Here is a 144,179-nt window from a genome sequence, read left to right as displayed (position 1 = left end):
TACGTCAGTGAAGGCAAATTATCGTGACTGACTATACTAAGATGCAACCAAAGGGCATCTGTAAAAGGCTTCGTCAATAATTATTTAATGATCTTATATTTTAAACTACTTTGCGACTTTTTAAAGCCGTCTTCTATAAAGGAATAATTTGAAGGTGATGTTACCTAAATTATCAGTGTCATTTGTCATGTTGCCAATGAAATTCTGCTGGTGTTGTGGGCGTATGCCGAAGATCATATATCAAAAAGATGACCTTTAGGATAATTTTGTCTCATGGTGAAGAAATTAAATATGCAACAAAAAAAAAAAACAATTACAAGAAGAGCTGCAATAGATCCAATCAAACAATATTGTAAAAGCCATTCCAGACTTAAATCCAGCACTTATTAGCTAAGCTCCTGTTCTCTTTTTAGAAGTGTCTGCGTTTACAGTATATCACCACACCTACCTAGGAATGTTTAGCAAGGCCATGTGCACACTAATACGTCTTCGTTTGAAAACCCATTTTTTTCTTTTTGGCCTTCCGTCCACAATGAGACGGCGTTTTTGGTCAAGGAAAATGGAGCTTTTTGAAAACGCTCTCCAAAGCAGATACATTTGAAAAAGCTGTTTTCGCGGTGCAGTGTAGACTGCGTAAATGGAGACTTTTTAAAACGATGACAGGCATTATACAGCAGTTGTTTTGTTTGCTCTCAGTTATGACAGCCCTGTTAAAGATTAATATCAGTTTGTACATGCTCCAGATAGATTTCCTTCAAATTCTTTAATTCTCACTCGCTTTTGCAACTTTGTACTTTTGTGTTACTTGCAGCAACAACTCCACCATTTAAAAAACCCGGTGCTTTTCCTCTACATTTTGCCGTGACGTTTCAAAGAGCTGGGAAATAAATAAGCGGCAGACAGAAATAATGCAGGTCGAATCGTCTTATGTTTCATCCATGCGCAATACAGGAACATATTGTTTTCGATCGTTTCAGTGTGGATGAACAACTGTTTGGAAACACTTAAAAACAATAGTGTGGACGCGGCGCCATAAATCGCTGTTTTCATATTTATCCGGATTTGTGTAGAAGTAGCCCAAGTCTGATCTTCTTCTTAATTCTGTACTAGCTCATAGTTAACTACTTGTTGCATGTCATCCTTACGCTTTGTCTCCACAATGTCCTGTTTCTATCAGATAAAATAATAATAATCTTTCGGCCACAGGGGAGGCTTTAGCTCAGAAGGTCGAGTAGGTCATCTACTAATCACAAGGTTGGTAGTTTGATCCCTCTCTGCAGCCAAGAGTATCCTGGGCAAGATAATGAACCCCAAGTTGCTCTTCATTGTGTTCAATGGATTATGAAATTGTGGGATAAAAAGCACTTAGGTGTACAAGAAGTGCTTGTATGAATGGTTGAATGGGAATCTGAGTGCTCACGTAGAGTAGAAAAGCACTATATAAGGATCAGTCAGTTTACTTAATAAAAACATGAATGTTAAAATAAAGTGCATCATGGACATTCCTCACCAATGTCAGATCCCTCAAAAACAAAATGAAGGAGCTACATTCTACCATCCACAATTCTGAGATGCCACACTGGAGTTACCAGGCTAGACTCTACACCACCAGGACAGGGACCAGCAGGACAAAGCCTCGCCTCTGTCAGTGCCCCAGGGCGGCTGTGGCTTCAATGTAGCTGCCATCACCAGTGTGTGAATGTGTGTGTGAATGGGTGGATGACTGAATGTGTAAAGCGCTTTGGGGTCCTTAGGGACCAAGTAGAGCGTTATACAAATACAGGCCATTTACAAAGACTCTGGTAGGGGAAGAGGCGAGGGGCTATGTGCCTATGTTCTTCAGAACTGGTGCCATAACCACAGAATTATAGACAGTAGAAGCCATGTCCATTGACTGAAGGTCCTTTTATCTACCTGGCGAGCTAATGGTAGTCGTAGTTATTGTTGTTTACATCCCCATTGATGCTAATGTTAGCTCAGCCCTCAACCACCTCCAACTTGTCATCAGCAAACAGCAGCAAGAACACCCAAAGGGCATCCATGTTGTTGCTGAGGACTTCAATAAGGCACGTTTGACATCTGTACTCCCCAAATTCCACCAACATGTTAGGTTTCCTACAAGTAGGGACAGGACACCGGATCATGTGTACAGTGTACAAGGAGGCCTACAGGAGGAAGATAGAGAGCTTATACACACACAACAACCCCCACCAGGTGTGGAGAGGCATCCAAGCCCTCTCCAGCTTCAAAGGTCAGCCTGACACTAGCAGAGGAGCTGAATACCTTCTTTGCTCGGTTTGAGACCACCCTGCCCCTGACATCCCATTGCACCCCACTTACTACCTGTTCAGTACTTGTTTGCTTGTTGTAAGCAGAGATGGGCAGTAACGCGTTACTTCCCCATCGTGCGTGGGAAGAAAACTTCTTTTTACAGCGAACAAAACCCCTAAACAAGCACCGAGTAGCTACGACGTAATGGGAAACTCACAGAGAAACTCGCGGATTCTTCCACTGACCGCTGCGGCACACCTGCACCAGGGTAAAGCTCCGCCTACCCCACTCCTGCTTTACAGGTGAAAATAGAGCAACAGGACCGCTGAGTCTTTGACTTTATTTATTTTCTGCTGTGTTTTACTTGCATCTATTTGAAAGACTGAGTGTAAACACAAAAACTATTTTATTTTATGTGCTGGAATGTGCAGAAAATAGGTTTAAATGTTAAACTAATTTCTTCCAGTCAGAGAACGTTGCAAATAATTAAATGTTTGCGTGATGCATAAAGTTAAAAGATTAAAACTAATAAAACGTTTTTCAAGTAACTTGACCAACACTGGTTGTAAGTCATAAATTAACTGACTCAATTGCAACTGAGCATGTGTCTTACTAGAAGAATACCCAACAGAGAGCAGAAAAATCAACAACCGAGCTTCAACAAGGCAGCAGTACTTAAGCCATGAAGGACCTTCATGAAAGAATCTCTGCTCTGGTGAAGTCCATGGCATGCAGACTTGAGGAAGTTCATATATCAACAATGGCTGTAATTTGTTTTAAAAAAAGTGATATCATATTTTTTGTACTATTATTTCAAATATTTATTTGGGGATGTACAGAGACAAAAGTATTGTCACTGTCCAAATGTTGATTAACTTAATTTAATCTAGCTTAACTGTCATTGGCACTGCTTTCTGTTGTGGATTTTTGGATGACATGTATACCTATATAACTACATGCATTATATACACTAACTATATAGACTATAATCTATAGATTTGCACTAAACATATATACTGTAACTTTCATGTAGCACAAGACATTTTGCCTTCACCATGCTTTATTAAGATGGTACAGTAACAGGGCAGTTAATGCTGGGGTGAGTTCTCCTGAATAATTCACTTCGCTCCAGGGACTAACACAATGCAACGTTTGCCCGTGTCATTACATATTGTGATAAGCCAACGCAAGGGTTTAATCAAAGGGTGCCCCTCTACGCATGGCCATTAGCCAGAGTCCTGACCGGCCCCGGGCCAGGACCTTTTGCTGGTACCTGACCCTGCACCTCCTTTTTTTGGCTGGAGGACAAGTGTAAAGTTACCCAGCAGCAGGGGGCAGGGTTATTGGTCCCTATATTAAGGGACCAGAGGACACCCCAGGGCTTTTCTCTTTCCATCTCTCTCTGTAGGCCTCTGCTGTCTGTGCTTAAGGCCCTACAACCTGGGGTTTACTTTGCTTGCTTTGCTAAGTGTTGTCTTGCTATTCTTTGTATGTACTTTCTTGCTGTCCATACGATTCAGTGTATTAAACTCTATTCCAAGAATTCTACTCTTTTCCAGAGTTTCTTTTTGAGTGAAGGATTTCAGTTGGATCTAAAAAAGCTGGATCTCCACATCGTTGGTGGGATGAGGTTGTCATGTTGGCTTTAAAATTTGCAACAAAAATTGGCGACCACGAAGAGACAAGGAATTAAGGTGATTGCTGGGAGCTTTTTGGAACGTCAAAAGCTTTTGCGCATCAAAGGACACCACGTGGCCGTTACGTAACGTAAGCAAAGTTTTTTTCTGCAGAATGTTGGTGTTGTCTGAGTGCAGAAGGGGGATTCCCACCTAGGCACCAAGTAGATTACACCTACCCTTGAAAAGGACTTTAATCAAAGGGTCACTGTTATTTTAAAAAAAAGTGTTACACTGTAATAAATAATGTTAGTTGCAGAAACTGAATGAGCAAAGTTTAATGCTGCTTCATATGTGTGTGTGTGTGTTTCCTGTAACTAGCTCTTGTGTGAACCGCTGAGGAGTGCGGGTGAGCGCTGTGTGTGTGAATGTGGGTATCTGTGTAAAGGTTGCTCTGCCCTGTGCTTGAGTTGGACTCCAGGGCTGTGTTGGGGGAGTTTGTTTTTTATTTTCCCGCTATTCTAAAGTGTCAAGGCTGAAGAATAGGCATTGTGAAGTAGAGGAAGTTGAAGTGATGAAGTGACAAAAAGTAAGGTATACGTAGGCCCCTTTAGGTGGATATGGCTGGAGACCTAGTCATTCATTCAGGTTGATAAATTGACAAAGGATAACTAGGTTAACCAAATGAATTACAAGGTAGATGGGCTGTTTAGGCCTTTGGGATATATGGTGATAAATTCCTAGCAAGTAACGCGGGGACTTGGGATTCCCAGTGGGAATCTGAGGGTCCACCGGCAAAGACAGTGTAGATGAATGAAAGCCGACATTTTTTTGCCAATCATGAAGAAAACAAGACAGTCGATCGATCGATTATTTGCACAAGGGAGGCCTCGTCTGTGTCCACCACGAAAGTGACCCCAGATCTGACCACCTCCTGCTACCTTTTATTGGGAGACAGTTCACACAAAACACGTCAGAACAAAGCCACGCCCCCTTGGTTCTAAGACAAAGCATTTTATGTATATGTGTGGACTTGTGTAAGAGTGTGTGTGTGTGTGTGTGTGCGTGAGACCTCCTGCTGACCAAAGGGTCGTAAACCCAGGAAGTTTACATCAAAAGAAACAGATCTTTCAGATAGGATGTATCTACAATAAAACCTCCCCCAGCACAGAGTGGTTGGAGAGGTGGTCAGGATCAAAGCTTTGATCCTACTGCTTGAACTAAGACTGTACAAATTTAAGAAACACAATGGCAACATTCAACAATTAGACTTAACAGTGGCTGTAGCTCAGGTGGTAGAGCAGGTCACCTACCAACCAGGGTTGGTGGTTTGAGCCCGGTTGGCTCCAATCTACATGCCAAGTATCCTTGGGCAAGATACTAACCCCATGTTGCTAGCTGATCTATTTGAGTGCGAATGAAGGAGGAAGTGTTTAATTTTTGAGTCCAGCAATATCAGAGTGACTTTTAATGGCCAAGAAAGTAAAAGAATAAAAAAATAGCACTTTATATGTTTAAGGACTAATTTGCGAAATGCTGTCTTTAGCAAATCCAATGCAATTAAAACTCACATATGCAAAATTACTATTGAATGATTATTTCTTTTAATTTGTCAAGTTCAATACGTATTATGGCAATTCTTCTGCAATTATTTCAGGAATCAGGGTTTTGAATGGTTACAGGGTCAGCTGCATCTTGTCACTTTACGAGAAAGTTCAGCAGAAAAGCAGAACATTATTTATAATAATAAAGCCCCTACCATCTTGTTTGATCCTAAACGAAAAATTAAATTCAGCAGATATGGTATAAATCATGCTGCCAGTAAAAAACACACAAAGTTCCCTGAATAAGCAGTGTGCATCGTGCAGTTGGTGGAGGTACACAAGAACAGCGTTTGGAGGGGATGACATAGCCTTTTTTCCACTAAAAGCTGGTAATTAAAAATAAAACACATGGATCAAAAATGCAAAAATCTAAAGTTCAGCCTTTGGAAGTAAAATGATATCAGAAAAGTGATTATGGCTTAGACAAGAAGAAAGTAAAACATGAGAAAGTCAGAGATGTAGGAAGTCAGTTTAAGGAGCTGTTAAGTGTGTGGGACAAAGAAAGCTGTGGGTGAAAGAGGGAAAACTGTAAGTGAGAGCTAGCTATATAGTAAGCTATATAGGCGAATTCAAAGAAGAGGATAAGATTAAAGACAGTAACATGAGGTCAAGCTCAGAAAAGAAAAACTGGAACAAATGAAACAGTTACTTACGAACTGATGTATGCACACACTCAAAACAATGACTCTCCTGTTATGAAGAAAAAGAAATAACTCCTCACAGATGAAGGAGCTCACCAACTGAGGGGGAGAAACACAGATCACCAGTGAAAGACAGCAGGCCAAAAGCCTGTGGAAAGGAGCAACACTGGCACTCTGAAGGCCTATGCCACCAATAAGGCCTGTGGAAAGGTGGAGTGGAGGAGTTAGCCAGAGAGTTCCTGGGCTTTCATGCAGTAAGGGGACGTCCAAGGGAAGATCCACATAAAGCTGAGATAGAGGCTGCTCCATCTCCTTGAGGCTAATGAAAGACTGTAACGGCCGAGGGCTGGAAAAGTGTATGAAAATACACTTTTAGTTAGCTGACGTATTCATTAACCAGCTGCGGAGCAACGTTTTGTGTCCTCTAAGAGCCAGCACAGTCTACCTCTGAATGTGGGCAGCACGATAACAACTGTCAAGAGAAATCTTCAGTACATGGACTTCGGTAGAGGTGGGAATCACCATACATCCCACGATACGATATTATCACAATACTTAACACACAATACGATATTATTGCAATTTTTAAAAAATATATTGCGACATTCAGATTCTGTACATAAAGGTAAACTTTATCAATATTCATTTTATCTAATATCAAAGTCTCACACTCAGTCTTTCTCTCATTTCAGTTTTATTGTTGACAAACTGAACGGTTTGTATTACAGTCTAGTCCAACTTAACTGAATGCAACCATCTGGTACAATTACAGCTATTCTGAACTATGCAATATGAAAACTATGCAGCCCCTTCAGCAACTGAAGAATTTGAAAGTAAATTAAAACAAAATATAATTTTGCATTAAATAAAAAAGTTTTACACTTAATTAAAATAAAACATGTCTTAAATTAAAAGAAGTAAACTGTCATGTTTATTGCTGCCAAAAAACAAGTTAAACACATTTGGACAGTGAAGGAATGTCAGGATTCTTGCTCAGAAAAAGGATCAACATGCTCTGAAGTCAGCATGGACAAATAAGTTGCAGACTAAAGGGGGAAGAACTTTCACCTAACTATGTGTGATATCTGCAGTTGACCAAATGAAACAACTACATCAGTAATGCTCCCAACAAACGAATGCGTTTAAATCCCTGGGCTCCACCCCTTGTGTTACTCTCCCAATAGGAAAAGAACACAAATAATAGGAATTAGGCCAGATGTAAACATTAGACAGGAGATCATTAAAGACATATTCATTACTAACACTCTTACATTAAAATATTATTGAAGGTTTAGGAACAGTTCAATAGGTAAAAGGCACAGACATGCCTCTTATTGACACTAGAACAAATACACAGACAGGATTAAACCCCAGTTAGACACGGGGCAGGTAAATTAGTATAGTTGTATAAACTAAACTTAAAGAAAGTATTAATCCAGAAATGACACCTAATGAACATCGCATTATTGAAGGGATGAGACGTACACATGGGGATTTACTAAAAGCTGGGGTACTGATGAAACTCAGGACCCCCAGTAGCACCATACTTTCTAAAGAAATGGGAAATTTAGACATCTGCTCTTTCTGACCCAGGTATGTCTCTCTTGGGGGTGGGTGTAAATGTGTGCAAAGGTATGAATCTGTATACAGATATGTCAAATAATCTATCTTTTATCTTTTTCAGTGCTGCTACATTTAGAGTAGTGGCAGCTACCTCTGCTCATGTATTGATGCTAATAGAAAGCATTAGTTAATAGGATGCTACTTGCAGCACTAAACCATCCACAGTGCTGTAATTCAGTGTGTGAGCAATTTGTAGTTCCTTTCAAAAGGAAGAAAAAAGATCAATGAATGCAGTGTGGAGATGAAAGAAACTGAGAAGCATATTGTCATTATCTTAACTGTATTAGCAAATGGGGGATACATCAAGCTTACCAGAGCTAAACTGATAACTCTGCCAACAAATAAACCAACAAAACAATTTAGGATAAAATCTAAATTCAGACAATTTGGAGGGAAAGAGGCCAAAAGCTCCTCCCATATAAAAACTGTGAGCAATCCCCAAATTAGAAAAACAGGGCCTAAATTTTCTTTCCCGTATGTTGCAGGGTCCAGTTGTCTGTGGACTGATTTGATTTGATATACCTTTATTAGTCCCACAAGCGGAAATTTCATAAATTGCCCAAATGCATATTGTATCAAAATCTGCTTGATTAAATAACTCTATTCTAGTTACAGTGTGCAGAGGTAGAGTTTGAACCACTGAGGGACATGAAGTCTGACCGGGCACTCGGCAATCAAGACGAAAGGGAGAACATTTCATTGGTATGGGGCAAACTGAGAAGATTAAGGTAAGGCAGGGTTAATGTAGCATGATTAAACCTCTATAAGTGAGCGGCTATTGACCTATTACAATACAAAAACTGTTGAAGTAGACTTTTTACCCTGCTATTTGTACTATTTGTTTGTCAGGAGGTCTCAGTGTTTATCATGGCCATCCAGGTGTATTATAAACATAAAAGCAATTACATGTATTATTTCAAGTTGAGGAAAATGGGGTGTGAAGTAATTTGTCTGCCTTGGAGTCCACCGCCCAAATATGTAACAAGGTCCATGATTATTTTCTATAAACTGAAATGACTGAGAACATTTGTATGATTAGTGCAACACAGCTATTTTAGCTTTTCTATGGCTACTTTACTTTAAAAACAAAGGGTGTCATGTTGTATTGTATTCAACTCAAGGTTAAACAGCACAAAGTCACAACACCTGTCATCTCTAGGCGCTTTATAATGCAAGAATTAACTACAATAATAAAACATTAAAAAACCACAATCAATTTTCTGACCCCCTATTAGCATTAACTTTGGAGAACGGGGGAAGAAGGAACTCCATTTTAACAGGAAGAAACATCCAGCAGAACTAGGCACAGGGGGGAGTGGCCATCTGCTGCAAACGAAGAGAATGAGAAGGAGATGCTGTGGAAGAGAACCAGAGATTGATAATAACTAATAATAACCCCAAAGAGATACCTAAAAACTAGAGGCCCATCTTCCCATTCTACTTTTAAATATTCTAGTAAGCCTGAAGTTTGAGGGTGAAGTGTTATAATGGAGAGATATAGTACTATAGGAGCAGGATGTTGAAATTAAATTACAGATTTAACCTTCCTGCCTTCTTGGGACCTTTTTGTGCCACTGCTATGTGTTAAATGGCTGCCATTTCCACTGTGTTCAGTGGAATATAACCAAACTTGCCACAGGATAGTTTTTACCTGTCAATGTTAATATTCCAGTGTGAATTCCTTAAATCAGCCTAAAATGGCTGAGCAGCAGAAATCCCCACACCCATCACCCTGGGGACCATTTTCTGCCCATTGACTTCCATTATAAACGCTATTTTTCAACCCCAAATTATCATCATATGATTTTATTTTTTCTTCTTTTCTTGGATGTCAATGAAGACTCAGGGCCTTGAAGTTTTAATTTTTAAATTGCAAAAAAAATGCAAAAAAAATAATGGCAGGTCAAAATGTATGTTGGTGCCAATCTTTGGTCCATCTAAAGGCCTACTTATAATGACAATCACATATTACTTCAACTGGTTTTTTGTGGAAATATTTAGTTTCGTTTTTTGGTTTTTGGGGCTTATAACACAGGGCGCTCATGTAATAACACTGGGATTTGAAGGGTTAAAACAACGAAAATATAATTAAAACTTTACATGAATATTTCAGGGAGAAGTAGTTTTACAAGGTTGGCTAATTTAAAGTGGAATAAAATATGGATATATGGTCTTTTTATGGCGTGGCTGAGAATGGTCCCTAGGGTGATGGGTGTGAGTTTTTTAAAGGATGGCAGGAGGGTTAACAAGGAGTCAGTGAATAGAAGCCAATAGCAGAAATATACTCTATTGTTCTAGTTCCTATCAATGTTTATGCTATAACAAATGAAATCAATTAAATGCTTTTCAAGGAGTTTGTATGACATCCAGATAATAACAAAGGACAGTTGGTCAGCCTAGAAGTAATAAATGCATGAACTCATGTTTCAACGCCACTCTGGGACAGGATGTTTCTAAGTGTAGTGATAGTGCAGAGGAACCCACCCGAGGGATTAATAAAGTTCTATCTTATCTTATCTTATCTTATCTTATCTTATCTTATCTTATCTTATCTTGTGCAGAATTGGAAGAAGGCAATCATCAATATGTGCATTGGAGTCCATACTGTGGTTTAAATGACTCCAAGAAACCTCACAGTGTTACTGGAGGCCAATGTAATGCCATCCAGAGTATCTGGTTAGTTACCATATATGTCTAAGATTTTTTAGGACAGCGTACAATAAACTCAGTGTTATCTACGTTTAGGAGCAAAAGGTGGTCATCCATATCTTTGTTTTCTGGAGGCATTCCTGCAGGTTGACTGACTGGTGTGTGTTGTCAGTGAACCTCTCATGCATAGATGAGATGGAGGGTGTCATCAGTATTGCAGAGGTATGTTGTGCCTTATGTGGTGTTACCTAAAGGAGGCATGTGTAATGTAAACAGAACTGGTCCTGGAGTAGGACCTTGTGAAGCTCAATGGCTAGTCATGTGTGTGTGAGGGGATTCTGTGTTTGCATTAACAAACTGGAGTCTGATTTGAACCACTGCAGGGCAGTATCTGTAATGCCTGCAGGATGCTCTGATCACTCTAATAACATATTATGGTCAACAGTATCGAACATAGGGATGAATCCATGGTCAGAAGCCTTAAGAAGATAATTTTTAACTTTCACCAAAGCTGTTTCTGTGCTGTGATGAGCTCTGAAACCTGACTGAATATCTTTAAATTAACCATTTCCTTTGCAGATGTTTACGTTTTTTTTATACAACTGCTCCAGTTGAGATTTTTGAGATAAAAAGAATGTTGGAGATTGGCCTATAGTTGGCTAGGACCACTGGTCAGGAGATGGTTTTTGAGTGATGGTTTAACTACTGCCAACTTGAAGAACTGTGAGGTCTATGTGGCATTGTCTAACTTAGCTTTGAAAAGTCAGATTCTGCTGTTATAGAGGAGTGGGAGTTTGATCAGCCATTCAGTCAGCAACACAACATCTAGAGCTAAAAGTACTAATGATGAATTATGAATTAGCAGCATGTAACAGATTTAATGTTTATCCAGATTCAGCATATACAGTGGGGCAAAAAAGTATTTAGTCAGCCACCGATTGTGCAAGTTCCCCCACTTAAAATGATGACAGAGGTCAGTAATTTGCACCAGAGGTACACTTCAACTGTGAGAGACAGAATGTGAAAAATAAATCCATGAATCCACATGGTAGGATTTGTAAAGAATTTATTGGTAAATCAGGGTGGAAAATAAGTATTTGGTCAATAACAAAAATACAACTCAATACTTTGTAACATAACCTTTGTTGGCAATAACAGAGGTCAAACGTTTACTATAGGTCTTTACCAGGTTTGCACACACAGTAGCTGGTATTTTGGCCCATTCCTCCATGCAGATCTTCTCGAGAGCAGTGATGTTTTGGGGCTGTCGCCGAGCAACACGGACTTTCAACTCCCGCCACAGATTTTCTATGGGGTTGAGGTCTGGAGACTGGCTAGGCCACTCCAGGACTTTCAAATGCTTCTTACGGAGCCACTCCTTTGTTGCCCGGGCGGTGTGTTTTGGATCATTGTCATGTTGGAAGACCCAGCCTCGTTTCATCTTCAAAGTTCTCACTGATGGAAGGAGGTTTTGGCTCAAAATCTCACGATACATGGCCCCATTCATTCTGTCCTTAACACGGATCAGTCGTCCTGTCCCCTTGGCAGAAAAACAGCCCCATAGCATGATGTTTCCACCCCCATGCTTCACAGTAGGTATGGTGTTCTTGGGATGCAACTCAGTATTCTTCTTCCTCCAAACACGACGAGTTGAGTTTATACCAAAAAGTTCTACTTTGGTTTCATCTGACCACATGACATTCTCCCAATCCTCTGCTGTATCATCCATGTGCTCTCTGGCAAACTTCAGACGGGCCTGGACATGCACTGGCTTCAGCAGCGGAACACGTCTGGCACTGCGGGATTTGATTCCCTGCCGTTGTAGTGTGTTACTGATGGTGACCTTTGTTACTTTGGTCCCAGCTCTCTGCAGGTCATTCACCAGGTCCCCCCGTGTGGTTCTGGGATCTTTGCTCACCGTTCTCATGATCATTTTGACCCCACGGGATGAGATCTTGCGTGGAGCCCCAGATGGAGGGAGATTATCAGTGGTCTTGTATGTCTTCCATTTTCTGATGATTGCTCCCACAGTTGATTTTTTCACACCAAGCTGCTTGCCTATTGTAGATTCACTCTTCCCAGTCTGGTGCAGGTCTACAATACTTTTCCTGGTGTCCTTCGAAAGCTCTTTGGTCTTGGCCATGGCGGAGTTTGGAGTCTGACTGTTTGAGGCTGTGGACAGGTGTCTTTTATACAGATGATGAGTTCAAACAGGTGCCATTCATACAGGTAACGAGTGGGGGACAGAAAAGCTTCTTACAGAAGACGTTACAGGTCTGTGAGAGCCAGAGATTTTCCTTGTTTGAGGTGACCAAATACTTATTTTCCACCCTGATTTACCAATAAATTCTTTACAAATCCTACCATGTGGATTCATGGATTTTTTTTTTCACATTCTGTCTCTCACAGTTGAAGTGTACCTCTGGTGCAAATTACTGACCTCTGTCATCATTTTAAGTGGGGGAACTTGCACAATCGGTGGCTGACTAAATACTTTTTTGCCCCACTGTATATGTGACATGTGCCTTAATAGTATTTAGGAACAAAGAGACAAGTACTCAGCAAGTAGTTGCCCTAAAGCTCCCTAGTGCTGTGACTGTGATTAAATGTCCAGGTCACCGGGAAACTGACAGCTTAACAGCTAAATAAAGACAAGCTAGCTAAGTGAGCTACTCCAGGTACTCTTGTGGCAGCTTTACTTTTCTTTACGTAGCTATCAGTTTAGGAGGTATCTAGTAAAGTTTTCTATCTATAACAGCTTTTGGGACAAACATTTCAAAGGCCTTCACCAAATAAAGCAGTTGGTGACGTTGCTAAGGAGAGTGATGAGTAGGTCGATTGGGTACAAATACTAACTTTGGTACTAAGGTGCATGCAGTCACGAACTAACAGGACTAAAGCAACACTGCATGGGATACTCACAGAGGTCCATAGATAAGCCCTCATAAAGTGCCTGTAAAGGTACAGTGGGAACTGTGAACACAACTAATGCAGTCTGCAAGGGTATTTTTCTACAGGTAGAAACAGCATCTGAATAACAGGCGGAGATGCAGAGGTCCTGGAGCAGCTGCCGGCAATCTGATCACTGGTGTGAGGGGACAACGAAGTGAAACAGACTGTTCCAGACAGCCAAACAACGACACATCCAACAGCCCTTGAATCTAGTGCAGATCCTACAGCCCATGTGGAGCGATCCAGTGCCAAAACCTGCTCCTAAATGATGGAATGTGCAAGATCAACTGCTATCCATCGCAGACACTGAGCTAAATCAAGAGCAGGACCAAGTTGTCGCTAGTATTCTTCGGAGCTATGCAAGATCCAGCAGTCAAGAAGCACCAAGAGAAACTTTTCTCTGGCTCATAAAGTGTTTGAAATATGAGACTGAAAGGGGGAAACAAGCTGAGTAAAGCTTGAAGCTGTCTGCAGAAACTGTCAACATTGAAGTGACATTTCATAGCCCACACTAAGAAATGTGTTTAGAAAAAGAAGCTGCACCTGACCAAGACGGACACTGATTTTAATTGGACAGTCATATTAGGGCTACTGTCAAGTCCAGTTTTTAGGCCGCATTTTGAAATAGTAATCCATGCTTTTATTTCATCTCGTTTGGATTACTGTAACACACTATATGTTGGAGTCCAAAGTGCTGCTGCACGACTTTTAACCAGAACCCGTAAAAGAGAACACATAACTCCCATCCTTGCTTCAATCCATCGGTTGCCTGTATATTCTAGAGTTCAGTTTTAAAATTCTAAAACACGACTTAAAACCCATTTTTACTCCTTGACATATGACACAGTATGACCCTGATTTTATTGTTTTATATGTAATTCTAATTATCATTTTATACTATTTTATGTTTTTGCTATTTGTGCTAATTTTATTATTTTAAATGTCATTTTAATTATGATCTTTTTTCATCTTTATTTTCTTAAACTTATTCAATTTATCATTTCTGGCATGTCAAGTGTACAGAACTGTTCTGGAAGTGCTATATAAATAAATTGCTTGCTTACTGACCAAGTTGAAGTCCAACACGGGGAATTAATTGTTTAATTGTATTATTTTCATTTTCACATATGGTGCCATATAATCCATCTTTGTATTATGTGTGTGTTGTGTGGATTAGTGTTCATGGGGGTTTTGATGTGGTACCTCTAGGTATCTGTTACATCCCCCAGGAGGATGTCTCTTCTCCCTATTAACCCTTTGTTTTGTCCAGGCTCCACCTCCTCTGTCCTGATTGGATGCTGTGCAGAGTCCGGCTGATTGGTAATCAGCAGAGCACTATTTAAGGCCTGTGGAGCTGTGCTTCTGGGCCCCTCCGGCCATTTTGGTTGCCATACTGGTGCAGGCTTGCATGCCTTTGTATTTTGTGTGAGCATTATTGTTTCATGTTCAGACTGCTTGTAGGGGAGAGCTGCCTTTTGTTTTGACACCCTGTTTTCTCCTGTTTATGTGTTGTTAGGTAGGTTATGGTTATAGGTTGTATATTTTGTTTCTTTGGAGTTAGGTAAGTTTCTTTTATTTCTACGTCAGGGATGTTTTGTTTGTTATGTTGGCCTTGGCTCTCCCTGACGTTACACCTCGGTCTGAACCCATGTCCCATCACCAGTATTAAATAAACCTTTTAAATTTACCATCTTGGCTCCTCCTTCTCTATCCACATTTATGTTCGTCCCTTCAACCCCCTAGACTAGCCAGGGGACGTAACATAAATTGGCGGCTCGTCCCGGATAAAGGTCCTGGTTAATCCATTTGTGGATGGTGAAGGTTTGGAGTTGTTTGTTTCTGCTGGTGTATTTGGCAGAGGTAGTTAGTATGGCAACTGGTGTTTTTGCTTTGAGTGCATTTTTGAGTAATCCTTCTTGGGAGGAGCTAAATGCGTGTAGAAAACGTGATTTGTTTGCTATAGCAGCACACTTTGAGTTAAATGTATCAAGGCAAATGGTGAAAGAGGACTTGAAAACTGCTGTTTCAAACAAACTTGTGGAAGAAGGCCTGCTTCCTGTTTCTAAATCACCTCGTTTGCCAGTTCCTCTTGACAGGACCCCTAATGAAGGACTGAAGCCTGCTGTGTTAAAGGACCAAGGGCAAAACCCTGCTGCTGTGGAGCAACAAATGGTGGAAAATTTAAGCACTAATGGCTCACCTTCTTTTGCTACTCCATCTTCTCCTCGTTCAAGACAAGAAGTATTACTCAAGGTACGTTTGGCTAAATTACAATTTGAGGCTCAGGATAAAGCCCAAGCTCGTCAGGCAGAGTTGGAACTTCGCAGGTTGGAAGCAGAGACAGAAAAGGTGTTAAAGCTGAAAAAGTTGGAGCTGGAGTTGCAGATTGAAAGGGAGGTCAGACTGCGTCAGTTGGAGTTACAGGCACAGACTTCAAGAAGTACTACTACTCAACCTAGTTCTGCAAATTCATCTGTTGGTGAAACAACCTCCTCCCCTGTAAACCCAGGTGGTTTCAATGTGAGTAAAAACATTGTGTTGGTACCTCCATTTCGTGAATCAGAAGTTGATACATATTTCAATGTGTTTGAACGTGTGGCTGCCTCATTGCACTGGCCGAGAGAAGTTTGGCCATTGCTTCTTCAGTGCAAATTGGTAGGCAAAGCACAAGAAGTCTGTTCTGCTTTGTCTTTGGAAGAAAGTTTGAAATATGATGTAGTGAAGTCTGCTATCCTTGCTGCTTATGAACTTGTTCCCGAAGCGTATAGGCAACGCTTTCGCAATCACAAAAGAACAGCAAATCAGACTTTTGTAGAGTTTGCTCGTGAAAAAGCTACTCTTTTTGATAGATGGATAACAGCAAGTAAAGTTCCTGACTACAACTCCTTACGTGAACTGATACTGCTGGAAGAGTTCAAAAATGGCCTGCCAGAACGCATTGTTGTACACCTTAATGAACAGAAGGTTTCCACTTTGAAAGAAGCAGCTGTGATAGCTGATGAATTTGTGCTGACTCATAAAACTGTTTTTGTGCAGAAACGTGAAGTTACCACCAGAGAACCTCCCCCACGAAAGGATCCTTCAAGCCCACGACAGACTTTTGCTCCAAGGACTGAAAGGGAATGTTTCTATTGTCATAAACTTGGTCATGTTGTTGTTGAATGTCCCGCTTTGAAGCGCAAGAACCAGTCACCAAAAGGAGTAGGCTTAATTAAAACCATCCGTGCTGAGAGAAGGGACCAAAGTGAAGGAGTTGATCCCTGCTTCAAACCCTTCCTCTTAGATGGCACTGTGTCATTGACTGGGAAGCCTGAGGATGAAAAACCCATTCGAATACTCAGAGATACGGGAGGGTCAAGATCTGTGATTTTATCTGATGTATTACCCCTGAGTGACCATTCCTCTTGTCATGGTAGTATTCTGATTCAAGGAGTTGAAATGGGCTATGTCGAAGCTCCTTTGCATTATGTACACATCAAGTCAAAGTTGGTTAATGGCATCTTCTCTGTGGCAGTACGCCCCTCACTTCCCATAAAAGGGGTGCAGTTCATTTTGGGAAATGATATTGCTGGTGGAAAAGTGCAACCTGTTCCCGAAGTAATAAATGATCCAGAATCAAACTTGAAGAGCAACGACCTAGCAACATGTTTCCCATCTGTTTTTCCTGCTTGTGTTCTCACCAGGGCTCAAGCAAGACGTAAAGCTGCAGAAATTGATTTGTCAGACTCTTCGTTGGCTCAGGCTCTGGCTACAGATGATTTGCAAACCCTGATTGATCTTAAAAGTGGTTCAAAGGATACTACTGAGAAGTGGAAGGATCTCCATCTCCCACAGTTAGACTTGCCAGTCACACGTGAAAGCCTTGTTGCTGCTCAGAAGTCTGATCCCTCATTGACTAAATGCTTTACTTCTCTTTCTGAAACAGGAAATAAAAAGGCTTCTTATTTCTTGGAAGATGGGGTCTTGATGCGCAAGTGGACTGCCCACCCAAGTCTAACAGCAGACGTAGAGGAAAGCTGTTCTGATGACTGTGACTGGAGCACTACTTATCAGATTGTTGTGCCTCTTGAGTATCGTCACTACGTAGTCTCCCTTGCACATGAGCACCCTCTGTCTGGTCATTTGGGAGTTACAAAAACGTACAACAAGATACTCAACCATTTCTTTTGGCCAGGATTGAAGGCTGATATAGTTGAGTTTTGCCGCACTTGTAAAACATGTCAGATTGCAGGAAAGCCAAACCAGACAGTTCCTATAGCTCCTCTTCATCCTATACCAGTACTTGGTGAACCTTTTGAACGTGTCATTGTGGACTGTGTTGGTCCATTGCCCAAGACAAAGAATGGTAATCAGTTTTTACTGACTGCAATGTGTACTTCGACTCGTTTTCCAGAAGCTGTCCCACTCAGAAGAATAACTGCACCTTTGGTGATTAAAGTTTTGACAAAGTTCTTCACTACTTTTGGTTTACCAAAAGTAGTCCAGACAGACCAAGGAACTAACTTTCTGTCTAAACTTTTCAAGCAGGTCATGCAGACTCTGGGGATTAAGCATGTTGTGTCAAGTGCATACCATCCTGAGTCTCAAGGAGCATTGGAGCGCTGGCATCAGACACTCAAGGCAACATTGCAGAAATACTGCTTGGATACTGCAAAAGAGTGGGATGAGGGAGTACCCCTGATGGTGTTTGCCATGCGCGAAGCTAAGCAAGAGTCCCTTGGGTTTAGCCCAAATGAACTAGTGTTTGGTCATTCTGTCCGGGGACCTTTGAAGTTGTTGAAAGAACAGTTCTTGTCAACAGACCATGTTGTGAAAACTAATGTTCTGGATTATGTTTCACAGTTCAGAGAGCGCCTCCATAAGGCCAGGTTGGCAGCTGCAGAAGCCCTCTCCTCTGCTCAGGGGAAGATGAAGAGTTGGTATGATAAGAAAGCCGTTCCTCGATCTTTCAATCCAGGTGACAAGGTTTTGGTTCTTCTACCAACTGCTAGCTCTGCATTGTCTGCCCGCTTCTGTGGACCATACCAGGTGGATAAGAAAGTAAATGACACTGACTATGTGATTAAAACCCCAGACAGGAAGCGTAAAACACGCTTGTGCCATCTCAATATGCTCAAATCTTTTCATTCTAGAGCTGACTCTCTCTGTGGTCCTGCAGATAAGTCTGTGGCATCTCCGTCCGAGCCAATCTCATCTCCAGAACCTCTCTTGTTGAACTCTTCCTCAGGATTGAGGTCAAGTTTAGATGAAGACGGGCTCAAACTTTGTGATGCCAGCTACCAGAATGCCAGAATGCTTAATTCTGAGGTACTGTCCCAGTTGTCTATATATCTGTCTCACTTGACCCGTGAGCAACAGTTGGACATTGAAAGGCTCGTCACCATTCATTTAACACTCTTTGGGGACATGCCTTCCCGTACTACTGTAATAGAGCACGACATTGATGTTGGGAATGCCGTGCCTATTAAGCAGCATGCTTACCGTGTGAATATGGCAAAAAGGGAAATGATGAACACAGAAGTAGACTACCTTCTGAAGCATGGATTGGCTATCCCAAGCTATAGTCCATGGAGTTCTCCGTGCCTGGTTACGCCAAAATCAGATGGAACACCTCGCTTTTGCACAGATTTCCGCAAGGTAAATGCAGTAACAGTGCCTGATTCCTTCCCACTGCCCCGGGTTGAGGACTGTATTGACAGCGTCGGATCTGCTGCTTATGTGAGTAAGCTTGACCTTCTTAAAGGTTATTGGCAAGTACCTCTGACAGAAAGAGCATCAGAAATCTCAGCTTTTGTAACACCTGATCACTTTTTACAATATACAGTCATGGCGTTTGGAATGAGAAATGCTCCTGCTACCTTTCAGAGGTTAATGTCAACTGTATTATCTGGTGTGGCAAACTGTAATGTTTATCTTGATGATGTGGTCATCTATTCTTCCAGCTGGTCAGAGCATGTTGACACCTTAACCACTGTGTTCAAGCGTTTAGCTGATGCTTCCTTGACCCTCAACTTGGCTAAATGCGAGTTTGGTAAGGCTACAGTGACCTACCTTGGAAAGGAAGTTGGGCAGGGCAAGGTTCGCCCAATCAGTGCAAAGGTTAATGCCATTCTTAACTTTCCTGTGCCAACAACACGCCGTGAGCTGCGCAGATTTCTGGGGATGGTTGGTTACTACAGGTGTTTCTGTAGGAATTTTTCTGAAGTCGTAACACCACTGACAAACCTGTGCAGCCCGAAGGTACCATTCATTTGGAGTCCTGAGTGTCAACATGCTTTTGAATGTGCAAAAGGTCTTCTGTCGAGTTCACCTGTTCTTGTCGCTCCAGACTTTTCTAAACCTTTCAAGCTTGAAGTGGATGCCAGTGAGGTGGGGGCTGGAGCTGTTCTTCTTCAGGATGATGGACAAGGAGTGAGTCATCCTGTCTGCTTCTTTGGCAAGAAGTTCGATACTCATCAAAGGCGGTACTCGACAATTGAAAAGGAGACTCTGGCCATGCTTCTGGCTCTTCAGCATTTTGACGTGTATGTGGGATCTACTTCCCAACCTGTGGAGGTCTTCACTGATCACAATCCTCTCGTGTTCCTCTCTCGTATGTATAACAACAATCAACGATTGATGAGGTGGGCTTTAATTTCACAAAACTACAACATTGAAATAAAGCATAAAAGAGGATGTGAAAATATTGTGGCCGATGCCCTCTCAAGAATGTGATGGTGTAAGGTTAACAAACTTATACGTTTGTTTTTCTGGGTGGGGGTGTTACATCCCCCAGGAGGATGTCTCTTCTCCCTATTAACCCTTTGTTTTGTCCAGGCTCCACCTCCTCTGTCCTGATTGGATGCTGTGCAGAGTCCGGCTGATTGGTAATCAGCAGAGCACTATTTAAGGCCTGTGGAGCTGTGCTTCTGGGCCCCTCCGGCCATTTTGGTTGCCATACTGGTGCAGGCTTGCATGCCTTTGTATTTTGTGTGAGCATTATTGTTTCATGTTCAGACTGCTTGTAGGGGAGAGCTGCCTTTTGTTTTGACACCCTGTTTTCTCCTGTTCATGTGTTGTTAGGTAGGTTATGGTTATAGGTTGTATATTTTGTTTCTTTGGAGTTAGGTAAGTTTCTTTTATTTCTACGTCAGGGATGTTTTGTTTGTTATGTTGGCCTTGGCTCTCCCTGACGTTACACCTCGGTCTGAACCCATGTCCCATCACCAGTATTAAATAAACCTTTTAAATTTACCATCTTGGCTCCTCCTTCTCTATCCACATTTATGTTCGTCCCTTCAACCCCCTAGACTAGCCAGGGGACGTAACAGTATCACAGGAGGGAATGTTGTGGATTTTTGGATGACATGTATACCTATATAACTACACACACTATATATCTACCTGCACTGAACATATATTCTGTAACTTACACGTAGACTCTTAAGCACAAGACGATTTGCCTTAACCATAGTTTATTAAGGTGGTACAGTCACAGGGCAGTTAATGCTGTGGAGAGTTCTCCTGAATAACTCACTCTCCAGCTCTGGTGACTAACCCCCTCAAGACACACTCAACGTCTTTCATGCAACACAATGAAAACATGTCTCTTAAAAAACAGTAACACTATAACAGAGATCACAATAAAAGAAACCTCGAGCAGAACCAGGCCCATCTGCTGCTACCAGTTGGGATGAGGGTAGGAAGACAGAACATAAGACATACTGTGGAAGAGAGACAAATATTAACAAGTAATGATTAAATGCAGAGAGGTCTATTAGCATATAGTGAGTCCCGGGCAGCCTACGTCTATTGCAGCATAACCAACGGAGGATTCAGGGTCACCTGGTCCAGCCCTAACTATATGCTTTAGCAAAAAGGAAAGTTTGAAGCCTAATCTTGAAAGTAGAGATAGTGTCTGTCTCCTGAATCCAAACTGGAAGCTGGTTCCACAGAAGAGGGGCCTGAAAACTGAAGGCTCTCCCTCCCATTCTGCTTTTAAATACTCTAGGAACAACAAGTAGGCCTGCAGTGTGAGAGCGAAGTGCTCTAATAGGGTGATATGGTACTACAAGGTCATTAAGATAAGATGGGGCCTGATTATTTAAGACCTTGTATGTGAGGAGCAGGATTTTGAATTCTGGATTTAACAGGAAGCCAAAACAGGAGAAATCTGCTCTCTCTTTCTAGTCCCTGTCAGGACTCTTGCTGCAGCATTTTGGATCAGCTGAAGGCTTTTCAGGGAGTTTTTAGTAGTCCGAACAGTAATTCAATTGTCAACACAGATAAACAACACGAAAACACCAATGTGTGTTGTAACAGGAACAGGAAGCAATACTCTACAACAGAGGGAGCCAACACAAAATGACTTTATTCACTTAATCTAGATTAACAAAAATAAATAAACAATGACAGAAACAATTAAAAGAAGAGCTTCAGTATAAGAGCTTCAGTATAAGAGCTTCAGTATAAGAGCTTCAGTATACTCATCTCTGGCTGACCTTATATGAAGAAGAAGTAAAAGGATCTTAAAGATGATCACACTGACTGTCAAATTTATCAAGAAAAAGTCTAAATAAACGGCTGAAATTACAATAAAAAAGGATAGATGCTCAGGAATTCTCTGAATGCAACAACATGTTTTTTTCTGTGAGTTAATTAATGGCATGTGAACTTTTAATAATACCATCTCTAGTGACACAACCTACACACTCTAGTTAGAAAAGAAAGTGAGTTTATTAAAAATAGACCACAGGATGCATATCCTGGACGGGGTTAGCTGAGTCACTGTCACTTATTTACACAGGGTTCCCACATTAAGTCCAAAATCCTTCTCCTCCTTAAAGCAACACTCGTCATGTTTGCACCTGAACAATGTGCCATATTGTTTTACCTTTTTTCTAAGGGAGGGGTGCGGACCGCTAGATATTGCAGTATCTTGCAAACTGAAAAACCCACTGATAAAAAATCACTGAAAGTGCAACATAGTTAGGTTTGCTATTATTTACTACCATAAAAAGTTGTTATTCAGAAACATGTGGGTGATAAAGTTTATTTAAAATTCCCTGGTAAATTCAGCAGGCTTAATAGGCTATTAAAACTTCCAATGTCATTAAAACATTATTTAATGAGGTTGACAGCAAAAATATAAAATTAATAAATTTTGGCTTATTTCAAAGGGACCTATGCTGCAGCTCTACACCAGATATTCCTCCACCTGAGATTCCCACCCTTCTTACAATGCATTACTACTACTGCTGCAGATTTTCTTTCAGCATGTGATCAGGTGACTGATGCTACTGCTGTTATGAGGTTCACTGCTATCTGTGGATTTAACCAATTGACATGAACATCATCTAAGCAGATGTTACATCAGAACAGCCTTCCAAGCCCTAGCCAGTAAAAAGTGAACAGCATCACTGATCTAAATTCAAATTGGCAACTGCTGCCCTCAACACTGTAAACATCTGAAAAATAACATTTTGACTATAAAAACAGCAACCATTACATTTGACTGTTAAGTGTTTTCTTGAAAGAAAACTCTATTTTTGATCTGTGTACTGTTGTTTTATAACCTGTTTGAGACAGATGGACCTCTATATAGGATGATTCCATGAATCAGACGTATGTGGACAACCAGCTGTCCAGGGGTCAGTTGACATGTTGTATATCCATGACAAAACTGTGTGCCGATTTATCATAAAGCAAAATGTGGTGCAGTCTTCTAGCTTTCATTACTAGCGAAGGACTTACCTTTATCTTCCACTGTTAGCTGAGCTAAATGTTTACTTGCACACACTAGTGCAGAAAGTACCATAAAGAACTCATCTCTGCATTTTCTGTTGAAGCATATCCTATTTATTTGCTTTAAGAACTTTTGGGTTACTTTTGGAATATATGTTGGGAACATGTTTTGCACTATGAAGCACTGCCCAATCGGTCTTGGAGCATTTGGCTGAATCTGAGCGGAGATTTCACCCTCCTACTTCTAACAGCACTCAAATCATCAATAGAGACCAATGATGCAGTTCCACATGTCTGTGCCTTAATTTTACCTTCACTATGTTTTGAAAACTGATGTGGTAGATTTAAGATTATAAGCTGTGCTTTTTCTTTTCCATAGTTTTCTCTTCCTACCCTTGATTTTATCTGTCCAAATAATTCTCGAACAACCTTCACTTGATTTAAGGTCTGTACTTTAGTCGTAGCTTTATTGTCTGATTCAAATTCTCGGTGGTGTCCAGAGACAAAAATGACTAAAATGAGTCATTTTCGAAAGATATGGACCGAGCTGTATATGATGCCAAAATGTGTGGCACCAGTAATTAAATTTTTATCTACAGACGTTCCAAAAACAGTTGTATTAGCGAGAATGCTACTACTTCTAAAAAAGGTGCATCTGCATTATGCAGTTTACAATGTATATTCTGTGTTAGATGTTTGGGTGATTGGGTTAATGTCAGGAGCAAAGCGTAGATCAGTATTGTATTCCAGGTGTTGTTAAGCTTAGTTTAACTTGTTTCATGTCAGGACTGACTTTTTCAATACCAGATAATTATTTTAGTTGTTAACCAAATAGCACAGATAAACTATTTAAACCGTTAGACCAATTCGGTTTCCCCTCTGTTTTCTGGCTTGTTCATGTCTTAGTGCACTGAGAGTCAAGCAATGCCAGGACTGTAACCATCAGAACCTCCTGTTTTTATATAGTTAGTTGGAAGTATATAGAGTGAAGAAGCTGCTCGGTATGGTGGTGGGGATGATGTTTGCTGAGTAAACATACTTGATGATTTGCTTCAATATGAAATATGATGCAATGTAGCTCCACCTTCAGAGGCGCATTATAAAGGAGCTTGTTCCCCAGGTGAATCCTATCGTCTGTAGTGTTAGTCCTCCTGACCAACATGGGGGCCAAAGGGCTTGAATTGATATCATGGCTCATCTATCTGACGCTGATAGTCGACTCACTTACTCAGAATGGTAAATGATGTGCTGGAAATATTAGAATTTCACACTCAATGGATGTGCTATAAGATATTGGGAAGAGGACAGAGAGTCATATTTACTTTGATCATTGATGTGAATCCCAACTGATGATGTAAATTTAGATACATTATATCATGCTTGGGTTGGTTTATATAGAATTTATTTCATAGCTTCAACACATTAATTAGAAACTGTAATGCAGTTTGCTGCAGACAATCTTGGTTAAATCTACTGAAGCCATTTCTGGTGTTAAAGAGTACATACGGTTCTGGGATATCTGCAACAGTTAACTGTCTTGGCAATCTTCAGTTTGAGTATTTGAGTTTCATATCAGTGAATTGTCAGTTGATAATTTCTAATTTCCTACATCTAAATTAATAAATACCTTTTTTTGTCTTTACTACAGTGACCACTGCTCCTTCTACAAACACACTGACCATGACTTCAGGTAAGTTTGCAAATGTCCAATATGGTTATTTTTTCTTCAGGTCTTCATGTAAATTTAAAACGATTTCTCAAAAAGAATTTGTAATTTATTAATTTATTAATTTTATAGCTAATGCATCCCACATTGGCCGAGTGTGCACAACTTGGGGATACTATCACTTCAAAACCTTTGATGGCGATTTCTTCCAGCTGAATTCGAGTTGTAACCATGTCCTTGCAATACAATGCAAGGACAGCTATGAAAACTTTAATATCCAGATGCGGCGGCGCTTAGTCAACAACATCCCCACAATCAGCAAAATCATCATGATGCTGGAAGGATCTGAGGTGGAGCTCTCTAACAACTCAGTGCTTGTCAATGGCAAGATGTAAGTTCGGGAAAGACCTATCAACTGTACTGACATTTTTCCAAGAATATTTCAGTAACTTTAACTACTATATATTCAGGGGGGTGCAGGAGTCAGAATCCAATATCAAACGTAGGTCCAATTGTATCTGTTTACATTTTCAGCATTGTACCATCTTAATATGAGATTTATTCTGCTTTAATGACAGCAGCACTCAACCTAAATGTAAGCATCCGCTGCAACCTGCAAATCTACAATATCCCTCCATAGGACACTATCTTGTCCTTTCAAATGCTCAAACAAAGCCCTAGCAATATTCTGTGGCAGTGGGGTTAGGGGTCTGTCTGGTCTGTTAATGACTGATTTGTATAACTAAAGAGCAGCAGTACAAGGGTAATGTGAATTTGTTTTAATTTTTACACTCATTTTTAAAATATCACTCTTTGTTTGCACCAGGGAATCTCTTCCATTCAGTAAATCAGGAGTGACTGTCAAGGGGACCGCATCTAGTATCTCTGTTGAAGCTAATCTGGGAATAAAGGCAATCTGGAACCTGGACGACTCCCTTGATGTATGAAGCCTTCTCTCACATACAAAAATAAATTATCTGACTGGCTGTTTATTGGAGATAAATTATCAGGATGTGAGGAGAGGGACGTCGCCTCCAAATATGCTCCTTCCGATTCTTATCTATATATGACCCCTTAGTTCTACAAGCTGTTTGTTCTGGTTTTCATCCTGCTATTCAGATGAGCTCAGAATGCAGACAAATTGTCATGTGAATGTCCTACTTTAACCTTTTAATGGATTACAAGGAAAGAATGCCATATATTGGAGTTCAATTAATATTGTCCTGTCTTGTGATTTTGCCAGTTACCTATTGTGTAATTGATTATCTTCACAGATTGAAATAGATGAGAAATATCGGACTCAGACATGTGGACTGTGTGGAAACTTTGATGGCATATCCAATGAATTCCTGAATGATGGTAAGATAATTGTAATATTTCAGGAGGTAGTCTAATGTAGTCTGTAGTTATTATAACACAAACTGCAAATAACGTGCATGTACCCTGTAATTACGTGCAGTTTGCAGGCAACAAGTCAGGGTTTTGCAGATTTTTTTTTTTTTTACAATTACACCGTACCCTGTACTTTCTGGGGAGCGGGGTGTATTGTGGAGTCGCTTAATCTCGTCTAACTTCTAGGTATTTTACAGGGAAAGAGGTGTAAATTGTACTGTAAGTAATTTTAAGAATCCTGCTAAGTAAATACTGAGTAAGTATTACTTACTCAGTAAGTACTGATTACATAACTAATTTTGTGCCTAATGGATGTTTCAGTATTCAACTCTTTATATATTACATATAAAATGATACATAGATAAACACTTTTCTTCATTTCTTATTTGAAATCATACATTGATATTTACAGTCATAGCATAGGCTCATCTGTGCCTATAATGATGGAAACAATGTGAGTTGTTTTCATTAAACTTTAATTAAAAACAAGGACATGAAACTATTCCTTAACCCTTAAAATATTAGCTTTAGAAATACATTAGCAGACAAAACAATACTTACACCCTGAAACACATGATATTTGCAAGTTTTTTTTCTTTGTGAACAAATGTCCAAAATGACCTCAGACTGTTAAAAATTAAAAGTGTGGACATGGCTTTTGTGTATAATATTTTACAAGACAGCAAGACAGATAGTGCAATAACTTCCTAAATATATATATTTTTAATGCATTGCACACACTGTACCTCAACAGTGATATGTGACAGGGTTGTCCTGTTCACACTGTCATACTTAAGTGTCTCTTGAACAGTTTCACAGCTTCTGGTGTCTTTTCATAATACATTTGTACCTGTGCATTAAGTGATCAAGGGCAGTCTCTAAAAGAAGAAAGACAAAATAAACACATTCAGTCTGTTTAAAGCTGCGTTGAAATGTCTGAGTATAGTTAAGGTCCAATTATTATCATTTTTTAAACAAAGCAAAGACATGTACATAAAGTTTTAGCATTTTACAAACAGGGGAAAAACATTGCAGACCATTAGCTAGGAAAACCACACCTACTGATAACGCCGCTGTTCTGCTTCACGGTTCTTTCCAGATCCTACAATGAAATAATCAGGAGGAAAACATTTTGAGAGAAAACCAAACAAGAAAATAAAATAAAACAAGAAAATCTTTTTTTTGGAAAGAGTGATTAGGGTGACATATAGGATAAGATAAGATAAACCTTTATTAGTCCCACACTTTTTGTTTGGTCATGGCAGAAAGGGGACAGTACAAAGTTACAGCAAAAAATAAGAAAAACAATAGCATGGAATAAGATAAAATAAAATAAAACAACATACTATATGAAATAAAATAAAATACTGTGTTGCATTGGGAAATTACACTAGTATTACATAAAAATATATATAAATGACATGGTTGTCATTTCTAAACACCTAAAAATGAACACATAACCTTTTTGAAATAAAGTAAATAAACTAGGTGGAACATTTATTTTTATGCTTTTTATGCATTTATTTTAAGGTGTTGTTTGAATAAACTGTTCTTATAAATACAAAAACTGTAAATACACGTGAATGCCAATTTTTGTATATTTTTTATTGTATTTAGGTGACTAAAGAAAGACTAATAAAATAAGTATTAAGTATTGATTAACACATTTCCTACAGGTTACCCGCACTTTAGTCGCAGGTCTTACAGTCTATAATTGTGTCATTGTTTCCTGCAGAAAGAATGACTTGTTGCCTGCAAATTGCACGTAATTACAGGGTACTTAAGCCTTATTCGCAGACCGTGTTCTAAAATGTTCTAAAATGTTCTAAAATGTTCTAAAATGTTCTAAAATGTTACTGTCTATCCACAATGTGGATGTGAGAAAACACAAGGGGGGAAAACGTTGCCCCACTCTCAAGTTGTGGAGATCAAGTATCCTTAAGCAAGATGGACATGCTCATAAGGCAGAGACGTTACACTTTGTGAGCATGGAATAAGCTGAGAGAGAGGAGAGAAATAGCCTTTTTTTGTCCCTTTTAATGATCTCTAGATTTGACAAGTCAGTCACTGTTCACCTTGCTTGTCCTGAGAGAACACCACTGGTTTCTTTTAATGTTAGCAGCAACTTTTCAAAAAAGTTCACAGTCATTCAGAAGTAAAGACAGGGAGGAGCTCCACTCTATGAAAGACTACAAAGGCAAATAGTTCAACAATTCTCTGTGCACAAATCACAGTCAACAATATTGAATAGTTGCGATCTTCAGCCCCTTTTCAAAAGCGTGCACACTGAAAATAGGCATAATTGTGTAGCAGAAATGATTGCATAGGTTTTCAAAACCATTTGTCATTGACCACCATTAGTTGCTGCATCCATAAATGCAATTTTAAAGGATCCTGAAATGCTTCGGTTTGATGAAAAAAAAAGTGAATTTCTTTTTGAAAAAATCTACATGGGGGTTAGTGCACATTGGAAACGTCTTAGCTTACACATCTACGAGGGCCCCTATAATACTGACTTATATTTATTAGATTTGGAGCAACATATACTGTCATTCAATTAGCATAATTTTCCCCATTTTTAAATAGCATAGTTCTGTACTGAAAGTCTAGATGCAGACCTGTGACCTCTTTGGTTCATTATGAAATAGAATACGTAATGAAGAAGCCCCCCAATAAGCTTCATGATCATTTTATTGTGACTGTGCTGTACTACAGGAACCCCAGTGTCTGTGGTGGACTATGCTGAGACCTGGAAGATAAATGGCCCCACAGAGTACTGTGAGGAGACTGACATCAACCCAGTCCCGAGCTGTGGTGATAAGGTGAGTCTTCACTATTTCTCATTTTCAACACTGTTAAATTAAATTCAGTTTTAATTATACAAAATCAATAGGTGCTTTATATTGTAAGTTTAAGAGCCTTCAGTAATATGGAGAAACTCCAATAATCAGATGACTGCCTGAGAGCAAGTACTTGGTGACAGTGAGAAGAAAAAGCTCCCTTTTTAACAGGAAGAAACCATTAGCAGGGTCAGTCATCCGGCCTCACCTCAGGGGTGAGGGGCAGAAGACGACATAAAGACACACTGTGTAAGAGGGCTCAGGGGGTTGGGTAGCGCATCTGTAACCGGAAGGTCGCCGGCTCAATCCCCATGCTCTCTGTCCTGGTCGTTGTGTCCTTGGGCAACACACTTTACCCTACCGCCTACTGGTGATGACCAGAGGGGTCGATGGCGCGATACGGCAGCTTCGCTTCTGTCAGTCTGCCCCAGGGCAGCTGTGGCTACAACTGTAGCTGCCTCCACCAGTGTGTGAATGTGAGAGTGAATGAATAGTGGTATTGTAAAGCGCTTTGAGGGCCCCGAAAAGCGCTATATAAATCCAATCCATTATTATTATAAAAACATAATGGGTAAAAGAGGTGAATGCGGAAACAGTGTATCATGGAAAGCCACCAGCAGCCTAGGCCCAAAGCAGGATAGCAAAGGGAAGATTCAATTTTAACTTTGACTCTGGATTTAACAGGGAGCCAATGAAGATAAGCTGGTATTGGAGAAATATGTTATCTGATTCTTTAGAATCAGAATCAGAATCAGAAAGGGTTTTATTGCCAAATGTTGAGCGGGTTTACAACATTAGGAAATTGCTGCGGTGCTTCAGTGCAAACATACTGTTATAAATACTGTTATAAATTAAGCTTAAATGGACATGAAAATAAAAATGAGAATAAGAATTAAAAGTGCTAAGTAGATAGATAGATATATACATGATATATACATGAGTGCAGGTGGTGATCAGTGCCAAACATGGAATGATGCAGTGAACACAGCGTAGGGTCATGTGTTAGTGATGGGAACAGTCATACGGTTATTGTTCATGAGTCCGACAGCAGAGGGGAAGAAACTGTTCTTATGGCGAGAGGTTCTGGTGCGAATGGACCGGAGCCTTTACCCTGTCAGAACTCTTACTGCACTGTGCGTGAACTAGTTTCTATCTGAATTGAGAAGCAGGAAATTAGAGGTCATTAAGTTCTTTATATCTTAAAGACATTCTTGTAGTTTAACTAATGCTATCTTCACTAAAACTGTTACTGTGATGACAAGTAGTTATACTATTTATACAGTCTACAGAAAACAACAAATAAACAACAAGGTTAAAGTGCCACTGTGAAACATTGCAACATGTTATATATACACCTGTGATTAAAAATACAAAGAAAAGTAAAAATGTAAAAGCAAAACAGTAGCAGTAATACAGAGACTATTTAATATTGCACTGCAGCTGCCTCAGACGTGCGGAGTATAGTAGTAAGAGTGTGTTTATTTAACCCTAACCCAGCAGACCTTCTCCCACAGACTAATTCAACCCACGAAATAATTTTTACAATCCTTCATAAACCTGTATAATAACTCTTCATTCTGTGCCAGGTGACAACATCTGTCAGGCATATGATAACACACAAATGTCTTTAATGCAGCTATTGTTCTTAGATTTATACTGTGTTATAATGCATTTATATTATTGATTTGCACTGATTTGCACTGCTCTCTTAATAGTATTATAGTATATAGTATATATATATATAGTATTATAGTACTCATACCCCTTAAACTCTTGGAAATGTTGTCACCTTACAACCACAAACCAAAATGTTTTCATTAAGATTTTCTGTGATAGACCAATACAGAGAATCTCATAATTGTGCAGTGGTATGGAAATGATGCACGGTTTTCAAAATTTTAAGCAAATTAAAATCTGAAAACTGTGACATGTTTGTGGTTGTAACAAAAATGTGAAAAAGTTCAAGGGGTATGAACACTTTTTCAACGCACTGTTATTGTAAACTCAAACAGATGTTACCTTGCTACCTTGAGGGTTCAAACTGTAGGCTTCTAAAAATGATTGGCAGTATGTATTTTTTTAACTGACTGACTTCTTTTTCAGCAATTCTGTGACCAGACTTTCTCCAGTGATCCCTTTGTTGATTGCCAAAACATTCTTGACGTGGAATCCTTTAGTAAAGCCTGTATGGTGGACACGTGCAACTCTACAGACAACACTACTTTTGTCCTCTGCAAAACACTTTCAGAGTTCTCCAGACAGTGCATCCATGCAGGTGGCAAACCCCAAGAATGGAGGAACGATACATTTTGCTGTAAGGGTGCAACATTTACAGTTCTGGGTCTCCATCATAGGCAGTGTTTTTTCCTTATACTTTGCAAAATTCTTTAATTGACATTGAAAAACTTTTGTCCACAGACAAGAAATGTCCATACAACATGGTGTTCTTGGAATGTAGCAGTTCATGTCCTGACAGCTGTTCCACCCCTCAGGCCAGCCAGACATGTGACAGCCATTGTCATGATGGCTGCAGCTGCCCTGCTGGTATGTCCACACTCCTTTTGCACTCCATCTCTTGCTTTCTGTCTCTCAGAGAGAAAACAATTGCAAAGTATTCTGGGCAGTCGCAGCCAGGTTGTTCACACAAAACTAAAACTGCATAATTCGGATCTCAGATGTCGGAACTCGGGAGCCACGTCGCTCCTGAGTCAGCACATCCCTTTAATGAAGTCAGAAGATAAAAAAAAGCAGGGTTTGTTTTGCTTCTTGGATTGAGCCATTCATGCATCACTAGCAATATAGCATAATACCTCTTTTGTGCTTAAAAACACCATGGTATCACATTTATGATAGAACCTGATAAGCACTCTGTGTATGGATTATTTAGCAAGTCACAATTAGATACCAGTGGCAGTACAGATTAAAAGTTTCACCACTGTTTATGTTCACTGCCACCATCTTTGATTTTTAACTTAGGGTTGGTAGGGTTGCTCCAATTTTTTTATTTTTTTATTTCTTTGTTTTGAGTTTTTGGATTTTCTGAGTTGAGGTGGCATTCCAGATAAATATTCTGACTGGGAACTTGAAACACAATGTACCACACATATCCAACAGATAAAGATTGTTTTATGGTCCCACAATTGTGTCCATCGGCAGACACGATTTCAGTAGGACAGAGAGGGGAGAGAGTTTCGACCACACACTACTTTGCATTCTGCCAAATGTTGATTGGTTGACAAGTGGACCAGAAGAGAGAAAGGGATGACAACAGTAGAAAAAAAACCAACACCCCCCCCCCCCCCCCTACATGTAGTGATATTTGAGACCTTTCCCAAATAGCAAAATTGGTATGGTCCCGATCTGGCCCACACAATTTGCTTACACTTGACCTACATACCACACAGAATGACGGCCCTTTGGGGGCCCAGATCTGGCCTACACATGGGCCAGCACAAGGCCAGTTGCAGACACACTGGTGGCCCTTTGCTGGCCCATGTGTGGATGAGTAAACCCTCACTAGGTTTTGGATAAAGTGTAAACTCACAAATCTGTCAAACCTGCATTTGAAACGTCGGCTACCATAGTAGTATAGTATTGCAACATGGCATTTGGGTCTTCTAACTAAAATAGGAAAACAGAAACATAAGTAGTGCATCATTGCCAGACCTGGCCCACATCTGGTTGACATACTCCCTGCCATAACAACCATCGGTCAGAAGTGCCAGCTTGATGCCGGATCCCGGCCAGAGCTGTTTTCTATGGGCCTGGGCCACATAAACCAAACCATAATCGGGCCAGATATGGCATGCCATCACATAAAGAGTGACATCGTTGCCAGACCTGGCGCACATCTGGTTGACATACACCCTGCCATGACACCACTCAGTCAGAAGTGCCAGCTTGATGCCGGATCCGGGCCAGGCCTGTTTTAAATAGATAAATATGAAGGCATGCTGGCTCGGACGTCGCCCGGATCAACAAGGTCCGCGTCAGGTGTTGAGGAACCAGGGCACCCTGACGAGAAGTGGGCTACTGGAACAAGAAGGCATCGGTGGGCAAGAGACGAAAACAGGGCGTTGTTGGAATGCTACTACGCAAGTAACCCTGGTGGAAGGGGTTACGTGAATAGGATGAGGGACCTATGGATATATATATATATAAATATATATTTTTTGCGTCTCTTTCTCAGGGATGGTCTTTGATGATATTGGTAACAGCGGATGTATCGCAGTCTCTCAGTGTCCATGTCTGCACAACAACGAAATCTACAAGCCAGGAGAGTCCTACTCGCACCACTGTGGATCCTGGTAAAATGAATTTGTGCCACTTTGTTGCAGAGTTAAAAAAATGAAAATAAAACATTTTTATTGTGTATGTGATACTAGAAATGGTAAAGACATGAATCTAAGAGTACCTTTGATAGGATGATTAAGTGTTAAAGCCATTTCTAAGTTACACAATTACAATCTCCCACAAAATTATTGTGTACGTCGGAGGTACTGCAAGTAAGAATGTTTTAGCAGTCTCCTCACATTTACAGTTTGTACATTTATGTGACAATTTTACCTTTTTAAAGTTTTACAAACGTTAGTGAGTTTATTTTAAGACATAGTAGAAAATGTAATGCAGTGTGTTACTAAAGCAGTTATATGAATATTTGACCATATTAATAATTTTTAATACATAAATGAAATGTGTGTGTGTCTTGACAGTGTATGTGAAAGCGGTCAGTGGAGTTGTACAGAGACAAACTGTCCAGGAATCTGTTCTGTCAAAGGAGGAGCTCATGTTAACACCTTTGATGGAAAAGTCTACACATTTCATGGCGATTGCTCCTATGTTCTAGCTAAGGTGATACTCACTGCTAGTCCTTCTCCACATACACATAACAGCAGCATCTTAAACCGGATGCACCATCAGAAAATAATATGCTAATATAATAATATGATTTGAGTACATACATGTGTAGTGTAATGGTTTTTTTTTTGGTGACTGATTACATGTTTTGTTTTGATGTGCTCTGCAGGACAGTAATGGTTTGTCCTACACTGTGCTGGTGGATCTGGTCAAGTGCGGGCTAAGTGACACAAAGACTTGCCTCAGAACTGTAACTTTGGCCTTAGGCAGCAATTCTGTGGTAAGCTGCAGGCATAAAAACATCATCATTACTCCTTGTGTCTGAAAAAAATCCAGATCTCACAAAATCTTGTGCTTTTTCTCACCAATAAGAATTTGCAAATCCTGGTGTGTCTAAAATGTGTCTTTCTGCAAAATGACAGGTTGTTAAAGTTCAGGCATCTGGGCAGGTCTATGTGAACCAGATTCATTCTCAGCTTCCACTGTTTACAGGTAAGTTATCTCACATTTCACTGTCCACATATAGTAAACACATCTTCTTAATATAATGATCATAGTCTATGTATGCACATTTTCCTCAGTAATAAATGTTTTTAAAAAAACACCCATTCATCCATCCGTTTTCTTCTGCCTCCTGCCTTCTTCTGACCCCGGGTTGAGGGTTTTCCAGCCTAAGCAGAGAAACCTAGGCCTCCTTCTCCCTATCCCCCTTCTCCAACCTATCTAAAGGAACGCCAAGGTGTTCCTGGGCCAGCAGACAAATGTAATCTCTCCAGTGTGCCTACCCCATCAGCCTCCTGCCAGTAGGGAGCCCAGCCACTCTTTGGAGAAAGCAAATTCTATCTGCAGTCACATTCTTTTGTTCACTACCCAAAGCTGGTGACTACGGGTGAGGGTAGGGACATAGATCAACCAGTAAATCGGCAGCTTTGCTTTCACACTAAGCTCTCTCTTCACCACGAAAGACCGGCGTACTGCAGCGGCAGCCCGCTTCGCTCTGCTTCCTCCAAAGTCCCCACAGGCTAACCTGTGGACACCTTCAGCTTGAAAGCTCCCTTTGCTCAGGTGTCTACAGTCTGGCTAAAGGATTACCACCATGACAGGCACCACCTCGCAGCTGCAACTTTTTGCAGCAGCCTCAACAATGGAGATGCTGAACATTGTTGATTCAGACTCAATGTTCTCAGCCTACCTTGGAAAGCTGCCACCTCACAGACAGAGCCTTCTGTCAGGCAGTCCCAACGCACCCTCACTATAGGTTTATTAGAAATCCAAGTACTTATATAATCATTTAATGCATTCTTTGTTTGCTTTTGTTTTATGTGACATTCAATTTGTCTTACTTGACAATTTATCACAGGTAAATTGAACGTGCTTGAACGTGACTTTCAATTTACATAAGCTAAGGGCCAGCAAAATTAGTATTTGCAAAAGAATTTTGTTCAACTCACTACAAAATATGTAATAAAGAATTGGAACAAAAGCACCACACTCATTAGTTGTATTTATTTATCTGCGTCATTGACGTTTGTATGTTTGTGTTTGAATTAATTGCTACATTTTTCATGTCTTCTGACCTCTACAGCTGATCTGAGAGTCTTTAAGCCATCTTCCTTCTACATCCTTGTAAGCACCACAGTGGGCATACAACTGATGATTCAGCTGTCTCCCATAATGCAGCTGTTCATTTCAGCTGACAGGTCCCTCACAGGAACCACCTCTGGTATGTCTCCACATTATTGTTAGTGTCTGGAACGTCTGGAATCTGTGTAACTGTGGAACTTCTTATTTGAAAGGTTTATGTGGAAACTTCAACGACATCATGAGTGACGACTTTAGAGTGACAAGTGGGCTGGTGGAAGGCACTGCTGCTGCATTTGCAAATGCATGGAAAACCAGAGCCAGCTGCCCAGACATTATATCACATTTTGGAGACCCTTGTAACAACAACATCCTCACAGGTACAGATAAAACTCCTGTATTATTATGTTTTATCTTATAAAAGTTATTATGTTATATGAAAAATACCATACTTCCTTGCTGTTTTTCAAGATTTTATTGAACAACAGATGATATATAACAAGTTTAATTCTGAATGTTTCTGTGTTTTAGAGAAATATGCTGATTTCTGGTGCTCCAAATTAACTGATCCCGAGGGAGTATTTGCTCCCTGCCACGCTGTTGTTAGCCCCAGCACATATAAAGATGTAGGTCTGTACATGCAAAGTTTTAATGAGAACTTTGCAGCTGAACTCTTGTTAATCGTTTCATGAATACTCTTTTGACAGAACTGTATGTATGACACCTGTAACTGTGAAAAAAGTGAGGACTGCATGTGTGCTGCAGTTTCCTCATATGTCTATGCCTGCTCAGCAGCAGGAGTCCACATCAGTGGCTGGAGGAAAACCATCTGTGGTAAGTAAAACACTAAGCATCCTTGAAAAGAGAAACACGGGTTCAAACAACAAATTTATCTGAACATGTTCTCTTTCAACTGCTGCTGTGTCCACAGGCATGATTTTACATTCAAAACATAGGACCATTTGTCTTCTTCTTCTTGACATGATGTGCCAATGCTCGCTGAAGCACATTGTGTTTTTAGTGAGGGGGTTTTCTCGACAACAGGACTGAACCCTTTTGTTTTTAGATTGGCCCCACAACCCAATTTTTAATTCAATTTAATTCAATTCAGTTTTATATTGTAAGTGCCAAATCACAACAAGAGTCACCTCAAGTGCTTTTTATTGTAAGGTAGACCGGATTGGAAATGAAAATCCTACAATAATACAACAGAGGACAAAATAACAATCACACGACCCCCTATGGGCAAATGCTTTGGCGACAGTGGGAGGGAAAAACTCCCTTTTAATAGGAAGAAACCTCCAACAGAACCAGGGTCAGGGAGGGGCGGGGCCATCCGCCGTGACTGGCTGAGGTGAGGGGAGGAAGACCGGACAAAAGACATGCTGTGGTAGAGCAGCAGAGATTGATGATTACTAATGATTAAATGCGGCGAGACCCACTGTCATGTCGAAGAAGTCTTTGGTCCTTATTTTTAAAAAAGTATTATGATATGAGTTCTGGTTTTGTATTTGGAAGCAGTTTATCGACAGGTTCAAAAAGGGAAATTTAACAGCAATTTCCCACAGACTGATTCTATACCAGCAATCAATGTATGAGAATAATAGGTCATTCTGATTTGTTGATTACACTTTAGGTCTATTTTTCATTTGTGGATTCGAATTTCATGAAATTTGAATGAGCTCTTCATTGACTGGATCATTAGAAATTTTTTAAAACTTACTTTAATCAGTCCTTGTCTTTAAATTTTTGTTTAAATATCATTTCAAGCACATCAAATAAAGAGCTTTTTAAAAAATAAAAACTCTCAAACATGTGAAAATATGCTGGCTTTTCATTTAAGATCCTTGAGTCTAATCATTGTCATCTACAGTTTTTTTAGATTCACTTCTTAAATGTAATAATGCAATGTATCAGTTTTCGCATCAATTTCAGATAAACATTCATTATTTGTCAGCTTATTTGGATATATTCTTCAGCTTTCAGCTCATCTAAAAACGGTCAACCTGCCAGCTTCAACGATTTCAGCAAAGATTGAGCAGTTACAACAATTCAACTCAAACAATTCAGTTTTCAGCATTCATACTGCAATTGGAGTACACTTGTATGTAAAATAATCGAATAATCTGTGCTAAATCAACAACGTTAGTGCTAAACTCACAGGAATATTGTACCTCGATGACCATGACAATTAAATGTGTCAGAGCCCCTGTAAATTAAAGTCAGCAGCAGCAGTCACAATTTGAGGAAACTCTAAATTATTTGGGTTAATATAAATGTTATTATTACCATCACATTGTCAGCATGGGTCAGCTGCTGACACCATGTCTGTGTTATGGTGTTAACCCACCAGACATCTTTCCATGCCATTCGTACTACATGAACAGTTCTTGTCTCCAGTACCACAGCTATGGCACATATTTTGGTATCTATTTTAAATAATGGCAGAAGTAGCAGGTCATTTGAATACAACAAATCTTACTAAATCATCTGTGTTTGATTCATTTTTGCAACATTTGAATTGAATTAAATTGAACTGAACTGTTGGCTCATTGTATAAACATCTCATATCTCTCATAACAGAGACATTCAGCACATCATGTGCAGCAGAAACTGTGTATAACTACAACATGACCAGCTGTGGGCGTACCTGCCGTTCCCTCGGCCAGACTGACTACTCTTGTCAGGTCAACTTCACCACAGTGGATGGCTGTGGCTGTTCTGAAGGAACTTACATGAATGAGGAAGGCCAGTGTGTAGCCCGTGAAAGCTGTCCCTGCTATGCTGAAGGCATTATTGTTCCTCCTGGACAGACTATCAGTAAAGATGGCAGCACATGGTAAATAACGCCAACTAATTTTTCTTAATTCATGCTGAATCATTCAGGTAAGGAAATTTTCAAAGGTTGATTCTGTTCTTCTGGACATGTTTTCAGTGGAAGAACTATTTTGTCACTCATCCGAGTAACTTCTTCAGTCTCAGCTGACTGCAGGTTTAGCAATGTTTGCTACTTTTAGTCATAATGCAAATGTGCTATTTATGTTTTTTCCAGTCCCCAACTCTCTATGGATAGTACTCATGGCCATGGTCATGAGATTTTGCATCATAATGACCATGAAATTGACCAACTGACCATTCTTAATCAGCGGTGCTAGAACAGAATCAACTTTCTTGGATTTTTATGTTTACCATCACCAACCTAAAATGTTCATTTGCTAAAGTTAATTTGCTGTAAAAACAAAGTGAAGCTCAGCTAATAGATTTGTATTCACTCAATATGACACGTGTTAATGGCAGGGACGTGTTTGCTCCGAACAAAACAGGAGGATTAAACGAATATTGAACTGGGGAACACAGGATGCTGGAAGCCGTATTCTGTATATATACCAACTACAAAGCATTGACTTGCAAGTTAGAGGAAAAATGTTGTTCCATTCTATAAATTCATGTTGTGAATGCACCAGTACAACTAGGATGTTTTTTGCCCATGAACATTTTAAATAACAAAAAGAATAATAAGAAACTACACGGTTAAAGAATGACTGAGGATATTATGTCATATAAAAGTATTTCTCATGTTCCCTCATAATTGTTCTCACAGTGTCTGCAGACAAGGCATTCTCAGCTGCTCTGGAGGAACACAGCTACTAAGTAGGCACCGTAATTAACATTATGCACACAGATTAAATGCTATTGTCGTTAATTTGTTTGATAAAATTAGTAGCCAAACATCTTCAGTTCTCTTTCATATTATGAAGTTTTCACTCAGTGAACTGTAAATAAATTCACAATGACAATAAAACTATGAATGTGAAGCTGTTATATTTTGTTCCCAGGTTTACCATTAGGTTCACCACAATGCGAATATCCCATGGTGTACTTTGACTGCTCCACTGCTCAACCTGGGGCTACTGGCACTGAATGTCAAAAGAGCTGCAGCACCGCTGACATGGCTTGTGTAAGTACAGCACAGTTGTGCCAGTTTGGCTGTGTGCTTAAATGTGCAGTACACGCACAGGTCTTGCTTGACTTACTCTCTCCTTTCATTTTTCACTCTGGTTGGATACAGATCCACACAGGCTGTACATCAGGCTGCATATGCCCAGATGGGCTGTTGTCAGATGGAGCAGGAGGCTGCGTCAATGAGACCAGCTGTCCATGTGTGCACAATGGACAAGTCTACCAGCCTGGAGAGACACTGACAGTGGATTGCAATACCTGGTTTGTACATTTCTTTACAAGCATACAAAGATGTATATTTAAATATTCAACAGCAGTATATAGGTTATAAGAAGAATTTATACATATTTCCACTACAATAAAGAACGTCAGTTAAATAGGTGACTTGTTTCTCATAGTACTTGTTTGAGACACAGCCGCCACTGCTGGCAAGGCTCACGTGTCAGAGCAGGTTTTCTACCAATCAAAATATCTGGAGATCAATCCAATCAAAGAATCTTTGGGAAAAAACCCAAAGTTGCCCCCAGTGCATTCAGCTGAGGGTGTGTTAAATGAGTTTGGATATAAATAAAAAGCACTGCATGAATGTTTGTGTGATAAGGCAATGCAAGACTGAAAAAGTAAGTTGTACTAAAATAACAGCTGGAGAAACATTTTGCAATTAGGTAGTTTAATTGGCAACATGTCACTAACATGCTTAAAATGAATAATAAGAAACTACAAAAGTGGAAAACTGTTCTGTTGTCTGATAAATCAAAACTTCCAATTCTTTTGTTTTCCACAAAATAAAATGGCTACTGTCTTCTTCACACTAGAGGCAACTAAGTTATCAGGACTCAGTCCAAATGCCTTCATCTCTTAAAAAACAAAAAAACAAAAAGATGTCTTTTTCAGCAAGAGCTTGCATATTTCAGCAAAACAATGCTAAACCTTATACTGCATCTGGAACAACAGTATAGCTCTGTAGTAGGAGGCTCTGGCTACGGGTCTAGCCTGCGTGCATTCCAGAAATTACACTTGAAAACATGAATGAAAAATATGACAAAGAAAATCCAAGATTGTTGAACTGCTAGAATTCAATATCAGACATTCGTCCTCCAAAAGTCCAAGGGATGGTCTTGGTTCCCAGACATTTGCAAATTGCTTTTAAAAGAAGAGGGGATGGATGATACACAGTAGTAAACAACACTCTGTCCAAGCTTTTGTGCAACGTGTTGCTGCCATCAAATTTAAAATGACCTTTTCATTTATTCAAACATTTCATGTTTTCTATGGTCTACTGTGAAAAAGGTATGACTTTCTGAGATTTGCAAATCATTTTTATTTACATTTTATTTACGTTTGCAAGGTGTCCCAACTTTTTGGGAGTTGGGTTTCTATTATAAAACTTGTTTACTAAATAAAAACGTCACTATATTTTCACTATTCAGCTATATTTGCTGTTATGTCTCTACTAATTTTGTCATTGCACTTATACTTGTTTGGCCAATACAAGTGAGAAGTTTCCCCCCATCTTGTAAAATAACACTAATTCAGGAATAATCAGGGTTTAAATGATACAATTTGGCAGTGTTTTCACCAAATACACTGTACTTTTCAAATGTTTGAATAGAAAAAGTTGTTTTAATTATATTTGTAAAAACATAAAGGTAGGTAGTTAATTAATCACCAGCGGGTTTTTTTGTGGGTTTCTTTTTTTTTTTTTGTATTTTGTATTCTTGATTACACAGATATTACAAATATTTTGAAATTAATTTAATAGTTTTTGTCGGCTGTATGTGTTTCTCCCCAGTTCCTGCAGTGGAAGGAAGTTCACATGTACCAACGAGACGTGTGATGCTGTTTGTGGAATCTATGGAGATGGTCACTACGTCACCTTTGACGATAAGAGGTTCGACTTCAGTGGACAGTGCGAATACACACTTCTACAAGTAAGGTTGCTAAAAGTTAAAAATGAAAACTTTGTAGCCTTGGTAGATTTGGCAACACACTGTTGTACCATCTTTCTTCTGCAGCTCTTCATTGTAAAGCTCACTCTGGCTACTGTTTCTTGTATATTACTTTACCAGAACAGAAAGAGGCACATCAACATTTTTATCAGTAAATCGATTTTATGCAACTCTTAAGGATTCTAACTTTAACACTGGTATCCAGTAATTGCATGCACTGTGCTTTGCTCAGGACTTCTGTGGCACCTATAATGGCAATGGAAGCTTCAGAATTATTACTGAAAATGTTCCATGTGGAACAACAGGAACCACCTGTTCTAAGACCATCAAGATCTTCTTGGGGGTAAACACAAAATCCTTCAGTTGTGCTCATTTTCAAAAATAATGACTGCAAAATGTAGAGTGAATGTAGAGTAAAATGTTTTAAGAACTCTTCACCAACAATATTAAAATTGCACAATTAATACTAGAAAAAGAAACTACAGAATCAATTAAAGGTTGTATCATTTAACTGTTTTTAGATTCAATTTTTTGAAATCTTTTGAAAAAACAAAAGAGCTTTCAGCTTTTCAGGTTTGTTGCACATATATGGTTTCCAGGTAGCTTAAATTCTACAAAAATAAAATTCCTGTTTTATTCATTGCTGCTGTAACCCACAGGATAATGAATTCCAGCTTAAAGATGACAATTTACAAGTGGTAAAGGGCACTATCCAGGCGCTTCAGGTACAAAAAATGGGCATTTACATAGTGGTGACAATCAAGCCTGGACTTGTTCTCATGTGGGACCAGAAGACCAGTCTTTTCATTACAATCAGTCCACAGTTCCAGGTAAAAGAAATAACTTCTGCACATCTGGATTGACAGTTACTTCTTTTTACTGTTGAAGTATAATTGCTTAAGAAAGTTAATATTAAGAATTTCACAATAACAGAAATTTAGTAGTCAGTACAAATAGAAATACAATTACACAATTATTGATACTCATACGTATTAATAATTGTGATATCACTGTAATTAAAAAAAAGCATTAAAACGAGGGCTTTAATTTGTACCACTGCTTCCTTTCCTCTTAGGGTCAGGTCTGTGGTCTGTGTGGAAACTATGATGGTAACAGTAAGAATGACTTCACCACACGCTCCCAGGAAATAGTAGCAGATGTTCTACAATTTGGTAACAGCTGGAAAGTTTCATCTAGTTGCCCCAGTGCAGAGCTAATCAGTGATCCCTGTGCCTCAAATCGCTACCGGGCAGCCTGGTCTCAAAAACAGTGCAGTATCATCACAAGTGTCACCTTCCAGAGCTGTCATTCAAAGGTCAGTATGTTTGGTGGTAGCAAATATACAGAAATGGATACACACACACAAAAATGCACAAAAGAATATGCACTTTAATTTCCCTTATGAGCTCTTTGTTCTTTTATCTTAATGTCTGGTATTTAGGAATGTTTACCTAATAGACACGATATGTGATATCCATCCGCCCATGCATTCTCTTCCACTTATCTATTCAAGGTCGTGGGGGGCCTGGAACCTACCCCACCTATCACCAGTTAACCTAATCCCACTAATTACATGTCTTTAGACTGTGGGAATAATCCAGAGTAGTGGGCGATAACTTAAACCTGCGTATGTCTACATAAAGGTAGTGTTGGAGCACATTGTGGTACCACACCCTCAGGATTTGGGCAGAAAGTTGTGTGTTGCTATAAAAATGGTGAGAAAAGGTGTAAATCTTTCCTACAAAGAAATTAAGATGCCAAGTGTCCTTCATCTTCAAAAGGCAATCAGAAACAGGGGAAAAGTCTACTAGAACCAAAACTTCAACAGAGTCAGAAGACAAGTTTCTGAGCTAGAAGCAGAGCTTAATTGTGGTCATAGTAAGCAAGCCTCAACTTCAACTGACAGGTCAAGTTCAGAGATGGGCAGTAACGCGTTACTGTAATCTGATTACTTTTTTCAAGTAACGAGTAAAGTAAGGGATTACTATTGCAAAAACGGTAATTAGATTACCGTTACTTTCCCGTAGGAACGCTGCGTTACTGCGTTACTAAAACCGTGATTTTTTTGCGAGAATGTCTCACGACAGTGACGTAAGCGAGTGCGACGTTGGTGACAACAGCTGTGTGCAGATCAACAGTGGATCACATATCGAGTGCAGAGAGAGTATGAGCGTGCAGCGTTTAAAGCGTGGAAGTACTGACCTTACTTTGAGTTTGATTCCATAAAAAGTGACAAAAACATTAGTGTCCGCTGTGCGTGGGAAGAAAACTTCTTTTTACAGCGAAAAAACCCCTAAACTTCCAACAAGCACCGAGTAGCTACGACGTAATGGGAAACTCACAGAGAAACTCACGGATTCTTCCACTGACCGCGGCACACCTGCACCAGGGTAAACCTCCGCCTGCCCCACTCCTGCTTTACAGGTGAAAATAGAGCAACAGGACCGCTGAGTCTTTGACTTTATTTATTTTCTGCTGTGTTTTACTTGCATCTATTTGAAAGAGTGAGTGTAAACACAAAAAATATTTTATTTTATGTGCTGGAATGTGCAGAAAATAGGTTTAAATGTTAAACTAATTTCTTCCAGTCAGAGAATGTTGCATATAATTAAATTTTTTTCTTGATGCATAAAGTTAAAAGATTAAAACAAGTTTTAAAAAGAGACTTTTTCATTTGATTACATTTTGTATGATGATTATGTAGAAAAAGTAGAATTGGGCTGAAAGATCTATCACTTTATCACCTACTCAGGTTGTAAATCGTGTTTTTAAAAAGTAACTAAGTAACTAAGTAATTAATTACTTTTGAAAATAAGTAATCAGTAAAGTAACAGAATTACTTTTTTTGGGAAGTAATCAGTAATTAGTTACTGATTACTTTTTTCAAGTAATTGACCAACACTGGTCAAGTTGCAGCAACAGAACCAATGCTAAGATTTCAGAATAAGAAAAAGAGGTTTAAAGAGGTTTACCTGAGCTGTGAAACATTGCCAATGGACTAATGAAAACTGGAAGAAGGTGTTATGGAGTAATGAATCAAAATCCGAAGTCTATGATCTTTGTACAGTATTGAGGAGGCAAAAGGACAGTTCCTCAATCTGTACCCCTGAATACATTGTGGTTAAAAATGGATTGCATGATTCTTTTTTTAACTTGAATTGTTTATTTGTTCTATGCTTACAGAGTAAAAGGAATAATTGAACTGTCTGAATTTCAATAAAAAAACTGGAAGAATTGGGGTTCTGTGAAACTGACTGGTAGTGTATTACTGTATGCGTTCTAGGTTGACCCTGGTCCATATTTTGATTCCTGTGTGAGAGACTCCTGTGCTTGTGACACTGGTGGGGACTGCGAATGTCTCTGTACTGCGGTGGCTGCATATGCTAAAGCCTGTAATGAAGCTGGGACCTGCATTGCATGGAGGACTCCAAAGTTTTGTCGTAAGTCTGATTAATGTAATTCAATTCAATTCAATTCAACTTTATTTATATAGCGCCAAATCACAACAACAGTCGCCTCAAGGCGCTTTATATTGTACAGTAGATCGTACAATAATAGATACAGAGAAAAACCCAACAATCTTATGACCCCCTATGAGCAAGCACTTTGGTGACAGTGGGAAGGAAAAACATCATCAATGCTCTACAAGTCTAATAAGCAATGGTTTTGTTTCTTGCAGCTATTTTCTGTGACTACTATAATTCACCTGGTGAATGTGAGTGGCACTATAAGCCTTGTGGAGCTAATTGCATGAAAACATGTAGGAATCCATCTGGAAACTGCTCGTCACTCATCACCAACCTGGAAGGTACATTAGGCACAGTATTGATATGCCACTTTGTGGACTCTTTATTTTTGTTTTAAATGTGGAGCTTAAGTCAACAGAACAACAGACCGTATCCCTGCCTATGACACAGTGGTTCACAAGCTTTTTACATCATTCCCCACATGGCAGGAAGGAATATTTTCACATCCCATCTAAACAAAACAATGACAGAAAAGCCTACCTGCAACTGTATTTAGATAATGAACTCATTCACAATGAATCCTTCAGTAATTTTTGTTTTAAACAAGCAACTTTAATTTCAAACAACTATTTGTAACTTTTGTCACGAGACAGCTTCCTTAGTCTACACCACTTCTTCAAAAAAGCAACAAGTTAAACAGAATGTGAACATTGCCAAACATGGAAAAATACAGTCCAGTCTTAGTCTTATAAAAAAGAAATCCAGAGACTTGTGAACAGAGATGAAAAATATATAATTTAGTGAGGGTTCAATACTATTCACTCTTAGTGGCTGTAGTAAGCCTGTTTTTGACTGCAGAGCTGTGGCAGGGCGTGGTCTGCGGCATGGCTGCGGGGGAGGCGGATGTATATGAGCAGCAATCACACCTTGCTGGTGTTCCGGCTTAAAACAGAATGAACTAAGTCCTTTTGTGGTTGTGGTTGTTGTTGTTGTTGTTGTTGTTGTTGTGTGTAGGCTGTAGCTGAAAAGCTGCAGCCACATGCGTAAGTCAACAGCTGCAATAAAGAAGTGTACTGAAAAGTGTGAACATGTCTGTCCCGCATCGTTTACCCAGGATTGGAGCATGATAGGTGAAGGAGAGGCAAATTGTGAAATGTTTACAAAAAAGCTTTGCATGTATTGTACTTGTAAATTTACTCAAGTTAACCACTATTTTAAAACATCGTAGGCTGCTATCCACAGTGTCCCCCGAACCAACCCTACTTTGATGAAGACACTATGAAGTGCGTTTCCGGGGACCAGTGTGGATGCTATGATGACCAAGGCAACCATTACAACATTGGTGAAAAGGTTCCATCAGAGAACTGCTACACCTGGTATGTCTCACACAAGATTCATCATTCAATCCATTTTAGCACACAGTACATAATGATGCACGTAGAATTCAACATGTGGTCTTTTGATGTAAGTATATAAAATATAATACACGGTGCCATTAAAAAGTATTTGCCCACTTTCCGATTCCTCTTACTGGAGTCTTTCACATAACTTTAGGGACAAACTGTTTGTGTGAAACAAAAATCCTCTATACTCCCGGGAAGGTTCACTGCTGGTTCAAGTTTTCATTGTGTATGGATAAGGGCTGTCATAGTGGCTTTGTAACCCTTTTTAGAATTGTATATGATAAAGTTGTTTCTCAGGTAATTCTTCAGATTTTGGCCTGATGAATCACTTTTTAAGATCATTTAACCTGCTGCACTTTGACAGGGGCAAAGGACTAGGTAAATGTAAATATTTTATTACTCTATTATTTCAATGATCTGAAAAAAAGGAAGTAGAAAGAAGGCAAAAACTTTCTCATGGCACTGTATGTGAAATATACAGTTATTGAGAAGTAAATGTGATGTTTAACATGCCACAGTGAGTGTATAACCAGACACAAATGAAATAACCACAACGTTGTTTTCTTTCAAGCTTATGTACAATGTCGGGGATACAATGTAACTACAGTGTTAACTGTAAGTATACTATAAGCTTGTAAAGCTATGCTATAAATCTATTGCTTGGCAAATTGAAAAAAACATTTATTTTCAAATTTAATTTATTATATATAATATAATAAATGTATATGAATTAATTTGTATTTACAAAAAGACAAAATGTTTTACTTGTAGATTGTACATGCATCATTAATGGAAAAATGTACAACTATGGGGACAATATCTACAACACAACTGATGGCCTAGGAAACTGCATCACAGCTGAGTGTGCAGAGAATGGAATTGTAACAAGGAGCATATACCCCTGCTTTATTACCACAACAGCTGGGCCAACAACAACTCCATTTACGTTTAGTACAATACTAAACACCACTTCAGGTATTAAACTGATGATTTCTCAAAGATATAGATAGAGTATTGAGAAATATTGAGAAAATTGAATTGTATTATGGAAGTATATGCATGTTTTAATGTCATGTCATTGTATTTTGTCACAGTTATTAGTACTACATCTCCATTAAATACTACATTTGAATTTGAAACCACATCGGCAAAACTGACCAAACCAGAAATAACAGAAATTACATCTGGGCCTTTCACTACCACTAAAGGAACAGCTACAACACCTGCAGAGACAACAGCATTTGAATCCACAACAGCCACAGTTATGACAACAAAAACACCAAAAATAGTCACATCGGGACCAACAACATCCTCTACCACAGCTTTTGTTGAAACCACGACCACAAGTCCACATGTTGAAACAACAGGTCAAGGATCCACCATAGTTACATCAAAACCATCTGTGAGTACTGAAATTACATCTGGGCCTTTCACTACCACTAAAGGAACAGCTACAACACCTGCAGAGACAACAGCATTTGAATCCACAACAGCCACAGTTATGACAACAAAAACACCAAAAATAGTCACATCGGGACCAACAACATCCTCTACCACATCTGCATCAACCTCAGTTGTTGTAACTGGATCATCATTTTCCTCAACTGTAATTACAAATCCTTCTGTTTTAAACACAACTATTTCACCTTCAACATCTAGAGGTTCAACTTCTATTGCTCCCATAACAGAGACACTTCCAGGCAGCACGACTGTTTACGCAACAAGTGTAAACCCCAGTGTGACCAAAACCACATTGGGAACAACAGCATCCTCTACCACAGCTGTTGTTGAAACCAAAACCACAACTCCACATGTTGAAACAACAGGTCAAGGATCCACCATAGTTACATCAAAACCATCTGTGAGTACTGAAATTACATCTGGGCCTTTCACTACCACTGAAGGAACAGCTACAACACCTGCAGAGACAACAGCATTTGAATCCACAACAGCCACAGTTATGACAACAAAAACACCAAAAATAGTTACATCGGGACCAACAACATCCTCTACCACAGCTGTTGTTGAAACCACGACCACAAGTCCATATGTTGAAACAACAGGTCAAGGATCCACCATAGTTACATCAAAACCATCTGTGAGTACTGAAATTACATCTGGGCCTTTCACTACCACTGAAGGAACAGCTACAACACCCACAGAGACAACAGCATTTGAATCCACAACAGCCACAGTTATGACAACAAAAACACCAAAAATAGTCACATCGGGACCAACAACATCCTCTACCACAGCTGTTATTGAAACCACGACCACAAGTCCACATGTTGAAACAACAGGTCAAGGATCCACAACGGTTACATCAAAACCATCTGTGAGTACTGAAATTACATCTGGGCCTTTCACTACCACTGAAGGAACAGCTACAACACCCACAGAGACAACAGCATTTGAATCCACAACAGCCACAGTTATGACAACAAAAACACCAAAAATAGTTACATCGGGACCAACAACATCCTCTACCACAACTGTTGTTGAAACCACGACCACAAGTCCACATGTTGAAACAACAGGTCAAGGATCCACAACGGTTACATCAAAACCATCTGTGAGTACTGAAATTACATCTGGGCCTTTCACTACCACTAAAGGAACAGCTACAACACCTGCAGAGACAACAGCATTTGAATCCACAACAGCCACAGTTATGACAACAAAAACACCAAAAATAGTTACATCGGGACCAACAACATCCTCTACCACAACTGTTGTTGAAACCAAAACCACAACTCCACATGTTGAAACAACAGGTCAAGGATCCACCATAGTTACATCAAAACCATCTGTGAGTACTGAAATTACATCTGGGCCTTTCACTACCACTAAAGGAACAGCTACAACACCTGCAGAGACAACAGCATTTGAATCCACAACAGTCACAGTTATGACAACAAAAACACCAAAAATAGTTACATCGGGACCAACAACATCCTCTACCACAGCTGTTGTTGAAACCACGACCACAAGTCCACATGTTGAAACAACAGGTCAAGGATCCACCATAGTTACATCAAAACCATCTGTGAGTACTGAAATTACATCTGGGCCTTTCACTACCACTGAAGGAACAGCTACAACACCTGCAGAGACAACAGCATTTGAATCCACAACAGCCACAGTTATGACAACAAAAACACCAAAAATAGTTACATCGGGACCAACAACATCCTCTACCACAACTGTTGTTGAAACCACGACCACAAGTCCACATGTTGAAACAACAGGTCAAGGATCCACCATAGTTACATCAAAACCATCTGTGAGTACTGAAATTACATCTGGGCCTTTCACTACCACTGAAGGAACAGCTACAACACCTGCAGAGACAACAGCATTTGAATCCACAACAGTCACAGTTATGACAACAAAAACACCAAAAATAGTTACATCGGGACCAACAACATCCTCTACCACAGCTGTTGTTGAAACCACGACCACAAGTCCATATGTTGAAACAACAGGTCAAGGATCCACAACGGTTACATCAAAACCATCTGTGAGTACTGAAATTACATCTGGGCCTTTCACTACCACTAAAGGAACAGCTACAACACCTGCAGAGACAACAGCATTTGAATCCACAACAGCCACAGTTATGACAACAAAAACACCAAAAATAGTTACATCGGGACCAACAACATCCTCTACCACAACTGTTGTTGAAACCAAAACCACAACTCCACATGTTGAAACAACAGGTCAAGGATCCACCATAGTTACATCAAAACCATCTGTGAGTACTGAAATTACATCTGGGCCTTTCACTACCACTGAAGGAACAGCTACAACACCCACAGAGACAACAGCATTTGAATCCACAACAGCCACAGTTATGACAACAAAAACACCAAAAATAGTCACATCGGGACCAACAACATCCTCTACCACAACTGTTGTTGAAACCACGACCACAAGTCCACATGTTGAAACAACAGGTCAAGGATCCACAACGGTTACATCAAAACCATCTGTGAGTACTGAAATTACATCTGGGCCTTTCACTACCACTAAAGGAACAGCTACAACACCTGCAGAGACAACAGCATTTGAATCCACAACAGCCACAGTTATGACAACAAAAACACCAAAAATAGTTACATCGGGACCAACAACATCCTCTACCACAACTGTTGTTGAAACCACGACCACAACTCCATATGTTGAAACAACAGGTCAAGGATCCACCATAGTTACATCAAAACCATCTGTGAGTACTGAAATTACATCTGGGCCTTTCACTACCACTGAAGGAACAGCTACAACACCTGCAGAGACAACAGCATTTGAATCCACAACAGCCACAGTTATGACAACAAAAACACCAAAAATAGTCACATCGGGACCAACAACATCCTCTACCACAACTGTTGTTGAAACCACGACCACAACTCCATATGTTGAAACAACAGGTCAAGGATCCACAACGGCTACATCAAAACCATCTGTGAGTACTGAAATTACATCTGGGCCTTTCACTACCACTAAAGGAACAGCTACAACACCTGCAGAGACAACAGCATTTGAATCCACAACAGCCACAGTTATGACAACAAAAACACCAAAAATAGTTACATCGGGACCAACAACATCCTCTACCACAACTGTTGTTGAAACCACGACCACAAGTCCATATGTTGAAACAACAGGTCAAGGATCCACCATAGTTACATCAAAACCATCTGTGAGTACTGAAATTACATCTGGGCCTTTCACTACCACTAAAGGAACAGCTACAACACCTGCAGAGACAACAGCATTTGAATCCACAACAGCCACAGTTATGACAACAAAAACACCAAAAATAGTTACATCGGGACCAACAACATCCTCTACCACAACTGTTGTTGAAACCACGACCACAAGTCCATATGTTGAAACAACAGGTCAAGGATCCACAACGGTTACATCAAAACCATCTGTGAGTACTGAAATTACATCTGGGCCTTTCACTACCACTGAAGGAACAGCTACAACACCTGCAGAGACAACAGCATTTGAATCCACAACAGCCACAGTTATGACAACAAAAACACCAAAAATAGTCACATCGGGACCAACAACATCCTCTACCACAACTGTTGTTGAAACCACGACCACAAGTCCACATGTTGAAACAACAGGTCAAGGATCCACCATAGTTACATCAAAACCATCTGTGAGTACTGAAATTACATCTGGGCCTTTCACTACCACTGAAGGAACAGCTACAACACCCACAGAGACAACAGCATTTGAATCCACAACAGCCACAGTTATGACAACAAAAACACCAAAAATAGTCACATCGGGACCAACAACATCCTCTACCACAACTGTTGTTGAAACCACGACCACAAGTCCACATGTTGAAACAACAGGTCAAGGATCCACAACGGTTACATCAAAACCATCTGTGAGTACTGAAATTACATCTGGGCCTTTCACTACCACTGAAGGAACAGCTACAACACCTGCAGAGACAACAGCATTTGAATCCACAACAGCCACAGTTATGACAACAAAAACACCAAAAATAGTTACATCGGGACCAACAACATCCTCTACCACAGCTGTTGTTGAAACCACGACCACAAGTCCACATGTTGAAACAACAGGTCAAGGATCCACAACGGTTACATCAAAACCATCTGTGAGTACTGAAATTACATCTGGGCCTTTCACTACCACTAAAGGAACAGCTACAACACCTGCAGAGACAACAGCATTTGAATCCACAACAGCCACAGTTATGACAACAAAAACACCAAAAATAGTTACATCGGGACCAACAACATCCTCTACCACAGCTGTTATTGAAACCACGACCACAAGTCCATATGTTGAAACAACAGGTCAAGGATCCACAACGGTTACATCAAAACCATCTGTGAGTACTGAAATTACATCTGGGCCTTTCACTACCACTAAAGGAACAGCTACAACACCTGCAGAGACAACAGCATTTGAATCCACAACAGCCACAGTTATGACAACAAAAACACCAAAAATAGTCACATCGGGACCAACAACATCCTCTACCACAACTGTTGTTGAAACCACGACCACAACTCCACATGTTGAAACAACAGGTCAAGGATCCACAACGGTTACATCAAAACCATCTGTGAGTACTGAAATTACATCTGGGCCTTTCACTACCACTGAAGGAACAGCTACAACACCTGCAGAGACAACAGCATTTGAATCCACAACAGCCACAGTTATGACAACAAAAACACCAAAAATAGTTACATCGGGACCAACAACATCCTCTACCACAACTGTTGTTGAAACCACGACCACAACTCCACATGTTGAAACAACAGGTCAAGGATCCACAACGGTTACATCAAAACCATCTGTGAGTACTGAAATTACATCTGGGCCTTTCACTACCACTGAAGGAACAGCTACAACACCTGCAGTGACAACAGCATTTGAATCCACAACAGCCACAGTTATGACAACAAAAACACCAAAAATAGTTACATCGGGACCAACAACATCCTCTACCACAACTGTTGTTGAAACCACGACCACAAGTCCACATGTTGAAACAACAGGTCAAGGATCCACCATAGTTACATCAAAACCATCTGTGAGTACTGAAATTACATCTGGGCCTTTCACTACCACTGAAGGAACAGCTACAACACCTGCAGAGACAACAGCATTTGAATCCACAACAGCCACAGTTATGACAACAAAAACACCAAAAATAGTCACATCGGGACCAACAACATCCTCTACCACAACTGTTGTTGAAACCAAAACCACAACTCCACATGTTGAAACAACAGGTCAAGGATCCACAACGGTTACATCAAAACCATCTGTGAGTACTGAAATTACATCTGGGCCTTTCACTACCACTAAAGGAACAGCTACAACACCTGCAGAGACAACAGCATTTGAATCCACAACAGCCACAGTTATGACAACAAAAACACCAAAAATAGTTACATCGGGACCAACAACATCCTCTACCACAACTGTTGTTGAAACCACGACCACAACTCCATATGTTGAAACAACAGGTCAAGGATCCACCATAGTTACATCAAAACCATCTGTGAGTACTGAAATTACATCTGGGCCTTTCACTACCACTGAAGGAACAGCTACAACACCCACAGAGACAACAGCATTTGAATCCACAACAGCCACAGTTATGACAACAAAAACACCAAAAATAGTCACATCGGGACCAACAACATCCTCTACCACAGCTGTTGTTGAAACCACGACCACAAGTCCACATGTTGAAACAACAGGTCAAGGATCCACAACGGTTACATCAAAACCATCTGTGAGTACTGAAATTACATCTGGGCCTTTCACTACCACTGAAGGAACAGCTACAACACCTGCAGAGACAACAGCATTTGAATCCACAACAGCCACAGTTATGACAACAAAAACACCAAAAATAGTTACATCGGGACCAACAACATCCTCTACCACAGCTGTTGTTGAAACCACGACCACAAGTCCACATGTTGAAACAACAGGTCAAGGATCCACAACGGTTACATCAAAACCATCTGTGAGTACTGAAATTACATCTGGGCCTTTCACTACCACTAAACGAACAGCTACAACACCTGCAGAGACAACAGCATTTGAATCCACAACAGCCACAGTTATGACAACAAAAACACCAAAAATAGTTACATCGGGACCAACAACATCCTCTACCACAGCTGTTATTGAAACCACGACCACAAGTCCATATGTTGAAACAACAGGTCAAGGATCCACAACGGTTACATCAAAACCATCTGTGAGTACTGAAATTACATCTGGGCCTTTCACTACCACTAAAGGAACAGCTACAACACCTGCAGAGACAACAGCATTTGAATCCACAACAGCCACAGTTATGACAACAAAAACACCAAAAATAGTTACATCGGGACCAACAACATCCTCTACCACAACTGTTGTTGAAACCACGACCACAAGTCCACATGTTGAAACAACAGGTCAAGGATCCACAACGGTTACATCAAAACCATCTGTGAGTACTGAAATTACATCTGGGCCTTTCACTACCACTGAAGGAACAGCTACAACACCTGCAGAGACAACAGCATTTGAATCCACAACAGCCACAGTTATGACAACAAAAACACCAAAAATAGTTACATCGGGACCAACAACATCCTCTACCACAGCTGTTGTTGAAACCACGACCACAACTCCACATGTTGAAACAACAGGTCAAGGATCCACCATAGTTACATCAAAACCATCTGTGAGTACTGAAATTACATCTGGGCCTTTCACTACCACTAAAGGAACAGCTACAACACCTGCAGAGACAACAGCATTTGAATCCACAACAGCCACAGTTATGACAACAAAAACACCAAAAATAGTCACATCGGGACCAACAACATCCTCTACCACAACTGTTGTTGAAACCACGACCACAAGTCCACATGTTGAAACAACAGGTCAAGGATCCACAACGGTTACATCAAAACCATCTGTGAGTACTGAAATTACATCTGGGCCTTTCACTACCACTGAAGGAACAGCTACAACACCTGCAGAGACAACAGCATTTGAATCCACAACAGCCACAGTTATGACAACAAAAACACCAAAAATAGTTACATCGGGACCAACAACATCCTCTACCACAGCTGTTGTTGAAACCACGACCACAAGTCCACATGTTGAAACAACAGGTCAAGGATCCACAACGGTTACATCAAAACCATCTGTGAGTACTGAAATTACATCTGGGCCTTTCACTACCACTAAAGGAACAGCTACAACACCTGCAGAGACAACAGCATTTGAATCCACAACAGCCACAGTTATGACAACAAAAACACCAAAAATAGTTACATCGGGACCAACAACATCCTCTACCACAACTGTTGTTGAAACCACGACCACAACTCCATATGTTGAAACAACAGGTCAAGGATCCACCATAGTTACATCAAAACCATCTGTGAGTACTGAAATTACATCTGGGCCTTTCACTACCACTGAAGGAACAGCTACAACACCTGCAGAGACAACAGCATTTGAATCCACAACAGCCACAGTTATGACAACAAAAACACCAAAAATAGTCACATCGGGACCAACAACATCCTCTACCACAACTGTTGTTGAAACCACGACCACAACTCCATATGTTGAAACAACAGGTCAAGGATCCACAACGGCTACATCAAAACCATCTGTGAGTACTGAAATTACATCTGGGCCTTTCACTACCACTAAAGGAACAGCTACAACACCCACAGAGACAACAGCATTTGAATCCACAACAGCCACAGTTATGACAACAAAAACACCAAAAATAGTCACATCGGGACCAACAACATCCTCTACCACAACTGTTGTTGAAACCACGACCACAAGTCCATATGTTGAAACAACAGGTCAAGGATCCACAACGGTTACATCAAAACCATCTGTGAGTACTGAAATTACATCTGGGCCTTTCACTACCACTGAACGAACAGCTACAACACCTGCAGAGACAACAGCATTTGAATCCACAACAGCCACAGTTATGACAACAAAAACACCAAAAATAGTCACATCGGGACCAACAACATCCTCTACCACAGCTGTTGTTGAAACCACGACCACAAGTCCACATGTTGAAACAACAGGTCAAGGATCCACAACGGTTACATCAAAACCATCTGTGAGTACTGAAATTACATCTGGGCCTTTCACTACCACTAAAGGAACAGCTACAACACCTGCAGAGACAACAGCATTTGAATCCACAACAGTCACAGTTATGACAACAAAAACACCAAAAATAGTTACATCGGGACCAACAACATCCTCTACCACAACTGTTGTTGAAACCACGACCACAAGTCCACATGTTGAAACAACAGGTCAAGGATCCACAACGGTTACATCAAAACCATCTGTGAGTACTGAAATTACATCTGGGCCTTTCACTACCACTAAAGGAACAGCTACAACACCTGCAGAGACAACAGCATTTGAATCCACAACAGCCACAGTTATGACAACAAAAACACCAAAAATAGTCACATCGGGACCAACAACATCCTCTACCACAACTGTTGTTGAAACCACGACCACAACTCCACATGTTGAAACAACAGGTCAAGGATCCACAACGGTTACATCAAAACCATCTGTGAGTACTGAAATTACATCTGGGCCTTTCACTACCACTGAAGGAACAGCTACAACACCTGCAGAGACAACAGCATTTGAATCCACAACAGCCACAGTTATGACAACAAAAACACCAAAAATAGTTACATCGGGACCAACAACATCCTCTACCACAACTGTTGTTGAAACCACGACCACAACTCCACATGTTGAAACAACAGGTCAAGGATCCACAACGGTTACATCAAAACCATCTGTGAGTACTGAAATTACATCTGGGCCTTTCACTACCACTGAAGGAACAGCTACAACACCCACAGAGACAACAGCATTTGAATCCACAACAGCCACAGTTATGACAACAAAAACACCAAAAATAGTTACATCGGGACCAACAACATCCTCTACCACAACTGTTGTTGAAACCACGACCACAAGTCCACATGTTGAAACAACAGGTCAAGGATCCACCATAGTTACATCAAAACCATCTGTGAGTACTGAAATTACATCTGGGCCTTTCACTACCACTGAAGGAACAGCTACAACACCCACAGAGACAACAGCATTTGAATCCACAACAGCCACAGTTATGACAACAAAAACACCAAAAATAGTCACATCGGGACCAACAACATCCTCTACCACAACTGTTGTTGAAACCAAAACCACAACTCCACATGTTGAAACAACAGGTCAAGGATCCACAACGGTTACATCAAAACCATCTGTGAGTACTGAAATTACATCTGGGCCTTTCACTACCACTAAAGGAACAGCTACAACACCTGCAGAGACAACAGCATTTGAATCCACAACAGCCACAGTTATGACAACAAAAACACCAAAAATAGTTACATCGGGACCAACAACATCCTCTACCACAACTGTTGTTGAAACCACGACCACAACTCCATATGTTGAAACAACAGGTCAAGGATCCACCATAGTTACATCAAAACCATCTGTGAGTACTGAAATTACATCTGGGCCTTTCACTACCACTGAAGGAACAGCTACAACACCCACAGAGACAACAGCATTTGAATCCACAACAGCCACAGTTATGACAACAAAAACACCAAAAATAGTCACATCGGGACCAACAACATCCTCTACCACAGCTGTTGTTGAAACCACGACCACAAGTCCACATGTTGAAACAACAGGTCAAGGATCCACAACGGTTACATCAAAACCATCTGTGAGTACTGAAATTACATCTGGGCCTTTCACTACCACTGAAGGAACAGCTACAACACCTGCAGAGACAACAGCATTTGAATCCACAACAGCCACAGTTATGACAACAAAAACACCAAAAATAGTTACATCGGGACCAACAACATCCTCTACCACAGCTGTTATTGAAACCACGACCACAAGTCCATATGTTGAAACAACAGGTCAAGGATCCACAACGGTTACATCAAAACCATCTGTGAGTACTGAAATTACATCTGGGCCTTTCACTACCACTAAAGGAACAGCTACAACACCTGCAGAGACAACAGCATTTGAATCCACAACAGCCACAGTTATGACAACAAAAACACCAAAAATAGTCACATCGGGACCAACAACATCCTCTACCACAGCTGTTGTTGAAACCACGACCACAACTCCACATGTTGAAACAACAGGTCAAGGATCCACCATAGTTACATCAAAACCATCTGTGAGTACTGAAATTACATCTGGGCCTTTCACTACCACTAAAGGAACAGCTACAACACCTGCAGAGACAACAGCATTTGAATCCACAACAGCCACAGTTATGACAACAAAAACACCAAAAATAGTCACATCGGGACCAACAACATCCTCTACCACAACTGTTGTTGAAACCACGACCACAAGTCCACATGTTGAAACAACAGGTCAAGGATCCACAACGGTTACATCAAAACCATCTGTGAGTACTGAAATTACATCTGGGCCTTTCACTACCACTGAAGGAACAGCTACAACACCTGCAGAGACAACAGCATTTGAATCCACAACAGCCACAGTTATGACAACAAAAACACCAAAAATAGTTACATCGGGACCAACAACATCCTCTACCACAGCTGTTGTTGAAACCACGACCACAAGTCCACATGTTGAAACAACAGGTCAAGGATCCACAACGGTTACATCAAAACCATCTGTGAGTACTGAAATTACATCTGGGCCTTTCACTACCACTAAAGGAACAGCTACAACACCTGCAGAGACAACAGCATTTGAATCCACAACAGCCACAGTTATGACAACAAAAACACCAAAAATAGTTACATCGGGACCAACAACATCCTCTACCACAGCTGTTATTGAAACCACGACCACAACTCCATATGTTGAAACAACAGGTCAAGGATCCACAACGGTTACATCAAAACCATCTGTGAGTACTGAAATTACATCTGGGCCTTTCACTACCACTGAAGGAACAGCTACAACACCTGCAGAGACAACAGCATTTGAATCCACAACAGCCACAGTTATGACAACAAAAACACCAAAAATAGTCACATCGGGACCAACAACATCCTCTACCACAACTGTTGTTGAAACCACGACCACAAGTCCACATGTTGAAACAACAGGTCAAGGATCCACAACGGTTACATCAAAACCATCTGTGAGTACTGAAATTACATCTGGGCCTTTCACTACCACTAAAGGAACAGCTACAACACCTGCAGAGACAACAGCATTTGAATCCACAACAGCCACAGTTATGACAACAAAAACACCAAAAATAGTCACATCGGGACCAACAACATCCTCTACCACAACTGTTGTTGAAACCACGACCACAACTCCATATGTTGAAACAACAGGTCAAGGATCCACAACGGTTACATCAAAACCATCTGTGAGTACTGAAATTACATCTGGGCCTTTCACTACCACTGAAGGAACAGCTACAACACCTGCAGAGACAACAGCATTTGAATCCACAACAGCCACAGTTATGACAACAAAAACACCAAAAATAGTTACATCGGGACCAACAACATCCTCTACCACAACTGTTGTTGAAACCACGACCACAAGTCCACATTTTGAAACAACAGGTCAAGGATCCACAACGGTTACATCAAAACCATCTGTGAGTACTGAAATTACATCTGGGCCTTTCACTACCACTAAAGGAACAGCTACAACACCTGCAGAGACAACAGCATTTGAATCCACAACAGCCACAGTTATGACAACAAAAACACCAAAAATAGTTACATCGGGACCAACAACATCCTCTACCACAGCTGTTGTTGAAACCACGACCACAAGTCCACATGTTGAAACAACAGGTCAAGGATCCACAACGGTTACATCAAAACCATCTGTGAGTACTGAAATTACATCTGGGCCTTTCACTACCACTGAAGGAACAGCTACAACACCTGCAGAGACAACAGCATTTGAATCCACAACAGCCACAGTTATGACAACAAAAACACCAAAAATAGTTACATCGGGACCAACAACATCCTCTACCACAGCTGTTGTTGAAACCACGACCACAAGTCCACATGTTGAAACAACAGGTCAAGGATCCACAACGGTTACATCAAAACCATCTGTGAGTACTGAAATTACATCTGGGCCTTTCACTACCACTGAAGGAACAGCTACAACACCTGCAGAGACAACAGCATTTGAATCCACAACAGCCACAGTTATGACAACAAAAACACCAAAAATAGTCACATCGGGACCAACAACATCCTCTACCACAACTGTTGTTGAAACCACGACCACAAGTCCACATGTTGAAACAACAGGTCAAGGATCCACAACGGTTACATCAAAACCATCTGTGAGTACTGAAATTACATCTGGGCCTTTCACTACCACTAAAGGAACAGCTACAACACCTGCAGAGACAACAGCATTTGAATCCACAACAGCCACAGTTATGACAACAAAAACACCAAAAATAGTTACATCGGGACCAACAACATCCTCTACCACAGCTGTTATTGAAACCACGACCACAAGTCCACATGTTGAAACAACAGGTCAAGGATCCACCATAGTTACATCAAAACCATCTGTGAGTACTGAAATTACATCTGGGCCTTTCACTACCACTAAAGGAACAGCTACAACACCTGCAGAGACAACAGCATTTGAATCCACAACAGCCACAGTTATGACAACAAAAACACCAAAAATAGTCACATCGGGACCAACAACATCCTCTACCACAGCTGTTATTGAAACCACGACCACAACTCCATATGTTGAAACAACAGGTCAAGGATCCACCATAGTTACATCAAAACCATCTGTGAGTACTGAAATTACATCTGGGCCTTTCACTACCACTAAAGGAACAGCTACAACACCTGCAGAGACAACAGCATTTGAATCCACAACAGCCACAGTTATGACAACAAAAACACCAAAAATAGTTACATCGGGACCAACAACATCCTCTACCACAACTGTTGTTGAAACCACGACCACAAGTCCACATGTTGAAACAACAGGTCAAGGATCCACAACGGTTACATCAAAACCATCTGTGAGTACTGAAATTACATCTGGGCCTTTCACTACCACTAAAGGAACAGCTACAACACCTGCAGAGACAACAGCATTTGAATCCACAACAGCCACAGTTATGACAACAAAAACACCAAAAATAGTTACATCGGGACCAACAACATCCTCTACCACAGCTGTTATTGAAACCACGACCACAACTCCATATGTTGAAACAACAGGTCAAGGATCCACCATAGTTACATCAAAACCATCTGTGAGTACTGAAATTACATCTGGGCCTTTCACTACCACTGAAGGAACAGCTACAACACCTGCAGAGACAACAGCATTTGAATCCACAACAGCCACAGTTATGACAACAAAAACACCAAAAATAGTCACATCGGGACCAACAACATCCTCTACCACAACTGTTGTTGAAACCACGACCACAAGTCCACATGTTGAAACAACAGGTCAAGGATCCACAACGGTTACATCAAAACCATCTGTGAGTACTGAAATTACATCTGGGCCTTTCACTACCACTGAACGAACAGCTACAACACCTGCAGAGACAACAGCATTTGAATCCACAACAGCCACAGTTATGACAACAAAAACACCAAAAATAGTTACATCGGGACCAACAACATCCTCTACCACAGCTGTTGTTGAAACCACGACCACAACTCCACATGTTGAAACAACAGGTCAAGGATCCACCATAGTTACATCAAAACCATCTGTGAGTACTGAAATTACATCTGGGCCTTTCACTACCACTGAAGGAACAGCTACAACACCTGCAGAGACAACAGCATTTGAATCCACAACAGCCACAGTTATGACAACAAAAACACCAAAAATAGTCACATCGGGACCAACAACATCCTCTACCACAGCTGTTGTTGAAACCACGACCACAAGTCCACATGTTGAAACAACAGGTCAAGGATCCACAACGGTTACATCAAAACCATCTGTGAGTACTGAAATTACATCTGGGCCTTTCACTACCACTAAAGGAACAGCTACAACACCCACAGAGACAACAGCATTTGAATCCACAACAGCCACAGTTATGACAACAAAAACACCAAAAATAGTTACATCGGGACCAACAACATCCTCTACCACAGCTGTTATTGAAACCACGACCACAAGTCCACATGTTGAAACAACAGGTCAAGGATCCACAACGGTTACATCAAAACCATCTGTGAGTACTGAAATTACATCTGGGCCTTTCACTACCACTAAAGGAACAGCTACAACACCTGCAGAGACAACAGCATTTGAATCCACAACAGCCACAGTTATGACAACAAAAACACCAAAAATAGTCACATCGGGACCAACAACATCCTCTACCACAGCTGTTATTGAAACCACGACCACAACTCCACATGTTGAAACAACAGGTCAAGGATCCACCATAGTTACATCAAAACCATCTGTGAGTACTGAAATTACATCTGGGCCTTTCACTACCACTGAAGGAACAGCTACAACACCCACAGAGACAACAGCATTTGAATCCACAACAGCCACAGTTATGACAACAAAAACACCAAAAATAGTTACATCGGGACCAACAACATCCTCTACCACAGCTGTTGTTGAAACCACGACCACAAGTCCATATGTTGAAACAACAGGTCAAGGATCCACCATAGTTACATCAAAACCATCTGTGAGTACTGAAATTACATCTGGGCCTTTCACTACCACTGAAGGAACAGCTACAACACCTGCAGAGACAACAGCATTTGAATCCACAACAGCCACAGTTATGACAACAAAAACACCAAAAATAGTTACATCGGGACCAACAACATCCTCTACCACAACTGTTGTTGAAACCACGACCACAAGTCCATATGTTGAAACAACAGGTCAAGGATCCACCATAGTTACATCAAAACCATCTGTGAGTACTGAAATTACATCTGGGCCTTTCACTACCACTGAAGGAACAGCTACAACACCTGCAGAGACAACAGCATTTGAATCCACAACAGCCACAGTTATGACAACAAAAACACCAAAAATAGTTACATCGGGACCAACAACATCCTCTACCACAACTGTTGTTGAAACCAAAACCACAACTCCACATGTTGAAACAACAGGTCAAGGATCCACCATAGTTACATCAAAACCATCTGTGAGTACTGAAATTACATCTGGGCCTTTCACTACCACTAAAGGAACAGCTACAACACCTGCAGAGACAACAGCATTTGAATCCACAACAGCCACAGTTATGACAACAAAAACACCAAAAATAGTCACATCGGGACCAACAACATCCTCTACCACAGCTGTTATTGAAACCACGACCACAACTCCATATGTTGAAACAACAGGTCAAGGATCCACCATAGTTACATCAAAACCATCTGTGAGTACTGAAATTACATCTGGGCCTTTCACTACCACTGAAGGAACAGCTACAACACCTGCAGAGACAACAGCATTTGAATCCACAACAGCCACAGTTATGACAACAAAAACACCAAAAATAGTCACATCGGGACCAACAACATCCTCTACCACAACTGTTGTTGAAACCACGACCACAAGTCCACATGTTGAAACAACAGGTCAAGGATCCACAACGGTTACATCAAAACCATCTGTGAGTACTGAAATTACATCTGGGCCTTTCACTACCACTGAAGGAACAGCTACAACACCTGCAGAGACAACAGCATTTGAATCCACAACAGCCACAGTTATGACAACAAAAACACCAAAAATAGTTACATCGGGACCAACAACATCCTCTACCACAACTGTTGTTGAAACCAAAACCACAACTCCACATGTTGAAACAACAGGTCAAGGATCCACCATAGTTACATCAAAACCATCTGTGAGTACTGAAATTACATCTGGGCCTTTCACTACCACTGAAGGAACAGCTACAACACCTGCAGAGACAACAGCATTTGAATCCACAACAGCCACAGTTATGACAACAAAAACACCAAAAATAGTCACATCGGGACCAACAACATCCTCTACCACAACTGTTGTTGAAACCACGACCACAAGTCCACATGTTGAAACAACAGGTCAAGGATCCACAACGGTTACATCAAAACCATCTGTGAGTACTGAAATTACATCTGGGCCTTTCACTACCACTGAAGGAACAGCTACAACACCTGCAGAGACAACAGCATTTGAATCCACAACAGCCACAGTTATGACAACAAAAACACCAAAAATAGTTACATCGGGACCAACAACATCCTCTACCACAACTGTTGTTGAAACCAAAACCACAACTCCACATGTTGAAACAACAGGTCAAGGATCCACCATAGTTACATCAAAACCATCTGTGAGTACTGAAATTACATCTGGGCCTTTCACTACCACTAAAGGAACAGCTACAACACCTGCAGAGACAACAGCATTTGAATCCACAACAGCCACAGTTATGACAACAAAAACACCAAAAATAGTTACATCGGGACCAACAACATCCTCTACCACAACTGTTATTGAAACCACGACCACAACTCCATATGTTGAAACAACAGGTCAAGGATCCACCATAGTTACATCAAAACCATCTGTGAGTACTGAAATTACATCTGGGCCTTTCACTACCACTGAAGGAACAGCTACAACACCTGCAGAGACAACAGCATTTGAATCCACAACAGCCACAGTTATGACAACAAAAACACCAAAAATAGTCACATCGGGACCAACAACATCCTCTACCACAGCTGCATCAACCTTAGTTGTCATAACAGGATCATCGTTTTCTTCAACTGCAATTTCAAATCCTTCTGTTTTAAACACAACCATTTTACCCTCAACATCTAGAGGTACAACTTCTTTTACTCCTACAACAGAGACTGTTCCAGGCAGCACGACTGTTTACGCAACTAGTGTAAGCCCCAGTGTAACCACAACCACAGCTGCTTCTTCATCACCCCTTAATACAACCTCGACACGATGTGTATGCATTGTCAATGGAGCTTCGCATCATGCTGGTAGGTTTCTCTTTCATTTTTGTTATCATTTTATTTTTCTTTAATTCTGAACACATGTTGTTAGGACACCTCTGTTCTTGTTTTAAATTTCAAGTTTAGACCCAGTTAGCCGTCGTATAGCAGGTTCTCCCAAAGCATCCAGGAAAACAGTTGATTGTGAGGAAGATGTGTAGTCCAAAACATAACCCTTGGTACACCTTTACCTTACCCACTTGGCAACAGTCTTTTCAAGGAAAAAATTAGGTTATTTCTAACTATTTTTAGAGTCGTGATGGTAAACCCCAACTACTATAGATAATTCTATTCCTGGGGCCAGAGCAGGTGACATTGTAACTTCAGCTGCATGTTACTGCATGTCTGGCTTTCTGAATGGTCTCCACAAAAACCAACATGGGTTTCATAGGGAATTGGGGAACTTTCTGCACAGTATGTCACTGTATATAGGTCATTAAGTCCCTTAATGTTGTTTTCATCCATTATCTTACCTCAAATTTAGAGTTTTATATTCTCATCTGAAGTTCTTATTTGAATGCATATTGTTCTAAATCCCAGAGCTGTTCATGAAGAAAAAGCATATCAGTCTTTAGTTAGAAATGGACATAACAAAAACTGTTAATTTGACACACACATACGCATCCAGCCTGTCCAGTTGGATACCAGTACAGCGCTTGTTTAATTATCTGTGTTTTGTTTTTGTTTGTTTTTTCACAGGGGACTTTGTGTACAATGTCACTGATGGGTTAGGGTGGTGTTATGCTGCATTTTGCAATGCATCTTGTGAAATTGAGACACAGTCCAGTCCTTGTCCTGTGACACCAAGTGTGCCCACTACTGCACACTCTACAACTACAGTATTCAGCACTACTACAAAGGCCACAATTTCCAGCTCAGTACCTCTGACAACAACTAGTCCTGCCTCCTTTACTTCAAGTACATCAATAACTTCATCTACTCAAAATGTCTGCAATGATGTGTATCCACCGAGACAGGTGTGACATGATTACATATGTTTTTATTATTTATTGAGTGAGGGCAATGTATGGGCTTTTTGTTAAATACCACTTTGGTGCTGGTGTGACACCCTGAACCTGACTGCAATAATAGCTATATCTATTTTTGTCATTTACCACTGTGATGCCTTGGTGAATACCAGTTGAGAGGCTGTAGAGTGTAGATCCACAATAGACCATTTAGTAATTCCAAGTCCATGGTGTTGATTTGCTGATAATAGGCCTACCTTAGTGCACCACTGTGTACAGCCATGCTCTAAGCCAGAGGTTCCCAAAGTGTGGGGCCCACCCCCTAGGGGGGGGCACAGAGCCATTGCAGGGGGGGCGCGGTATGAAAAGAGAGGAAAAAAAAGAACGTTTGGATACTGCTAGCATAATTGACAGGTTTTTAACGGGGCTTCCATACAAACACAAAGCAGGAGATGAAACATCGCCAAATATGTTTCCAAACCAACTCCCTTCCAAGCCAAAAACTAGAAAACATGGTGAAGCATATCTTCTCTTTGGCTTCACCTGCACAAGTGCCGAGGTAGATCTCCCCGCGCGTTGGGCTCTCCAAATCACGGACAAACAGTATCCTACATTCTTGATTTTTAGTTTACAAACACTTCTTATAATGATTAACTACTCCTGACATTTTGCTCTTTATAAAGTTACAGTGGGATGCAAATAACATCAGGCTGATCCTGCCATGATTTATTCCCCTCGGTTCAAATCACAGACAAACAGGATCCCACAGCTGTTTATGTTTTTGAACCCATTTTGCACAGAGAGGCATTTTTTGAAAAATGTATTGACAGCAATGTTGAACATTATTACACAGGAAAAAAACAACTACATGTAAAATAATCACAGCGTGACGCCTCTGCCTTTGTAAACAGAGGGACAGTAACTGTGTGTAAAACCTGCAGACAGTCAGATTAACAGTATTTTGTCTCTATCATTCTGCAATTCATCTCATGTAAACAATAACGTTGCGCACAGCGTGATGTGAAAAAAGGCGCATACCTTTGACGTTGCGTGACGAACAAAAATGGAGTTAAAAGTTAAAAAATCGCAGTTTTCGGTGATTTGAAACGCCATTTACGTGTGGACGAAAAGCCCAAACGCATAGAAACAGCTGCGTTTTCAAAAATGACCGTGTAGGTGTGGACATAGCGTAAAAGAGTTAGTATGTGAAATCGGACCAGAGTCGAGATGTGAAATAAACAGCAATGGAGTTTGAAAGCAAAATATGAGTCTGTGTGGTGGGAGGATGTGTTTGCGTGTTGGGGGGGGGGGCAACATTTTTCTTCTAAAACAAAGGGGGGCCCAGCAAAAACAGTTTGGGAACCACTGCTCTAAGCTGAAAAAAACATATAATGCAGAAATGAAACACAGTGGCTGAATGGAGCAGTGGTTAGCACAGCTGCTTCACAGGATGAATGTTTCTGGTTTGACAACAACTTGGGGCTCTTTGTTAGCATGTTCTGTACCTGTGGGGGTTCTCTCACATATTAATAATAATCTGGTGACTTCAGCTTTACTGTTACTTCACAGATTTACAAATGTAAAAAGTGGATCAAAAACTTCCAAAAATAAATAAACATATATTTTAGATATGTGCAAAATGCAATAAATTACTAAATAAAAGAGCATATGTCTGGGATAAGAATAATTATAAACCTAAATGAGATTATGACAATTTACTTGAAAGACAGTGTATTTTAAACAAACCCATGATCTCCTAAATCATCTTTTGTTTGTCAATACTTGTTCAGAATGGAGAGTCCTGGGATGCCGGCAACTGCACCACAGCTACGTGCATTAATGGGAAGATTATAACGATGCCAACAGTCTGTCCTACTATGCAGCAGCCCATCTGCACCAATGGACGCAGTGCTGCTAAGATCTCTGATGATGACGGATGCTGCCCTCACTATGAATGTCGATGTAAGCTAAATAATGTATATTATAAATACACAGCAAAATATACACTGTACTTATGGTGTATATAAATACACAATATGAAATCTGTCTCTTTGATATACTGCAGATAATCTTGTGTCAGAGCCTTGAGGCTTGTAAATACATGAAAAGCCACCGCTGATCAATGGCCATGAATACCCTTCATGTTGTTGCTAGTTATTTAGGCTGTTATTGTCTATCGTCTTTTTGTGGCATATTTATTGTTGTGAGTGGGCACGTGTCCATATAGTGAAGTTTTTACATTACTGTGCAATACTCTGTTTTATCTACAGCACTTTGGCCAACCTTGTATTAAATGTTCTTTATAAATAAAATTAGATCAGCCTGCATTCTGACTGTTTAGGCAGATCTATGGTCTTTTGTTAACTTATGACGCTTGTCTATTTTTCCTGTTCCAGTTATTACTTGACATTTCTATACATGATTCTTTTCACCCTGCAGGTGTGTGCAGTGTCTGGTGTGGATCCCACTACTTAACATTTGATGGAGAATCCTACAATTTCAATGAGAATTGCTCTTACTACCTGGTCAAAGAGATTATTGCTAAATATAACCTGACTGTTGTAGTGAACCGTGATTGTGATCCATCAAGCAGTACATTCTGTCCCAAGGTTCTTACTGTTACATATAAATCTTTCAAAGTGGTTTTGACTCAGCTGATGTCTTCAGGAATACCAACTAATGTGGTAAGCAATAATTCAATTTGACCAAGCGAAAGCTGATCTAATGGTTAATCTTTCAAATGAGTATGATGCTTGTTTCACACTATTTTTTAATGTAAATTGTGTTGTTACCTACAGGTGTTTGTCAATCAGCAAAAGATCTATCCTGCCTATAGCAATTCTGTCCTGCGCATTACTAGCACAGATATAATCACCACATTGGAGTTACAAGACATCAGTGCAAAAATAGTCTATTCAGGCTCTTCATTCAGCATTGACCTTCCCTACTCCCTCTTTGAAGGAAACACAGAGGGACAATGTGGTGAGTTAGAGAATACTTCTCCCAATCTTTAACCCAGGTCTAAACAATGACCATTAATAAGCCAAATATTAATAATAGAAAAGATTCCTGGGCCACTTGCAATCAAATTTAACTCTAATCCATATCCAATCTAGAAGGTGAGACAGCCTCAGCACACTTTGGTTAATAATAATAATAATGGACTGCATTTATATAGCGCTTTTCAACGCCCTCAAAGCACTTTACAGTTCCACTATTCACTCTCACATTCACACACTGGTGGAGGCTACAGTTGTAGCCACAGCTGCCCTGGGACAGACTGACAGAGGCGAGGCTTGCGGTATCGCGCCCTCGGGCCTTAGTTGAACTAAGTCTGGAACTAAGCTTCAGTTTCAGACCAATACCAATTCTCTGGTATACTGAAGCCCGTTATAGCTATAGTTTTGTAATTCCTGCTGCATATCATTAAACTCCTCACCTTGTTTTACTGCAGTTCCAGCTGAGAGTCATGATTTTTTTAAACTTCACACATCTAACTAATCCCAAATACCAAGAGAAATTAAAAATGCAACACAAACAAAGTTATATACTTAAAAAAAAAAGTTTTAGAAACCCCAATTTTTCCAGTTTTTTATTGCAATTCATGTCATTCAGGTCCAATGAATTGCTTGAAATGGTACAAAGGTAAGTGGTGAACTGCCAGAGGTTAAAAAAACATAAGGTTACTCAAAACTGAAAAATGACGTCCATTTCAGAATTATCCAAAAAGGCCCTTTTCAGGGAACAGAACATGAGTTAACAATTTAAAGCTGTTCTGCAAAGCTGGTGCTACTAATTGCTACAGGTGTTCCAACTTTTCTGGAATGCTTACAACCCCCTCTGTCTGCATAAAAGCAGTGTTGGAATACACTGTGGTACGATACCCTCGTCAGCATCAGTTGAACAATATTGTACTGCAGAAAGTAGTGTGTTGCTACAAAAAATGCAATTAACAATGGAAGAGACAGACCATCTTAACACTAAAAAGGTTAGGTCTTTTATCTACAGAGAAATTAGGAAGAATGTCAAGGTGTCAGTGAGTACAGTTTCCTTCACCATCAAAAGGCACTCAGAAACAAACTCTGGCAGGAAGAGGTCTGGCAGACCCAAAGCCACAAATGAATCAGAGTTTTGGAGAGTTAACAGCTTGTGTGATTGGTGGCTCGCAGGACAACAGCTTCAAGCACAGCCTAATAGTGGTCGTGGTAAGGAAGTCCCAGTTTCAACTGTGAAGAGAAGACTTTGAGCTTGCAGCAAGAAAGCCATCGCTAAGATGCCAGAATAAGACAAAGAGGCTTGTCTGGGCCATTAACAACTGCTGTTGGACCACTGAAGACTGGAAGAAGGTATTTTGGACTGATGAATCCAAATTTGAAATCTTTGGTTCATCATGCAGCATCTTTGTATGCTGTTGAGCATACACCACAGTCTCCAGACTTAAACCCCATCGAGCTGGTTTGGGATGAAGTGGACAGAAGAGACAAAGCAAAGCAACCAAGCAGTGCCTCATTTATGGGAACTTCTGCAACAGATATGGGAAGAACTTCTGAACAATATTTGATTTCTATTGTAGAAAGAGTGCCACAGGGGTGTCCAGCTGTTCTGACTGGACAAAAGTTTAGTACATTTTGGTCATTTTGTACTATGCTTTAATTTCAGAGTGCAGTGAGACATTAAACTGCATAATTTTCAATAAAAAACTGGAAAAATTGGGGTGTTCTAAAACGTTTGATCTGTAGTGGGTATAAAACATTTTGATTGCCGCTAAAAATTATGTTTGTACTGAAATGTTAACTAATTTCCCATTTAAAGAAATATCTGTACATGTCTTGAACAAACTGTAAATTTAATTAGAGTGAAGATTAGATAAGAAAAAGAAGTATGTTAGTATGCAGGTATGCCTACATAACTTTGATATTGATCATATAATAAGTTTCTTTCTTAGGCTACTGCTCAGGCTTCATTCTGCTGCTTTTCCTTTACTAGGTACCTGTGACAACTCCCAGAGCAATGAATGCCGTTCTCCAAATGGCCAGGTGGGAAGTTGCTCAGACACTGCAGGCGAGTGGCAGGTCCCACATACACCCTGCGTTATCCCCACAACCCCACCAACACCCAGAACCACATCAAAGCCCTCACACTCAACACCACCTGTTTGTGAACCTGCTGTCTGTGATCTACTAACTACCAGGTAAAGAGAACCACAAACTGTTCAGCAAACTCGTTATACTTTTCATTTTGGTAGATAGAAAAATGTACTTATTCTGCACATGTAGAACAGAATGATTTGGGGAATGTGGTATAATGGTATTTTCTTTCCAGTTTGATTGTCAAGTTGACAGCCTGTGAAGGAGCGCTGCAAATATCCTAAATCAATAGTATATGTATCATAAAGTTGCAGAGCATACAGATGAAGACGAAACTGAGACAGTACTGAATGACTTAGCCAAGTTCTGTTCCTAGTAAACAGTTCTCCAGTCATCCATTCCAATCTGATCTATTAAATAGATACAATTTGCCTCAGAGTGACGCTGAAAAACTAGTTCATGCATTTATTACTTCCAGGCTGGACGACTGTAATTCATTATTATCAGGATGTCCAAAAAACTCCCTGAAAAGCCTTCAGCTGATCCAAAATGCTGCAGCAAGAGTCCTGACAGGGACTAGAAAGAGAGAGCAGATTTCTCCTGTTTTGGCTTCCTGTTAAATCCAGAATTCAAAATCCTGCTCCTCACATACAAGGTCTTAAATAATCAGGCCCCATCTTATCTTAATGACCTTGTAGTACCATATCACCCTATTAGAGCACTTCGCTCTCGCTCTGCAGGCCTACTTGTTGTTCCTAGAGTATTTAAAAGTAGAATGGGAGGCAGAGCCTTCAGTTTTCAGGCCCCTCTTCTGTGGAACCAGCTTCCAGTTTGGATTCAGGAGACAGACACTATCTCTACTTTCAAGATTAGGCTTCAAACTTTCCTTTTTGCTAAAGCATATAGTTAGGGCTGGACCAGGTGACCCTGAATCCTCCCTTAGTTATGCTGCAATAGACGTAGGCTGCCGGGGATTCCCATGATGCACTGTGTATTTCTTCTTCAGTTACCTTCCTCACTCTCTAAAAAAGATCCACAAATTCATCAATTCTAGATGAAATAACTCTTACCATATTTTGTTTCTGTGTGCACATAAAATAATGTCAGCATCAAAAATTAAACCAGGATATTTGGAAAAGCTGCCTTACTCTGTTTAACAGCATTAGGGAAATACTTATAAAAAATAAAAAGAAGAAAATTTAATGGGAGGAGCTTTTATAATCTATAACTGGTTATTGATATAACTGAAATTAACACAAAAAGGAAGGACATGGTATTTCTTTGTCGTAACAGTGCTTCTTGCCAATAAATAAAGTTTAAGACTCTTCTCAAAACATATTTATTCACTGAAGCCTTTGTTTAAGGAGATTGACTCAATTTGTTTGAACATGTTTTATTTTATTTTAGTTATTTATTTCATTTTATCTTATTTTATCGTATTTTAATTTTATTTTTACGTTGCTTATGCTATTTGCATATGTACAGCACTTTGTGAACTCTGGTTTTATGTTAAAGTGCTTTATAAATATAGATGGTATGGTATAAATCATAATGTTTTAGAGCCTGTTTATTTCTCCTTAAATGGAGCCACTGACTTTAGTGTATGCGCCCATGAAAAACTTGCCAAATCTTCTCTACAAATGCCTTACAGCAAACTCTATTGACTGGTTTTCAGCTTCTGGTTACCTTATTGGTGCTTGATCAAAAACAACTGTGAGCATGGACCCTGCTACAGTGGTTTGTAGAGGTTTAGTACCGTCTCCAAATTGAAGGCCAAGCTTTATAAAATGGTACCACATTTGTAAAGAGCCCACATTTGTGGGCAGAGCAGCAGTCTGGGTGGTTGTAGCTCAGGAGGTAGAGCAGGTCAACTCCTAATTGAAAGTTAGGTGGTTTGATCCCTGGCTCCTCCAGTCTCTATGCCAAATATCCTCGGGTAAGATATTGACCTCAAGTTGCTCACTGATGCATCCATCAGATCCATGTGAATGTTAGATTGAAAACACTTAACACACATAGGAAGAAAAGTGCTTGTCTGGATGAGGGGTGTTGTACATTATGAGGCACGAGTGCTTAGGTAGAGTAGACAAGCACTGTCCATTCCACTCACCAATTTTGTTTTTGTTTTGGTAAAAGCACTATCCAGTCCTTTTACCAAAAACAAAAACAAAGAAATAATTGACCGAACACTAGTTTCTTCACTTTTTGTACGAAGTTTATAAGCTAAGCGATAGCACTGAGACAAGTAACTGGCCTATTACATATATGGACGTTTTTAGTCATTGTATGATGTATGAATGTTTGTACACATTTTGTGAATAATCATTTTCCTGATACACTCTGGCTTGTATGTCTTCTAGTTTATTTGCACCATGCCACAAAGTTGTACCTCCAGGACCATTTGTGACATCATGTGTCTTTGACACTTGCAATCTTGGCAAAAACAGCTGCTGCAGTCTGGAGGCTTATGCCACTGAATGTTCTAATGAAGGAATCTGTATCGATTGGAGAAATGCTACCAATGGGCTCTGTGGTGAGATATACATATTATATCCATACAGTTGATTTTTTGGTTATTTGGTTTTTGCAGTTCTGAACAATGTGCTCTTAACATACTTCCATCTTTCAGAGCACAAGTGTCCAAGCAACAAAGTGTACATGCCCTGTGGTCCATCCGTAGAGCCTACATGCAACAACGGGTAGCGTAAACCATATCAGTGTGAAGAACTTTTGTTTGTTTAATGACCCTGATGAATTTAGTGATGTGTATTTTCTGGGGGGGATATGGAATATTTTGATAGTAGGATTAATTAAATATATATATATTTTTAATCAAGATTAGCCCAATCTCTATTTTTGATGGGCTAATTCATTTTCTCTCATCAGATACAACACGGCATACCAAACAGTGGCATCCAGTAACAACACTAAGGAAGGTTGTTTCTGTCCTCATGGTACCACATTATTCAACACAGTACATGACATATGTGTTGACACCTGTGGTAAGACCAGATTCTGCAGAACGCTATTTTGCTGGGCTTTGAAATATTTTTCTCCCAAACATCACCTGCTACTGTCTGTGATTGCCTTTCAGCCTGTGTTGGACCTGATGGAAAACCCAAACAGGTGAGAACTCTGCTCTTATGTTCATGCCTTCTTAACAATGAATAAGATGTGTGAATCTGAATCGGTGTGTTTCTTTTAAACAGCTGGGCGAGACTTGGACAAGTGACTGTCAAACCTGTGTTTGTGACAAGGACTCCATGAGCGTCCAGTGTGAGCCTGTTCAGTGCCAGTCTGTACAAAGTCCTAACTGCAGCGAGCCTGGCCAGCAACTGGTCAACAATACAGTGAACTGCTGCACAACACAGTCATGTGGTCAGTTTTAGTGTCTTTGAACTAGCTTTAAACAATGTCTTGCCGTTGATATCACACAAATGGATGACTGACACTGATGAAAATTGCCTTTCCTGGGACTAGTACTGTCTTTATGCTCAAATTTCATCTCAAAGCGTTTTTGTTACAAGACTCGTCCAGTCGATCACAGACATTATTCACGCAGCACTTTCATCCCTCTGTGCTTTCTGACATTTACACACACACTCCATTGGATGCATCAGCGGCAACTTAGGATACTTGAATACTCAAACTAGAAGAGTAAGGTATCAATCCAACAACCTTCCGGTTCGTGGACAACCCACTCCACCTTCTGAGCCTAATATGCCAGATAACACCTGGAGGTAGTCTCATGCCTGGCACATTCATAACGTAGTTATTTAGCTTAATGGAAAATATGCACATTTGCATTTCTGTTTGCTTTTCAGAGGCAGCTTGGTTCTGTGTGATTGAAATCTCCATCTCAGTCAGTGAATAATAATGAAAACGAAAACTCAAAATCACAGAAAAATCAAGATCGGTAGAGCTTGTGCCAATGTACTTATTGCTGTTCTTTGAAATCATCACATGGTTGTTTAGAAAAAAAAAGACTACATTCACATTAATCTGTTGATTACAATGTTTTGGAACAAACATCAGATCTCAGGGACAACGATCACGCTGCTTTTCTCAACTGATATAGATGAATGTTCTAGGACTAAAAGCGTGTCATATTATTTGATGAAAATGGAGATTATCAACCTACATAGGGCTTAATTCAAAGACACCCCAAAAATCAAAGTGAAAAAAATATGTGGCAGGCTAGTCCATTTTGTAAAATTTCTTAGCAGCAACTCAAAATGATATTTAGTTGTTTGCCCATGTGCTTAAATCTGGCAATGTCAGATATATAGATGGTCTCCTGTGGGATCTCCTGGGGGACACCATGATGGGAAATGCCAAGCACTTAACGGTGCAGGGTAGTGGATCACCGACTGTGTCCTGAGGGACTCCTCCCAGGTCTGTATTAGGGTATAACTGAGTTCTTGGACAGTCTAAAGTGCAACCTGGTGGTGTTGGATGGACCAAAGCGTAATGTTGTAGAGGCGTTATATGGGACTTAGTCAGGTAATCCTAGAAGCCATTCAATGATATTAATTCCTTTATCCTTGAGGAACTATCTGCATCCACATGAGCCTGTTCATCGTTGTGCACCAGGGTCTGATAATAGATCCAAGGATTTCATCCCAATGCTAGTCCGGCAGTCCGGGTGTCATCATAAGTCTTGAGTAGAAGATACCGGTCCTACTCGTGGGTTAAGGACCTTCTATGGCCCTGTCCAGCCCTTCCACTGTGCTGGAATACACAACCAACCTTCTGGCAATGGCACATATGAGTATGTGTGGACCTCACAGTACCAAGGTACTGTACTGAGGTCACAGTACTAAGGTCAATACAGGTCAACACAGTCCTTCACTCTCAGACTGCTGGCTTACTTGTTGTTCGTAAGATATTTAAAAGTTAAATGGAAGGTATACACTTTCATACACCACTTTACATTTAATCATTAGTTATTATTAATCTTTGGGTCTCTTGTACAGCTTGTGTTTGGTCCTGTCTTTCTCCTCTCACCCGCAGCTAGTCACAGCAGATATAAGCCCTTCCCTGAGGCTGGTTCTTCTTCCTGTTAAAAGGAAGTTTTTCCTCCCACTGTCAGCAAAGTGCTTGCTCATAGGGGTTATCTGACTGTTGGGGTAAGACCTTGCAATATTGTAAAGTCTTACCCTTGCAACATAAAGTGCCCTGGGGCAACTGTTTTTGTGTTTTGGAGCTATATAAATAAAATGTAATTTCATTTCATTGAATTAAATTAAAAGAGAGCTTGGCTCAGCAAAGTCCCTTCCCAGCTTGTACTAAATCATGTAAACAGTTGCTTTCCTGGTTCTTCAAGTTATTGTTATCAAATGGAAAGTTGTGCAAATCTTCATCATCACATTCTGACAAGTTCTCGTTCCTTTTGCAACAGAATGCAACGTAAACCTGTGTCCTCCTCCTCCCACGTGCTTGCTGGGCTTCCAACTGAGCATTACCAATGGCACCTGTTGTCTATCCTACAACTGTGGTATGTCACTCTAATCCATCAGCCTGTGAATGGAAGTGAATGAATAAATGGATGGAGTCTAGTACAATGTAAACTACAACAGATCATCAATGCATATGTGTGAATGTTAACTAAACCCATGTCTCTTTGTGTCTGCAGTTCCTAAAGGTGTATGTGTCTATAACATGACTGAATACAAGGTAAGCACACAGTTCAAACTCTGGAAACAAGAAGTGGTTTTCCCTAATACACTAAACAAGAACCATCTGTTGTCCTGAATTATACACATAACAAAGTGCAGCATACTGCAGCATCCTGCACTTGATGTATGTATGACTTACATCAGTATATTCAACTTTTTAAACTGTGCCTGACTGAAAACTGAATGAAGCCCAGCTGTAAAGTTACAACAGTGAAAATTGTGTGAGGCTCTTTCGCTGGAATGTATGTATTCAGATGGATGGTTAGGTCTTCATTTCAATCGCAGCTATTGGAAAGCAAGTAAATCAGTTACATTTGTAGGCAAAACTTCACGTGTCACAGCTGAACACACCAAGTAGCTTTAACGTGTATTCAGCCCTGCAGTTCAAAGTGATAGGGTTCTAATGTGCAGGTAGAAATAAACAGCAGCACGGAGACCGCATGAAGTGCTTATAGCTTGAGTTAATTTTACCGCACTTGTGGCGATGAAATCACCAGTCTCTCCTATTTGTTGGAAAAGTGTTTTTTTTATGTCAATTTTTATGTTCTTTATAGATCTCTATTACTCACTTCACTGATACGATCTTTGATTGGACTAGGGAGTGCTCAGTTGACATGTAAAACACCCCCTTATATATGTTATCTTTGACTGGTGTTTTAGATTTTGTCAAGCCAGCTAACTCTCTCTGTGCTGAACTTTGTTTTATACTCATCATTACGATAAGGCTTAAAATAGATATAGAGGTATGAAATATTCCTTGAAGCAATTAATATAATATATAACATACAATTCTTTAGCCTGGTACCAAGATCCCAACACCAGACACACTATCAGAACCCCCGCTGGAAGCACCAGAAGCACAATCAATTGTAGAACAAGCATCAGTAACAACAACAACACCATCAGGAGCTGGAGAAATATCAACAACGTCAGAGTCGTTTACACCCGGGCCCTGCCAGGAATGTTACTGTGGCCCCGAAATGGATCCTGTCACCAAGCTGAACATCGTTATCTGCAAACCTGTCGTCTGCAACGAAAACTGTTCTGCTGTAAGCTCATTCACATGCCAACTCGCACGACACATTCATTACATCATAAAGAGGAATCATCGCCCCACACTTCACACCAGCAAGCCAGCCTGAGCAAATCGCAGTATAAGGTCCAGAACAATAGCACCAAAAAACTAGAACCTTAGATGTGAATTGAAATGAGCAGCTTTGTGAAACTTGGTTAAAAAAACTCCAAAACAAAACACTGAAGCAGAGCTATTCTTATTTTCTGCAATAGAAAATAATGTTCATTGCTGAAATGGTGTTGCTATGTTACATTAAACACAACTGTAGCTTCAAATAATGAGGCCACATATGTATGCACACGCAATCCTTCAGACTTCTCTAAACAGCATTTCTGCTATTTATTTTAGTAGTAACTCGCTATGATGTCACTGACATTGGATATCACTAATATCACTCAGGTGCACAACGTTTACTGGGCACATAGAAACACCACCCGTCTGTTGTTCAAATGTTTTCTTAATGAGGTGGAGCCGTCCAATAGAAAGTTGGCCTTTATACCTTTAAGGTGAGAGAAGAATTAAAAGTACGTTTCAGATAATGAACTAAATGTTATTAAGCACTGTGGATTTTGAAACGCTACTCTTTAAGAACTTTATGAAGGCATCATTAACAAATAAGTTAGCCTCTAAGTACATAAGTGTTTAACTTATCCTTTATATACTGGCTTTCTTCTTTCATTTTGTTGTGCAAATAGTAATGATGAAACCTTTTTAGCCCTTTACTGATTTCTTAGGTTTTTACATACTTGTCACACTTAGATGTTTAAGGTAGTCAAATACATTTTTAAATTAGATAAAAATAACTTAAGTAAATATTAAATACAGTTTTTCAATAATGAAAAGAAAAGAATGCCTGACGATGCTAAAAAGTCATTGGCCCTTCAACCTACTAACTGGCTGTGCCCCCTTAGCAACAACTGTATTCAAGCATTTGTGATAAGTGGTCCTTCACATGCAGACATGTTTTAATTCAGCCACAGTGAAGCATATTCCAGCATCCCCAGGTCTACACAAACACACACATACTTCTTTCCTTACAAAGCTCTCTCACTCTTCATATCTCACTCTTTCGCAGGGTTATGAATATCAGACTGAACCAGGAAAGTGTTGTGGAACATGTGTTCAGATGGACTGTATTTTCACCACACCTGACAACGTGACGGTGCATGTTATTGAGGTCAGTACTGCAGCCAACAGCGAATAAATGCTAGCATTAGAAGCACCACAGCAGGACTCCTTTCTTTTTCGTTCTTAAAAACTAATCAGCAATTTAGGACCTAAAAAACAAAAGCTTATAAATTCAAAGCCAAAAAAGTCTTTTTGAAATGAGATGACACACAGGTACCCTGTGTTTTGAGCCAGAATTGCTGTTTTACATGGTTTTACAGGTCAACAGCTCTTACACACCTCCTAATGACAAATGTGTGCAATATACCTGTGAGAAGCTCAACGGACAGCTTGTTACCAAGGAAACCAAGGCTACTTGTCCTCCCTTTAACCCCTTGGACTGTGAACCTGTGAGTTTATTAGACTTTTACGGATCAGATTGGTGGATTTTGCATTTTACTGCTGAATATTTCACACAACATGAAATGTCTTCCTCCTCCAGGGCACTGAAACAACAGATGCCAGTGGGTGCTGCCCAACCTGTAAGCCATCAAACTAAATAACTAAATACATGTTAAGAACAAAGTTTAAAAATGTGCCTCACGTGAGTGTGCAACTGTTGTTATATGTTCCAGGCAATATAAGTCTGTGTAAGACCCAGAAGGAGCAGAGAATCCTTGAACTGAACAACTGCAAGAGCGCACAGCCAGTTAACATCACATATTGCGCTGGACACTGTGACAGTTTCTCCATGTGAGTCTATTATTTGAAATTTAACCGAGAGCGCCTTCATTTCCCTTAACTGGCTGCTACATGTTCACTGTTTTCATTGCATACCAAAGAATACACTATTATTTATCTGCTGTAGGCAAACTCATGAATAATGAATAAGAACTAGTATATATGAGTGCAACAATAAAGTAATGATCATCTTTAAACATCACCCACTCAGGATTAGGCATTGTACAGAACATTCAGATTTTTCTGTTGATTAGTTACTGTAACTAGTGCAGACTTCATTAACTGGTCTTTCTCTGTGTGTGTGTTCAGGTACTCTATGGAAGCCAACACAATGGTACACAATTGCGAGTGCTGCCAAGAAGCCACCACAAGTGTGGAGCAGGTGGAGCTTACCTGTGCTGATGGGTCTAAGCTGCAGCACAGCTACACCATGGTTCAGTCATGCCAGTGCAGCAAAACAGAATGCGTGGAAGGGACAACGCCCAAACCACAGCGCCGCAGGAGACGCTGATCATCAGTAACTTAAATGCTTTACAATGGCTCGACCACCTCGACACTGAGTGTGCCTCATTTTCTTATCTCTGGTTAAACAAATGCTCCTTTTCTGTATCACAACATACCACTGTGATGTAAACTGTCTTTTCTTGGTGATGAACATTAAAGTCTTTCTGCAACATGAACATTTACACCAAGTCTTTGTGGGGATTGAACATAAAAGTTTGAAAAACATGGAGGTTTAAGACTTTTTGAAGACAAATTTGACATTGCGAAGGGAACAATCTTACAGAAATGTTATATTCCATTTCCATTACATCTGCTATCGGCTGGCTTCTAAATCACCTTCTCACTTAAAAACATTCAGTTCAATTCAATTTTATTTATATAGCGCCGAATCACAACAAAGGTCGCCTCAAGGCGCTTCATAGGTAGCAAAAACATGTGCACTACTTGTTCTTGTCTAGTGACATGTGACTGCAATTCATGCTGAATCATAAATATTCTGAATATTCTGAAATCAGTAAACACCAATGGAATACCAAAGTTCCTGGACTGAAAGATGTGTATTACACTGAGATAACAGAATCACATGACACCACTGCACTTTCAACATTAAGAGTTTTGCAGACTGACAGTCTCATGGAGAAGAACTTTGGCAGACAAAATGTTGGCAGGTTACAGGTGTGAATAGAAGACTTAAGATTAGAATATACAGTCACCAAGGAGCATTGTGGGTCTTAAAACCTCTGCAGATGTCATACTGTTGTCCTCCATTCAGATATCAGTAGCAAAGTGACATCTTCAAACTCATTTGGAAGGTAACTGCACATAAAACCTTCATGTCCTGACTTAGTGATGGTAAACCTATATTAACTTTGTTAGAAATGACTCACAGTGGACAAAAGAGTTCTTCTAACCAGGGTAGTCATTCACTCATTATTATTACTGCATACATTTCTCTATATATACACAATGAATAATTTGAAATGCACTACACACTTTACAGATACCAATAATACAGGAGGTTGTGATTTGCTGCAGTTATGGCAGGTGCAAAACAAACTGTTTACAAAAGCATCAACAGAAATATTTGGTGCACTGTGAAAATCCAATCCTGTGATTAGAGGGTAGAACACCCACTGAGTGGCTATACCAAAATGACTGTCAGAACTTGGGAGCAGAGTTGTGTTTAAGCTCTAGGGACCTTATTTGAACTGGAAACAAAGCTCTTTTGGGAACTCGGCTGCTGCTGCAGTGTGTGAGAGTATATTACTGTGGGAGGACTATAAACATGTCTATAAGAGAAGGGGTGGAGCTCTGTATATAGACTACTTTCACTGTGAATGCATGCATCTGTTAGCATGTCTGGTATCAGACTGTCTTGTATAGTTAGAGCTCCTCAGCCATCTGCAGCAGAGAGTTGATGGCAGCATCCTTGTTGCCTTGCTGTGCGTCCAGTACAGTGCGAACCACCTCTTTATCCAGGTTGGGGAACATGTCCTGCAGAGCCTTAAGGTCCTGCTCAGTGCATGGTAGGCCCTGGTTCCCAATTGCTGGCATGGTAGTTGGCACTGCCATAGGCATCATGCCCTGGTTGTAGACCGCAGGAACTCCTAGGAACACAGATGACACTGCTTATACAAGAACCAGCTTTTAACTTATTAGATACAAGGTTTCACTGACTGACCTGTGATGGGCACGTATCCTACTCCTTGTTGATATACAGATGGCATAAAGACGACAGGCTGAGTCATCATTCCTGCTGGTAAAGACTGGCACAAAGACAGGGTTAACAATTTCACTTCATGGAAATAAATGAAACAGAAATGAAAGATGGTTTTCAAGATATTTCCTGACAGTGAAGCAACACTTGATCATTTTGAAAGCCTTTTCCTTAAAACTAAATCAAAATGAATAATAGATATTACAGGCTATCATGTTCCAAGCTTTCAAGATTAGTTTTGTTACACTATACAAAACAATTTATGGAAACTTTGTCATTGTCCAAATACTTCCGGGAATAATAAACCGACTGTGGATCCATAGTAACAGCATAACCAAAACTCAATCTGTGATTTAACACACAGACGTGTGATGCACTTTCCATCTTATCTGATGAAGGGTGCGTGTAAATGTCCTCACAGCAAAAGACATAACCAGGTTGATCATGCCCTCCTTGTCGTCACCCTGCCGTCCACTCAGGCTGAACCACTCATCCACCACTCTGCCCTCCCTTAGGCCTTCAGGGATGGTGACATGTGTCCATGCTATCCTGTCATCCATAGAAAATGCTCTCTGTACATCAACACATGGAAACAATTATCAGGTCAGTGGATAAATGCAAATGTATACTGCTGGATCATTAACAGCAGAGTTCAAATTCAACGGTTTCTTCATTTGTAAGGCTTTAAGACAAGGAAATTACCAGAGTATGAAAACAATTCACACAACAGTTCAGCTCAGAATATAAGATGTGACCAAAACGTTCTGGGAAGAGGCCCATAACAAACAGCTTGCCTGATTTAAATTTAGCCGTCTCTCCTTCAAGCTTGTTTGGCACCAAATATCAACAACAGTTTAAGGCACCTTATACTGTAAGGCAGGGGTGCCCAATCCCAGTCCTCGAGAGCTACTATCCTGCAGCTTTTAGATGCACCCCTACTCCAACACAGCTGAATCAAATGGTTTGATTACCTCTTCAGCATGCCATCGTGTTTGGCAAAGGCCTGATAACAAGCCATTCATTTGATTCAGGTGTGTGGGAACAAGGATGCATCTAAAAGCTGCAGGACGGTAGCTCTCGAGGACCGGGATTGGGCACCCCTGCTGTAAGGTAAAGACCCTACAAGAAAACCCAACGACTAGACAACCGCTTATGAGCGAGCACTTGGTTTTTCCTTGGTGAAGGAAAAACTCCCTTTTAACACAAAGAAACCTCCAGCAGAACTAGGCTCAGTGAGGGGCAGCCATCGTTAAAAAATTAATTAATTAAAAGAAAAACTGCCAGTCACTGATGAGCTGATGTAATTTCACCATAGACCTCAACCTCAAGCAGATAAACTTTCAACTTCTGTTTCAAATTGACTACATTTTGTGATAATGGATCATAACTGGCGGTGAGAGTGGGGTCTCTTGTTAGTGCCAAGCAGTTTGGAGAACATCCAGCACGTATTTCAGAAGAACAAAAAAAGAAGTACAAGAACAAGTACAAAGGGACATAACAGGACTTCCCCCGAGAGATCTAAAAGGTAAGAGTCATGCTGAAGATGGTCCAGAGGCGCATTAGAACAGGATCTTTAGATTTTGTAGGCCTTTTCCCTGAACCTTATGATTACACCCTATATCATCAATAAATATGCACTGTTGATAGAGACAGAATGTAAGAAAACATAGTTTCAACTGTAGTTTCATTTACTTTGTCCATCCTTGACAACACATTTCCTCATTTGAAGGGTGAAACTACAGAAACAAGGAGCTAGGAGAATTGTAATAGCACTGACACGGCATTATGTCCAGGAATACTATGCAAATAAAATCTAAGCATAAAAGCAGCCCAGATAGTTTTCCCCTGGAAATCTTAAGTAAAAAAATTACTGCTTAACAAATAACCTTGTAACTTTTTAGTAGCGTTCACAATACTGTCACATAATAAAACTGAAAAAAATATTAGGGTTATTCAAAAGTAATTTCCATCCACCATTTCACCCCCCTGACATACGTAGAGCTAGAGGAGTATTCCTGTAACCTCCACAGAGCTGTGTTTACTTGGCTAGCACATTACCAACTGCTAACCTCCACCTTTGTAGCCTGCTCGTACTCAACAATGTGTTTCTGCCTCCAAGTGGTAAAAGACAAACAATTTCTTTCACCTTTAGAAGGAAGAGTTTTCTTGCATATTTTGTATAGTACTGTGCTTTATTGGAGGATGTTGAAGTAGCTGTTTTTAAATCGCATTGCATTGGATTTTCTCTTACAAATGCAGTTTGTTTTTTGGATGATACCGTACAGGTGCACCAGTGGATGACCTATTATGTTTTTCTTATAAAAAAAGTAAAACACCCAGCACGCCCCTGCGGGCGGTTTATCCTTCAAGCTCGGGTCCTCTACCAGAGGCCTGGGAGCTTGAGGGTCCTGCGCAGTATCTTAGCTGTTCCCAGGACTGCGCTCTTCTGGACAGAGATCTCCGATGTTATTCCCGGGATCTGCTGGAGCCACTCGCCTAGCTTGGGAGTCACCGCACCTAGTGCTCCGATTACCACGGGGACCACCGTTACCTTCACCCTCCACATCCTCTCGAGCTCTTCTCTGAGCCCTTGGTATTTCTCCAGCTTCTCGTGTTCCTTCTTCCTGATATTGCTGTCATTCGGAACCGCTACATCAACTACGGCCGTCTTCTTCTGTTTGTCTACCACCACTATGTCCGGTTGGTTAGCCACCACCATTTTGTCCGTCTGTATCTGGAAGTCCCACAGGATCTTAGCTCGGTCATTCTCCACCACCCTTGGGGGCATCTCCCATTTTGACCTCGGGACTTCCAGGTTATACTCGGCACAGATGTTCCTGTACACTATGCCGGCCACTTGGTTATGGCGTTCCATGTATGCCTTGCCTGCTAGCATCTTGCACCCTGCTGTTATGTGCTGGATTGTCTCTGGGGCATCTTTACACAGACTGCACCTGGGGTCTTGCCTGGTGTGATAGACCCCAGCCTCTATGGATCTTGTGCTCAGAGCTTGTTCTTGTGCTGCCATGATTAGTGCCTCTGTGCTGTCTTTCAGTCCAGCTTTGTCCAGCCACTGGTAGGATTTCTGGATATCAGCCACCTCCTCTATCTGCCGGTGGTACATACCGTGCAGGGGCCTGTCCTTCCATGATGGTTCCTCGTCTCCCTCCTCTTTCTTGGGTTTCTGCTGCCTGAGGTATTCACTGAGCACTCGGTCAGTTGGGGCCATCTTCCCAATGTATTCTTGGATGTTCCTTGTCTCATCCTGGACTGTGGTGCTGACACTCACCAGTCCCCGGCCCCCTTCCTTCCGCTTAGCGTACAGCCTCAGGGTGCTGGACTTGGGGTGAAACCCTCCATGCATGGTAAGGAGCTTTCTTGTCTTTATGTCAGTGGCTTCTATCTCCTCCTTTGGCCAGCCTATTACCCCAGCAGGGTACCTGATCACGGGCAGGGCGTAGGTGTTGATGGCCCGGATCTTGTTCTTACCATTCAGCTGACTCCTCAGGACTTGCCTGACCCTCTGCAGGTACTTGGTGGTTGCAGCTTTTCTAGCGGCCTCTTCATGGTTCCCATTCGCCTGCGGGATCCCCAGGTACTTGTAACTGTCCTCTATGTCTGCAATGTTGCCTTCTGGTAGTTCAATCCCCTCAGTTCTGACTACCTTCCCTCTCTTTGTTACCATCCGGCTACACTTCTCCAGTCCGAACGACATTCCAATGTCATTGCTGTATAGCCTGGTAGTGTGGATCAGTGAATCGATGTCTCGTTCACTCTTGGCATACAGCTTGATGTCATCCATGTACAGGAGGTGGCTGACAACTGCTCCGTTCCGTAGTCGGTATCCGTAGCCAGTCTTGTTAATGATCTCACTGAGGGGGTTCAGGCCTATGCAGAACAGCAGTGGGGACAGAGCATCTCCTTGGTAGATCCCGCACTTGATGGTGACTTGTGCTATGGGCTTGGAGTTGGCCTCTAGTGTTGTACGCCACATCCCCATTGAGTTCCTGATGAAGGCTCTTAGGGTCCCATTGATCTTGTACAATTCTAGGCATTCCAGTATCCAGCTGTGGGGCATTGAGTCATAGGCCTTCTTGTAATCAATCCAGGCAGTGCACAGGTTGGTCAGTCTGGTCTTGCAGTCTCGGCTGATTGTTCTGTCTACCAGTAGCTGGTGTTTTGCGCCTCTGGTATTCTTGCCAATTCCTTTCTGTGTCCCGCTCATGTATTGACCCATGTTCCTGTTCATCTTAGCCGATATGATGCCTGACAGGAGCTTACATGTAGTACTGATGCAGGTTATTGGTCGGTAGTTGGAGGGGACCGGTCCCTTCTTGGGGTCCTTGGGGATCAGGACCGTCCGGCCTTCAGTTAGCCATTCCGGGTGTCTCTCGTTAACTAGCAGCTGGTTCATTTGTGCTGCCAGACGCTCGTGGAGCGCAGTCAGCTTCTTCAGCCAGTAGGCGTGAACCATGTCGGGCCCTGGTGCTGTCCAACTCTTCATACTGGAGACCCTTTCTTGGATATCTGCCACTGTGATGGTTACTGGACCCTGTTCAGGGAGGTCGCTGTGGTCTGCCCTCAGATCCTCTAGCCACTGAGCATTGCCGTTATGGGTTGCATCCTTCTCCCATATGCTCTTCCAGTATTGCTCCGTCTCCAGCCTTGGTGGTGCTGTTCTCTTATTGTTCCCTTGCCACTGAGAGTACACCTTTGCTGATTCTGTGGAGAACAGCTGGTTTATTCTCCTGCCTTCTATCTCTCTGGTGTACCTCCTCAAGCGGCTGGCCAAGGCTGTGAGTCTTTGCTTGGCAGTTTCCAAGGCCTCAGGTATGGACAGCTTGCTGTATTTCTTAGGCACCTTATTTGTCGCACCTTGCTGCAACTCCGTTAGTTGGCTAACCTCCCTCCGTGCTACTTTGATCTTATATATATATATATATATATATATATATATATATATATATATATATATATATATATATATATATATATATATATATATGGCTTTAGGTTTGATAGGGACAATGAGGGAAAGAGAGAGGGGAAGACATGCAGCAGAGGGTCTCAGGTCGGACTCGAACCTGGTCTGGCCGCTCCCAGCTTTGCTGCATATGCTCCCCTGCTCATTCCAGTGAGCTAAACCGATGCCCGACCCATTATGTTGTTCTAATTGTGTTCCATCTTCTTCTTATATTCCTCCTATTTTCTCCCCGCTTCTTTTTTCTTTCTGTCCTTTTGTTTTTTTCCTCTGACTGTCAGCTCTGTTATTGCCATATTTCACAGCTTTTGGCCATACTACCTTGAGCATGCCCAATCTCATCTGATCTCGGAAGCTAAGCAGGGTCAGACTAGGTTAACAGCCTGAGCATACCAGGTATGTATGCTTGGCTCATCTACTAACCTGAAAGGTTGGTGGTTTAATCCCTAGCTGCTCCAATCTGCATGGCAAATATCCTTGGGCAAGATACTAACCGCAAGTTGCCCTCCAATGTAACAGTTTGTAACAGTTTGTAACAGTTTGTAACAGTTTGTAACAGTTTGTAACAGTTTGTAACAGTTTGTAACAGTTTGTAACAGTCACACCCACATCAGAGTGTGACTGTTACAAAGCACTTAAGATTAAAAAAGTGCTTCTATGAACGGATGAATAGAAACATGTTTTAAACCGCTTTGAGTACTCAGGTAGAGTAGAAAAGTGCTATATAAGAACCAGTCCACTTACTTGCACAATATGATAATGTTAAAATGAAACAGACAAATAGATAAAATGAAAAAAAAGAAGAAAACAAAGAAGAAGACCCTATAGAGCTAATCTTTGAAAAGCTGTGCCCATGTCTAACCATTCAGAAGAGAAGCTCTGTGACCTCCTCACCTCATCAAAGATCTCCAAGTAGAAAGAGTCAACCCCAGGAGGCACCGTGCACTGGATCACCTTGTTCCAGCGTGGGTTTTTGGCTCCATTATGAGCAGTTGGTGTCTCATAGACAGCATAGCCCAGTCTGATCCTACAGTATGGATCCATTCGGGTCATACCATAGTTTTTAGCCAGTTTGGCCTACACAATAAAACAAGACAGGTGGCTTCAATTAACTGATTAATTTAAGATTTGTGTATTACAGTATAGCTAGCACGTGTACTCCTGTGTTTAATCTAAGTTACACACAAAAACATAAACACTAACTAAAACTTAGTTTAGTTTATCAAGATCCCCATTAGCTCCTGTAATAGCAGAAGCTACTCTTCCTGGGGTCTGAGGAACTTTTTAACCAAAAGGTTTTTCAGACATAAAACATGAACTACATGAAAGACAAAAAAGATTTCCACGCCACCACTGGGTTAGTGAACTGACCTCTGCATTAGACTAGTTCAACAAGGAGGAAACAAAATAAACCTGTCTGTTAACTAGCACATAGAATATGGATGAAGATCCAAAAAAATAACAGTTTGTTATAAATAGGGATGGGTATCGAAAACCGGTTCTTGTTGAGAACCGGTTCCCACTGTTTCAAATCCTTGGAAGTGTTTGCCATTTTTGCAAACGATTCCCTTATCTATTCCAGTCGCCCCGAATGACGTCACCACGTCGCGGAGCGTCATTTACCCGGCAGGAAACACGGCACCAGCGGCTCAAATGCTCAAAAGTTTGGTTATACTTTACGAGAACGGATGACGACAGGGCAACTTGCAATACTTGCAAAGTAGATATTTCATTTAAGGGAGGAAACACTACGAACATGCAAAAGCATTTGCTCACAAAACACGCGATGACCTTAAAGGAATGTCGTGTTTTTAATTCTGGACTCGTGAATCTCAACCCAGCAGCAGCGGTAACATTTGCACGTCCTCTCCCGTTAATGCGGCAGGTAAACAATCAACTAACAGTGCATATTATGTTAGCGCGATCTGCCTTATTACAAACCTGCCATTACTGTGCATTTAGGTGACCATGATGAGACAGACAGAGTCTGGCTCAGATGCTGGCAGTTCTCGCTGCAGTCTGCCGGTAGCGTCTCCTTTCAGGCCAGGATAGACGAATGTCACCGAGCAGTGACTCAGTTTGTGGTCAAAGGTTTGCACCCGTTTGCCACAGCAGATGATTTTCAGTAAGTGAATGTGTTTAATTGTAGGCAGGGACATTACTGGATATTCTTGTGTAATTGCTACAGAATAATTTATGTTAAACTTTGTTATTGCTACAGAAGAATATTTATTTTATTATTTTACATTTACATTTTTTTCCTGGGGACCCTGTGACACCCCATTGAAGAGCCGTAGGCTGGATCTCTTAAGACCTCACTGTTGGGTTTGTAAGGCCATGTTACTCCTAAATTTGTCTCTTGTTCAAAGAGAAGATATAAAACAAAGTTCTAAGCTAATCGACCTTAGTGTTCTCCTTTTTTAAAAATAAGAATCGATAAAGAATCGAATCGTTAAACAGAATTGAAAATGGAATCGGAATCGTTAAAATCTTATCAATACCCATCCCTAGTTATAAAGAATTTGTGGCACTTTTGCTATAATGACTTTTCAGTTAAAATTTAGAACTTAACAAACTAAACAAGAAGCTTTTATGTGTAACATAAAAGAACAAGCTGTTGGTGTGTATATTTTATCCACAATGGTACAAATACTGAAATGACATCCAGTTGTACTTCTAATAGTGAAGCTGTGCTCACCTGGACCACTGTAATGCTAAGTCGTCCTACAGTGCTTATGGAGCCTCCATACTGCAGCTGCCTGGCTGCCTGCGCATCCAGCTGGACCTGCTGCTGCTGCTGAGTGGGAGTGATTCGCAGAAAATCCTGTGGAAGCTCCCCAATATACACCTGAAAGCAAAAAACTGGTTTAAGTTTTACCCAGAAAAACCAGCATAAAGGGGGCTGGAGGAAGAGAGGATTGCTTGGTGCTGTACTAAGAGAGATACTAATTCATGCAAATTATTTAACATTGTATGTATTTTTTGAGAGAGAGAAAAGAACAAAATACAATCTATGGAAGAGAGAAACCAAAAGTTACTGACATGCAGTATGTAGTATTGCCATATAACTTAAATATGGGATAAATGAAGTGCTTATTGAAACTAAGATGAAGGCGAAGAGGAGAACAAGTGGAAAACAAATGAAGTACTCTAGCAGGGTGATCCAACCCTGACTACAAACTCAGAGCTGGTTCCACAGGAGAGGGTCAAGTAAGCTAGAAGCTCTCCCCCATTTCTACTTTTGAAATCTCTCAGAACCACAAATAAGGAGAGGAAAGTGCTCTATTGAGAAAATATAGTATTATGAGGTCTTTATAGAGTATATTCATTCAGGTCTTTGTATGTAAATGTAAAAAATATATATACCGTATTTACCGCACTATAAGGCGCACGTAAAATCCTTAAATCTTCACAAAAATCGACAGTGCGCCTTATAATCTGGTGCGCCTTATGGATGAATTTTGGTTTGTGCTTACTGACCTTTTATGTGGCACACTGTGCTCAAAAATCTGTCAAAATTTTTTTTAGAGGACCGTTGCCAGGAGCCTCGCAGAGTAATACGTACTGTGCTTCAACACAACATTCCCGTGTTGTGTGTGTATAACGACTCCAAAATGGCATATTTAAGCGTATTTTAACCTTCGAGCAATTAGTTATGCAGAAGAAAATGGAAATAGAGCAGCTGTGACATAATTCGGCATTAATGAGTCGATGGTGCGCAAGTGGAGGAAGCAAGAAGATGACCTAAAACAAGTAAAGAAGACCAAAAGGAGTTTCCGAGGGAACACGGCGCGATGGCCGCAGTTAGAGGACAAAATTGAAGAGTGGGTTATTGAACAGAGAACAGCAGGCAGAAGTGTCTCTACAGTCTCTATTCGACTCAAGGCAACAGCGGCAGCACATGACATGCAGATCAGCGACTTTCGAGGGGGACCTTCTTGGTGCTTCCGTTTGATGAAAAGGCATAATCTCTCAATCCGCACAAGAACTAAAGTCTCACAGCAACTGCCAAACGATTACAAAGAAAAGTTGGCCATTTTCAGCACCTACTGCCAGAATGAGATCACTGAAAAGAAGATCCGGCCAGAACACATCACTAGCATGGACGAGGTCCTCCTCACCTTTGACATCCCCGTGAACCGTACTGTCAAGAAAACAGGGACCAGTACGGTATCTATATGCACCACAGGGAACGAGAAGTCATCCTTCACTGTAGTTCTGGGCTGCCAAGCTAATGGCCAGAAACTACCACCCATGGTCATTTTCAAGAGGAAGACTTTACCAAAAGAAAAGTTTCCGGCCGGCGTCATCGTCAAGGCTAACTCAAAGGGCTGGATGGACGAGGAGAAGATGAGCGAGTGTTTGAGTTCATGTCAAGAGACCGGGTGGCTTTTTCCACAAATCTCCGTCTCTTTTGATCTACGACTCCATGCGCGCCCATCTCACCGAGGCTGTCAAAACCCAAGTGAAGCAAACTAATTCGGAGCTTGCCGTCATTCCGGGTGGATTAACCAAAGAACTCCAACCACTAGATATTGGTTGTTCAAAGTTAAATTACGAGCTGCGTGGGAGCATTGGATGACAGAAGGCGAACACACATTCACCAAAACAGGGAGGCCACGCCGAGCAAGTTACGCCGCTACCTGCCAATGGATCGTGGATGCTTGGGCTAAGGTATCATTCATTCATTCATTCATTTATTTGTTCATTTTCAGGCACAACAAATACCTTTATTGAACATAAAATGCACAAAACATCAGTCTCAAGTGTCGTCCGAGCTTTCACGAAGGCTGGAATAATCACTGAACAGCTAAGTAACAGCAACAAGACTGATTCAGACAATAATGAGAGGGATCCGGGCATGCTTGATGCTGAAATTGCCCAGCTGTTTACCGTAACTCAGACACGGAAGGTGAAGAGTTTGAGGGAATTGTGGAAGTTGAATGTACTGGAAAAAGTAAGTGTATTTTTCAATATTTAATGTGTTACAGCTTAACAGTGTTAAGAGTTACTGTGAATGAGCTTAATAAAACACTCAACACTGTGAGAATCATGTTCTTTGATTTCTCCAGTGCCTTCAACACTATTCTTCCCTCGGTTCTAAAGGACAAGCTGGAGAACTCTGGAGTGGACCATCACCTCACTACCTGGATCCTGGACTACCTCACCGACCGACCACAGTATGTGAGGACTCAGGGCTGTGTGTCGGACAGGGTCGTCTGCAGTACGGGGGCCCCACAGGGAACGGTTCTGGCTCCGTTCCTCTTCACCATCTACACTGCAGACTTCTCCCACAATTCCACCCAGTGCTTCCTGCAGAAGTTCTCTGATGACTCTGCAATAGTCGGCCTCATCACTGATGGGGACGACAAGGAGTACAGAGGTCTGACCCAAGACTTTGTGGACTGGTGCCAGCTGAACTACCTCCAGATCAACGCCAGTAAAACCAAGGAACTGGTGGTAGACTTCCGCAGGCACAAGCATTCTCCACTGCAACCACTGAACATCCAGGGTATGGACATTGAGGCTGTGGACAGCTACAGGTACCTTGGTGTTCATCTGAACAATAGACTGGACTGGACTCATAACTCAGACACCCTCTACAGGAAAGGCAGAGCAGGCTGTACCTGCTGCGGAGACTCAGGTCGTTTGGGGTGGAGGGCCCACTCCTGAAGACCTTCTATGACTCTGTTGTGGCTTCTGCTATCTTTTATGGCGTGGTCTGCTGGGGCGGCAGCATCTCTGCTGGGGACAGGAAGAGACTGAACAGGGTGATCCGAAGGGCCAGCTCTGTTCTAGGATGCCCTCTGGACCCAGTGGAGGTGGTGAGTGACAGGAGAATGGCGGCTAAGCTGTCATCCCTGTTGGACAACGTCTCCCACCCCATGCAGCAGACTGTGACAGCACTGAGCAGCTCCTTCAGTGGGAGACTGCGGCACCCACGGTGTGGGACGGAGAGATTTCGCAGGTCTTTCCTCCCCACTGCTGTCAGACTCCATAATAAAGACTTTAACTGAACAAACACACACATCCATACATATGCAATAATACTAAGTGCAATAATCTTTTCTGGCATCGTTGTATTTTTACTCAGTTGTATATAGCATTCGTATTCTATTTTTATCTTATTGTATATTTATTTTATTTTATTCTACTGTATATAGTATTTTATTCTATTCTGTACAGTTGTGTACTGTATTTATTCTTATTGTATTCTAATTTTTGCGTCATAACTTTTGCACTGTCCACTTCCTGCTGTGACAAAACAAATTTCCCACGTGTGGGACTAATAAAGGTTATCTTATCTTATCTTATCTTATCTTAAAGGTCAAGTTATCTGACTGTTTTGTTTGTCTTAATGCGTCATATAATACGATGCGCCTTATGTATGAAAACAGAGCCAGTCTTCAACAGTGCGCTTTATAATCTGGTGCGCCTTATAGTGCGGTAAATATGGTACTGTAACCTTATTTTGGGGCAAAGTCAATAAATATTTGAAGCAGTTTTTATCTTATTTGACTGGTGATGTACTAGTGACGACAGAAACGTAAGTTAATTTAGATAATGCTTCAAAAGTACTACCCGAAAAAGTCCCCAGAGGTATTTCTAGGTTACTGCAAGAGTCCCGTCTACAAGCAGGACTTCGGTTAACGTTACATTCTTAGACACCCGTATTCAAATGAGGGTTGGTGGACTTAATCGTGTTTTACATATCAGCATGCTAATTTGAACTCTAACTAGCAGGTACAACCTACAGTCAATTAAGTGAGTCATGATGAGACTTTTGGTTTTTTGGTTTGGTTTGGGGGTTTTTTAACTTTTGTTGAAATTGTTTGAGAGGTGTTGATTTATATGTATGGCTCACTTGGAAGACATCTTGGTGATGCTGCTGAATTTTAGTTAGCTACACTTAGGTCCATCACTTGTTGTAGAGAGACTCAGTTTTTGTATCTAGACCACTACAGTTGAAAATCCTTTCAATCAATGAATGACAATCAATGACATGCGTGATGTCACAAACATCACCACATGCTTTAGTTTGTTCGTTCTGCATAATAGCCTCGTGACAGCCTTCCTTGCTGTCATCTGACATCTCTTGGGTTTCATATTCACAATTACAGTGAAAAGTTACAGAATACAAAATTCTTCACTCTGAATCAACTTCAGATATCATGGCTGCTTTATTTGTCATGTAATAACAATGCAACAGGACCCATTTAACCTGTCTAAACAATTAATTCCAAAATTTTTGGTAAAAACTCCAGAATTAAAACTTAAGGTATGCATTCTGATCACATATTGTCCGATTTAAAATCCAATGTGGTGGTTTACAGACAGAAAACTTTGTCCAACAAATTCTAACTATATAATGACGGATCTTTTTACTGCTCTGACCAATCCAAATGAATTCACTCAGTGGGTGCAAATGCTGCTAGCAGTGTTCAAGCATGAGTCTTTTTCCCCAGTCATTACAGCCGACTATATCTCTCACTTTCTGTCTTCCACGAGTGAAACTGTACAAGAGAGAAGGAGCAAAGAATGTAGCATTAAAAAACTGCAAGACATAGTGGGGTAAATCAGTTTGTCTTCATCTACCCGAATAAACACAGAAAATGATGCGAAACTTATTGTCGCTAAGAGCAGGACTTTTTAGGATTTTGTGAGTTTAAAAGACGTAAACCATGCCTTTAATATGTTTATCTAGCCTTTCTTCCAACATTTTAACGTAATGCTAGCACGTGGAAAATATTGGACGTGAACACCGTTTTGCTCAAGTCTCAGAACTTCATTAACTTGTAATTAGTCGGTTTCTGAGTAATCATTAGATCAGCTCACCACAAATCAAAGGCTTAATTTTTTCTGACTCTTTGTAATCACAAAACATCCGGGGTCCTCTAAGCAGCAACACAGAAACTGGAATTCAGCTTCCCAGATCTGAAGCACGGGAGTGAAACTGTTCTTTATCGTTTGTTGTGTAACACGGAACACGTCAGTGTTGCTATCCTGGCAGCTTAATCCTTGAGTTGCTATTAGCTACCTAAGATAACGCTTATCCGTTAATTACTTTCGTCGACGTTTTGAATGACGGGTATTGAATGCTAAGCTAGTGTCCGTGCTGTGCAACTCTTTCTTGGTCATTTAATGAACCAGAACTACAATCCAGAGCAACGCCTAGCTGTGTGCGTGCCAGTGCGAACAAACTAGACAAACACCGAGGTCGCTACCTGTCCCCTCTGGGTGCTGATGGTAGTTGCCATGTCGTCTCCTCTTTATCGGGATTTTCTATTTTTTCTTAAATCACAAGCTTGCGGCGTTGAAAAACAAAACAACATATACTGTCCACTACAACGGATGTTTACCCTTCGAAAGACCTCCTCTTCCTGCTTGTTTTTTTTATATATGTCATGTGACAACCAGTGTTACAGTGCTATACCGCCACCTACTGCGTTGGAGTGGGCAATAGACCCACTCTAGCCAAACCACCTTCAAGATTTTTCAGTTACTACAGAAGGTGAAGAGTCACACCTGATCCACAAATGAATGGAATGCATTCAGTGGCGGTCCAAGGCTGTTTGGCGACCTGGGCGAGCACCCCCCCCCCCCCCCCCATAACAAACAGCAAACGACTAACAAACAGCCATCATAATTCATCATACAATGAGAATAGGACAAATCAACAATTGACACTGACTAATTAATATTGTGCTGAACACAGTCCAAAAGATTCAGTAAGCTACAAAGGAAAGTGGCAAACAAACGTAAACAAAAGTTTTCACTATCACTACTAATTTTTTTTTTTCACTATCACTACTAATTAATGTTATCTTCTTGTATCCCTGTTGTGGCCAGTGCTATCCTCTATGTTGTTGCATGCTGGGGCAGCAGGTTGAGGGTCACAGATGCCAACAGACTAAATAAACTGATCCACAATGCCGGTAATGTTGTGGGGATGGAGCTGGACTCTGTTAGGGTGGTGTCTGAGAGGCGAATGTTGTCCACGATAAGGATAATCATGGATAATACCTCCCACCCATTCCATGAAGGCTTGGCTACTCACAGGAGCACGTCCAGTGAGAGACTGAGATTACCAAAAAGCACCACTGACCGACACAGGAAATCATTCCTGCCCGTGGCCATCTCCCTGTACCACTCCTCCATCTAATGCACTGTAAACACTGCAAAAGATACACTTTTTATACACGTTCTTTTCTATTCTGTAATATTCTTGTAAATTTTCTTGATATTTATTTATAATCACCTCTGTTAATCCTTGATATTTATAATTGAGTGATCTGTATATATTAGTGCTATTTCTTAAATGTGTAAAATCTGTAACATAATGTATTGTTTGGAGTTTAGTCTGTTACTGTTGCTATTTCTACAATTTCTTCTTGGAGTAATTGTAACCCACATAATTTCCTTAGGGATTAATAAAGTATTCCGATTCTGATTCTGATTGTTTCAGGATAGATGACCTGCCATTATCCAATGACACATCTGCTTACCTGTATCTTTTGCTCGTTTCTCCTCCTCTTCTTTTCTCTTTTTTCTAAACTGAGAACCTGATGGCTTTGAACTTTTCTTGTCCATTTTCCATTGGTTTTAATTTTGCACTCCAGTATGAACACCCATCCCACAACCCGAGGATCACCACAACATGACCTTATAAATCTAAACCTTAGTTCACAGATTTGCTTTGTTAAGGGTTTATTTCTGGGATTTCGCACAACCCAGGATTCAAATCATGAATACATTATGGGCTTGGATTTATAACATTGGTAAATGGTAAATGGCCTGCATTTGTATAGCGCTTTTCTAGTCCATAGGACCCCAAAGCGCTTTACACTACATTCAGTCATTCACCCATTCACACACACATTCACACACTGGCGATAGCAAGCTACATTGTAGCCACAGCCACCCTGAGGCGCACTGACAGAGGCGAGGCTGCCGGACACAGGCGCCACCAGGCCCTCTGACCACCACCAGTAGGCAAACATGGGGTTAGTATCTTAGCCCAAGGATATTTGGCATGCAGCCAGGATGCAGCCTGGGATCGAACCACCGACCTTCTGATTAGCTGATTAGAGCCCATTTCATTCATAACATTATGAATGAAATGGGCTCTATTTGGAAGCAGCCGGTCCATATATATAAAACACCCAGCACGCCCCTGCGGGCGGTTTATCCTTCAAGCTCGGGTCCTCTACCAGAGGCCTGGGAGCTTGAGGGTCCTGCGCAGTATCTTAGCTGTTCCCAGGACTGTGCTCTTCTGGACAGAGATCTCCGCTGTTGTTCCCGGGATCTGCTGGAGCCACTCGCCTAGCTTGGGAGTCACCGCACCTAGTGCTCTGATTACCACGGGGACCACCGTTACCTTCACCCTCCACATCCTCTCGAGCTCTTCTCTGAGCCCTTGGTATTTCTCCAGCTTCTCGTGTTCCTTCTTCCTGATATTGCTGTCATTCGGAACCGCTACATCGATCACTACGGCCGTCTTCTTCTGTTTGTCTACCACCACTATGTCCGGTTGGTTAGCCACCACTATTTTGTCCGTCTGTATCTGGAAGTCCCACAGGATCTTAGCTCGGTCATTCTCCACCACCCTTGGGGGCATCTCCCATTTTGACCTCGGGACTTCCAGGTTATACTCGGCACAGATGTTCCTGTACACTATGCCGGCCACTTGGTTATGGCGTTCCATGTATGCCTTGCCTGCTAGCATCTTGCACCCTGCTGTTATGTGCTGGATTGTCTCTGGGGCATCTTTACACAGCCTGCACCTGGGGTCTTGCCTGGTGTGATAGACCCCAGCCTCTATGGATCTTGTGCTTAGTGCTTGTTCTTGTGCTGCCATGATTAGTGCCTCTGTGCTGTCTTTCAGTCCAGCTTTGTCCAGCCACTGGTAGGATTTCTGGATATCAGCCACCTCCTCTATCTGCCGGTGGTACATACCGTGCAGGGGCCTGTCCTTCCATGATGGTTCCTCGTCTCCCTCCTCTTTCTTGGGTTTCTGCTGCCTGAGGTATTCACTGAGCACTCGGTCAGTTGGGGCCATCTTCCCAATGTATTCTTGGATGTTCCTTGTCTCATCCTGGACTGTGGTGCTGACACTCACCAGTCCCCGGCCCCCTTCCTTCCGGTTAGCGTACAGCCTCAGGGTGCTGGACTTGGGGTGAAACCCTCCATGCATGGTCAGGAGCTTTCTTGTCTTTATGTCAGTGGCTTCTATCTCCTCCTTTGGCCAGCCTATTACCCCAGCAGGGTACCTAATCACGGGCAGGGCGTAGGTGTTGATGGCCCGGATCTTGTTCTTACCATTCAGCTGACTCCTCAGGACTTGCCTGACCCTCTGCAGGCACTTGGTGGTTGCAGCTTTTCTAGCGGCCTCTTCATGGTTCCCATTTGCCTGCGGGATCCCCAGGTACTTGTAACTGTCCTCTATGTCTGCAATGTTGCCTTCTGGTAGTTCAATCCCCTCAGTTCTGACTACCTTCCCTCTCTTTGTTACCATCCGACTACACTTCTCCAGCCTGAACGACATTCCAAAGTCATTGCTGTATAGCCTGGTAGTGTGGATCAGTGAATCGATGTCTCGTTCACTCTTGGCATACAGCTTGATGTCATCCATGTACAGGAGGTGGCTGACAACTGCTCCGTTCCATAGTCGGTATCCGTAGCCAGTCTTGTTAATGATCTCACTGAGGGGGTTCAGGCCTATGCAGAACAGCAGTGGGGACAGAGCATCTGTTTGGTAGATCCCGCACTTGATGGTGACTTGTGCTATGGGCTTGGAGTTGGCCTCTAGTGTTGTACGCCACATCCCCATTGAGTTCCTGATGAAGGCTCTTAGGGTCCCATTGATCTTGTACAATTCTAGGCATTCCAGTATCCAGCTGTGGGGCATTGAGTCATAGGCCTTCTTGTAATCAATCCAGGCAGTGCACAGGTTGGTCAGTCTGGTCTTGCAGTCTCGGCTGACTGTTCTGTCTACCAGTAGCTGGTGTTTTTCGCCTCTGGTATTCTTGCCTATATATATATATATATATATATATATATATATATATATATATATATATATATATATATATATATATATATATATATATATATATAGGCAAGACAGACAGACAGACAGACAGGGTGGGCCATTTATATGGATACACTGTAATAACATGGGAATGGTTGGTGATATTAAAGTCCTGTTTGTGGCACATTAGTATATGTGAGGGGGCAAACTCCTCAAGATGGGTGGTGACCATGGTGGCCATTTAGAAGTCGGCCATCTTGGATACAACTTTTGTTTTTCCAATAGGAAGAGGGCCATGTGACACATCAGACTTATTGGTAATGTCACAAGAAAAACAACGGTGTGCTTGGTTTCAATGTAACTTTATTCTTTCATGAGTTATTTACAAGTTTCTGACCACTTGTAAAATGTGTTCAATGTGCTGCCCATTGTGTTGGATTGTCAATGCAACCCTCTTCTCCCACTCTTCACACACTGATAGCAACACCGCAGGAGAAATGCCAGCACAGGCATCCAGTATCCGTAGTTTCAGGTGCTGCACATCTCGTATCTTCACACCATAGACAATTGCTTTCAGATGACCCCAATATAGCAGTATATAGCAGAGATGACAATAAAGTTTACTTTGATTTCAGCACAGCAGCGAGCAGGCGCACCGAGGGCTCTCGTGCTCTCTTTTCGCGTATAGAATTTGAAAAAACATTAGTGCAAATTATAAGTGTGTATCATAATGTCTGGTGTTTTCGTGTTTGTTGGTTCGTTTTTATTTTGTTTTATTTCACGAGTTGGTTATTGGATGCCGCTTCAGCCATCCAGAGAATCCCCCGTCATCCTGCCCCTCTCCTCCCTGTGCCGCAAGCAGCAGGCGCACCTCACCCGTGATCACAAAGTCCTGCGACTTCATGCACAATTTTAAAAAACTGCACCTTATCTAAATTTGGATGGAGGGCGCCCTTACTCCCAGCAAATGGGCGATAGAAAACCAATCGGTGCCTATGATATCCCCCAAATGCGCTGGCATGTTGTCGGGGCAGCATGAGTACGAGCAACTTTTTGTTTTTTGCCGATTCCCGTGATGCCGCCCCCACCACAATGCCGCCCTGGGCAACTGCCCATGTCGCCCTTATCAACTGCATTATACTGCAATGTTCTAGTCTTACTGACCATAACTACACTTTACCCTTCAAGATAAGATAACTCTTTATTGTCATTGCACAGTCATACCCAGTACAATAGTACAATAAACTTGGAAACTGTCCCGCGTCAGCAATATGCACAACTAAACGCCACAAAACACAACACAACACACTAACAAAACAACACAGTAAGTTAAAGGGGATTTTTTTTAAGTGGAAGAAATGTATGAGCAAAAAAGAAAGGTAAAGGAATGACTTAATAAATAAATAAATAAAGAGTGAATGTTTATTGCACTTTGATATTATTACTCAGGGAAAACCCACGCAAACACGGGGAGAACATGCAAACTCCACCTACACTGTAAAATCTAATATTGTGTTTAATTAAAAATATTAAATAGGCTGAACTCAATTTTTTTTATCAATTTGTTATTAGAACTCAATTTGAATAAGTTACCAGTACTTTTTATGCAAAAACACTGATCAGCTCAATTTATTTGACTTGTCTTAACTTAGAAAAACCAAGTAAGCTCGAAATTTAGCTTCTCAGTGCAGAAGGATGAAAGATGTGTTTTGAAAATGCCACGTCACTAAGAGGGTTCTTAGTCAAAGCTGTGTCCCAGATCTCACACAGGCACTTTTATTAACATACAGCGTAGATGTACATGAAAACATTACTCAGAAATAAATTATCAGCATTTATTACATAATAATGCTCCATAAATAAAAGAAAACAATGTTGTTTTTGTGCATAACAAAAAGCTCACAATTGTGCAGTCAAAATGTAAACTAACAGACGCTGAGCATAATAACAAAGAGACAGATTTCACAGCTGCTCTGTTCCCAAGTTCCACTGTGTGACTGACAGCCTGGAGTTTGAAATCTGCTTCGTAACCGTGTCTCTGAACAGGTGCCATTTATGGTCCTTATACACACACAGTACGGTAATATTACGTTGAAGCAGAGTACGTGTTACTCTGCGAGGCTCCAGACTACAGTAGCCGTAATGCTCCAACAATCCATCAAGCGCTGCAGCTCCGTCGCTTACCAAAGTCGTACCAAAACATTTTTTGACAGATTGCTGAGCGCCGTGTACCACATAAAATCTGTTTCCTGAGCCACATTTTGATAAATTAAGTAGATATTTGAGCATTACACAGCTACGTTCTTGCCTGAAAATATCTTAAAAGTTTATTTTGTGACCCAGAAAGGGTAATCTGGGGAAAAGTAGGATCGCAGTTGTCGGAGCCTGTGTATGCGTATAATTGTTGTACTTGTACTTGTACTTGTGTTCTCATGGACTTGTGATACGTCGGAGACCTACTGTTTCAATTCAAAGTATACATGAAGCCGAGAACGCGAAAAATTCCGGGATGTGTTTTTGCTCCTCCCATTTTATCGAGCATGTATCGGGAGTGACTAGAAACATTATGTTAATGGATTGCATTTATATAGCGCTTTTCGGGACCCCTCAAAGCGCTTTACATTCACTCTCACATTCACACACTGGTGGAGGCAGCTATAGTTGTAGCCACAGCTGCCCTGGGGCAGACTGACAGAACACCAGTAGGCGGTAGGTGAAGCGTCTTGCCCAAGGAAACAAGACGAACACCCAACTCTTGAGCCACGATCGCCCCAGATGTTACATATAAACCCTGCCATATGTTAGATCTGGTCATTTTGCTTATGAGAAACCTTATATATTGGAAGTTAGCTTTTAACAAGCATGTAATGATTATATTTAAATTAGGTGGTCTTTTTTTAAACACATATCTCTTTAGGCCTAAACTGACAGTGTTAATACCGCACATTCAGACACAGTAGTAGATGGTGTTTTTAATACTATATGTGTTAGTCCAGGGGTGGGCTACTCCGGGCCTCGAGGGCCGGTGTGCCTGCAGGTTTAGATGTGTCCTTGAACCAACACAGCTGATTTAAACGGCTAAATTAGCTCCTCAACATGTCCTGAAGTTCTCCAGAGGCTGGGAATGAACTAATCATGTGATTCAGGTGTGTTGACCCAAGGTGAGATCTAAAACCTGCAGGACACCGGCCCTCGAAGCCTGGAATTGCCCACCCCTGTGTTCGTCTAATTTGGTTGTATGGGGTCTACATTGACCTTCTGTGTTGTAAGTTATTATGATTTCACAGACATTAAGGATCAAATCAGCTTATAAAAAAATTCTGTTTTTTCTCCCTCTGCTTGCTTCTTACTGTCTTTGTCATGGTCCTGGGCCATGTTGGCCCAGTGTTCTTAGTTTTCTTGTATGTTTGTATTTTGTTCCCTATTTAGGCCATGTTTCCTGAGTTGCCCTGTTATGTTGTTCCCTAAGTGTTTTCCCTTCGTGGTTTTTACCCCCTGTGTGCCCCTCTGTGTATCTGTGAGCCCTCGTCTCTCCTTGTTTTATTCCATGTTTCCCCTGCCCGTTATGTCTGTGTTTTCCCCGTGCTCTCTCTCCTCCTGTCTGAACCTCTGTACTTCCTGTTTGACTCTGCCCGTCTCCCGTCAGTGTTATGTTCACCCCGCCCTGTCTCGTTATGGTTATCTGTGTCAGCTGTGTTCCCCGTGTGTTCCCACTTTCCTCGTTAACCCTCTGTGTATTTCTGTCTGCGTCTCCCTCTGTTCGGCGTCGCGTTCTCCCTCATTGCTGTGTGGATTCCCTGTGTCTCCCTACGAGTGTTAGTTTATTGATTCCCAGTTTAGTTGAGTTCTGTATTTCCTATGTTCTGCCTGTCAGCAATAAAGCTGCTTTTGAGTTCATCCCCGTGTTTGTGAATCTTGCGATTGGGTCCTCCTCCCGCCTGCCACGCAGCGATCCATGACAGTCTTTGAGTATCGGGACCAGCACTCCTGCTGTTGGACAGAAAGACATCAACTCAGTGGTAAGTATTTTGGTTTTCCAATATATTAGCAACTGTCAGTGACATTTATATTAATCAGGCTGGTCAAAGGAGCTTGGAAAGAAAAGCGTCTGGACTTCTTTAAGTTGCTTGAAGACGTTTCACCTCTCATCCGAGAAGCTTCTTCAGTTCTAAGGTCAAATGTTGGAGAGTCCCAGATATAAACCTAGTGGGAGTTTCCCCCCACAGAGGGACAAAAGGACCCCCTGATGATCCTCTAATCGCCTGAGCCAAGGTGGGAAACTGGGCGTGGGTCCCAATCAGCCAGAGTTTCGGGTGTGTTCATTGTGAAACCTGGCCCCACCTTATCATGTGATTTCCTGAGGTCAGATGGCCCAGGATGTGAGTGGGTGTTAAGGCGTCTGGGAAGGATCTCAAAACTGGATTATAGATGGCAGAGAGTTGGTGTCGTAAACCCCGCCTCTGTTCAAAGATGGTCGCTCACAGTGGACATAGATGCTTCTTTCACTCCTCTTTCAAACCATCTGTCCTCTCTGTCCAAAATGTGAACATTGGCATCCTCAAAGAGTGACCTTTGACCTTTAGATGCAGATGGACTGCTGAGTCTTGTCCTGTGGAGGTGGCTGTTCTGTGTTGTGCCATGCGCTTGTGAAGTGGCTGTTTGGTCTCTCCGATGTAGAGGTCTGAGCATTCCTCGCTGCACTGTACAGCATACACCACATTGTTAAGTCTGTGTTTTGGCGTTTTGTCTTTCGGGTGAACCAGTTTCTGTCTGAGCGTGTTGCTGGGTCTGAAATACACTGGGATGTCATGCTTGGAGAAAACTCCATGCGTTCACAGCCCTCAGTGTGCACCTCACCTCATATTCCTGCACCACGAGGCTTGGGCTGCTGCTGCCGTTCGATGTTTGAGCTACGGCTGCCTCTGATTCCTTCACCTCTAAGTGTGCAAAGAAGTTGTGCAGCTCCTCTGCAAGTGCCATGTTGCCCTCAGTCATCATGGTTTTGCCAGGCTTGTAGTTTGTTAGGTGCTAAATTCCCTGCCATACCTGTCGCAAATTGTTGTTAAGTGGTCTTCAATATTCCTCTTGTGCACTGCCTTGGCCTCTCTGATACCTCTTTTCAGATGGCTGCACTGTACTGCATACTGTCACTGGATCTGAAAACACCGTCACTGTCACAGCGAATGGGATGAGCCGTGTGGAGAAAATAAATGAGGATCCAAATGCAGGCACTTGCTGAGATGTGAAGGTGGTTTATTGTAGAGTAAAGCAAAATGTGAAAAATGGCAAAATGGAACAAAAACGACTCTATACTGGGACAAACTAAACTACTAAACAGCAAACATGAACACAAACATGAAGGAGGATGAGTGGAGGCATAAGAAGGTGGACGGAAATCAGACAGAAACTCCGCGTAAGGCCCAGGTGGATGATAGGTGGCAGCTAGGGTGGTGGTAGAGGCTTTCAAATGAATGAAGTCTGTCTGGGTCTTTGGTTGATTAATAAGTTGGTGTGGAATATTGGTGCCACACCACCCCCTCAGCTTCTGCTTTGGGGATTCTGATAGTGTGACTCAGGGGTCTTGATCCATTTAAGCTAACATAATCATCCTGCTGTAACCAGATTTCTGTATGGCAGAGTAAATTGATTTGTTGATCAATTTTTAATTCCTGTGCTAACAGAGACTTGGAAGACAGAGACTTAATGTTTAATAAATCACATTTCACTGTTTTACGCTTTGGTGCCGCTGGGGATGCTGTATTGTTCTTTGTGATTTTTTTATGTTTAAGACACTTTTTTTTTTTGCTGGTTTTTGGTTTGTTTTTTGTATGTTTCTAATGGGATGGTGCTTTTGGGGGATAACAGGAGGAGAGAAGCTGCAGAGAGGCATGTAAGACTGAACATCTGCTTCCTGGTCTCAACTTTGAATAGTCCCGTTTTGGAGGGATTAATAAATTTAACCAGATTTCTAGAAATGGATGACATCTCTCCTAACAAGACCAAGTTTCTGCCAGAAAGTTTCTCAATTACTATTAAGGAGAAAAGGGGAAAATTAGAAAAACATTGGATTACGTCTGGAAGATGTGGGGAAAAGGAGGATTGGTCTCCACATATCCCAGGAGCACAACTCCTAAATAATGACGCAATAAAGGTCCTACATTAAAAAGCAAAAGCGGAACATGATAAGGCACATATGGCACATCACTGATGGTGATATAGAATAGGAAGTTCTTAGACATGCTCCTGAGGGGAAGTTTTTGTTCAGTATTTGGTATTTTGTGCTCCACTTTCATTCTTAAATACACAACTTCAGATGCCATTGTTGGAGTATGGTGGGGGTCCTGGAAAGTGAGGATGAGATCAAAGAAACTGGAGGGAGGATATTGACATAGGAGATTTTCCTCCCATGGGTTAAAAGGTTTTTTTGTTTTCTTTCCCTCTGTAACAATTGCGTCATCATTTCCAGTTGACCACTGACCTAAGGCTAATGGCCTGTAACATCCAGTAACTACTATTATTAGAGACATGGGAGAATATTATCAACTTTTTGGGACCCGTGAAACAGGTCTAAGGGAGAAAGACCTTTTTGGTCCAGCATCACACCTGTGAAGGATACCAAGGAGCAGCAAGAGGCTTTCAGCTGGGTTATGGATTTATTTCAAACCAAATAAGGGAAACTGCGGTTTTCACCCAACTTTCTGACCAATCACATTAACATTGTGTATTTTATGTCTTCATGAATGCTCAGTAATCCAAGTAAATCCCAATAGGTTGATTCTGTTCATCTGAACGTAACTTTTCAGTGGGAGAAACGTTTCGTCACTCTGCCTTCTTCAGTCTCAGCTGACTGCAGGTTTCCCCAAACTTATAAACAGCACACTGAAGGAACAATGAGGTGTGATGTCAGTTCCTTGACCATTAATATGCAAATTGTCATGACCACTGATCAACAACCATTGATCAAAGACCACTGATCAATGGCCATGAGTCCCATTCACAGAGTGTTGGGGAATAGCTGCAATCACAGCATTGTAAGATGGTGACAGATGAACCCTTAGGCCCCCTCATCGATTCAGAGATGGTCTTTCCCTTTTCACATAACTGGCCTCCTTGACTCCCCACTCAAACCAGTGTTCCTCCCTGTCCTGGATGTTACATCCTCATCACTGAAAGCGTCTCCACAGGCTTTCAAAGTCCTGGCCTGACAAGTTAGCTCTTCTGTGTTGCACCATCCCCTTAGCCAGAGGTTATTTGGTTTCCCTGATGTATAAAACATGGCACTCATGGTGTTTTGGAGTTTAAATGCCACAGAGGGCGCCGGTTTAGCTCAGTTGGGATAACCACATTTACTCAGGGCCTTCTCGATGTAATGGGGATGGTGTTCGCTCTATGTTGTAGCATCTTGATGACACCCAGTTTGTGCTCCAGTGGATGTTTACACTCAAACCTTAAATACTGTATGTATGTATGTATCTGTATGTGTATAGGTTTATGGTATACATTAACATTTAAATGGAAAATCTCACAGTCTAAGAAGGCAAACTGCAACTTTTCATATCATCCCTGGTGAATTTGATGTGTTGGTCCTCCTAGTTAATGTGATCCGTTAATTGCGGTACGTCCTGAGCTTTGATTTTCACCCATCATGATGTCGCCATGAAGCCCACATAGCCTCCATTTCTTCCATGTACATGTTCAGTCAGCTGAGACCGAAGAAGTCACTTGCATGAGTGACAAAATGTTTCTCCCACTTAAAACGCTACGTCCAGATGAACAGAGTCAACCCTTTGGGATTCTGTATTTCACCACATACAATAAAAGTGTTTACTGCTTGCATGAGGCATCCTTTGTCTCATGTTTCTGAAAGGTGGCGGTCCATGGTGCCATCTAAAACTAATTTGAAAATGTTTGATAATAAATTGTGAAAACTTATAATTTGAGCATATTCATCTTCTCTCTCTAAAGAAGAACACAACACCACCTAACAGTGGCAACAAGGCGGCAACTTCCAGAAAATGCACTTCTTGTCACTTTTCCATTTCAAACCAGCAACAGTAAATTTCACTGAGAGACTTTTATAGGGTTTTAAAGCTGTAGGGTTTATTTTTTTAAACAACAGGGTTTGAAAGGGAGCATTATGCACACAGAGCATCAGGGATACGAAAGCTAGGTTAACACTAGCAAGACAGTTTATAAACCTCAAATTAAACTGCAAGAAGGCACAAAAACAGTTTGCATAAGAGTGTACCATGTATAAGAATCACAGCAATGCCAACAATAACCCCTCATGCTGAAGCTTGTGCTGTTGTGCCACTGTACCCAGGTGCTTCTTCTCACTGTTTTTATTTTTTATCAGCCTTTTTCAGCAAAGTGACGTGGGTCATATGGTGCTCTCAGCCGTGCACCATATGACTGAAGCTTGTTGCCTTCTCACTCCACTGAGCTAAACCAGTGGTAATTATTTGTGGTTGAACCAGAATGTCACTTAAGGATTACATGTTGTCATATAAATGTGCTTGCCTAACGTTATTAAAATTTGCCTGATAACTGTTACTTCTTGAGTTATTTCTAAGTAAATCAATTAAATCTACTTTCAGTTTAATTCTATTTAGGTTTTGTCTTCTTTCTTAGTCATACTTCTGAAAGGGTAATATAACATGCTCTATTTTGTGATTATCTCCACAGTACTTGCATTTTCAATTGCAATATTTCCCTAAAATGAATAATGTGCACGTCTTCTGCTTGTTGGTTTTCCTTAGTAGTGGTTTTTACCAGCTATTTGTCAATAAAGGTCTGATTCGCACAGTCTCCTCTGAACAGTTAATGCAAAGATCTGTCTGCTACTGCATTTACAGTGGGGCAAAAAAGTATTTAGTCAGCCACCGATTGTGCAAGTTCCCCCACTTAAAATGATGACAGAGGTCAGTAATTTGCACCAGAGGTACACTTCAACTGTGAGAGACAGAATGTGAAAAAAAAATCCATGAATCCACATGGTAGGATTTGTAAAGAATTTATTGGTAAATCAGGGTGGAAAATAAGTATTTGGTCACCTCAAACAAGGAAAATCTCTGGCTCTCACAGACCTGTAACGTCTTCTGTAAGAAGCTTTTCTGTCCCCCACTCGTTACCTGTATGAATGGCACCTGTTTGAACTCATCATCTGTATAAAAGACACCTGTCCACAGCCTCAAACAGTCAGACTCCAAACTCCGCCATGGCCAAGACCAAAGAGCTTTCGAAGGACACCAGGAAAAGTATTGTAGACCTGCACCAGACTGGGAAGAGTGAATCTACAATAGGCAAGCAGCTTGGTGTGAAAAAATCAACTGTGGGAGCAATCATCAGAAAATGGAAGACATACAAGACCACTGATAATCTCCCTCGATCTGGGGCTCCACGCAAGATCTCATCCCGTGGGGTCAAAATGATCATGAGAACGGTGAGCAAAGATCCCAGAACCACACGGGGGGACCTGGTGAATGACCTGCAGAGAGCTGGGACCAAAGTAACAAAGGTCACCATCAGTAACACACTACAACGGCAGGGAATCAAATCCCGCAGTGCCAGACGTGTTCCGCTGCTGAAGCCAGTGCATGTCCAGGCCCGTCTGAAGTTTGCCAGAGAGCACATGGATGATACAGCAGAGGATTGGGAGAATGTCATGTGGTCAGATGAAACCAAAGTAGAACTTTTTGGTATAAACTCAACTCGTCGTGTTTGGAGGAAGAAGAATACTGAGTTGCATCCCAAGAACACCATACCTACTGTGAAGCATGGGGGTGGAAACATCATGCTATGGGGCTGTTTTTCTGCCAAGGGGACAGGACGACTGATCCGTGTTAAGGACAGAATGAATGGGGCCATGTATCGTGAGATTTTGAGCCAAAACCTCCTTCCATCAGTGAGAACTTTGAAGATGAAACGAGGCTGGGTCTTCCAACATGACAATGATCCAAAACACACCGCCCGGGCAACAAAGGAGTGGCTCCGTAAGAAGCATTTGAAAGTCCTGGAGTGGCCTAGCCAGTCTCCAGACCTCAACCCCATAGAAAATCTGTGGCGGGAGTTGAAAGTCCGTGTTGCTCGGCGACAGCCCCAAAACATCACTGCTCTCGAGAAGATCTGCATGGAGGAATGGGCCAAAATACCAGCTACTGTGTGTGCAAACCTGGTAAAGACCTATAGTAAACGTTTGACCTCTGTTATTGCCAACAAAGGTTATGTTACAAAGTATTGAGTTGTATTTTTGTTATTGACCAAATACTTATTTTCCACCCTGATTTACGAATAAATTCTTTACAAATCCTACCATGTGGATTCATGGATTTTTTTTTTTCACATTCTGTCTCTCACAGTTGAAGTGTACCTCTGGTGCAAATTACTGACCTCTGTCATCATTTTAGGAGGGGGAACTTGCACAATCGGTGGCTGACTAAATACTTTTTTGCCCCACTGTATCTGGACTTTAACCAGAGGTGCTGGTGATTTGGATGAATTTATCCTCAGCACCAGAGGTGACACTTGGTCTTTCTTTCCTGGGGCGGTCCTCATGTAAGCCACTTTTGTCATAGCGCTTGATGGTTTTTGCTACTGCACTTGGGGACACATTCAAAGTTTTAGCAATTTCCAGACTGACTGACCTTCAGTTCTTAAAGTAATGATGGACTGTCATTTCTCTTTACGTAGCTGATTGGTTCTTGCCATAAATATGAATTGTAACAGTTGTCAAATCGGGCTTTGCACCTGTGAAGTGAAAGCCATTTCAGGTGACTACATCATAAAGCTCACCGAGAGAACGCCGAGGGTTTGCAGTTCTGTCAACAAAGCAAAGGGGGGCTACTGTTAGGAATATAAGATATATTTAGAGTTGTTTATCAATGTTTTCTTTGCTACATTCTATATATATCTTACTTCATATATTTGATGTCTTCAGTATGTACCTGTAATGTAGAAAGTAGTAAAAACATTGTATGAGAAGGTGTGTCCAAACTTTTGACTGGTAGTGTATTATAGTGAGTATAAGAAATTCCTTTTTTCTAGCACAAATGGTGAATGCAGAAATGTATATCCAAATGTCCCTGTCCATAGTCAGCTATTGACAAGTGAGTGTGATAAAGAGCAGTCTAGACCCCGTTAATGACCCATAAGTGGACAGACTGTTATTAATACTGTTGAAAAGTATATGATGAGTACATTCATGAGAGATCTCCATGGTTGAAATGTATATCTTATATTCTTTGTATATTTTGTATGTTGTTTAATGCTGTACCCTCGTGATTTTGTTTTCTACTGTCCCAGGCACCCGGGACAGCAAAATGAATTAATGTGTAGCAATTTCCCTTCAGCTCCACATTACAAAATTATTTATGTATGTATTTTTAGGGCCTTTATTTTGATAGCAAAGTTAGGACAGAGCTGGGTAAAAACACACTGGGCTTGGTGTGCTTTTTTTTCTACCTCCAGTGGGGGCTTCCCAGTATTTTTTTGAGCCTTCCCACTGCTCTACAAACATGAATTTCACGTTCTCTCATCGTCACCAGCCAGTTTTACACACGTCTATAGAAATTCAAATTCAAATTTTATTTGTCACGTACACAGTCATACACAGTACGATATGCAGTGAAATGCTTAGACAACTGCTCGTGACCTAAAGAAAAAGGCTATGAATAAGATATATATATATATATATATATATATATATATATATATATATATATATATATATATATATATATATATATATATATATATAAACACCCAGCACGCCCCTGCGGGCGGTTTATCCTTCAAGCTCGGGTCCTCTACCAGAGGCCTGGGAGCTTGAGGGTCCTGCGCAGTATCTTAGCTGTTCCCAGGACTGCGCTCTTCTGGACAGAGATCTCCGATGTTGTTCCCGGGATCTGCTGGAGCCACTCGCCTAGCTTGGGAGTCACCGCACCTAGTGCTCCGATTACCACGGGGACCACCGTTACCTTCACCCTCCACATCCTCTCGAGCTCTTCTCTGAGCCCTTGGTATTTCTCCAGCTTCTCGTGTTCCTTCTTCCTGATATTGCTGTATATATATATATATATATATATATATATATATATATATATAGATATATATATATATATAGATATATATATATATATAGATATATATATATATATAGATATAGATATATATATATATATATATAAAAAGGCTATGAATAAGATATATATATATATATATGTACACATACACACACACACACAATAACCGTGGGCGACCGTGGCTCAGGGGGGTTGGGAATCGCATCTGTAACCGGAAGGTCGCCGGTTCGATCCCTGGGCTCTCTGTCCTGGTCGTTGTGTCCTTGGGCGAGACGCTTCACCTACCGCCTACTGGTGTTGGCCAGAGGGGCCGATGGCGCGATATGGCAGCCTCGCTTCTGTCAGTCTGCCCCAGGGCAGCTGTGGCTACAACCGTAGCTGCCTCCACCAGTGTGTGAATGTGAGAGTGAATGAATAGTGGAATTGAAAAGCGCTTTGGGTGCCTAGAAAAGCGCTATATAAATCCAATCCATTATAACTGCAGCTGTACAAGTATTAACTCTCACTAACCTTTCATAGCAGACGCAACGGACCTGGGCTGCAACACTGGGCTGCCTCAGACTTGAACATGGTCTCAGAACGAAGGACATCGTTGTCATATCTCTTATAAACATTAGATGGCAGTGTTTTTTTTCCACGGACGTTATCTGCTCTCAGAAGCAAAACGAAATAGGAGAACTTCCGGTCTCTATCGACTCTCCAAAAATGGCGGATGTTTGTGGTCAAGTGTTATTGGGATCAGGGCTTACTGTGCTCTCCCATCCTTTGATGTACATTAAAGTCCTGATCCAGGTAAGACGGGAGAGTTTGGACAGATTCTGTTTCCTTCCCGGGCCTGATTCAGACACTCTGTACTTATCGTTGTAAATACTGTAACTCTCGCTAGTATCTTACTAGAAGAGGAAATTGTCATTCATTTTCACAGTGTATTGCCTCGTTTACCAGTAGATTAGTAGGTTTGTAGCACACACAGAGACATTAATAAGTCTTGATAACTATTTATTTGAGAATATAGCAGGAACTGTCCCAGTAATAGGATCAGCCACATGGTTGTCCCGTCTGTTGTCCCTGTGACCTTCTGCTTCCTCGTTGCTGTGCAATAGGCGGAATCCGTGTGTTAATCGAAAGTTAATAATTAACTGCAATGTTACCCTGCTTCATTTAGATTCTGTGCGCAGACTGAATAAAAACAATCTGTACACAGTTCATACATGGCTTATTTTCCAAGAAAGCCAGCGGCGTTAAGTTGTTGAACTGCTAGAGATCACCGCCAGTTAGCTGCCAGCTGATTAGCTCCAACGTAGTGTTTTACACTGATGTCTTCAACACACCGTGTATATTCACAAGTTTGTCATCGGGAGAAATGTATGCTGTTTGCGTCTCAGTTACGAATACTGCTAGCTCGATGCCTCCTGAAAAACATGAAAATAACGAGCACCAGCAGAGCTCCGGGGACGTTTGCTTAAAACCAGAAATAGCTGCATGTTGATCTTAATGACAGAATGAGTCATACGGAGCGACAGTTTTACTAGATGCTAACAGTTGTCTGCCTTGTGTATACCGTGTCCATATTTGTGGCAGTCGGCTAATCATCAACTGTGTGCTAAATATATGAATGCAGCACAGCGCACACACTGGTGCCCTGTCAAACTTATGTGATCTCAGGAAACATAGTTTTGTAAAAGAAAAATAACCAAATAAGTGAATCAAAAGTCAACATCATCAGTAAAAAAATAAAGATTTGTCTGTCTGTCTTCTTGCTATAAAGCATGTGATGTGTTCTGTCTGTCTCCATGGTCTGTCTCTCCACAGCACCATTCAGTACTGGACACAGTCCTTCCTGGCTCTGTGCAAATAATCCAAGTCTGTATGTATTGGTAAAAGGCACCAGAGCAGATATCAAGCTCAGGGCTGTGCGCTATGACCATAATCTCATATCACGGTCTAAGATATTTACCGTTCTGACAACGATATAAATCACAAAAATTTAACATTTTTCTGTAAATTCTGTGAACCTCGGGCAACTCGACTTGCTTTTAGTGTTTCCAGGTGTTTTTGGTGTTTTGCTGTATTTCTCTAGGATACATAAAGTCAATGCTTGCCCCCTCCTATGGTACCCTCTCATTGTTTTTGGTGTTGTGTGTGTTATCAGGTAGGACATGAGCCACTCCGTCCCACCCTGGGTAGGAATTTATTTGGAAGACAAGTCTACCAGCTACCTGGACTGTTTGCTTATGGCAAGTTTGATTCTTGATATTTTTATAAATGGAGTTGGTAATAGTATTACTGTGCTTTGAACGATTGTATGTGGATATTTACCTTTGTAGTTTTACCACTATTTACACTGTGTCCTGCTCTGGACTAAATGTTTCAGCAAAACACATCATTAAGATTGATGGAAGAGCTGGTCTTTTCAAAGGACTTGGTCCGAGGCTTTGTGCAGGCACCATTGGCACACTCGTACACAGCAAAGTTGCACAGGTAAGCTGAATAGATGGGTTTGCCACAGAAAGATGTGATCAAACAGCCAGTTTCTGTCCAGTCTTTTCTTTGAATGTTTTTAGGTGGTCATTTATTTCAATCATTTGTGATGCATACTAATGGCCTTCATAAATGAGCTATGTGCTGGGACTCAGTTTCTTGCCATCTGTGTTGTAAGTGTAACTGAAACTGTTCATTCTGGCAGCTTGATAACCTCTATCCTCTTCCAGAAATGTCAAGAACAAGGCACCCCACAGGTAAGTTTTTGTTTCTGATCTTGTTTGTAGTCACAGTATGATAAGTTCACTGACTCCCCGTAAAATGCAGCAGTTTGGCCCCTTCATCCTTTTCCTGTGCAGCAGCACTTCCTGCATTTCTATGTTAAAATCTGTTGTTCTTTCACTTCTGAGAACTTTAACAGACAATGTGCACTGTATTGCCTGCATCACTTATAGCAGAGCATCTAATACTGTTTTCAGGTTATTTTTGAAAATAAATGTGGTAGAAAAATTTGTAAAATATAGTAAATTTAATAATCGATTGATTATTCCATTGATTAATCGAGTAATCAGATAAGAAATCCTTTTGCCGTATTAATGAGCAATCTGTCAAAAAGACACCACTAAACAAAAACTAAACCCTTTGATTGTATTTACATGTCATATGGTTTTGTTGTTGTTGTTTTTTTAAATAATGCGTTTTCACAAATGCAAAAATATATAAATAATCGATATAAATAATAATAAAGTACAGTGAAAGTCAAATAAAATAAGATATATACGCAATCTAAACTAACGCGTAAAATATTTCCCATAACTGTCATTCTGAAGGCTAACTGACATTAATAAGAAGTTTTTATATTGCTGAAAACAGGCCTTATGATGCTGCAGACATTAATTAATATTAATAATAACTAAGTGTCCAACCTAACAACCAGCAGGTCGGTGGTTCAGTTTACTGGCCGATACACATTTTTATTGGCTTGTGAAAAAAGCTTTTATTTTTATTTTTTAAATATGAATGTAATTTAATGAATGCACTATTCAACCGGGCTCGCAAAATCGCCCGTCCGGCTGTCATATAGCATGACGGGCGGGGCTGAGATAGATTTTGGTCCCCCACCGGAGATATCGCTAGCCCCGGGACGTTAATATACCGTGCTACACCCCATGGTTCACCTCTGTTTACTGAAAGTATCGTTTCCATGTAAAAATAGGACAGCTGCCATCAGCCTTCAGCAACATGTATCATTTAACCAGTTTGTTTAAACTTTTATATTTTAAAGGTTTGCTGTCTGTACGAAGGGCAGGTAAAGAGCAGGCTGGAAGCTGGAAGCATTACATTTAACTGGTCGTTTCTGCCAGGCTTCCGCATCTTTTTCAGTCTTAATTCCATATTAGTAGTCACTTGATCAAAAGTGTGTCATATACATACAAATATTTGTGACTATTAAGTATGGTTAACGTAAGTTGAACGTGACATGGAACAAATGTGAATGCAGAAAGTCACATTCACATGTTAACATGACAGTTATGCAATAAAAGATCAAAAGCCTTGATGTTGTATGTACAACCTGAATGCCATCGTAGACCAGGTGCCTGCAGTTCTATGAGAAGTGATTGACTCAGTGCCAGCTCATGGCAGTGTTTGACTGTCCAAGGATGCAACATAACCACCCTGAAATAGCACCTAACCACTGATAGCCAGAACGCCCAGAGTTGGCATATCACTGCTCACTTTTAGATCTTGATGCTGTTGGGACTTTCTCTCTGAAATGTCCCTCAGTCTTCCTCCGATATTCTGCTTTTGCCTCTGATATCTTTCTTGATATCTTTCTTTAGGTTGGATTTGGCACAGGGGTGGCTGTAGCTCAGGTAGCTCAGGTGGTAGAGCAGGTCACCTACTAATTTGAAGGTTGGTGGTTCGATCCCTGTGTGCTCCAGTCTGCATGCCAAATGTCAGTGGGCAAGATGCTAACCTCAAGTTGCTCTCTGATGCATCCAAAGGAGTTTGAATGTTAGAAAGCACTTATGTAGGAAGAGAATACATAATGTATAATTATCTATCTGTCTATATTTAATGTAATTCCTTCTCTTCTAAACATAAGGGCAGTGTTACGGTCTCTCATAAACGGACATCCCTGGTCATCCATAGTCTCTTCTGATAACATCTGCCTCCTTTGTCCATCGTTGTTCTGTGCAGTTGTGGATGTAAAACAGGGCAGTGGGTGTGTAGGCTTCTATGTCCTACAAGGCAGCATGGGAGACGAGACTACAGCCGACCCCCTCCACTAAGTGATGGGATTGATCAGTGGGGGCCAGAAGGAAACAAATTAATCCAGTTGGTATTTTGAAGAAGCAGAAATGCACTATGGATATGCACATCCCATATACTAGGAGTCTATGGGATGTGCATATCTAGTTCATTTATGTCCCCAATGATGCACAGCTGGGGTTAGGTTGGAATACAGCAGCTGAACTATGTAGATAAGTCCTCACATGTCCTTTCCAAGAACCTCTGAACAGGCACATAGGCATGCATATACAGTACCAGTGAAAGGTTTGGACACACCTCCTCATTTAATGGTTTCTCTTTATTTTCACTACTCTCTACGTTGTAGATACATACTGAAGACATCAAATCTATGAAGCAAGATATATGGAATTATATAGCAAGAAAAATCCATAAATCACTAAATGTTTCTTGTTTTTTTTATGCTTTCCCAATCAAAAGTCTGACCACTTGATGGCGCCTACAATATTTTTCATGGTTGGGTCTTAAAAAGGTTTCAAGTAGAGCTTCAACATGCAACAAGAGGAAATGGGAGTAAGACAAAACAACATTTTGAGCATGCAATTTATTGACAACAGCACTGAAACTGAAACAAGCTGTTTTACAGCTGATCAAAGGTTTAGGTCCACATGCCTTTAAAAGGCCAAATCTAAGCAAAAATAAGATAAGATAACCTTTATTAGTCCCACACGTGGGAAATTTGTTTTGTCACAGCAGGAAGTGGACAGTGCAAAAGTTATGAGGCAAAAATTAGAATACATGGATCATATGGATCGCTGTCAGGCAGTCACACTGTTATAATGTTCTGATGGCAAAAATGTTTTCCTCTTTTGAACGAGATCAGGTTGCTGAACTGCATAAGCAGGGTGTCTCACAGCACGCCATCGCTGCTGAGGTCAAGTCAAGGTTGAATTCACAGTATTGATGTGTAAATAATTACATTTGAAAAAGGGGGTAGGAACAGGAAAAGTATAAACTTCATCCTACTCCTTTTCAAACACACACGTTCTGCAGACAGAAATATATATGAAAACTTGATGTTTTTAAGTTCTTTTCTTTTTGTTATTTCAGTTAAATTTGCATGTTCAAAATAAAATTCTGTCAGAAAAACAAGCAAAACAAATTTACAATAAAACGTTTGAGGCAGAGCAGAGTCGCTGCGTTGATGTGTGCTGCCTTCAACAAATGCTGCAATGAACTGAATAACTCAAGTAACTCGATTATTTCAAAAATATCCTTGTTGAAAATTCTTTGTCTTGATACTTTGTTTGTGACCCGCTCGTATTCATCACCATGTAAACGTGAGCAGTCCACCCACATCTCTGACGACAAATAGACCTGCCATAGAATCGTATTCAGGAATATAAAGCACAACAACATTAAGCCCATGCAGACCCCAGCTTTTAAACAGACTGATAACACCAGCAGAAGTGACAGTGAAGCTGCCCACACACACACACACACTGCGACGAGTCGTTACTCGCTAAAGAAAGAACGTAACTGCCAGCCAGTGACGCCTACGAGAAGCAGAGGTGAATCTAAAGGGGGGTGTGGGGTGCACTGTATTTATTTGTAAGGCTTGTGTAACATTTTTCAGATACAAAGTGAAATAACATTATATGATATTAATAAAATTGTGTTAATATTCAAAAATATAAACATTGGTATTTTCAGCATACCAATATAAAAATGTACCTGGGCCAGTAAAACTCTAACCTGTTAGGCTGGAACCTTAATTATTATTATTAATAAGAATAAAACTGCACTTTAGGAACTGTTGCATCAAAGCCAAGGCAAGCTTCAGAATAGGCTTGCTTTTCATTATTGCAGCCACCCTGCACTCCTTTAAAGGCTCGCAGGTGCATAACTGACTGATTTGCACTTAAACAGGCAAAGACACGAAGCACATACGCATGAACAAACACCAAACCTCGATCAGGAGATGCAATGCTGTTACAACTCTTTTGCATGCTACGAGTTTAAGAGACCCCCGCCCTAGTAACACAGTAAAGGGTCTAATAAAGGGAGTAAAGGGAATATTATTTATTACCTCTGTTTAACTTACATGCACACCTTATTTTACGATTACTGTACTTGAGATTTTTTTTCAATTTTTGCACTTAGGAAAGTGTGTTCTTCAAAAACGTTAATTTTATTATGACATAAATTCAATGACTGGGTTCAGGGCTTGTTTTGTTTGTTTTGGCAGATTTTGTAATGGAAACCGATGCACGGTTCATTTTTCAAAGACCTGTGTTTTGTTTTTTCATCTTTGGAGTAATCGGTTAAACACATTATTACTAAAATAATCTCCAGATGCAGCGCTACTTTTAACATGCTGGCCTTGGCCCACACTGACCCCACTTAACAAATGAATTGTGTGTTGCTCGTCATCGCTCTCCTCAGGCCATCTGTACACGATTTCTTAATAAGGGTATAAAGTGTCAAAATAATTTTCAGGATGGTGACGCTGAGGTTTCTCTGATTTCCAGATACTGGGAGGGCAGCAGAAGGATAAAGAGAGCTCTCTACAGCAGGTTGTTAACGAGGTAAGACCTATGCAATCCCAAAGCTAAATCACAACACTACACAGCCACACTTGACTTCAGTCAAGTCTGGTCTAAGCACTTTACCTAATAAGGGCAAACAAAATCCTGTTATTAAGGAAAAAGAGATAAAGTAAGTATTTTAGTAATACTTTAAGAAACTGAGCACACAGTTAGTCAACACAGTATAATGTAAGACTGGTTATATTTAATTAATAAGCGTAAAGAATACTTCATTTGGCTAAAAGCAGAAGAACTGGGAGCAGCAGAAGCCCAAGGTGTAATTATCAATAGTGAAAAACAGCTGCAGTTACAGTGTGCACATAAAGGCTTGCACATACAGTTTGTCTTAGTCAAGTGTGTTAATGAATGTCTGATACAGACTGATCGTTGTGGCCCTGCCTGTGCTTTGTCAGCCTAACCACAGTGGAAAATGTCTGTAGTGATGGATGTGGGAACAAAGCTCCGGTTTCAAAGATGTTGACAAAATCTCATCAACCTCGTGTGTTGCCTCAGCAACAACTGGAACTGTGGCATCTCCATCCTTCAGTGGAGGCTTGTTTTGAAAAATGCAGCATTTTATTTACAGCTCAAATACAACTCAGGCAATAACAATGTTAATTATACACAGAATGGACACAACTTCAACGTAAAACACTTGAAGTTGCACACACTAAATGCTGCTAGTCTGATGTTAACCAGAGTTAGCTTGCTAACGCTTTCATACTCGCCACTGAGCAGAATGAAGTTCTGAAGATTACCCAATGCATCACAATCAATTCCAACAAATATGCTTCGGTGACACAACATTGTACAAATGTGAAAACACGTGTTGCAAGTCGCGTGATCAAGGTCAAGTATTAGCCTGAGCTCACTGCTGATTGGTTGTTACCATATTTGTTTCAAACCAAATGATGTGTCGATTATTTACATCAGGAAATATCTTTAAAAAATGATTTCTGCTTTCCTTTTCTAGCTGCGGCCACAACAACAAAGGATCACTACAAGTGTACTTTCAAGCTAAATCATATTGTATTTGAAAACAAAGGCTTTAGACTAAACTGAAAATATAGGTTTCACATAATACAGTTAAGTTGCAATTGAGTACAGATGATATTACATGGAAACTGTTAGTCATGATAATAACAAGCTGCACTTACAGTACTATTGTTATAGTGCTGTTGATGCATTAATAGTACAATTCATCAATACTTGAACTTTAGTGACTTGTTGTGTGTTTTCAACAGACAACCAGGGAGATGGTTGCCCGCTCCTGTGCCACCATCGTCACACATCCCTTCCATGGTACAGCGTGGTTCAGCACAGTATAATGCCTGCATACCTTTAGGAAGTCTGAAATGTTTCTCTTGACTTGTTTTTCAGTGATCACTTTGCGATGTATGGTGCAGTTCATTGGAAGAGAAACCAAATATAGGTAATTTCAGTATTTTAGTTGTGACACTAAATGAGAAGAGCCATGAGATTTATTAAGCATTTACAAAATTGTGTTCTCAGTGGGGTGTTTGATTCCATCATCACAGTCTACAGAGAAGAAGGCATTCTGGGCTTCTTTGCGTAAGTGTGACACTATTAGTCTTTAGGACAACAGACACTTGTGTTGGACATTAAGTGGATGACTTGGGCAATAAGAGAAAAAGATTGTTGCAGAAGTAGAAACTAAAGAAGCTTCCTTCAGTGTGTCGTCAAAGAGGGAGTTGCCGAAACTGTTTTATTAGTAATTTAGTAATATTATTATCTCCTTTTTTTTTTATAACAATGACAGAAAAATCCAAATCTTGTCTTGCTGGCAATAAATTGTTATTTTTGGTAGTAAAATGTTTGTGATTGTATCTCCATATACACCTCTGTCTCTCTCAGCCATGATTCGGGATGCCAGGGGAAGTGCTATGTGAATAACATTATGCTGTACATTGTTCTTTGTCCTGTAGATGATGATTTTCATTTCTTTTACACATTTCAGTAGTGTATGTATGACAAACTGAAAAGTTATATATATTCTCGTTTTTCAGGTTTTAGTCACAGTTCTTTTCGGACGTCTGTACACACAGAATTCCCCAATAACACAAATTGACTTTCACATTTGTTGCTTTTTAAAGCTCTAGTCTGGAGTATTTTAGGTTGTCTGAAAATGCAGTGAAAAGAGCTTTTTCCACATTAAGGCACCTGGCACATGCATGGATTGCTTAGATGACAGTTAATACTGATTTTCCCCCCTCTTAGTAAATCCAGTAATAACTCGCCCACAGTACTGTCAACATTCTGTAGTGTAGATGTCGACAGTCTTTAGGGACTTGTAGACGTGTGAACCTGGTTGAGTTGAAGGAGCAAACCACGCCAAGCTTACTTTCAATAACTAGAACCAAACAGGTTCAGTTTTCATGTCCTGAATAAAATAAAATTAGACAAAAATAGACGACATTGCTGTAGAAGGTGAGATTTCCAGTAGGTATGCACTCTTATGCCGGGCAGGTGCAGACTGAAAATGACATATTTCAGATGTGAATCCCTATTTTTGAATTCTTATTATTGTTTGGTAGTTGGAATGTGTTGAGTAGATCTGACGTTGCACAATAATATTATTAATAATAACCGTGTGAAGGTTTGAGTGGAAAACTGATTTAGAAATTTGCTGTCAGAGAGACGAGTCAGTGTTTGGGGAAGCTGGTTTGGCCACATGTTGAGTTATTCCTTTCAGATACATCCTGTCCGGTAGGGCTGCTCAATTAATCGAATTTTAATCACGATTACGATCTGGGCTTTCAACGATCATTAAAACTGACTGAGCCGATTATTAGCCCCTCCCTCATTTATCCGCGACACCTTAAAGGCCGGTCCGTGAAAATATTGTCGGGCATAAACCGTCCGTGGCGCAAAAAAGGTTGGAGACCGCTGATTAAGAGGACCCGAGGGAAGCTCGGAAAGCTAAGCAGAAGTTATTTGGAGAGTGACTGCCGTTGGTTGAAAAGAGAGTTTAAAAAAAAAAAACTTCAGTGGTGTTGCACACTATTTTATATTATTTTTTAAAGTCATTGTTAACCCTTTAAAGCCGGTCAGAGCAGCACGCTCCGTTTTGCGTAACTATTTTTAAATCCCTGTAGAACCTGAACCGTGTAAGCTAGCGCAATAATTTGTTTTGCATATGAAACCGGAGGAGTTGTACTTACATCTGATGCCATCAGCTTGTCCTCGGTCACGGTTTCGTTCCACATATAGCTTTGCAAAAATTGCATAAAAAGCGCTTGCAGGAACAAAAACATAATATTCCAGAAACACGCTTTGCCGATCCGATCAGCTGTTCGTAACACTTCCCACAGTGAAATGATGCACATGCTGTTTTCTTTGCAAATTTGCATCATAGGATTGTTTTTTGTTTTTCCTGCAGTATATAAAAATTGCTGTATCTCCAAAATAAAACTATGAAGACACTCAAAATAAATTTCCTGTGGTGGGAAACTATTTTTTTGCAACTTTATTGTATTTAACTACAATTTTTTTTGTAGTTTATTGCACTTTTTTGCAATTTATGTAATTACTATGGACTTAATGCATACATATTATTAAAATATGGGCTATAACAGTTGTATTGATGTATAGCAACTTGAAATGCTCCCACAAATGGCACTACAACATGTAAAAAAAAAAATAATATAAGCTCTGGCGGACTTGGTTCTATAGTAGGTCTTAAAGGGTTAAATAAATATCGTCAAATAATCGTGATCTCAATTTCAGTGAAAATAATCGTGATTATCATTTTTGCCATAATCGAGCAGCCCTACTGTCCGATCTGTCACAGACATGCTGAGAGCTTGTGTCGTCCTTGACAGCTTTGTTAATCAGTATCCTGTAGCTTCAGCTGTTGCCTCTGTGTCTGTCGCTGCCTGCCTGGACAACCTCGAAACTGTTTACAGCCATATTTTTTGCATGGTTTTGATGGTCAGTGTAATGGCTGTATTTATTTCTTAAAAGTTCTCTCTTTCTCTTATGTTGAAAATACTGCGACAGCATTGCTGTTAGCAACACACCCAGGGTGTGGTTCCGCCGTCCGCGTGTTTATTTTCCACATAAACCTTTTCACAATAAAAATAAATGTGAAATAATGAAAATATACATCATCCTCCAACATCAAGTTTTAGAATATGCATCAAACAAATTCCTGTTTTTTCTTTGAGGTAATTATAAATGGTGCTATAGTCCCCGTGTGGATGCGGGCACAGAGAACAACCATGGCCAGTAAAACTGAGGCAGAAGCAGGCGGCTCAAACAGACCAGTCAAAACAAACTGAGGACCTTATTCCTAGACGAGGGGCTCCCTCTGTAGCATGGACAGGGTCTGGCTATGAAATAATTTGCATAGTACGGTTTTCTGGTCCGTCTGACATGGACCAGAAAACTCTTCTACCACCTACGCAAGAATCACGTGAAGGAGTACGGAGCGAGTTCATGGATGAAAAACAACAAAGATCCATCAGGTGCTCCATCAGACCTTTGCTTGCCTTCTAGCTGGTGTTCGGCACTGCAGTGAATCTTGCACCAAGTCTCAGGAGAACTTGGTTCACGGGCAATTCTCTCTTTCTTCTTTCTTCATTGATCATAATAAAAAAACAAAACCGTTTGCATATTAACGTCTTGAGATGAAAGATCGCCGTTATGATCAGACAATTGGCATTCAGACTTTAACCATACATTTATATAGTGGTTTATTCTATAGCCTTTTTTTGTTTTTTTAATCTGAAAAAATATTGTTCTCATAAATATACATAAATTATTTGTATGTAAGTGCATCTTCCAACAATTGTTGCATTGATGCACCTTGAGCCTCATTTCCTGAAGTCGGGGCTCCCAACATATGCACTGAAATGCTCATTCATTCTTGATATTGTTGCAGTTACTTATTAGCAGATCATCAGTTGTCACAGTGCTAGAACTTGAAATCCAATTGAATCAAAACAGATCCCCTGGAAAATACTGGATCCCATATTTGATACAATATGAAATATTTCCTGTTATTCAGATTTGATCCTTGCTGGCTGCTTAAATCCTTCCTAAAGTGTTCTGGACATTAACTACTTCATCTGTTCAGTAAGTGGGAGAGTTGTGTGACATCCTGTTTGCAGCGGTGCTGTGTGAGGTTGTGTAGCAGCTGAAGGAGTCAAAGGCAGCACTGGATAAAGTTTCACAGGACTATTCAGCTCAGTATTGATTTGTATTACATGAATCTATCGACTATTCTATCGATTAATTGGCTAAGAAATATTTTTGTCTTATCAACGAGCGATAGTAAATGATCAAGCACAGGTTTCACAGTGAATTTCTCGTTGGTTTTCATTTTAGAAACTGCAGTGTTTTTGTTTCATCTGTAATCGGTTTCAGTGGCTCCTTTAAAGGCTGATGTGGTGAAGCAAACATTAGCATTCTGAAGTTTGCCTTGTGCTTTGACGTAAAGTTATTGTGCTGCTGAAAACAAGATTTTATGATGAATTAATATTAACGATAATTGGGTGTACGACCTAACAACCTTCAGGTCAGTGGCTCTGAGTTTACTGGCCCATGTACATGTTTACTGGCTTGTGAAAGACGCTTTAATTTTACATAATGCCACCTGTACTCGCTTTCATTTAAAATAGGAAGGTTGGTGTCAACATTCAGAAAGTTGTACAACTGAAACTAAGCTAACAGTTCATCTGCGTGTTTTTGTGCAACTTCTGGAGGCTACAGTCGATTTTTCGCTGTGTGAAACAAACGGCGCTGAATGAAGCAGCTACACATATTCTTTGTTTTTATCACGTCAGAGTTTGCTGATCAGGGGCCCGTTCTTCGTACGTCGCTTACTACATCCAAGATCAAACCATCGCGCTAACCATGAGCTCGCTAATCCGGTTCCCCGAACACACCTGCTGTTGACGATTACTACAGCTGGACACAGGAATGTGACATCACTGGGTGTCGTAAAAGGGGCTACGCATCGATAGCAGAAACATTGATCGGCAACCCGCTGATTGGTCGGCGAAAATGTCCAAGGGGCGTGCTCGGTATTTTCCGGCAGCAGAGCAAGAACTCATGAGTGAGGGATTTCAGGAGTTTCAGAGTTTAATTAAAACGCAAGAGAACACTGCAAAGGCTGCAAAAGCAAGGAGAGAGGGCTGGCAGAAAGTCGCTGACAAATCAAACTCGTAGGTAATTTAATAATAATAATAATAATGGATTGGATTTATATAGCGCTTTCCAAGGCACCCAAAGCGCTTTACGATACCACTATTCATTCACTCCCACATTCACACACTGGTGGAGGCAGCTACGGTTGTAGCCACAGCTGCCCTGGGGCAGACTGACAGAAGCCAGGCTGCCATATCGCGCCATCGGCCCCTCTGGCCAACACCAGTAGGCGGTAGGGTAGATCTATCATATGACACTATATTGTCCAATATCATATGGCATTATATTATATTATATTATAATATGTTATATTATATCCCCTTTCACATTAGAGCCACAACAGGACCCACAAGAACATGGGAACAAGTAAAAGTGGAATACAGGAGTATTCTACAGAATGGTAATATTTATCTCTTAGATTGCTTTGCGTCTCTTGGCAAGGTAATACTGGCCTGTAATACTCTGTTAGTTTGTTCATAACAGCAACCAAGAAAAGGGCAGAGCAAAAAAAGACAGGTGGTGGTCCTGCACCCCCTCGTCAACAAGTTGGTTAAGTAAATAATACCCTCACGGGAAAATCGATATCTCTCTATGAGCACACTGTCGCGCTGAGCTAAAGGATCCTGTCTGTCCCGCAATATACGCTGAATTCTGAGGACTCTCCTTATCAATCTTGCACCTTCCGCAATGGGTGGCTCGCGTATACGGACAGGACATGGCTGCGACAGGCTTCCCAAATCCACCTTCGCTTTTATAGCCGTGGTCTCTCATCTTGATTACACGAAGTAATTTACTATTACTACTCTGAAATATGAATTACATCTGTAATAATCACATACATGTAATAGAATGTTAATAGTACATTTCCCTTTTTTAGGAAATGACCTGTATGTATCTGTGTGAAATCAATAAAAGGATCAAGTGCTGCATTATCTTTAGTTACATTGATGTTATTTATTTATGGTGAAACAGTGGAAAAATATCGCTGTTGCTTTCGTATAAATGAAGCGGACATACCTGCGTGGCCGCGATCTAATCCTGTTTACATAAAGTAAACCTGCTCCCGAGCAGGTTTACGCTTACGGCTCTGTTGCTATGACAGCAAGTCCCAGATGAGCTTCGGGGAACCGACTGATCCAGGATCACGCGAAATCGTCAACAATCTAATCCGGCTAACCTACTTAGCGAGGTACGAAGAACGGGCCCCTGGACTCTGATTACACAAACAACGCTGCTTTTTTGAATATGTGAAACCTGTTCTCTTCAGCTGAGCTCTTTGCTCCTCGCAGTGTGTAAAACAGACTCCAGCTCTTTGTTAGACTGTGCCAGCGTCGTCATCATCACTGCTGCTGTTGTGGTATCAGTGTGTCACACACTGCTAATCAATACGTTTGTATTGAGTCTGTTTTTAGTTGTAAATGTGGCTGAAATGCTCGTGTTCGAGTTTCCATGGTAACAGTGGCGCTGCAGAGGGGTCCCTTAACGACGCATCGAAGCAAAGAACTTTTTGTAGTCGAATTATTCGAAATACTCAGTGAATTGTTGCAGCACCATATCTGAGTATCTCTTGTTTTTCTTCAGGCCAAAGAGTGAGTTAAGCTAACATCATTGCAGCCAGTGTTAGGCTTCAGTCTCCAAACAACCCAGTGTTTGATCATAGTATCTCTACTTTTTCTCTTTTATCTAAGGCGTGTGTATCTTTATTTGTTTGTGTTTCCTTTTTCCTAGTGGTTTGATTCCTCGCCTGCTGGGTGATGTCCTTTCTCTGTGGATTTGTAACCTGCTGGCTCACCTCATCAATACATATGCCATTGATGACTCGGTATACTATGTCCTCCAGTTAGGGGCTTCTGTAATCGAAATACCTTTTTCCTAAATACCTGAAATTCAAGTTTGTGCATGCAAAAACGCAACAGCCATCTTTTGTTTGTTAGATTTTTTTCATTGTATGTTTAGGTAACTACTTTTTTGTATCGCACTGACATAGATCTTGAGGGTTTTTGTCAAGCAGTCTTAAATTGAGGCTCTAACACAGACTAATAGTGACTCTTCTTCTGAACAGATGAGTCACACAGGAGAAATCAAGAACTGCTCTCAGGCGATGACAGGGGTGAGTGTAACAGACAGTGTCAGTGCAGCTGTTTGTGGCTCAGTCTCATGCTGTTCATGCTCTTTCTTGCAGTTCTTTGCCAGCATGCTCACCTATCCTTTTGTTTTGGTGTCAAACATAATGGCTGTCAATAACTGTGGGTAAGTTAGCTCGTCATGTTCTGCTGTCAAACTTGCTAAATTCAAGCAGACTCATATTATAACTTTCTCATTAGGCTTGCTGGAGGCAGAGATCCCTATGCGTCAGTATATCCCACCTGGGTGGACTGCTGGATGCATCTTAGCAGAGAGGCAAGTATATAACTAATCCAGCTCCTTTCAAACATTTGCTCAGTAGTAACGATTCACAAAGATGGGTTGAACCAAACAGGCTGGCAACCTTCTCAGCTGCTGTGCATACACCACTGTACTTTCTGTGTCAACGAGGCACCGAAAGTTTGGTTCATCCTGATGGGCTTTGAGGTAAAGGTCATTTTGCAGTGTTACAATTTCCACCCGTCCAGCATCCAAGCTGAGCATCGCACTGAGCAATGCACGTTGTTTCCACGTTCATGAAAGGTTTGGAAATGAACATCACACTTGGCTTAAACTGATCAAGGTCCCAAAACCTGTTCTCAAAGTCTTGTCCAAGCCTGTTTATGACTTAAGAGTACTTTTCTGCAACTTTGTCAAAAGTCTCAGATGCAGAAGCATTATCTTTTCAGCACAGAGAGGAAGTGGAGCACCTTTTTTCTCTGTAAATGCACAGAGAAAAATGTCCCTCTGGGCTTTAAATGCATTTAAAGCACTTATATCAGCAACAGTCTTACCTTTGCCTTGCAGCTTTCAGTTTCCCAGTAATGTCCTTTAAAATGAAAGGTCAAGTGTCCACTCGGTGTACCCCAGCATAAAGTTTAGGAACTCCGTGTCACCTTTTCAGTGAGGGATGAATCCTGTATGTTGGCTGATCATAGCAGGGGCCCTGTCGGTGGTCACTGATACCAGCTTTTCCACCGGTACCTTTTTCTTCACAGCGTTATAGATGTCAACTCCTCATAGACCTCATAGTTGTCTTTGGTGACAGTAGTGTCAGAAGTTCTTCTTTTGTGGAGAAATCGTCAAATACCATCCAGATGAAGACCATCAGCTGTGCTGCTGCTGTCCACAGACTGTTACACTGGATGCTAAACCACCTGCACTTTGCCTGATCCCAGTCCAGCTGATCAGCCAAGTTCCCGGACATAGCCGACACTCTTCTAACTATTGTAGTTGCCCCCAGTTGGACATTGGAGAGAATGGAGATTACATCAGTTCCATATTTCTCCTCTTTAAGCACAGTCTTTGCAATTATCATGATTGCTTCTTTGAAAACCTTCTCGTCTAAAAATGCCTTCTTTTTCTTAATTAAGAAATGTGTAGCTCTAAATGAGGCTTTTTGGGAGTTTTTCACAGTTCTCATGAAAAAAGACTGCTGTTTGCTCAAACCTGCCTTTAACTCGCGGGCTGTTTCTGCCCATCGGGTAGTTAGCATGGCAGCTTGTGTGACACGTTCAGAAACGTCTCTCCACATTGTGCCGCTTTGCCGTTGCCACATGAATCGTTCACAGTAGTGAAAACTCTTCCTGTAATTCACTGTGAAATTGATGTTTTCTTTTTCTTTCTTCCTTCTTCTTTACACTTTTTTTTACTTATGTGTTTATACACCACCTGCATTTAATTATTACTAATTTCTGTCTCTTCCGAAACGTGTCTTTTGTCCTGTCTTCTTCCCCTCACCCCCAACCAACAGATGGCTGCCACTCCCTGAGCCTGGTTCTGCCAGAGCATATTTATATATGTATAAATATCTGAGTTCAGTTGAATTCAATAGCACACTTTTTATTATCCTCTTGATGTTATGAAGTGTGCCTATTCAACAATGCACTTACTGGAATGGACCATGGTGCAGTATACACTAGAGATGGACCGATCCGATATTACGTATCGGTATCGGTCCGATACTGACCTAAATTACTGGATCGGATATCGGAGAAAAATAAAAAATGTAATCCGATCCATTAAATATCACGAAAGCACCTCACAAAACTTGCAACACGCCGTAACTCACCTCAGAACGTTAGCACGTCGGAGCAGTATGCATCACGTGATAGAGCGGCTGTGGCATGCGGGACCTGTCGGTGGTCTGGATAGCATGTGGAGCTTCGCTAGCTACCCGGCATTTCATCTCCGACAAAGTTATCCCCGAGAGAAGTAAAGCAAGTGTGTAAGTCCATCTCTGAATGTAAAGCATTCCTGCGTTAAGCTTAACAACCGATATATGGAGCGACTGCCTCTTCTTGCTGCTACTTCAATCATGAAACTGATCTGTGATCAGCTGATCGGCTTTTCTGTCACGAGTCTGTCTCTCTGGTTTGTTTTTGGCCCACTTTGCACCAGAAAGAGGAAACCAGCGGCTGAACAACAGCAGCACGTTTAAGCTTGATAAGCTGTTGTTAGAATTTATTTATTATTACTTTCTACTCGAGGATCTTTTTCTACGTAGCTGACGCTGGTAACTGTGCAGGGGCGGATCTAGCAAAGTTTAGCCAGGGGGGCCGATAGGGCATTAACAGGGAAAAGGGGGCACAAAGACATACTTTTCTTTCTTATTCTCATTTAAAATGTCGAGCTTTTAATAAATAATTATCTGACACCCAAAGTTTAAATTTGATGCAAAATGAATAGAAGTCCATTACTGTATATAGTGACTATTAAGTCTAATATATATACCCTAGTAAGCTATAGTACTTTTTCCTTTGGGAAGGTACCATCTGTGCAGTCTGCAATTTTGTTGAAGAAAGATGTTGAATCTATTTAATATTTCTTGAAAAAAAATTTTCACACTGCATCAAATTAAGGTTGATTACGTCGATTAAGCATCATGAGGTGGAGCGTGAGGGGTGGTTCCCTATTTTTTATTTATTTATTTTTGTTGTTGCTGGGAGTTGGAACCCTATTAGTTAGGTTGCTTAATATTTATGCTAAGTACTCTTTAAAATACCAGAATAGGGAGGATGGTGCAGGTCTAAGTTTATTAGATTGATCAGTATTGCTGAACTATGAAATTTTTTTTTTGCATACAGGTATAACAGAATAGCTTTAGTGTAGTTGTTGTTTTAAACTTGAGTATGAACTTATACAAAATGCAGCAAGATATTTAAAAAAACAGTTTTGTTGATTAAAAAACACCATATCGGATTCATATCGGTATCGGCAGATATCCAAATTTATGATATCGGTATCGGACATAAAAAAGTGGTATTGGTCCATCTCTAGTAGTTACCACTGTTGCCGCACAGCAACAAGGTCCTGAGTTCGGCTGCAGCATCTCACCGGGGCCTTTCTGTGCGGATCTGCATGGACGTCATTCAAACATTATACGGGCCACAAGAATTTGCACTTTTATTGACTAAAGCCATATTTTGATATGTTTTATGTTTTTTTTCCACAAGAGCAGTTTAAGTTTGATGAAAAATTAGATTTTTCATGGAATTTTCCCACCACTGCACAATCATGTGACCTGCTCTAAAAACAGTTTGGAAAATATGTCTTTTTTTCCCACCCAAACCTTTTGTCTACATGTATAATATATACTTTAAAATGTAGCTGTTGTTGCCCTCTTTCATCCAGTGTAATTCCTCTTGAGCTGGGATTTATGGTTCTCTCACAAATGCTATCAAAGCACAGACTCCTCCCTGTCCCTCTCCTATATGCATCCACTATTTTAAATTGGAGTCCTAACACTTTATCTCCCCACTAGGCCATTGTGGCTCAAGAGTTGGGCGTTCGCCTTGTAATCGGAAGGTTGTTGGTTCGAGCCCCGGCTCGGACAGTCTCGGTCGTTGTGTCCTTGGGCAAGACACTTCACCCGTTGCCTACTGGTGGTGGTCAGAGGGCCCGGTGGCGCCAGTGTCCGGCAGCCTCGCCTCTGTCAGTGCGCCCCAGGGTGGCTGTGGCTACATGTAGCTGCCATCACCAGTGTGTGAATGTGTGTGTGAATGTGTGTGTGAATGGATATGTAAAGCACTTTGGGGTCCTTAGGGACTAGTAAAGCCTTATACAAATACAGGCCATTTACCACTAACATGTAGTCTTTAAATAAAACCTACATAACAGTTAAGGATTAAAAATATTTTTTTTCTGCTCATTTGATGCCAGTTCCCTTCTTTGTCACAGACACACAACAGATATTTTGCAAATGTTCTGTTTCTATTTGAGATTCTTGAATTTAGACATTTAAAACACATAATTTCACTCTTCAAGTAATTTCAAGAATAAAGGCTTTCAGATTTGTTTGTGGCCAAATTTTCTTTTGTCATTAGTCAACTTTTTAATGTACATTTAACTTCTACAACTACTTTCCAAGAAAGGTGAGAAAAACAGCACCTTTGTTCTGAAGTACTACCGACTGATTTGCAATCACGATGCCAGGGTAGTGAGTCAGTCACGTGACTGAAAACTATGGATTGTTTGATGACAACTGACCCAGCAGCATCACCCAGAATTTCTTCAGAAATGTTCTTTTCTAGTTCTGTCTTTCGGTCATGCATTATGTATGTTTTATTCTTGTACAGCACTTTGGTCAACGCTCCTGTTGTAATTAAATGTGCTATGTAAATAATTAAACTATGTGTAAACGGACTATTACTAACACTTCCTACCTCTTTTCATTACAGGGCAACATGAGCAGAGGCAACAGTTTATTTTTCCGAAAGCTTCCAGCAGGAAAGACATACGCAGTCGACCAGAAGAGATTTTTCTAAAGCTTCAGGAGCGCTGAAATGAACATAGTTGTGATAATAAAACAAAAATCCAATATTGCCTGATTTGGGAATTGGACAGTCAGCTTTTTGTATGCATTCGTTTGCCCTGAATTAGTTTTTTTTCCTTAACAGCTTGCCAGCTTAGGAACTGAACAGTTTTAGTTAACTGCAGAAAGATTGTTTAAATGAAATGACAAAAATATTAAAGGGCAGAGCTGTAAGACAGTGACATGTTTTTAAAATATGAACTGCCTTTCTACTTCCACATTTACAAAAACTAAAGCTGGCATAATGATTATGTGATTTTTTCCCTTCATGTTTTCTTTTTTGTTTTTTATGCATTTGGTAATGTCTAAGATTTGCCACGTTAATGATCATGTGGGATCTCTTTTCATCTGGTATTGTATTGATGTAATTATTCTGAAGGTGACCTCTGAGTGCATGTGTAAAGATAATTGGGGGTGAGGACAAGTGGTGGTGGTGTTTCTGAAGTATATACACTGAGACATGTGTAGAGCGGTCTGGGTGGACTCTGAAAAATGAAAGTACTTTAGCTCCTGATTGACCCAAATAAAAGGAAAAAATGTCTTTCCTGTAAAAGGTTTTTGGGAAGTATGTTATGTGAAGTGGTACAAGTGTACAGATGTTTCATTTTTAACATAGTGTGGCACTTATATGTGCAGAGCCATTGGCACATGCAGTTGAGAGGCAGTTGGGGGGGGCACTGACTCCTCTGGTTGTTGAATGACAGTCAGTTTGTTCAGAATCTTAAATGTTCCTGCTGCTGCACTCTTCTGAACAGAGATATCTGATGATGTGCCTGTAATCTGCTGGTGCCAAGTATAAAACTGTCTGTCTGGAAGTCCCTCAGGATCTAAGACTTTTGGGACCTTCTCGACTACCTTCGTCTTGGGAACTTCTAATCGACCTCCTAGGACCTGGCGTCCATATATGTGGACGTCATATTTTGGGTTGTCTAGACCAAAATACAAAATCTTGCTCTATAAGGGCCTGACATCCACTTACGAGGACATTATACTGTAACTGTTCTATCAAATTTAAAGCAAGTCTCATTTTTCTCCGAAACAAAAATCAGGTAAAAAAATTTTTTTTTTAAAAATCACGTAATTCTTTGTTTTTACATTCATCAGGTTCCAATCAGCCCAAATAGCAAAATAGAAATTGAAAATGCATGCCATGAAAGAGTTTGGGTCTTAGTAGGTTAATATGCAGCACCAATGTTCCTCTATACAATTTCAGTGGAACCCCGACTTACGAATACCCCGTTTCACGAAAAAGTCAAGTTACAAAGGCACTGAACGGCAACATTTTTGACCGTGTTGCAGCAAAATGCCCGAGTAACGAAATCCGCTGGCTCTGATTGGCTGAGCCTACAATGCCCACAATTCCTTCCGAATCATGTGACAACCCCTTGGCTTCTGTACTTGAGCTTCGCTGTTCCACTTGAACGACGTTTTGTTGTTCTAGTTAGCAATTAGCCTATAGCCTGTCGTTCAGCATCGCCTCAGTCAAAAGGCGCGATGGGTGCTTCGACTTAGGAAAACTTTCGACTTACGAAAGACCCTCGGGAACGAATTAATTTCGTAAGCCGGGGTTCCACTGTAATTTTCTCAAGGGACTGCGTGAGAAACTGTGGCCATGTCCACATGCACACAGGTATTTTGGTAAATGTAGATACAAACATTTATATCCACATGTAAACGGAGTTTTGGATTAAAAATGAGGTGCTTCAATTGATGGAGAAGGAGCTGCCAGGGTAAAGATGTTCGAAAACACTATCCTGTGTTTAGACGTGGACAGGGAAAACTAAGATTTTGCCACACAATGTCAAAAGTGTGCACATTTACTTGTTTTGGTCAATTTGCACCATGTTTGTGAGCTGCTTTTGACAGTGTTTGGGTTTGGTTTTTGCATTTCGATGTGAACTGAGGTTTTTCAAAATAAACTCTGAAGAATCCCTGTGCATGTGTGGACATAGTCATAGGACTGTTGTCGAGAGCCATACCAATAAGCTTATAAAGATTGAGGTTCACTTTATACCAGCTTGGTATAACTTTTTTTCACATACGGTCAGGTAGGTTTGGATGGCTTTTATAAAGGATTTTTATCATCATTTAAACTATATAGTCATATCAAAAGAGACTTTTCACAGGACTGCATAAAGTTCTCTGAAAAACTTAAGTACCTTGAATAGGCATTAGACTAGACTGAGTAGCAGTTAATCAAAGGTCTTGCTAATCAAATGCACTTGATGTGACCACCATTGTAAGAGAAGATTTGACCCTTTGCTGATTGGGAGGATTTTTAGGTATGTGTGAACACTAAGCCGCAATCTTCCCAGGAGTGGACATTCTGGGAAGTTCACTCCAAGGTCAGATCATAGATTTGGTCAAACACTGGATGTCAGCGCAAACTCCATACCAGCTGCCAAATATGATAAGGGAAAGTTGATGGTTTGGGCTTTTCTTGCAGCTACAGAAGCCGACCACTTTATTAATTATATAATTTGTTCTCTGGATTTCTCTGGTGACAAATAGTTGACAGTTGCAGAAAGGAACTTAAGTCTTCTGTTTACACAATTCTTAATTCTTGGATGTATGTTTTTGAGAATTAGAAAATAGAGTAACATTACCACTACTTGCATGGAAATTTTCTCATCCTATGCAAGAAAATAGGTTTGCACAAAAAATACTGTCAGATTTAGGAGATAGATTTGTATTTCATGTGTATTCTGAAATATGAATCTACTTTATTCTTATCACATTGTGTATGTTAGTAATTCAGAATCATTCAGAATAAACAGCCTCCATACAATCTGCATGCTGCCCTTTTCTCTTTATAAGGAAACATGTTTTCCTCCAGGTAGACCAGTGAAAGTAGTGACCCTGTTGTAATAGGGAAGTCTGCATTTCTCTCATAAAACACACAAGAAATAAGGAGATAGGATGGCTGTAAATGGAACAATAAGTATTGGGAGTGCAAACCTCTGCCAAGGCAGCTTACATCTGGGCAGTTTTTAATTCTTTTAGGGAATAGTATTGTCTTTTACATGCAGATCACGAACATTATTATGATTACTTAGAGGTGAGGCGAATAACACTGATAATCTCTTCATCATGAAACCCATTAGTGGTTGGGTATATATGAAGTTATGTATTTGCAGGGTGGCTGTAGATCAGGAGGTAGAGCAGGTCAGATGCTGATTGGAAGGTTGGTGATTCGATCGCTGGGTCCCCCAGTTTGCATGCCAAATATCCTTGGGCAAGATACTAATCCCGACTTGCTCTCCGATGCATCCATCGAAGTATGAATGCATATGAATGATAGTTAGAAAAGCACTTACCGTAGATAATATTGCTTGTATGTATGGGGTAAATGCGGCGTGTTGTATAGAGCGCTTTGAGTACTCCAGGAGAGTAGGAAAGCGCTACATAAGAATGTGATGATGATGAGCCTATGATGAACTATAGGTTTACATTAGAAGGGCTCAAAGTCGTAACACACACACACAAAAAGAATTTATCTCACAGCATTAACAGAATGGGGCTCAGACCACATAAATCCCCTTTTAAAACCACAAAAGTCTTCAGATGATATTAGTTCACCATCCCCTCTAGAATGGTTAACACTTTGTTAACCACTTTGAGAACGGATGTAAAATGTGAAAAAAAATGTATCAGAACTAGAACAAAAGATAATTGGAATCTGCCTATGCTGCCACACAAGAACATGTAATCAACAACCTGAGAAAACGATAACTAGAATCAAATGAAATATTTAACCAGAGAACAAAATTTCTGATGCAAAGGTTGCGTTAGGACAACGTTGTATGTGGTACTAAATCTGGAAAATTCCTTACTAACCAGTTAAAGCTACATAAACAAAAAACAACAACATAAAATATATGGCTCTTAAAGTACCACCCATATGACCGACATTAAAGTAAAGTAAAATAAACAACTGTACTGCATTAAAACAGTCAAAGCAGTTGGGATATCCAGTCTTTAGGTGATGACGTCTGAACCCTGCTTTGGGCTCCAAACTACAGGGTGGACCATTTATATGGATACAGCGTAATAACATGGGAATGGTTGGTGATATTAAAGTCCTGTTTGTGGCACATTAGTATATGTGAGGGGCAAACTCCTCAAGATGGGTGGTGACCATGGTGGCCATTTAGAAGTCGGCCATCTTGGATACAACTTTTGTTTTCTCAATAGGAAGAGGGTCATGTGACACATCAAATCTATTGGTAATGTCACAAGAAAAACAATGCTGTGCTACAATGTAGCTGCCATCCCCAGTGTGTGAATGTGTGTATGACTGGTTGTGTAAAGCGCTTTGGGGTCCTTGGGGACTAGTAAAGCGCTATACAAATACAGGCCATTTACTTTGTCTTGTTTTGCCTTCTTGTGGTTTATCCATGTTTCCCCAGCCTGTCATGTCTGCTCTTTCCCTCGTGTTCCCTCGCTCCCTCTTGTCAGCCTCTGCTCCACTCCTGCATCATGCTTCCTGTTTTATTGTGAAGCTCTTGTGTTTTCATGTTCATTCTGTTCAGTCTTGCTTCCCCTGCCTCGTTATGGTTATTCGTGTCAGCTGCGTTCCTTGTGTGTCCTCACTTCCAGTATGGCAAAGCCATAATGGTCCACTCGGAAAAATAAATCAGTCTGGCATTTTTCTTGGCCATCAGACAATAATTGTGATTGTTACAGTGCTGGAGAGGCAAAAAATAAATTAAATTTAAAAAATAAAATTCATGGAACCACAAGTAAGGCCGCAGTCCGAGGGCAAAGTGCTCTAATGGGTGTCTAATGAGTGAGTAAGTGAGCAAATGGCTTGTTTGTGTGCAAGCCTGGGTGTGATGCTTGCTGGACCTTGGTCCCGTTGGGACATGGTCACCGCTCCACGTTGGACTCTTTTGCCCCTCCTTGGCTGCTTGTTGGTCCCGGGGTGCGTGGCTGGATGTACTGGTGTGGCCTCCTCCCTCAGTTACCCGTTACCGGTGTGAGCTGCAGCTTCCCACCTTTATTATGAATTCATTCTCACACAAACATACACTCACTTATTCTCTCACACGCACACACGGTAAGAAGATTGTTGATTTATGTATTTTTACATTTTTGTGATCCAAGGTTTTGTGTTCCAGGTGCTGTATGGTTTTTGGATTTTTGTCACTTACAGGTGCAGGAGTTAGCAATACTTTGTGCATTTCTATTTGTACTCCATCCTTTTAGTCTATCCCCCATCTCCTCCTTTTTCTCTCTTGCCTGTCTTGCCTTAGACATCGTCATACTATATCACATATATTGTAATAACTGAAATAACACAAATAAAAATTAATAAATAAACAGATAAAATATTCACATGAACAAGAGGAGCCTATAGAGATTCTACATAGCTGTTCTTGCAAAAGAAAAATGTATTTGGCACCACAATGCATTCAGATCAAAATTCTGATTGCAAAAGCAGCCAGACAGGACATTAGTGCGCAGGGAGCCACCGACACAGTGCAGAGATGGTCGGAGGAGAGCGAGGAGGCTCTTAAGGATTGTTTTGAGTCGACTGTGTGGGAGGTGATCTGTGACGACCACGGAGAGGCCATCGACAGCCTTACTACATGCATTACTGACTATATTGATTTCTGTGTGGATAACACCGCACCTACTAGGACTGTGCGGTGTTTCTCCAACAACAAACCTTGGATTACCCCAGAAATTAAAGCTGTCCTGAAGCAGAAGAGGAGGGCCTTCAAATCTGGAGACAAAGAGGAGTTGAAAAGGGTGCAGAGAGAGCTGAGGGGACTGATAAGGAATGGGAAGGAGAGCTACAGGCAGAAGATGGAGAACCAGCTTCAGCAAAACAACGTTGGTGAAGTCTGGAGAGGCCTCAGAACCATCTCAGGCCACAAACATCAGAACTCTCTGCCTGGGAGGGATGTGAGGTGGGCAAATGAACTGAATCATTTCTTCAACAGATTTGATTCAACCATGAGACAGTCTACAACACCGGCTGCAGACTCACCCACCCTCACTGCTGCTGCTCCACCTCAGACACCTCAGAGACTTTACACCTCCTCTAATCACCCTGCTCACTCCCCCCCACCCCCGACAACAGCATCCAATACACACTCAACACAAGGCTCCAGCCTGTCCCTCTCAACCACCCAGGTTAGGAGGGAACTGAGGAGGATTAAAGCCAAGAAGGCAGCGGGCCCAGATGGCATCAGCGCAAGGGTCGTCAGGTCCTGCGCAGACCAACTGTGTGGGGTGATGGAGCACCTCTTCAACCTGAGTCTGAGGCTGGGGAGAGTCCCACAGCTCTGGAAAACCTCCTGTGTTGTACCAGTGCCAACGACTTCACGCCCCAAGGACCTCAAGGTTCAAGGTTCTTTATTTGTCACATGCATGTCACAGTGAAATGTAGCCTGACACGCTCCTCGACATGTGCAAAAAATTGGAGGGGGTAGAGGAAGAACATTTTATATATATATATATATTAGGGGTGCAACGATACACAAAATTCACGGTTGGGTTCGGTTCGATACTTTGGTGTCACGGTTCGATATTTTTTCGATACAAAAAAATGTTCATGCCTTTTTAATTTGTCATTTATTAAAATTATAAATATATATTTTAACTCAAAAGTACAGTTTTTAAATTTAACCCTAACCCTTGTGCGTGTTTTTTATTGTGACAGCGAATGCGCACCTGCGGACCACTTATGTGCAGCCCTGGTTATTTAGCTCATCATATCGCAGCCACAGAAATTCTTTTGTCCATGAAACCATAAAGCTGCACTTTCTTTTTGCCTTATAGTCTGATTTGTCATAACTTCTCCGTTTTGTGGTAAGCTTTTCTTTGGCTGTCACTTCTTCACCCTGACCTGTCTTATTTGGCTCAGCAGAACTGAAATGCTTTTACACACTCACTCATATAAGCTCAGCGATTCTCTGCGCGATCAACCTCTCACATGTGTAAGCTGCGGGAGATTTCACTTGTCATGTTTGCATAGTAAGCTAACGATTAATAAGACGATGTCAGAGGAATTGGTGCACAAATTATCATCACTCACAGATCAGTGCTGTCGCTCTCTATACACAGTTCGCACGATTGCAAAGTGAAAGCAAAAAAACAAGCGCAAATTCAAACGCGACTTCAATATGTCACATATTGACAGTGGCTCACCGATGCCAATGACATAATTACCCAGCTACATTTCTGAAAGAATGCAAAAGCATTGACATATATTTTTCCTTCCTACAATAGCCCGACGGGCAGGGAAGAGATAGATTTTGGTAGCCCGACTGAAAAAATCGCTAGCCCCAGGACGTCGGGCTAGCGATATTGCGAGCCCTGTATCTGATTGAGGAATCACTCATCTTTGGAAAAGAGAGTTTATTACAGAGAAATGTCTCTTTCCAAAATAAAAGCTATACTATCCGCTTCTTCTGGGCTATATTCTCAGCAGCATAAGGAGAATCATGTGCTAACAGCTGTCTAAATGACTCGGCTAAAGTTAGTAGCATGCTTGTTGTTTTTGTCTTTGCACTAGGATGATGTCGGTGTAAATGTGCAGTCATATTCGTTGTGTTCCCACTAGTGCTTTCAGGTTAATCTCGTTGAAATGACCTTAACGCCACAACACGGCAAATCTCCGTTAACGAGCTACCGCCGATCGCTCCGTGCATGGGGCTAGACGGCCAACACGTTAACGAGCTAACTGCGCTAACACACTAGTTCCCACCCATGTAATTGAGCATTGCATGGCACATCCAACATACTGTTTTACTTTAGTTCATGACTCGCTTACCTTCAGGGTCATACGTCACATGAAAACCAAAATAGTTCCAAACGCCAGATCTGAATGAGGGTGGGGGAGGTTCAATTTGCCTGTTGCAAGGAGAGCTTAACTTCTGTCTCGCTAGCTTGCCCTGCGCTCTTCCTTCTGACGATGCTGTCTGTGTTGAGCGCTCAGTGGATCTGCGCTCGACAGTGCAGCCTAGGCGGAGTAGTCGAACGCAGATTCACTGAGCGCTCAACACAGACAGCATCGTCAGAAGGAAAGTTGATAAAATAAATTACAAATTTTGTATTGTTCGATACATATGCGTACCGAACCGAAAGCACTGTATCGAACGGTTCAATATCGATACGAATATCGTTGCACCCCTAATATATATATATATATATATATATACATACACATACATATAGTATATACACTGGGTGAATGTGCAGTAGTAGCAGCAAGCAGGTGAATTCTGTACATTAATATGAATAGACATCTGACTATTTTACAGGATAGACAATATAAACATATTTAAAATTAAAGGAATTGAAATGTACATTGTGCCTTGGTTTAGTGTCTGGAAGAGTCCTGACTCAGTCAATTATAGATGATGTGAGAGGGCGGGTGTGTGTGTTTAGGGCACGGATGGCTTGGGGATAGAAGCTCCTCTTGAGTCTCTCTGTCCTTGCCCAGAAGATGCGGAACCTTCTACCAGATTGCAGAAGTTGGAACAGTTTGTTGCCAGGATGGGACGGGTCCTTCAGTATCTGCTCTAGTCCGGCATCTCCTGGTGTAGGTGTCCTGAAGCGGGGGGAGAGCAATCCTGCAGCAGCGTTCTGCTGTACGGATCACTCTCTGGAGAGCTTTTTGGTCCTTCACACAGCTGTTCCCAAACCACGATGTCATGTTCTGTGTGAGGATGCTCTCCACAGCTACAGGCCAGTGGCTCTGACATCGGCCTGTAGCTGTTGAGGTACAGGCCGATGCACCTCAACAGAGGCTGTCTTAATTTTACAGTAAAGTTTCCTTGTAATCGTTGATTTTTAAAAAAGTTATGTTGTTCATTTTTCTCAAAACGTCTTGTTTAGAGCCTTCTCTATCCCAGCAAAGTTTGTCTGCATTTGTCATTATGATGAAATTAGCCTTTTGTCATATGTTCAGTGCAGTTTGCTGTGCCTTGGTGAGGCTATGTTTTATTTTCAATTGTCTTTTATGATTAAACAGATGTGAAATGCCTCTTTCTACTAATCAGCAATATGCGTCAACAGAGGAGTTTCAGTGTTTAGGATGAATGATGCTAAATACAAAATTGAAAATAACTTGAAATAAATTGAAATAACTAAAATCACTCACTGATTGAAACCAACTTAAAACATGTAATTTAACTAAAATAAAAGAAGCATCTTTTTTTTTAAAGGAAATAATCAGCTATTTATCCCATACAAGTGCAAACGCCATGGCCTCGCCGTCATGGCTGCATGCTGTTGCATAAAAGCTGTGCTTTTATTTGTTTAATAAAAGGCTTCCGGTCTCGGAAGCTCGCTATGCTAGCGCTAGCGCCTCACTTGACTTTATAGGGGTGTCTTATGGCAGGGCAGCAGTCGCCAGTCCTGAGAGTAAAACAGGTCGCGGAACTCTGTGGTCACTGTATAACTACGAACTTTTTTCGCGACTCCGTTAATGTTAAACTACATTAGGTTAGTAAATATAAACGGTGCTAAATTACTTAACCGCGGAGGACTGCCGGTATTGTTCCGTTGCTACAAGTTTGCTCAGTCCAGCAGCCGTTCAGAAGCGACCACACCCTCCTTGCTTCCTGATAGTACTGTAGTGGGAGCGCGCAGCTCTACTTTCAGTCGCTGGGAATAACGGCCACTTCTTGTTGCTGCGCTGTTTGGATTCGGTGTCGTGGACCTACAAAACAAGTGATTTATATGTTCAGAGAACACTGGCTGGTATGGATATGAAAAGTGAGCGCACACAGAGGATATGCGGGGCTACACACTCTCGAGTCCCGAGTTAAGACGCGGAGGAGGACGTGGAGGGCGGACTGACGGACGATGCATATGGAGTCGAGAGGACCGGAGCAGTCGCTATCTTATAACCCAGCGCTCGGATTGAAAAAGAAGAGGTTGAAAGTGGACTGAGAGGCTTCTTCTTCCTGGACAGTGGCATTTTCGGTGAATTTTACTCGGGAGGACCCGTGAAATGATGGTGTTGGAGGATAACTCCAGTCCTTCCACTGACCAGAACAGCTTGCCGGGTGGTTCCCCGATTGTAACCAGCATGAGAACGCCACACTCGGTGGGAACAAGTCGGCCAAGATCTCGGTGCTTTTTCTGGCTATTTGCTGTGACGCGAATGGCCACAAAATGATATCCTGAAGTTAAAAAACAGAGAGAGCGAGAAAGAGAGAAAAGTCAAAAGGCACCCGTTCATTGCTGAGGTGACGTCTTCTTTGAAAGAAAAAAAAAAAAAAGCACCAAGGAAGGAAATTTGACGTTTGCTGATCAGCAGAGATTCACTTTGGGAATGTTCTTGATGACAAGGGGCTTGTCAGTGTGTACTTTCCCGTTTAGAAGGCACCTTGGTGGCACTGCTGTTTGTGTGTTTTGTTTGTATTTTTTAATTTAGAAGCCTGTGAATTCCTTTTCTCCACAACAATCTGGGACTATACTTAGAATAGTGACTATGTTGTTCAGGGCATTTAAGTTAACATTTCCAAATAAGAGCGTATATCTTGTTACACTGATTACTTTAAAGTTGTAGGGCTTTTTCTTGGGTGTTTTGTGTAATAGATTTACTAACAAACTACGGCAGATAATGCTGAGAATATATTCACATGTACTCCTATTCTTAAGGCTTTTATACAGACACATATGCGTTAACTATTTGGGGTAAATGTAGTAATTGAGTTTTGCTCTTTCCGCATGTTTACACTGAGCGTACGTGTCTTGTGTTTTAACATGTAATTTACAATTAATAACCTAAACTCTGAAGGAACTTAAGGAAGACTGTTTGGCCAGTTCTTATTTAAAAGTTTAGTTTTATTTGAGAAGTGTCTTAAACAGTAAAATGCATTGTAGCAGCAGAAAACGAGATATCTGAACCCTTATATAAGAGCCATTTGACCCTCTCCCCCTTCCTCTGACTCCCTTCATTATTATGGCTAGTGGTGGCTCTGGCAAATCAGCAAGTGAGGGATCAACCAGCACACCCGGTGGCAGTTTGCAGCAGAGGAAGCGGCTCTCCTTCATCTGTGACACATGTAAGGGCAAGATGCAGCTCGTGGCTGACCTCCTCCTGCTGTCCAGTGAGACCAGGCCTGTCATGACATCTGAAGGTGTGGCTGTGGCTGACACCTTCGACCAGTGCCGTGACACGGTCATTGCCCGCACTAAAGAGCTCTCCATTCTCACCCATGACATCCAGAGCCAGCTCAACATGGGTCGCTTCACGGAAGTAGGGGACCGCCTCCTGGAGATGACTAACCTTGTGGTGTCTTTGACTGAGTGCTCAGCTCATGCTGCCTACCTGGCATCTGTGGAGACGCCTGGCTCTCAACAATGCCTTCCGGGTCTGGTGGATCGCTACAAGGTGACCCGCTGTCGACATGAAGTAGAACAGAGCTGCAGCGTTTTCCGAGTCACTCACCTGCAAGACCTCACCCCACAGCTCCTCCTCGAGCTCTCTCAGAACATCTCCACCAACCTCAAGACTCTAACGGACATCTCATCACTGGCCAGCGAGAGGTCCAGGGATCGCTTTGCAAAAGAGCAGTTCAAGCTGAGCGTCAAGAGCATGAGCACAAGTGGCACGGCCTTCCTGGCGTGTGTGAAGGAGGTGAAAACCCAGCCCAGTGAGCTGACCAGGAATCGATGCATCCTCTTCAGTGCTGCTCTCGTCCAGGCTGTCGGCGCCCTTGTTGGGTTTGCTACAGAGCCACAGTTCCTGGGAAGAGCTGCGAGCATCTCTGCCGAAGGAAAGGGGGTGCAAACGGCAGTGTTAGGTGGGGCCATGAGTGTGGTTTCTGCCTGTGTCCTTCTCACTCAGGGCCTCAGGGATGTTGCCCAGCATCCCGAGAGCAGCTCCAAAATGGCAGACTACCGTGAGCGTCTGCGTAACTCGGCGTGCGCCGTGTCCGATGGTTGCACTCTGCTTACTCAGGCACTCAGAGAGCGCTCCTCTCCAAGGACTCTGCCACCAGTCAACTCCCATTCTGTGAATTAGTTTAGGAAGGGGCTATGTAGGTTCAGTGTCTTGTTTCATGTACCAAAGAGACTCACTTTGGGTTAATCCCTATTCATCAGGTGTAGAGTAACATCCGAAGAACACTGTGTGGGCCTGTTCTTGTGGTTAAAATTTGTGTGTAGAATGCAGAAAAGCACTAAAACAACCACTGCAGGGTTTTTGAGGTTGCGCTGGATGTAACTTAACTTAAACCATGCTCAAAATGGACCACTTCACCCACTCTGGGTATGAACTGGGCTCAGCAGACAATGTGCTTTCACCAACAGACAGCAGCTTTCAGACCTGAAAAGTTTACCTCAGTTTTCAGTTGCAGTGAAAACACCAGCCTCGATGATGGATGTAGCCTCGCAGTATGAACCTATAGTTGGCTGACCTGCTCCATTATATGGGCTTTGTGAGATTGGAAAGAGTGAGCCGAGTGTCAAGATGCTTTTATTTTTTTTTCAGTGTGTGTGAATTTTTTTAAAGCTGCTGTGAGTGTGTGCCCTAGGGTTTACACTATCTACCAGACTTCCCCATATTATTTTCAAGTGTTTTGACCATGCATGTAATGGAGTATTTATTTCATCTATTAAAAATGTTTCTTATATGCTGTTGTGGCTAAAATGTTTTTGAAAATCCGGCTATTCACTTAATCTAAAAAACCCAAACATTTTCGGTTACTTTTTTGTGCAAGCTATCTCTGTGAGAGCTGTAGACTGCAGCTTCTCAGTCTGTACATTATGATCTCCATTAGTGATGAAACAGGAGGCAAGAGCAAGCTAGTATGTACTTTGAGACTGACATGCTGCTTACCCGAGGGTAAAGCTGACCATGGCTACACTCAAGGTAGATCGTTTTTAATCACTAAGATGAAACATTCACCCTTTGACTGCATTAATGAATGAAAGCAGGTTTAATATGTGAAAGACAGATAAACT

General features: G+C 41.1%; 4 protein-coding genes and 1 long non-coding RNA gene across 5 annotated transcripts; 3 read left to right on the top strand and 2 right to left on the bottom strand.

Moving 5' to 3' along the window:
* The first annotated feature begins 24,759 nt into the window (after positions 1-24,759).
* LOC113026898 (mucin-5B-like) lies at positions 24,760-80,183 on the top strand. The gene is made up of 60 exons (XM_080304013.1): positions 24,760-24,769; positions 24,878-25,136; positions 25,572-25,686; positions 26,020-26,104; positions 28,853-28,959; positions 31,096-31,291; positions 31,396-31,611; positions 33,209-33,284; positions 33,690-33,828; positions 34,004-34,114; positions 34,257-34,326; positions 35,420-35,557; positions 35,631-35,795; positions 35,947-36,041; positions 36,123-36,249; positions 37,999-38,254; positions 39,017-39,066; positions 39,252-39,373; positions 39,485-39,636; positions 41,168-41,306; positions 41,557-41,697; positions 41,984-42,154; positions 42,400-42,639; positions 44,608-44,764; positions 45,004-45,132; positions 46,020-46,167; positions 49,186-49,292; positions 52,431-52,523; positions 53,901-53,928; positions 54,487-54,526; positions 54,637-54,643; positions 54,741-54,928; positions 55,514-55,639; positions 55,997-56,078; positions 57,693-57,720; positions 58,042-58,081; positions 58,192-58,198; positions 58,296-58,448; positions 58,686-59,194; positions 61,202-61,327; positions 61,685-61,766; positions 63,663-64,835; positions 65,547-65,824; positions 67,606-67,777; positions 68,255-68,499; positions 68,614-68,797; positions 70,802-71,006; positions 73,263-73,435; positions 73,532-73,601; positions 73,789-73,904; positions 73,997-74,028; positions 74,112-74,280; positions 76,304-76,399; positions 76,538-76,578; positions 77,378-77,629; positions 78,731-78,832; positions 79,044-79,172; positions 79,265-79,304; positions 79,398-79,515; positions 79,813-80,183. Exons 1-60 carry the CDS (start codon positions 24,760-24,762, stop codon positions 80,012-80,014), a joined length of 9,027 nt encoding a protein of 3,008 aa, XP_080160139.1. The 3' UTR covers positions 80,015-80,183.
* A 177-nt stretch (positions 80,184-80,360) lies between these two features.
* Positions 80,361-95,102, bottom strand: tollip (toll interacting protein). The gene is made up of 6 exons (XM_026181826.2): positions 94,931-95,102; positions 89,404-89,553; positions 87,600-87,782; positions 82,144-82,296; positions 81,689-81,773; positions 80,361-81,614 (listed from the first exon to the last, which is right to left on the bottom strand). The coding sequence occupies exons 1-6, from the start codon at positions 94,961-94,963 to the stop codon at positions 81,391-81,393; spliced, it is 828 nt and encodes a 275-aa protein (XP_026037611.1). The 5' UTR covers positions 94,964-95,102; the 3' UTR covers positions 80,361-81,390.
* Positions 93,868-94,923, bottom strand: LOC145421487 (uncharacterized). Its single transcript, XR_013902953.1, has 2 exons — positions 94,542-94,923; positions 93,868-94,219 (listed from the first exon to the last, which is right to left on the bottom strand). It is a non-coding gene; the product is annotated as an uncharacterized LOC145421487 (long non-coding RNA).
* Positions 95,103-111,477: 16,375 nt separating the features above from the next.
* mtch2 (mitochondrial carrier homolog 2) lies at positions 111,478-131,799 on the top strand. Its single transcript, XM_026181702.2, has 13 exons — positions 111,478-111,608; positions 112,969-113,053; positions 113,191-113,297; positions 113,528-113,554; positions 118,082-118,138; positions 119,383-119,440; positions 119,519-119,570; positions 119,651-119,710; positions 126,038-126,131; positions 126,372-126,419; positions 126,492-126,559; positions 126,634-126,709; positions 131,113-131,799. Exons 1-13 carry the CDS (start codon positions 111,522-111,524, stop codon positions 131,197-131,199), a joined length of 906 nt encoding a protein of 301 aa, XP_026037487.1. The 5' UTR covers positions 111,478-111,521; the 3' UTR covers positions 131,200-131,799.
* Positions 131,800-141,968: 10,169 nt separating this feature from the next.
* On the top strand, positions 141,969-143,848 carry tlnrd1 (talin rod domain containing 1). Its single transcript, XM_026181578.2, has one exon. The coding sequence runs from the start codon at positions 142,174-142,176 to the stop codon at positions 143,236-143,238; it is 1,065 nt and encodes a 354-aa protein (XP_026037363.1). The 5' UTR covers positions 141,969-142,173; the 3' UTR covers positions 143,239-143,848.
* The last annotated feature ends 331 nt before the right edge of the window (positions 143,849-144,179 follow it).

This window comes from Astatotilapia calliptera, chromosome 1 (genome assembly GCF_964374335.1).
Source record: "Astatotilapia calliptera chromosome 1, fAstCal68.1, whole genome shotgun sequence".
Lineage (NCBI taxonomy): Eukaryota > Metazoa > Chordata > Actinopteri > Cichliformes > Cichlidae > Astatotilapia > Astatotilapia calliptera.
This window is presented reverse-complemented; position numbering and strand designations above follow the sequence as displayed.

What these genes read in the sequence shown, in the direction of transcription:
- LOC113026898 (XM_080304013.1), top strand. An exon ending in ACAGTGGATTGCAATACCTG is followed by an intron (nt 39,637 to 41,167) that starts GTTTGTACATTT and finishes GTTTCTCCCCAG; the next exon opens with TTCCTGCAGTGGAAGGAAGT. An exon ending in TCCACATGTTGAAACAACAG is followed by an intron (nt 52,524 to 53,900) that starts GTCAAGGATCCA and finishes CCTCTACCACAG; the next exon opens with CTGTTATTGAAACCACGACC.
- tollip (XM_026181826.2), bottom strand. Translation starts at nt 94,963, where the DNA reads ATGGCAACTACCATCAGCACCCAGAGGGGACAG. An exon ending in TTAGCATTACAGTGGTCCAG is followed by an intron (nt 87,783 to 89,403) that starts GTGAGCACAGCT and finishes TTTATTGTGTAG; the next exon opens with GCCAAACTGGCTAAAAACTA. An exon ending in ACTTGGAGATCTTTGATGAG is followed by an intron (nt 82,297 to 87,599) that starts GTGAGGAGGTCA and finishes GTTGATGTACAG; the next exon opens with AGAGCATTTTCTATGGATGA.
- mtch2 (XM_026181702.2), top strand. Translation starts at nt 111,522, where the DNA reads ATGGCGGATGTTTGTGGTCAAGTGTTATTGGGATCAGGGCTTACTGTG. An exon ending in GGAAGAGAAACCAAATATAG is followed by an intron (nt 119,571 to 119,650) that starts GTAATTTCAGTA and finishes TTGTGTTCTCAG; the next exon opens with TGGGGTGTTTGATTCCATCA. An exon ending in CATATGCCATTGATGACTCG is followed by an intron (nt 126,132 to 126,371) that starts GTATACTATGTC and finishes TCTTCTGAACAG; the next exon opens with ATGAGTCACACAGGAGAAAT.
- tlnrd1 (XM_026181578.2), top strand. Translation starts at nt 142,174, where the DNA reads ATGGCTAGTGGTGGCTCTGGCAAATCAGCAAGTGAGGGATCAACCAGC.